General features: G+C 41.5%; 5 protein-coding genes across 10 annotated transcripts; 3 read left to right on the forward strand and 2 right to left on the reverse strand.

Moving 5' to 3' along the window:
* The first annotated feature begins 10841 nt into the window (after positions 1 to 10841).
* On the forward strand, positions 10842 to 21361 carry cpb1 (carboxypeptidase B1 (tissue)). The gene is made up of 11 exons (XM_036125633.1): positions 10842 to 10944; positions 12834 to 12909; positions 13592 to 13716; positions 13802 to 13901; positions 13998 to 14099; positions 14220 to 14324; positions 14415 to 14525; positions 14629 to 14719; positions 17721 to 17923; positions 20347 to 20431; positions 20990 to 21361. The coding sequence occupies exons 1-11, from the start codon at positions 10880 to 10882 to the stop codon at positions 21175 to 21177; spliced, it is 1251 nt and encodes a 416-aa protein (XP_035981526.1). The 5' UTR covers positions 10842 to 10879; the 3' UTR covers positions 21178 to 21361.
* Positions 21362 to 24068: 2707 nt separating this feature from the next.
* gyg1b (glycogenin 1b) lies at positions 24069 to 34578 on the forward strand. 3 transcript variants are annotated; one of them, XM_036125160.1, is made up of 8 exons: positions 24069 to 24212; positions 25655 to 25790; positions 25909 to 26083; positions 26171 to 26333; positions 31732 to 31858; positions 32645 to 32861; positions 33452 to 33487; positions 33826 to 34578. In XM_036125160.1, the coding sequence occupies exons 1-8, from the start codon at positions 24206 to 24208 to the stop codon at positions 33973 to 33975; spliced, it is 1011 nt and encodes a 336-aa protein (XP_035981053.1). In that variant the 5' UTR covers positions 24069 to 24205; the 3' UTR covers positions 33976 to 34578. The 3 variants fall into 3 exon arrangements, with proteins under 3 accessions (XP_035981053.1, XP_012735618.1, XP_012735619.1); XM_012880164.3 differs by lacking the exon at positions 33452 to 33487 and adding an exon at positions 33539 to 33580; XM_012880165.3 differs by lacking the exon at positions 33452 to 33487.
* A 3282-nt stretch (positions 34579 to 37860) lies between these two features.
* On the forward strand, positions 37861 to 42964 carry bdh1 (3-hydroxybutyrate dehydrogenase, type 1). The gene is made up of 5 exons (XM_012880163.3): positions 37861 to 38144; positions 38325 to 38435; positions 39689 to 39830; positions 39918 to 40070; positions 41808 to 42964. Exons 1-5 carry the CDS (start codon positions 37932 to 37934, stop codon positions 42272 to 42274), a joined length of 1086 nt encoding a protein of 361 aa, XP_012735617.2. The 5' UTR covers positions 37861 to 37931; the 3' UTR covers positions 42275 to 42964.
* Positions 42965 to 43699: 735 nt separating this feature from the next.
* Positions 43700 to 93767, reverse strand: nck1b (NCK adaptor protein 1b). Of its 4 annotated transcripts, none has more exons than XM_012880159.3 (5): positions 93515 to 93767; positions 68366 to 68414; positions 65411 to 65651; positions 50188 to 50945; positions 43700 to 48226 (listed from the first exon to the last, which is right to left on the reverse strand). In XM_012880159.3, exons 3-5 carry the CDS (start codon positions 65634 to 65636, stop codon positions 48026 to 48028), a joined length of 1185 nt encoding a protein of 394 aa, XP_012735613.2. In that variant the 5' UTR covers positions 65637 to 65651; positions 68366 to 68414; positions 93515 to 93767; the 3' UTR covers positions 43700 to 48025. The 4 variants fall into 4 exon arrangements, with proteins under 4 accessions (XP_012735613.2, XP_021163037.2, XP_012735615.2 ...); XM_021307362.2 differs by lacking the exon at positions 93515 to 93767 and adding an exon at positions 93436 to 93477; XM_012880161.3 differs by lacking the exon at positions 68366 to 68414.
* Positions 93768 to 98907: 5140 nt separating this feature from the next.
* On the reverse strand, positions 98908 to 103449 carry slc35g2b (solute carrier family 35 member G2b). The gene is made up of 2 exons (XM_012880133.3): positions 103145 to 103449; positions 98908 to 100456 (listed from the first exon to the last, which is right to left on the reverse strand). Exon 2 carries the CDS (start codon positions 100426 to 100428, stop codon positions 99178 to 99180), a length of 1251 nt encoding a protein of 416 aa, XP_012735587.2. The 5' UTR covers positions 100429 to 100456; positions 103145 to 103449; the 3' UTR covers positions 98908 to 99177.
* Between the last annotated feature and the right edge of the window lie 40730 nt (positions 103450 to 144179).

Below are 144179 nucleotides of genomic sequence, written 5' to 3' on the forward strand. Positions count from 1 at the left end.
TTGAACAGGGGGAAAAAAAACACATTTTACAATTAAAATATATTTGTAAGTTTTTGTGTTTTATGATTTTAATTTGACAATGTTGACTCAGAAGACAGTTTATTTAGATTTTTTTTATTATTATTATTTTTTTTTTTTAAGGATTAAGACTTTGAACCGAAGTCAAGGCTGGATGAATTATTATATGACCTTCATGAAGGATCTGGCTAAGAACATTGAGGGGGACTTCTACCGTCTCTCAGATTTAGAAGGATAACTAATAATGGAAAAGGCAATAGTTGGTCCATTTTATTTTAGAATAAATACAGAGGATGTAGAAAATATTCCTACAATTTACATTTTCTTTTTAAATCACAAAAGAAACACTGGTGATATAAGAACATCCTGTAAGATCTCACTGTGTAAAACATCAACGATCTGTTGAATGGGAATAAAATGCTTCAATTATTGAAGTTTGGTGCCATCTGCAGGTCGACTTCTGGATCCAACACTGAGGATTAGACGACCTGCCCTGTACCTCGACATGGTGTTAACCATGGCTGAGCAATGAGGAAAATCAGTGAGTAATCAATAGAAAGTTAAAACAGAAAGCATCAATCTAAGACAAAATACAATCCAGTTTCAGAAAAGTAAAAGCATCGTCGAGCTATAATTAATGTGATTAAAATAACTCACTCCCCACCAGAGCTCACAGCTAAACCAGGCAAAACACCTGGAGCAAAGAGAGAAGAACAACATCAATAAATGGAGTCCATCACCTATATTAAACCGTAATAAAGGGGGCATATCATGCAGAATCTTCTCTTTTAGCCCTTAAATACATTTTGTTGTGTAGCTGGGGTCTCTGGGAGTGCAGAAAATCGAATAATTTCAGTCTCTCCAGGTACTGGCTGGATATCTTTAGTTTCTGTTTGGGTCATACTTTTTATTCATTCCGTTTTCTCTGTTCTCCATTACATTTTTTGAATAATTACGTCACACTATTTGCTGCAGTGCTGGTAGTCCAAGCTCAAGGATGCCGAAGCTACAACTGGATAAGTGAAAATGTTCAGTTGTTGGTGAGTTAACCCACACAATTTGTCACACCGCCCCTTAGCATACTACAAAAAATGGACAAACAGGGGGGAGTGGAACGCTCTGCCACCTGGTGGGGGGCGGGGTGTCATGCCTCGTTGAGATTTAAAGAGACAGCACCAAAACGAGTTGCTTTCAGACGCACCTCAGAACAGAGTTAAAATGAAGGGGCTGTGGGGCAACAATAACAAGAAATTTAGTCCAAAGCATTGCATTTCCACTTTATATAGACCACAACTGAATGATCTTAACATGAAAAAAAAAGTACTTAAGAGCATCAAATGCACCCCGCTTTAAAGCACATAAACAATTTAGTCTCAGCATCTACTAAATCAGTTTTACATGCAGGATGAATTCTTTGTGTTTCACCTGAGTTCATATTTGCTCTTAAAGGAAGAAAAAGATTACGGTATCCTTCCTTGGGTTCTATATTTATTAAAAGGACTAAAACTCAACATGGAAAATTAAACAGTCATAGAAATAAAACCTAAGCTAACATTAATCCATAAATAAAGTATTTTGTTTTATTTATTTTATCAAGAATACTTTTAATCCACTAATGTGTATTCTCTAGTAGTCTAGTAGTTGATTGGACTCATCTTCCAGAAGATGAGTCCAGAAGATGAGGAGAATATTGAGTAATTCCGACAAGATAATGGAAGGAAATTTTACTTGACATGGACTTCCGTTCCGGCATCTGCAAAAGAGCTTATTCATCAGCAGAGCTATCCACATTGAAATTAATCCCAATCATGGTGGTGCTCATAAAAGAAAACCCATACTGTCCGTTTTAGAACAGATTTACGATTCTTATTGTTTGTTTTCAAAGCTCTTGATAAACTGGCACCTCCCTACATTTCTAATTTATTGCGTTTCTGTGTGCGGTAGTTCCCTGGGGAGACGAAGTTCCAGTTCCTCTTGAATGTTCGGAGAACTAAATATAAACATCGGGATGACCGGTGGAGTCTTCTCAGACTCCCTCTGAACCTGTGCTCAATCACTGACCTGGGCCTGTTTAAATCCAAACTTAAGACGGTTTTGTTCAGAAAGGCTTTTAATTATTTAATTCAGTACTGTGCTGTTTCATTCCAGATTTAGAATTTTTTGTTGTTCCTTTATCATCTATTTGTTTTTAATGATTTTTTAAATGATTGTCATGATTGCACTGCAAAGCACTTTTGGCTGTCTGGTCAGCTATTATAAAGCGCTACATTAATGAATAAATTAATGAAATGAAATGAAATAATGCAACAGTTTAGACAGAAAACCATTCATTGCTTTGAAAATCCAGCTTACTCTTTTAAGAGACTTCCTTTCCTCTTAAAAATAAAATCCACCTGGCCAACTGAAGTAGGCAGAAAAGCAGTGTGAAAGATCACGTTAAAAATATGTGTTTCAGTACAAATCCTGTTTTATTTCCAGTCATAGCATCATTTAAGTGTTTATATATTATTTCATTCCCATATTGGTCTTTTTTTTTCAGACAGCAGGAATGGGGTGATAACATTTCCACGTCCAACACCCGACCTCATTAGCAAACAGGTCACTGGAAACACGTTTGACTCCTGCAAAGAATCCTTCTGTGGTGAATGAGCCGAGTCGGTTATAGATGTGAAGAATGTTGTGGCCTTTTTCTACAGGAACAAGTCCGCCACCGAAACCCAAGCACTCCTAAAGTCAGCCGCTGCTCTTCCCTTATTTCTAAACCTACGATCTGGCTCCAGGCCAACAAAACGAACACCAACAAGAAAAAAGAATACAAGTTTAAATCAGAGAATAACTTTATCCACATTTAAAGAAACCAACATAATGCACATTCTTTTAATCAGAACATCCCATCATCTGGGTGTAAGTGGAGCCCCCTAGTGGCCCGCCAAACTTTCACCAGAGTCACTAGTGTGTCTGGAATTTTATCTATCAATATATAATAATAGAGGCCTAGTTTTAAACCATTTCTTTGTCTGCAAAAAGAAACCACATATTCCCCAATGCCAGTATTTATTAATAATGTAATCAAAATCCATGAGCAAAAACTAAATATGTCCTTGATGCTTCCATAAGTTTTAAGTGGAAAATCAATGATCAAATTCAATGAACCGGTTATTAGCGAATGTGACCGCCTCTATAGAAGCAGAGGTAGACAATGACTGTAAAAACCTTTCTCAGTCTTCCCAGTACTGGATATTTCTACAAACTCACCCGAGGATCAGCTCATGCCTTGCTCTGGGAAATTGCTAAATAAACCCCCAGAGCTCCATCTCGGACTCTGTGAGCATCGGTTATCTTTAATGTTGAAGTTCATGGCAGGAAAATTCAAAAAAACAATAAAGCAAGAGGGACCTTTTTGGATGGGGTTCAGAGGAAAAGTCTCATCCCTCTTAAAAGAATGTTAGTTTACAAAGTTGCACCTGAATGAACATCTGAACAAACATGAGAACAATTGTAAAGTACGTTGGTGGAGGGCTGATGATCTGGGCTTGGTTTGCTGCCAGAGGCCCTGGACTCCTGGAGTTCATTCAGCAGCAGCCTAGAGTCAAACAGCTAAAAACAGCTTTTTGTATAAATGGGTCACGCTATTCATAAATTGATGTTCAATAACTTAAAAGTGATCAACTGATAAAGCGGTACAGAAAAAGGCCGCTTCATGACATCTAGTTTAAACCATTCTGCAGCATGGCAACGATCAGATCGCTCAGGTTACGTCCTGACTTGCAATTGAAGTGGCAGATTTTTTTTTTCTATCCCTTTTACTATAACTATATATAACTTGGGGTGTTACAGTCGGCACAAAACTTCACTGCATCCAACGTTCAAGAGAGAGAGCCGGCAGATTAGGAGCGCACAGAAACTTCTTGTTGCGTCTCCTGATGCGTTTCCGAAAGCTTAACCGTGAAGCCGACCCAGCCCCGTCCCTGTGTGACTCTTATCTACAGGCCACATTTAGCTGCAGCAAACCATTTGCTCCCCACTCACATGCCTCATTCTCACGGCTCTTTCACCTCTCACCGGGGCGTCCGGGGGAGCTGCACACTTAGCGCTCACACCCCTGCTCCCCAGCTCTCACGCTGACTCTACCTCATCGCATGGCTCTGCCCCCTCTCTGCTGCTCGCTTGTGATTCAGGCTCTCCGTCGACACTTTGCCAAACAAAAGAGCTCCAGGGATCCGCCATAACTCATGCGTTCCCTTGGAAATATAATTTCCTGCAAATGCCTTTCTCTGGGGGGGTTGGGAGGTTCATTTCCTTCTAGCAACTCGCAGAAGCCTTCAGCGGTTTCCTGTTTTTTTTTTTTTTTGTTTGTTTGTTTTGTTTTTTTTGGTATGGAGGGGGAGTTGCCTTGTTTTTTTTTATTTAGTTGTTTTGGTTTCCAAACTTTGTTAGAAATGTTAACAACGGATGTGTAGATGCCGTAAAGACGGAACATGTGCGTAAAGTTATTTCCAGCAGCAACCATTGTCTGGGTCTCTCCCAGTCAATATAGTCAGATGCATCGTTGCATTATTACTGACATGATTCTGCCCTGCTGTTCCTGTTTTCTCTACATTCTGTTGTTTCTTGGGCCGGCTGACTGTGCGGCGCTCGCTGCCTCTGCTGACTGGCCTGAGCGGCTGCACCTGTGGCAACTCCTTCACCTCATTTCATCCACCTGTTGACCAGCCTTTGGATACCGGGTCCTCGCCGTGGCCTGTTGCCAGATCTGTTGAAAGCCTTTTAAGTGAGAACATGTCCAGCGTTCTTTGCCTGCCTTGCCTTTTTTTTTTTTTTTGACCCAGGGTTTTCCCTGTTTTGCCTCGCTTGGACACCGGTACCAGATCGACTCGGGCTGCCAGATCGACTCGGGTCCTGCGCCTTCTGATGACGTCACTATACATGGTTGGTTTAACGTTTGCTCAATTGCGCAAAATACTGTAATTGGTCTGGACAACTTACTAAAGTAATTATAGCGGGGTGTAGGTTTTATTCGAGAGCGGGATTGCGGTTTGTAAACGGACAATTCTTACGAAGAAATTCGCCATGGTCCCTGCGCCTCCCGATGACGTCACCTTATGGCAACACCACTCAAACAAACTACATTGAGCCCGCGGTCTGCATTTAATCATTCGAATCAATTTTATTAAGTTAATTTAGCAGTTTATTTTTTCTCAAAAGCTTGAACAAATATTCAAGCCATTTTACAAAAAAAAAAAAAAAAAAAAATCAACAAATATTTGACAATTGGCTCAATGTTTGGAAGTATATTGTTAACAAAAATGGAAGGGATAGGCAGACTAATTTATCCAGCATATATCTTAAATGTACCAAATACCACAATAAAAAAATAATCAAATTCATCACAATTTCATCTGCAATAATAAAAAAAAAAACATGTGATCAGAAAGAACAACATCAGAACAAAAAGGACGTTATTGATTTTAAAGTGATGAATGCCGTGATAAAATTAAATTTGGCTGCTGACTTTTATTAAAAATGAAATGAGTTTATGGTTTAGTTTCCCATCACAACTTAAAAAAAAAATTGGAGGAATGAAATTTCTCTAAGGTTGTAACTTTGATCCTGCAAAATTACCGATTAAATTGTCAGATTACCACAAAATGATGTTAAAAGTTTTCATGCCTTGACTAATTTACGGGAAAATAACCGTAAATTAGCAAAACTAAATTGATTTGTAAATGGAGACCGCGGGCATAATGTAGTTTGTTTGAGTTGAGTTGCCATATATTGACGTCATCGAGAAGCGCAGACCCTGCCCCGAGTCGATCTGGTACCTACACAGGCTTCACTGTGAGTGACCCCAGCCTGATTCACTGACCTGTCTCCAGCCGCAGCCTTGCCAAGACTCCAGCGGTCGTTTTTGTCTGCCTGCACCAAGGTTTTGTTTGTTTATTGTGTAAAAGAACATTTTAAAACGCGGCGCCTTGTCCGGCTCGAATATCAGGTTCCCTGATCTTTCTGAAGAATTACAGTTTATTTCTATGGGCTGACTGTTAAATGCATGGGCTGCTGTTAAATGCAGGCTAACTCTGATTGGTTAATGCAAGGCAAGGCTCGTACTGGTGAATGACACTGTTTTTAAAATGGGATTTCTCAAAGTGATTTATTGCTCTACAATAAAGAGTTTATTAATCGTCCAATGAGGCAGTGCATAAGGGGGAAAAAAGTTAAAAGAAAGTGTAACTAGTGGTGTTTAAATGGGTGCAACAGTTTCTGCACATATTGGGTGTATAAGGAGTTTTATACAATGCTGAGGTACATAAAAAAGATAAATGCTGCAGCTAGTTGTTTAGTTCGGGTCTTGGGATCAAAGTAAACGGTTCTCCGATGACCTGAGGAATATACACGGTGAACACCGGGCTGAAAAACATCAAAGCGGTTGGTCATTTAACCGTTGGCACACAGCTTTTTCAATAACTTTACTGATAGATGGCAGGTTGGAGATTGGCCTGTAATTCTGCAGATGAGATTTGTCCAGATTGCTCTTTTTCATCAGTGGTTTAATAACTGCTGTTTTTAAAAGCCCTAATGAGGGGAATGAATTTACTATTTGGATCAGGTCAGATGCAATGGCAGGCCGGACTTTTTTAAGGAAGGTTTTAGGTAGGATATCAAAACAGCAGGAGGAGAAATCAGTCCTAAATGTGACGAGAGCATAACGGCTGTCAAGTACATCACTTTTTAATTCTTGGCTTTCATGAAGCAGACATCTGGTCCTAACCAGGTTCTGCTGAAGCAATCTGGGAGATTTCGTCATATGTCACATAGATTTTTCTTCCTCATGGATTCACTCTTCTTCTTTTTTTCTTGTAGGACTGAACAGTTAAAAACATGTTGTGGTTTTCGTAAATTGCGATTATATCCAAACAGTTTTAGAACCTGGCAAAGACCCGCTCGTTCTTATTAAGTCTTAGAACTGAAAGATGATGTACTTGTTGTTCGTTCTGTGGCAGCTTTGGAGATCAGACATTTCTAGCGACCAAAATGTGTCTTGTTTTCTAATTTTATGCATCGATCCCCCTGTGAACCGTGGCACACACCCACTTGTGCAGATGGCACCATTCCAGGTTTGGTGAGTGGGGGTGTTTTTTTCTGCGAGGGCTTCAGTTCGGCATCACAGTAGGTGACAACCACTGAGCACCATTTTGGCAGCGTCTCAGCTCGGGGAAGCATCTGCCTGAACGCGTCAATGTGCCGATGATCTCTGGGTAGCTTAGATTCACCTCCACAGAGCACCGTGGCGTCACTGTCAGCTGCGTCTGTCTATTTCAGCATCATGCAACATCTCACATTTTAGCTGTCACTTTCTTTGTCGGCTGTGCTGTCAGATCAGCACACCTGCGTACGTTTGTTTCAAAACACCTTCTAGGTATGAGACATTTGCAGTTTTGTCCTGCAGAGAAGACCTGGTTGTCAGGCTTTTCACCAAAATGTGCAATAACCTGCATTCACCTGAACAACCATTACATCTACAAATACTGCTGTGTCTGTGTTTGCCCACAAGATGGCGACAAATTCATTTTAACTGGGCACCTTGTTCTGGCTTCAGAGCATCAAACCAGCACAAATCAACAATATTAGTGAATGTAACGCAGAGTTAGGGGGAATAAATCACAACTGTTTACCTGCGTTGTGTTGATGAATGAAGTCATGGCAGAGAAATTCATCCTTGATTTGATTTTGTGCTTCTTCTTCTGTCATCTACAGCACTGTGCCACAACGATAACATCAGCTTCTCCTCCAGCCATAGTAGATATGTCACGTCATTATTACATTTATTCATTCAGAGATATTTTTCTCCATTAATTTCAATTTTTAATTCACAAAGCCTAAATACAATTATAAGAAGGAGTACGGTATATTTACAACACAAAGGTTTGACATGATGCAGACATTATGAGTGGCTGCGTGGTGAAGCAGCTGTACCTGTTACCTCGCAGTAGGAAGGTCTCAGGTTCAAATCCTGAATTGTTGCCTTTCTCTTTGGAGTTTCTGCGCTCTACCTGTGCTAGCCTAGGTTCTCTCAAGGTACTCTGACTTCCTCCCTCATTTCAAAATTAGACATGTTAGTAATGGAGTGTGGGGACATGTCCAGGGTGCACCCTACCTGTCCAATGAGATCTGAGAGGAACCAGCCCTGTCAGATTCAAGCTGCAATCCTGGCTGGGCCACTCCAAAACATCTAATATTACTTCACGACAGAAGAACCATGTTGGACAAGTTAAAAGATTAAATCAAATCCTACCAAGGGTGTGAATAATTTTGGGCTAAATTGTAAATATTTTCAGGTTTAACAGATAATCTAACTCTCTAACTCATCAGTAGATGTGGAGATCATTGCTTAACAAGGAGAAATATTGTCCAAGATCTGAATATTGACTTCTATGATTTTGTATTGGACAACAGCTAAAGATTTAACCAACTGGTGAAAAACAACAAAGAAAGAGTCTCACAACTCTTAGCTATATATATATAGATATAGATATAGATATAGATATAGATATATATATCTATATATATATATATAGATATATATATATATATATATATATATATATATATATATATATATATAGCTATATATATATATATATATATATATATATAGAGAGAGAGAGAGAGAGAGAGAGATAGAGATAGATAGATAGATAGATAGATAGATAGATAGATAGATAGATAGATAGATAGATAGATAGATAGATAGATAGATAGATAGATAGATAGATAGATAGATAGATAGATAGATAGATAGATAGATAGATAGATAGATAGATCTAGCCTCTCCTATTCTGGAACAGCCTTTGCTGTTTTTTCAGTATTTCTGCAATATGTTAGCAAATGTTTAAATATGTTTTGAATGCAATATTTATTTTCACATGGTTACATTAGGCATTATATTTTTGTTTTTACTCAACAAACATTTAAACTGGGTCTTCTTCAGGATTGATCATAGTTCACAGGAAAAATCTGAGAATATACGCTTTGCTCAAGAACTGAGTAAGAACTGATCATGTGTCGGCTTCTTAAAGAACTGTTCTATTTTGGGTTGGAACATTTTGAACACGAGCTGAACAAAGTGCCAAGGGATGGGGAGAGAAGAGGTGGGAGTATCCCCAAAGAAACATAACTCAGCTTGTTAGATTTAACAAAAAAAAAGAGGCTTGTCAACAAATAACTCTTTTAGGCTGCAAAAAATCCTTCAAATCTTGGGAATTATGGGACTTTAAGAATCTATGCACATATACATGGCTGTGTCGCAGGAATAAGGGGTCCAGAATAAAAAAAAATCTCTACCAAGTTCTGGTTTTGTTCTGTGTGTCGTTTTTGTGTAGCGCTTTTTGACTGTCCAGCACACATTCCCCTGCAAGGGGAGCACTACCAAAGACAACTAGGTTATAAATAATATTAATAACAAGAGGATACAAACCATAAAACCTTCAATAACTCTCACTTTCTCTCATTAGAAGTGTTTAAATGTCACTGTATGCAGAATCTGTAATTCACTCTTTGTACTAATTCAACCACATCTTCATCCTTACAACAAATTTATATTATTATTTACACAAGAAAATCAGCCTTTTGTGTATTTTTTGTTTGTTTGTTTGTTTGGTTGGTTGGTTGGTTGGTTGGTTGGTTGGTTGGTGATGGCAGAATTAACTTTATTGCTTTCAGTTGGGACCTGCTGATAGAAGAAGGATGATAAAGGGGGTCCTTATCGAGAATGGATGCTCCAAAAATAAGAACTGGTCTTGTTATCCAAAGTCTAAATAAGCTGCAAAGTGCAGCAACACACCTGGTATAATGTCTCATATCTAATATATTACATTGTCAGACTTCATCAATATGCCGCCCTTAATGAACTGATGTTCCTTGTTAGACGTATTTATTATTTCTGATTGACAAAATGAAAAACTAATCTTAAATGGAATTTACCATAAAAAAATGTAAAAGAAGAAACTAACATGAAAATACTGAATGGCAAACATTCTGCCTCCAACTTCCTCCAGATCTGTCTTTACTTTTTTTCAAATAAAAGTCAAAGAGAAAACAATGAACTAAAAGACTTCAAGATAGTTAAAGGTCACCTCAAGTGGTCTTTAAAAATGGACATCAGTCCAAACAAACCAAATCTTACCTGTTGTAAAACCTTTTGACTGTGTAGACCTGTTCTGCAGGATTAAGCAGAGCCTCAGCGTGTTGCTTGGTGTGTAACAGGTCACAACAGGAACCGAGTGCCGGGATCCATTCCTTCACGTTCTGTCAGCAGCTGCACATAAATGGAGATCTGCTGCATTTTCTGTGTCATTTCTCTGTGCAATATGTTTGACTAAGATAACGTGTGACTGTGTTATGTGTCATTGACAAGTCATGCTCTTGTTGCTAAAAAGGTGTTTGCTGAAGTTTCTGTCCATAATCTATTTTTAAAATAAAAATGATTCATGTGGGATTTGTGTTATTTAAATATGTTTGCGTTGTTTAACTCCTCAAGGGGTAGGATTTGGTAAGAGGCTGAAATGTTTCCTGGACAGAGGCGTCATCGATTACTCAGGACTTACCACAAACATAGACTGAAGATATTGTTGCTATTTGGAATAATAATCAAGTGACCTTGGTTGAAGTTTCCATAAACATCCATTAATCATTGACTTTGGGAACTGGGTTGAGGAAAAAAAAAAACCAACAGGTGCACACAGTATGGTAACTTTCAGGGAGGATGCGTGATAGGGATTGTTCTCGTGTTAGGATTGGTGGCCGGGCGAAGGGCCGACGAGTATAAGTGCCGTCGGCAGCCAGGGCCGGCTTCACTGCCAACATGAAGCTCCTGTTGCTTTTCGGATTAGTGGCTGTTGCCCTGGCTGATGTCACTCGCTTCGAGGGGTAAAGTTTTCATTTTATTAAGAGAGGACAAAATACTTTGGGATGAGTTTGACTTAAACGTCGGAAGGCGTCGTCCTCATTATGCCTTTGCACTTTCGTGATGACTGTAGAGCTAAATTTGCCCGCCGTTAACGAGGAAACCGTGAGAACCAGGCGTAAGCCCGCAATCTGTTTAGGCTTTGATCAACACCTCTTCCTTTAATACTTCTCTTCCTTATACAGCCAGATGTTCTAGTCATCTTTGGTGTTAAACAACAGCTCTCCACTACTTGGAGTGTTTGTTTTTTTTTAAAGATTTTCAGTCCTTCTACTAAACCGTTTTTACAACAAATGTTTCAGGATTTAGGATTTGTCGGTGGCGTATTTTGATTTGAGAACTATAGCTTACTGTCTAGGGTGGCGAGGCCAGAAGGTTGCCTGAAACGGCTTTTTTTTTTAAAGTAATTGTTCTTTTGAACCCCTGTGGGATTTCTAATAGCTCCTTTTCACATCTGTTCAGTAGAGATGAGGCGTAATCAAGCCAAAAAAATGGTGTTTGACTGCGGGCTTCAGATTCAGTGCCAGATTAAAAGTCTATTTCAATGTTTTTTAAGAAATCTGCTCAATTGTATTTAAGTTTAAACTCTAAAACACGTGGATTGGTCAAACCACAACCGGATTATTCTAAAACAGACTGACGCCATTAACGATACAAGTAGCAAACGTGATCAACTCAATAAGTCCATCCTTTCAGTACCGGTAAGTCAATTTCATCTATACATTTTCAACAAGCTCGATAATACAAATGGAAATGTTTTCACAGAATAGGCTTCGTTAGGGTGGTGAGTGTGAGTTTACTTGTGTGTAAGGGTGGAGGAAAGGAAAGCAAGACGGCGCTCTGGAAAGTGTTTTGCAATTTCATAACGGAGCCATTAATAATTCAAGCGTTAGAAAAAATAATTGCACAGCATCGGCCACTAAACAAAGCTTCTGGTGGTTCTTTGTGCACTTTATTAATAGCAGTCTGCTGCAAACATACAATCTGCTCCCATTATTTTAGTTCAATTATAAAGATTGACCCGCTTTACTTTAGCAACGTACAGAAGGACATAAGAGACATTACAGGACATCTGCCAATGAATCAAACGTAAAAAAAAATAATTATTCTTTATTATTGCACGGTTTGTAGCATTCTACGTTTTATTTGTTGAACTTTTTAAATAGAAAAAAAAATTCAAAAGGAGATCATAGAAGAAAAAAACATCTCCTTACCCTTGGTACAGGAGGCAGAAAATACCATCAGATAAAAGGACAGTATCGTAAAATCTAGATTTACAAAAGGTAAGCAATTATCTTGAAACCCACTATGTACATCAGGAGGTGAGCATTCTGGAAAGACGTAAAATCAATCAGTGAGGTCAGAATCTCAAGAACTGAACAACTATGAGAGGGCAGTTTAATTTTTTTTGTTTTTTTTCACATAACAGTGAGAAATAACAAAGCAAGCCTTAGTAAGAAAAGTGTTAGCTCAATACAATACAGTGGCAGAAATAAAATGTCGAGAATAAATACCAAATACATTAAACATAACTTCTTTTAGGGATAGGATTGACAGAAGAGCCCCAGATGAACTTTTTGCCATGTTGATGTGTTTTGACTGTAAATAATGCAACATAAGAGACTAAACCTTTTTCTGTTACATGCAATAAAGGAGTTTTTGTGGTTGCAACCATTGTTTTAAGAATAGGATTCAAATAAAAGTTCAAGGATGTCGATGAAAGCATAAAGGTTTTGCTCTCCTTTCTCAGTCAAAATGTTACAGAATAAACAAATGAACCGTAAAACTGTATTTATCATGATGTGGAAGATGCTTGTTTTTTTCTTAAATTAAAGCAATTTTTCCTCCACAGAGATAAAGTCTTCCGACTGAAGCCGAGCCTGGATGCACATGTGACCCTCATCAAGGACCTGGCCCAGAACATCGAGGTTCATGTCTGCCTTCACAGACACTCACTATTAACGTCTGTTCCACTGACAGACGTCTGGATTTCACCCGAGTCAGACTCAAATCACAGATCTGATGACTTGAGACTCGTGACTTTTAGTGTCTTGACTTGAATTGACTTGATGTGCTGATAAAAGTCAAAAGCTGGATTAGGGATCTTATCCCAGCTGCCAACAAGCAAAAGACAGTGTACAATTTCAACGAGTTGCTAGTCTATTGCAGGGCCGAAAGCCTTCAAGGAAGAAGTTATACATTTATAGAAAGCAGTTGTTCAGATGTTTTTTGGGGGGTTTGCATTCAAATAAACACTTTTAGTTGTTTTCTGTGGGTGTGGGTAAAATTGGTGTGTCAGGGATACCTCATTATGACTTGGGACCTGTTAGTCTGGACTTGAGGCCGGACTACAAAGACTTGAGGCTTGGTTGTAATTTGGGAAGCAATGACTTGGTTCCACATGTGGGGGTACCTGGTGCCCCCTGGTCCAGATGTATTTCAAAATACTCACAAAGTTTCATTTTTTTAATGCTCTCTTCTTAAATGAAACTCCAGATGTGTGCATGTCGTTTGGCATCATCTTTTTGCCACTTAATATTGAAAGCTTTGTTATTTCAAGCGTTAAAACATTTCAGCTCGCAAACGTTGTGACTTTGCTGCCACTTGCAGCTCGACTTCTGGAGCCCTGACAGCGATGCTCTCGTGACCATCGACATTGATGTTGACATCCATGTGCCTGCCAGGTACCTCGATATGGTCTATACCACATTGGCGCAGAGCGGCATGGAGTATGAGTAAGTCACTGAACCTGCATTTACCCAAGTGTCAATCTCTGAGAATACGGCTTGAAAACTCAATGGTTCTGACCATACCGCTCAGGATTCTCATCCAGGATGTTCAGTCTGCCGTTGATGGCCAGGCTGACGGCGGTCCCTCTCCCAGAGCTCACAGCTACACCAAGTACAACACCTGGAGCGAAGTACGAAGGAAAACAACACTAATCATGACAGCAAAATAAAACATCCTCTGGTGTTCATTTTATGTTTTATTCATGCGTTTGTCTTGTTTGCTTCAGATCGAGGCATGGATCAACTCCATTGCCTCCTCCAACCCCTCCCTGGTCAGCAAACAGGTCATTGGAAACACGTACGAGGGGCGTTCAATGACTCTCCTTAAGGTATGTCAGTCAGAAATTGCAATTTCTGTCACCCAGAAATTGCAAATGAGTCCCACCCATTCATGATTTTATTTTCTTCGCAACAAATCTCAATTTCTTCACCTGATCACACAACCCCAGCTCGGCAAGTCATCCACCTCGACTAAACCCGCTATCTTCATGGACTGTGGTATCCACGCCAGAGAGTGGATCTCTCCTGCTTTCTGCCAGTGGTTTGTCAAGGAGGTAAGTAACAAAGTAACAAACTGACATGTGTGTGTTTTACAACTGTATGTTGTTCAGCAGTTTTTTTTCTGATTACGCTGCTCCCTCCAGGCCCTGGCTACCTACGGCAGTGATTCAGAGATGACCAACCTGCTCAACAACATGGATGTCTATGTCCTGCCCGTCTTCAACGTCGACGGCTACGTGTTCACGCACACCAACGTAGGTTACAGGCTATTCAGAGCCTGGGTTTTAGTCTCACATAAACTAACCCTAATGCTGATGCTGATGCTGGGATGTGCTTTTATCCTCTTGGGAACAACAGAACAGGATGTGGAGAAAGACTCGCTCCAAGAAATCTGGGTCATCTTGCATCGGAGCCGATCCCAACAGGAACTTTGACGCTGGCTGGTGCAGTAAGTGCAAAAACAGTGTTGTATCTTCAATGAAAGATTTAGCCATTATATTTTCAATTAAAATTTTAAAAAAGTTGAAAATGCAAAGAGTCTGCCTCTGGTGCTGAGTTATCCAGAATTTAATTTCAAGTATCTGACAGAAACCAGACTCTTACTGGTTATACTGGTCACACGTCTCTGCTTTTTACATTATTCTGATCCAGCTGTATACACGGAAAATGAGATTATGAAAAGCTTTTAAAGGAAGACAAACCTAAAACCTGTGGAAAAGCGAAATCAGACAAACTATAGGTGGATACCAAAAGAATAAGTAAAAACATCATAGGAAGAATCAGAAATCGGGTGTAACACACATGTATAAAAAAATGTTTTAAAAGTTTTTATCAAATGTAAATCAGACTAAACTTTTCATGTTTAAGTCTGTTAGGATTACCTAAATAATTTCTACTAAATGCCAGATTAATAATATATTTTAATACCTTCTTTCGATTTAAAGGTTTGCATACACGGTGATTGCTTTGCCTTTAAAGAATTGGGGAAAGCCCAGATGTTGATGTCGTGGCTTTGTAAGCGTCTGATTAAATGTTGGTTAATTCCCAACATTATATTTAACTGGAAGCTCCTCCTGTGGACGTATTTTAGGGTATCAACTCAAACACACTGCTTTTTTATGTAACGGCACTGAAAAATTAAAATAAATCTGTGGAAATCCCCTAAGTCTTATTCCTCCTGGGGTACAATTTCCAAATTCCTGAAGGTCCCACGTTCATCTGTTCAAACTATTGTAGGCAAGTATAGGCAAGACGGGAATGAGATGAGTTTTGTGTACCAGAGATGAATGTGTTTTGGTTAGGGCTGGGCAAGTTAACGCGTTAATTTCGCGTTAATTCCTTAGACTATTAACGGCGATATTTATTTTATCGCGCATTAACGCATGTTGCTCACATGCTTTCAGTCAGTGTCAGTCAGCAGGCGCGCTGACTGCAGCGCGCTGTCACCGCAGCACTCTCCCGCTCCCCCTCCCCTCTCGTACATGGCTCAGCGGCGCCAGCCAATCAGCACGCAGGCTCAGCCTGGCCCGCCCACTCAGCTCTCACACAAACTTAATACACAAACAGCTGAGAGAGACCGCAGCAGCGAAAAAACATGAACAGAGGAAGTAGCACCGTTTGGCTTTATTTTAATACCGTAAATGAAATCAAGCTGTATGTTTTGTAAAAAGCCGGTTCATTTCAGTGGAAACACAGCAAATTTATCTAAGCACGTGAAAAAAAAATGAAAACGTCGAGCCCCAGAAACGGAGAGAGGAGACGAAACTTCTCTCATTGCCCCGACAGACCCACTGACGTCTCTGACTGAGGCGTTTCTGTCCTCCAGGGAACATCCAGGTAGATCAGTGGATGGATGGATGGATGGATGAATGGATGGATGGATGGATGTTACTGGAGCCCACACATAACATGTAATTAAGACCTTGAAAGAACCCAGTACATATATTAAAAAGTGTTATTTAAGATAAGATAACATTAGCTAATCCTTTTTTTATCCCACGACGGGGAAATTTATAGGATTAAAGCAACAGGCAGGTGCACACAACACAGACAAAATTACATAAGGATTGAAATATATAAGAGGTGGATTAGCGAAAAAACACTGAACATAACATTATTATTATTATTATTATTATTTAATTGTAATAATAAAATAAAAACCACAAAACCCAAAAGGTCAACAGTTTCATGATACATCAAGCTTAGGGACTGGCTAATATACAGCAGGTCAAAAAAGGCCATATTTTGGCTGCAGTGCTTGCTGTTCTCTTATGAAGAAAAGATCAACTAGTGCACTAAATTCAATAGATGGGTTGAAAATATCCAGTATAAAATAAGTGCTACAAATGTTACAACACTTTTGTTCATATGGCAGCAGAACATTAAAATAAAAGTGCTCTTTACACTACTTTTGAATTCATTCTTGGAGTTTGTAAATACAATGTGATTAATCGCGATTATTAATCAGGGCGATTAATCAGGGCGATTAATCGCCCTGATTAATCGCCCTGATTAATCGCGATTAAATATTTTAATCGTTGCCCAGCCCTAGTTTTGGTACCTAAACTCCGTGTTGACCCAGAAAAAAAAAATAACAGACCTTCCGAAGATGCTGGCTGACACTGAACAGAGTGTGAAACCATTCCTGCGCCAACATGGGCTGAAAGGCTGATCAGAGACAAATAAGCTTTTCCTCCAAAAGAAACATAAAGGGCATAGCTGCAGTTTTTATATATGCTCTCAGGAACAAAAACACTGGACATCTGAAGGTACGTCCTGTACTCTGATGAAACTATAACTATAAGTGCATGGCCATAATGACCAGCGTTACATTTGGAGGAAAAAAAGGCCTGAGAAAGAAATCTCAAACGTGAAGTACGGAGGTGGCAGCATCATGCTGTGTGGGTGATTTGCTGCAAGAGAATGTGGCACAATTCACAAAATAGATGGTATCACATGTAAATAACATCAGAAAGAACCATTACAGCACAATAATAAGAAATCAGCCAGGTGGTTACAGTATGGGCACAAATTGGTCTTACAAAACAATCCTAAACATACAAAATTTGTTAAAAAGGGGTGTAGGAGCAACAAAAGTCAATATGTTCGAGTGAACATCGAAAAGCAGAAAGGCCAGAGCCTGCTGTCAGGAAGAAAGGCCCAAAATTACAGCAAAAATGTGTCAAATATATAGCACATTTGTTCAAAATTGTGCAAAAACAGAGATAAATTTATGGGAAATTCAGAATTTGAGGATGGTTCAAATTCTCCTCTCCCGTTATTGTTATTCTGGCATTAATCACATAGAACTGATTGTGGAAATCCTATCTGACCTGAAACAGGAAGACTTTAGTCTGATTTCAATGTTAGCCAGGCAGAAAGAAAGGGGTTATGTGTCTTTTTCTGGACAGGGTATGGAACAAATTTTGACTTTTGCCCATCTTTCTCAGCCATTGGAGCTTCCAGCAACCCCTGCAGCGACACCTTCTGTGGCCACACTCCCGAGTCGGAGATCGAGGCGAAGAACGTCGCCGACTTCATCCGCAAGAACAAGTCGGCCATCAAGTCCTACATCACCGTGCACTCATACTCCCAGCTGCTGCTCTTCCCCTACTCCTACAGCTACAACCTGGCTGCAGACCACAGTGAGCTGGTGAGTAGGCTACACGCGGACTCGCCGTCTAATGACCAAGGGTGTGCCGTGGCGCGTACCGCATTTATCATCACGAGAATTTTTTTAGAAATAATACGCTCCGTGAAACTAACCTGACAACAGCCAGATGCATGTCTCGCTCCGCCTAGCTCCACTCACATACATCTGGGACATCGCTCATTGAAAGTGATTTCCCCAACCAAATTTATGGTCTGGCCAATCAGGACGCAGGGCGTGTGTTTCCTGGAAGTGACGTAGCGGAGAAGCGACCGTGAGATTCCAACAACAATGGCGGCTCGCATCGAGGAAGCAAGCGTTAGCATTGATGCTGCTATTTCTTCTGTGTTGTCCAATCTACCTGATATTGTTTCATTAAAAGAACATCAGAGAACGGCTCTGAAGGCTTTTGTTGGGGGAAACCATGTTTTCGCCCTTCTCCCGACCGGATTTGGCAAGCGGTTAGCCGCTAACGAGCGGTTAGCCGCTAACCGTTAGCGCAAACCATATTACGAGGCCTCTAGTCCACAAAGCGGTCCGCCCGGCTTTGCCCCCACTTCCTGTCAGCTCACTGTCAATAAAACGCGTGCCACTAGAGCCGCAAACACATTTTCCCTGCGTCGCTCTCATCAGCGTCACTGGTTAGCTTCGGTGTGAGTGGTTGAAATAGCACGTCGATAAAGATGACAGACAAGTGGCTTATCCAATCATATGCAAGAATTTTTAATAAGCCCCAGCCTTCAATAAAGGCAATTCCTATGGCGGTGTCCCAGATGTATGTGAGTGGAGCTAGGCGGAGCGAGACATGCATCTGGCTGTTGTCAGGTTACCGTGAAACATCAACGCATCATAAAAATAGAGCCAGAAGAGCTTGAGTGGATTAATAAACTTCTTGTCGCGTCTCCTGATGTGTTTCCGAAAGCTTAGCCGTGAAGCCGACCCAGCCCCGACCCTGTGTGACTCTTATCTACAGGCCACATTTAGCTGCAGCAAACCATTTGCTCCCCACTCACATGCCTCATTCTCACGGCTCTTTCACCTCTCACCGGGGCGTCCAGGGGAGCTGCACACTTAGCGCTCACACCCCTGCTCCCCAGCTCTCACGCTGACTCTACCTCATCGCATGGCCCTCCGGCCCCTACTGCGGCTCACTTGTGATTCAGGCTCTCCGTCGACACTTTACCAAACAAAAGAGCTCCAGGGATCCGCCATAACTCACGTGTTCCCTTGGAAATATAATTTCCTGCTCATCCATTTCTCTCAGGGGGTTTCATTTCCTTCTTGCAACTCGCAGAAGCTTTCTGCGTTTCACCGTTTTGTCTGAACAAGTGCAAAGGATTGGGGGGGAGGGGCTAAAACTGAACGTTTCATAGGATAATTGTTGTTTGGATCTTGTTCTAGACCAAAATCCCCTCAAATGTCAGAGGTAACTCGTGGAGGCTAGTTTCTACGAAATGTTGCTGACGAATGTCTTCACATGCTGTCAGAAGCTAAGGAGCCATGCCAGCTGATCTATCACACTATAAGCGCGCGCGGGCATGGGAAAATCAAGACACATCCCCACTAAATATTAAGTTATTTTAAAATCAAATGTGCACACATTTATGTCTAATCTTTACGTTGTATCTGTCACTGAATAAAAGTGATGGGATGAGAGAGATATATGAGGGTTTTCTTGTAGGGAGAGACAAGTCAAGTAGTCAAGTAGTCCCACGATCAAGATCAAGATCAAGATCTGGGCTTTGATTGCTCCAAGACATTTTAGTTCTTATTCTCAGCCGGTCTTGTTGGATTCACTGGATTGTTGCTGGGTCCAATTCTGCCTTCAGTTTTATGTTTTTCATCAATAGTGTCTCATTTTGCTCAGCCAATCTCTGATACATGGCAGGAAGCATTGTGGATTATATTCTGGACGGTGGAAGGGCTGATTAGAAATGAGTTGGTGACCTCTTCAAATGCCCTACCCGCACTTATAAGCTGCTGCCATCATCTTTCCCAAGGTCTCAGGCAGGTATTTTGAGATCGCCGCGTTGTTCATTCTCACCTCAGGAGCACACCAGACTACATGGGTTCAAACAGGGAAACCCTTCAGAGTAAGACCGTTCTGATCGTTTCCCTCTGAGAAGACACGCGTGTGTTTGATTTTATCCACGTGGGGGTGTCTTGATCATTCTTGTCCAGCAATTGCATTTTTTTATTATTTTTTTTACATTTTACATACTAAGTTTTGCTACTGTAATATTACTCGAATCTCCAAGCGCTGAGAAAACTCGTGTCCGGTATCCACACGTCCAAATGCTACATTAGAAAACACACAGGTTGTCCTAATTTTTCGCAACTCTACATCTTATTAATTTATTTTTATGACCAGATCTCTTAAAAAAAATCCCTTTAACTTGTATTCTCATTGGCCTTCTGCATTATAGATGAGTGTTGCTCGGGGAGCCGCCGCTGCTCTGACTAGTCTGTACGGCACCCGCTACACCAGTGGACCAGGCGCCACAACTATATGTGAGTATACTGGTGAAGATTCTCAGTCATCCAGGTCATGGTCATTCCAAAAAAAGTAAAAAAAAAACCAAAGCAACTGGACTTCTTTTCCGTAGTTGAAGACGTTTCTGAAACAGGTCCACCCCCTGGACTGCCCATTACTAAGGGGGTGGACCTGTTTCGGTTGACTTTGCATGTTTTCTAAGCCATTACAAGGCCTTTGTTAGGCAGTAGTATAAAGCTTGTTACTCCACATTACTCCAGACTTTTTGAATTGAGAAAGCTTCCTGGAGAGGAAGCGAAATGTCTTCAACTACGTAAAACAAGTCCAGTTGCTTTGTTTTTTTACTTTTTTGGAATATATGTGAGTACACAGCCAACAATACGTCTACTTTGGTCTTTTGAGGAAAATGGCATGTTTTGATGAAGGACAGACAGTTTACACCTGTGACATTCTGCATGATGATGTGCTCATTAAGCATGAACATCTAAGAGGGAGGATCCTCTGGAGACTCTCTCTTTCCACATCCGTACGCGCAGCTCTGTGTAACCCCCCCCTCGCTCTTTATTTGCCCTCAGACCCTGCTGCAGGAGGCTCCGACGACTGGGCTTACGACCTGGGAATCAAATATTCCTACACGTTTGAGCTGCGCGACACTGGTTATTACGGCTTCCTGCTGCCCGAGTCTCAGATCAAGCCCACGTGTGAGGAGACCATGCTGGCCGTCAAGTACATCGCCGCCTATGTGCAGAAGAACCTCTATTAGAAAGTCTGGCAGCCATGGACCCCCGCCGGCAAGGCGCCACTGCAGCAGCCCCCCAGCCCTTACAACCTCTAACCAATCTTCTCCTCCGTTTCCATGGATACGGCCGCCTCCCGCCATGTTTTCTCGCTGCGTTTGACAGATTGTCAAGACGAGTGCAAACAATAAAATCAATGACCCATCCCAACATGCTGAATCAATTTTTGTATGTGTGTCCTGAGCTTATCCAGTTTTTTGGAAGGATGGATGAAAACACAGTAAATTGTAGAGTGTGTGTCATTGGCAGGGCAGAAAAAAACCTGAGATTTTTTTTGGGGGGGGGGGGGGTTGAGACTATCTCGTACAGATGGCCATGCTCCAATGGATGACGTGTGTCTGTTCATGAGTATTTCGGTGCAGCGGCACAGTAGGTGACAAACACAGAGCGCTGCTTAGCAGCATCTCCGCTCTGCCAAGCATCTGCCTGAAGGTGGACAAAGGTAATTTAGTCATCCCTATTGGGAAATAGATTTGGAGCAAACTCATTTATAGGAGGACACAATAAAGACACCAATACATCATGCAATGCATCCACTGTACAAAAAGACAAAAGATATACTAAAAAAAACTGAACATCACGAGTTTGACCAGTCGCCGTAATAGAAAGTGCAGCATAACGTAGAGCCTAAGGTTTTATCATATCAAGTGTAGCAATAGTTGCAGGCATAAGAGAAGCTGTGCTTCAGGCCGATAAGATCCAATCTGTACTAAAAAGATAATAGTTTCATTTGGCTTACTTTGCAACTAAATAAAGATGGTATATAAGGAGTCACTTTATGGAATGCACAGCCTCCTCCGGCTTTAACAAAATCCCGGCATATACGCAGTGTGCAAACTTTGATCAGGGTCTTAGTTTTGCACTGAAGTCGGGATTATTGCAGATCTCCTCAACGCTCAAAACACACTCTTAGCCTTTATTCAGCAATGGCCTGGTAACATCGGTGTGTGCCTCGAGTTAGATTGAGGAACTGATGCGAATGAGTGAAAGCAAAGTGTGATCAAGTGAAGTAAATGCATCCCGAAATCCCTGTTCATCACAAACTGTTTTTTTTTTTTTTTCAAGAAAGGCACTGTGAAATGAAATTTGAAGTGGCTTCTAGACATTTGGCCTGTAATCTAGGAACCTTGCAGTCTTAAGTCTAATAGTACTTTGTTAATCCCAAAAGACCTTGTAGAAGCTCTCACTATCTGAGTTTCTTTACTTGTAGCTCTCAGGAGAAGGGATCTCTCGAGCTGCAGTGGTTCTGAACGATCAGAAGGAGCCCCTAATCAACCATGCAGCTAAGACATAACGTTGTTGAGGTACTGTGCTGTGATCCTCAGAGTTGTCCATAATGTTTTTAACTTTCACAAGCATCTTTCTCTGCACGGTCAGCTCTAAAGGTCCCAGAACCATCCCCGGAACAGAGGCAGGCTTCTTTATCGGCTTGTGCAGCTTTTTTTTTATGACAACTTTATTCGTCATTTTGTATGCACAGAGTTCGTACAGAAGGAAATTTCGTTTGCATACAGCTTGAAAATAATAATAATTTATGTCGCTGCCTCTGATGCTTGGACCCCAACAAATGACTACAGAAGAGATTTGCAGATCTTCAGACTTACTGAAGATCTGCAATGGATTGCTGCAAACACTGAAGGATGGGTAAAAAATTTTTGGTAAAAATTTGTATTTTTATTAATAGTCATTACTATTAACTCTTAAAATTGGAAACCTAACATAGTTTCAAACATAAAGTAATGTACAATTAATGTTACTACAAATTATATGACGAAGTTTAGAGACAACGTTGCTGGGAAAGCACATAGGAAAGCTCAGGTGTAGCAGGAGAGGTGAGTTTACAGGTAGCGGCATAGTTTATCACTCTAGTACATGCACCAACCAAAATAACCACTAGAGGGCGGTAAATACCTTTGTGAAAGGTTTTGCTTACATTTGTATATAGTAGCTCATGTGTAGAATTATTGTAGCCAAACTGTGTGGTTATTTAAAAATGACGCTTGATGTTTGTTGTTGCGTATAAATAATAATTATTATGTGTCAACTTATTTAAATTCAGTTTGAATTCAGTTCAGTTTTATTTATATAGCGCCAATTCACAACACATGATACACAGAGGAACGATATTTATTTTGTGGTAAGAGTATCTATATTGTTACTATATTGTAATTGTATTGCTTAATTAATTTGTCTTTATATATAATTAGATAAGCGGGTAAAGTGGGTGAAATATTATCTTTCAAAAAGCAAATGCAGTGGTGAAAACAATGCTAATCAATTGTGTTTGTGTGTGTAAGTGTCTGTAAATCACCCATGGAGAGGGAAATCATACAAATCATAGAAAATCTCGCCTAAGGCACAGGATTGGGTAGGGCTGCTGACTGCTCACATAATAGACTGTTTTTCAGCTGAAACAAAACTGCAGATGATTCTCTATGACACTCTACATAAGAATAATAATTTGTCCTCACAAAAAAAATGCTTTTCTGCTCTATATTTCATTTTGACCACACTTTTATATAAGTGTTTATATATTTATTTTAATCCCTGTTAAACGACATCAAATCTCTACCAACCAACGTCATTAGTAGAGAGAGCACAGCTGCTTATAGATTGATCAATATGCTTTTATGAATTATGTCACAGGAGAAAACTCCACTCCACTCGTGAAACTTTTAAATGTTTTCCAAACCAAATGGAAACTGAAACCAAATAAAAGCGGAAAGCTTGTGCACAGAGGTTATCGGGGTCACCTGGTGTTCTTGCACATGTGTGGCTCTGGGATCGGCTGGCACCCCTGAGCTGCAGAGGGGTGTGAAGGATCCTGTTGGCAGAAGATGGGTGTGTGGAGACGCCGTCACGTGACCCGCCTGTCTCCCTGGTATAAATTCACCTCTGTCTGTTTAGTCAGCCCTTCTCCCTCCCTCTCTCCGCAGAGCCGTGGTATTACAGTCTGAGCTACCGCCGCAGTAGCTTGGACGTCTCCTCTCAGCCATGGCAGGTATGTAACATTTTAACACATCAGAAACACGGCGTTCACGAGCCAGCCGACGCTTTTGTTGAAGCGACGCTCGCGTCTCGCGCACGCTTGTTTACTGGAAAGTTTTGGGGGGGGGGAGAAGTATCACGAAGTTCTGTTTTTTTTTTATTTATTTATTTCATCTAATGTGTTTAATTCTTGTAACTATCCCCTGACGTCAAAGTATAAAATATCTCGTAGCTGTTTGGTAATGTCGCACCTTCATTTTCTTTTGCATCACAACAAGCATTTTAATTATCATCAGCTGCTCCTAATGAGGGCGTCAATCTATTAGTCGTGGAAGAAGCAAACTAGTCCAGTGACATAAGTGTTTGACCTGGACTCGCATTTGGGGGGGGGGGAGAGACACTCCTCAAAATGGCGTTTTATTTATTTTAACCCTTGAACCTCTTAGTTTTGATGGTTACTGCATTTTTCAATATCCACTTGTGCTGTAGGCGTTCAGGGACCCGTACCTGCCATCAGAGGGGAAGGCTTTTAGGCATGTCCGGCCTGAAGCGACCCAATCAGAACTGCTTAAATGTATTTTTCTAGATGCCCTGACCAGTGGCGTTGTAAAGGGGGAGGGAGTTGAGATAATTCCAAAAAAGAACATTTACATATAAATATGAGCTTTTTGGGTTTACTTTTTTTTTTTTTTTTTTTTTTTTTTTTCTGGCCATGGGGTCCATAATTCTTGGCGGCACCCCTAGCCCTGACACTACAGCACTGCCTCAACCAATTAGAAAAGGGGGGCGTGAGGCGAAAGGTGTGGTGCTGTGCCCAGGCAGAGGGAGAACACATTTTTTCCTGGCATGCGCAGTTAATGGGAACCATTGTTCTCGAAGTGGCCCAGATTTTAAAACACTACATGCCTGTGCTCCACTCTGTTAAACTTCTTTTACAGTGAAGCCTGTTTAGCACCATGGGATTAACATACAGTTCATGTGGGATTCCTGTTGGACACTGTGCTGGACTCAGCAAAACTGTTCCAGTGATGAAATCATGTGTTGGAAGTTTTTTTTTTTTTTTTTTTTTTTTTCCCCCTAACTTGTGATGTGAAGTAGCAAAACAGTTTGTCCCTTGTTTTATAAACTTTTTTTTTTAAATACTCAAGATAAAAATTTGACAAGTCTCTGAAATCCTGGGTCAATAAAAATTATTTTGACTGACTTTACAAGGAAACTAGTTGGATTACAGTTGCGGAGGAGGGTAAATCAAATGTATATAATAACTTTGACAGATTAGATTGGGGAGACAACGTTTTAATCTCAAATGTATTGAAGTAGAAATGCACAATACTTAAAACTTGTATAAAATTGACTATGTACAAACATGTATAACCCATCACTTTAAAAAAAAAAAAAGCAACTTGGGTTTTGAATTGAATAGAATAAATTATCCTTGTTTTGTTTATCCCACAGATCAGGCTTTTGTGACCCTGGCTACCAATGACAACTATGCCCGAGGTGCCATGGTTCTGGGCAAGTCTCTTCGTAACCACAACACCTCCAAGAAATTGGTGGTACTTGTTGGCCCACAGGTGTCTGCGCCTTGCCAGTAAGGATAATTCAGTCTGGTAGCTCTGCTCCCCCACCCACCCGTTCTGTTGGTTCTCCTGTCAGCTCGTGTTTTCCACTTAGGCGGTTGATTTCATTACCCATTTCTGACTCATTAGGTCTGTGCTGAAGAACATCTTTGACGAGGTTAAGGTGGTGGACGTTTTGGACAGCGGTGACACAGCTCACCTGGCAATGATGAAGAGGCCCGATCTGGGTGTCACGTTTACAAAGCTCCACTGCTGGACCCTCACGCATTACTCCAAATGCGTTTTCATGGACGCAGACACTCTGGTGAGCTTAGCATTTGCCTTTTTATCCCCAGAAGTTTTAAAGAAGCTGTGAGGACTTGTGTAAACATGTTTGGGTTATGTGTCCTAGGCACTGTCCAACATAGATGAACTCTTTGAAAGAGAGGAGTTGTCAGCTGCTCCAGATCCCGGCTGGCCTGACTGCTTCAACTCTGGTGTGTTTGTTTTTCGGCCCTCTGTGGAGACTTATGGCAAGCTGCTTCAGTATTGCACAGATCATGGCAGCTTTGATGGTAAGACAAAACTAATCTTTACTGTTGCTCCATCTGCTCTTTAATTATTCAAAGGAAATGCTTTTAAAAAACCTAAACAATCTTCTGCCAATAATCAGTCTCCTCAAGGTAGCGGTTCAGGAGTCGGCAGATGGCAATGTGCTGTTTGGGCAAGGGACTCAACTTTAGCCTAGCTTTGACTCAAATGAACCCAGTTATGTAGTCTTGTAAGCATTTCTAGTGTTCTAACAGTATCTCAAATCACGTTATAGTTGGACAAGTTATGACCTCACTAAGTTAAACCTCCTGAACTGAGGTTTACTGGGAGGAAAAAATGCATTTATCACCTCAGCTTCTATCTAATTTGGGAAGTAAATGCTAAGTTTCATGATGTAAAGCTTGTTTATATTTAGCTCTAAGTAAGGTCTTTATCTTGCCCTGTTGATGAACACAAGGGCCTCCTGTCATACCTTCTAGCGCTGAGCTATTCTCGGGGGCACACTTGAGGTGGAGAGGTTGCGTCTGAGAGGCCCCGTCTTGCACAGAGACTTGGCATTTGGGCCGTTTCATGAAGTGTGGCACAAATAAACTGTAGGTGTTTGACAAACACTGACTTTAGTTTATGGCTACCAGCCTTTGACCACTCTTCAAAATCAGCAGCAAAGTATACAGAAAGCATTGCCTTGTAAGAGTGTATATCGGGTTTTTGAGTTAAATATTGCACAAATTTACACAAATTTGGGGTTGCATGTTGCGTAGGGAACTTAAGTTTACGGCTTAAGACTTTGCTTGGACCCCTGGTGCCTCATCCAGAGGAGTGCTCAGCTTTCATACCAAAAGTCGGCAACATATGAAAAGTCGCATGTATGAAACCATCCTCTCCTACTGCACACCTTTCTGTTGTGCACCTACATTTGTGTGGACTTCATCGCAGCCAGGAGCACCCCGTCCCCACCTACAAATGAATATCCAAAGTACTATAAATACCCAAAAGGCTCCCACAATATGGTCATGTGACCATGCCAATGGCTGCAGTCGGTAAATCATGGAAGTGGCAACTCACTGAATGTAAAATTGAAGTGGAGATAGAACGTATAACCTGATTAGGCATTCATTCCACTGTCATCGGTAATAAAATGAAACTAATGGAGAGGCTGAAGGTGGCAAATTAACAGCAAAAGAAGGCAGTTTCATGGACGACATTAAAAGGAAAAAAGAACTGTGGCCCAACATTGGTGTGGATGCCAAGAGTTGCTGCATATGTGTGAATTGGTTTCCCATATTTCTATTGGGACTTGTCATACAGTATGTGAAGAATAATGAAACCCCTAAACCAATTCAGGACGTCACATAGGACAATTTTCCTCGAAGCCAGCCATCACAACAGCCCCTGTTTGAAGTGTTTCCAACAGTATGCCTACTAATTTGCAGTATAAAAACCTGTGAGCTCAGCGTAGCGACTACTTTGTAGCTCGATTTTTACTTGATGCAGCAACGCACAGCTCCTACTAGAGTCCCTCTGTAATGCAGGTGTCAGTTCTGTGCAGCCATTAGATGCCCGTAGCAATCTGAAGAGGCTAAACCACCCGGTTGGTACGAGCTCTGAATTCGCACTCCCTCCAAGTTCTTCAATTGGTGACGTCTATAGCAGCTGCGTGACGGTGTTAATCCCGTTCTGGGACAACGGCAGGTCTGGCACTGCTGGAGGACATGCGATTGTCTACACCTTACCGATCATCACACCTGACTTTTTGGGTGTAAATGTCCTGATCTGCCTCCTTTTTGGTCCAGAGAGAATGTAGGGCCACTTGGATGACCCACATGGTCCTCAGCACAGAACGATACACATGTACATCTACACAACACATGGAAACAAACTCAATCATTTGTAGACTTTAAATGGTCTTCCATCATTTTTGAGGGTGAAATGTTGTATTGGGCTACATATGATTCACTTTCATCATACAGGTTTGAACCATAAAGACTCTTAACTCATAAAAATAATCCTGTTCAACGCGCCTTTAGTTAGAAACTGGGATCATATTTCAGTGCATTAAGGTGAGTTTTAGTACTTTGTAGTTTATTAGCGACACAAGATTTACGTGGCTGCTGCACATTTTCACGCAGTGTAAAACGTTGTGCCGCAAGGGTTACTAAGATGCAAGACTTGGATCTTGGTATCAGTTTTTCTCATGTAATGAAGAATGAAAGCTGGGCTGTGGGCTATAAACAGCTGCTGTGCATGTTTTACTGTATAAAGATGCACTTGATTGGCCTGATGGTGATGGAGTACAGGCTGTTGGTGACTTGTAACAATCTGACAGCTGTAGCTTCATAAAAAGCAAAGTAATACTGGATTAACTTTTTTTTTTTTCTTCAGAACAAAATACACCTCGTCTTAGTTTAAATGTCTTCTCAATCAGTCTTATTTAAATTGTTCAGAAATTACTGTTGCCGTTTGGTCTAAACTACTATTCAACCTAATTGGCACCTGGGAAAAGTCAATTTTATGTTTAGGACTTGCTTTAAAGTTGCATGAGGCAGGTATTTGTAGCTAAAGGTGAGTTAATGTTTTATAATCAAAATCTTGTTTACTGAGACTCCTTTTCTTAGAACAAAGCTAGACTTGAGTAACTATGCCAGATGGAGGATTGGAATATTCAGTAGTTGCATAATGTTCATACATACATGATCTGATTGTCTAGTTTAAAACTGAACAGTTACAAAAATTTTGTGCCAGACTGGGACAATTGCAGCAACTCGTACCTTTTGCCTATCTGACATTTTTGGCCTGCTAAGAATTAAAGCTTCTAAAATGTGACCTCTAAAACTAATGAATAAACAATTTATAGATGAGTCTGGAAGTGGTGACCCTTGTTAGTGGGTGAAAATGACTGGCTTCATTTCCTTTTGTGATGCCCTGAAAAGTTCCATCAGGGGCTGTTCTTTAGAGAAACCAATTAGTTGGCCTTAAGTAGGCCACTGCTTTCAAGCACCGACTCGTTCCGGCTGCTGAAAGTTTCCTGGCAAGTAGTTCTTCAATTACGACTACATGAAAAGGCCTCCCTATTATTGTTCTACGCTAATCCAATAAAACTAATTTCTCTTGTCACTTCATTAATTGAGTTGATATTCATGTCTTCCATCTGATGCCAGCGTCTGTATCCAGTGGCGCGGTCTTATTTATAGTCATGGAAGTGCCTTTCACGTTCACTGCGGCATGTGGTGAGTTTACTTTGACCTTTAGCGTTGCACCTCTAGTACATTCAATGTATGTGAAGCTTTTCCGAACATGTGGGGAAACTAAGTAAATGAGCAGTTGAACCCGGAGGCTATATCGCTGCATCTGTGGCTTTCGTGCTGGCTGCTGCCAAGACAAACTGGCAGCGTTAGAGGCACATTCTTTCTGAGCTCTGCTCATCCCCTCAAAATGAAGATTCCCTGTTCCATATTGAGTTTTGAAATCCTTTAGACTAGGTTCAGACAGCAATGTGTACCATTTAAACTGCAGCTTGTAGTTTCATAGCTTACAGACCAGGACTCAATGGGTTCTATACACTTTCAGTTAAGGGACTTGCTGCTGGACTTGGAAAAAACGGAACTAAAAATAAGTAACATTTTATTAAAATGAGTGCATCTGTCCTTGATTTGAGCAGGTAGATCAGATCTGCCAATGGAATAAGATTATTGCACTTAAAATGGGAACAATTCATCTCCATCTTATTTCAAGTGCAGGATGTCTAGTTCTTATTTTAGGGGTCAAAATACTCAGATTTGAGCAGGTAAATAAGATTATCTGCCAAAGGAATAAGACAAAACACAAACTTTAAGAACATTTTACCTATTATTTTATTTTATTTTTTTGGTCTGTTTTTGCAGTGGAATGTGAAGTATATAACTCTGCTTCATGGAAAGCTGCAGCCCTTCATCTGAGGATAACATAACCAACCTGTGGTGTGCCATGGTGGGCACTTATGCAAGCTACTACCTTGACAAGAGCCTTGTTGTGTGTTTTTTTTTTTTTTTTTTTTTTTTTTTATATACCCAAACCTTGTGACTCGATTCTACACGTGCAAAACTCCAAAATAAGCATTTAACCAGCGGGCGTTCACCAAGAAAACACGTGTCCAAATATTTGTGTCAATGCAGATTATTTAAAGTTGGCTGGCTTTGAATGGGGCCCGGCATTGTTGGCGAGCTAGACACTGGTGCAACTAATTTTAGTTTAAAGACAAATATGGCCTTTAAACTTTAGATTTGAGTCATTTCATTTTGGTGACTGCATGGTGAGTCTGCCACCTTCTAACCCTAACTGGGACTAGAAAGTCAAAGCACCCGTAGCATGCAGCAAACAGACTGGCTTTGATTCAGCTGTCAGCTGAGTAGACTCTGAACATGTAGCTGCAGAAATGTTCCCACATGTTCAGTAACTATGAATGGAAGTGGAAAGGCAGATTCTCAAAGGAGCTTCACTTCACTGGGGGCCTTCTGTAAGGCATTTTCAAACATCTTTATTTAGTTTAATTTTTTGTGTGTGTGTATTTTGCAAGTTCTCTTGGCTTGACCTATGTAAACAGCTTTTGATTGAAAATCTCTAAATTTCTTGCAATGTTGACCAAAGGTAACACAAACACTGATTGTACGGGAATGTGATCAATGTCAAGATTCAGCATTTAAACCAGTAGTCTCAAACTCCAGTCCTCAAAGGCTGGTGTGCTACAACTTTAGATGAGTCTGTTTCAACACTCCTGACTCGTATCGGTTCTTTTGCAGAGCTTGACCGCCTGCTGGTGAGGCAGTTTAGCCCTTTATTCAGGTGTTGAGGACACCGGCCCTCAAGGATTTGCATTTGAGGCCACTGATTTTAAACTGAAGTGCCTTGCAACAATGTCACTTTAAAATTTCAGTGACAGTCATGTTTATGTGAAAGCCAATAACTTCATACATGATTTAAAAACTTTAACCCAAAAAGTTTTTTGTTTTTTTGTTTTTTTTTTTTATGAACCATCCATGAAGCACAACACTGCAAAGTCCTAAATGTAGCCATATTTGGTGTCTAATCCTTTAGAATAATCAAATTAGGACTAGGGTTTGGGTTTTGCATGTACTAAAGGTTCCCATGAATCAGCTAAGAGGTTTGGTACCCCACCCAGTTCTCAGCTTTACTCTTTGCCCAAACTCTCAGAATAACTGTATAATCAAAACATTTATGGGATCGATCTCTGGAGCTTGGGTTCACTTGATTTGCTGAAATTATGCTTTAGGATTAGTAATCTGTTGGGCAACAACGCTTTTTTAATTTTATCGAGACTGTCATCCTAAACTTTGACTCTGGTTATTGGTCTTAAGGGAATCTCTACAGAATTTAGTATGTTGGGTCCTAAGCAACCCATGAAGTCTCCATTTCATGTCCCTGCAGGAGGAGACCAAGGGATTTTGAACGGCTTCTTCAGCGACTGGGCGACAGCTGACATCTCCAAACATCTCCCTTTCATTTACAACCTCAGCAGCATAGCCATCTACACTTACCTTCCAGCATTTAAGCAGTAAGTGTTGCGCTACAAATCGCATGAGGGGGAAACATTAAAACCATAAGTGTAACTTGAATCAAACTGGAGTGTTTTTTGCATTTGCTGTGTTTACAAGTACAAAAGGATTGTTTCAACACAGCAGCCTGTCAGTGTGGCTTCCAACTTGTGAAGACGAAAGATGTAACTAGAGCCCTGATCACATGAACATGTAGACCTCGGGTTACTGGGAGATGAGCAGTAGCATTCCAGAGTCTGGGCTGCAGCGTCACCCAGCAGGCCTCGGCACTGGGTTGGATATCCGTCCTGAGGTCCCAGCAGCTGACCCTCACTCCTGAAATAGATCAGATTATTTAAAGGCCTTTTTTATGTTTGCCTCCTTGACTCCTCATTGTGCACCAACTTAAGCTCTCGTTCTCATTCGCACTGCATCTGTATGTCAACGCCTCTCTGGATATAGAAGCAAACATCATAACAAGGGCTTCAGTTTGGTATTTTCCTAGTACCTAAATTAGATTGTGGAAGTGAGCATGTCTCTAATTGTTGGTGGTTGTCAACAATAGAGCTTAATGGGTTGGCAAACAGAACAAAACAAACTAGAGCTTTAATTTGCTGATGTGCAGGTTGCCAGCCTCAAACTTAATCTGTGTATTTTGAATCTGCTTTTTCATTTCTAGACCGTCTCACTCATGCTGTGCTTCAGCACTATTGCACTGAGCGTGGATAAAACGACTTTAATGCTAATATAATTCAAACCTAAATGTAATTTTCTTAAATGGTCCCATCCTGCTTTTCCGTCTCCAGGTATGGTGGAAATGCCAAGGTGGTTCACTTTCTGGGGAAGACCAAGCCATGGAGTTATACGTTCGACCGCAAAACCAGGCAGATTTCAGGAGGTGTGCAGGAGCCTGCAACACAGCCCAGCTTCCTCCTGAACTGGTGGACCCTGTTCGCCAGCACTGTCCTGCCAATGCTGCAGGAACAGTATGGAGGCGAGCCGTTTCACTCTGGATGCCTTGAGGTGACTAGAACGTCAAACTTGCCTTTCAGAAATGTCCATTCCTGCACAAACGTATTCATTGTCTGGGGCCAGAGTTCCAGATGGTTAAGTTGACACAATCTTAAGTTCACTTTGCATTGTAGCCTGACAGTGGCTGGTTTTCTTAGTGTCAGTCTTCCTCAGTCTTGTATTACTTTAAGTGATATTTTTAAAGGAATGCCAAAGTGCCAGACTGTGTATAGATGGGAGTTACACAGGCTGCCCCTGCCTCACCTATTTCTGCTCACCTGGCTAAAAGTCATGGGTTTTTTTTTTTTTTTTTTTTTTTTTTTTTTTTTTTTTTTTTTTTTTTTTTTTTTTCCCTTCCCCCATCTGGCTTTGAATTTGGAAATATTTGATAAAAAAAATCTCTTAAACAGTTTTAAAGCTGCAGATGGCAAGCTATGAGCAGAACCTTAGTTTTACAGTGAGTATCTTGGACCAGCTAACGCTTAGTTGTAGTGCTGTCATTCCCCAGTTGGCTTGCAAAAAACTTTCCAACTTTGCTGTCTTTCACTGTTTACTGTGGCTGTGTGTTGGGCTTTAAATGCTTTTGACTCTTGCGTTGTTAGAACTGTCTGGAAATGCAGATTGGCTACCCCTGCACTGTAAGTACATGCTGTAACTGTGCTTTTTTTCTTTTCCCATCCATCTCATAGTCCAAGCACAGTGACTCAACAGTCACTTGTGAGACTGTACAGGTATGGAGATGATTTTGGTTTAACTGTGTTGGCACCTGCCTGCTGTCACCACTACTCTTAATGACTTAATCTAAAATCAAAGTCTTGGTGTGTCTTGTGTCTGCCTGTGATCATTAATGCAGATGGTACACATGGTGTGGTTTATCATCACAGCGGGTGTCTGCTAATCTCTTGTCCTTCCTTGCCAAAGTTGATTTTTCTCTTTAAATTTAGTTGCATTTTTCTTTCCCCTCTAATCTTTTCAGGAGGAAGGTGGCTCCTCGCATGCACAGCCTCTCCAACCCATGCCGAGTTCAGAAGAACGAAAGGAGCAGTGGGAGCAAGGCCAAGCAGACTACATGGGAATGGACTCATTTGATAACATACAGAGAAAGCTCGACACCTTCCTCAAATGAAAAGGGAATTGGCAGAAAATAAAAAGCACTTGCAGTCTAACAATGATCGCTGTGTCTTTTTAAATTCTGGTTATGGGTCACAGTCTTCCCACTTTCTTTCCCTTCACCAGCACTGTCACCATTGTCCAAAGAACATGAAAATCATTGAGGAAAGTGACAAACTGCTTTAAATTTCTCTAAGTCGTCTAGTTTACCCTGTTAAACTGTGAAAGAAAAAAAACAACAAAAAAAACATCAAAAAAAACATAAGGACAAGTTTACAATGGCATGAACTCTTTAAGGTACAGAAACTTTAGAATACTTATCAGTGCTGTCTTTGTAAAGCAAAATGTTAAATTTCACTTTTTTTTACTCTGCCATAAACTGGTTGCTTATGTGATTAAGTTGGCTTGGTGAAAAGGTTTCAGGAATGTTTACACACTTAAAGGCGAATGTGTCAGACATGTACCACCCTCTGTGCCTTCAGACTTGAGCACCTTGCTATGGATTCTTAGCTGCTTTCTTGTAGGTGACTGGGCTGAGCTATAATACGATTTACTAGACCAGCAAATTGGTTGTGCAACTGTATTTCATGTGGAAACATTAAAACTTAAAAAAAATAAAGTTGACTGTTTGTGAGTTTTCTCTTAAACTCTGTACAATGGGTCAATGTTTTTTGGCTAGAGCTGACCAAATGGATGGCTCAGAAATCCATAAAGCTGGTGTCTAATCTTATGCTTCAAAGTCCAGCTTAAACTCTTACCTCGAGGTAAGACACGGAAGATCAATGGTGCACAAAAGCTGGGTGTCCAGAGTGTGGCTTTTACTACTAGTAAAGTGGAAGGGATGGGTCTTGCAAAACTTGTTTGGGGGGTCGACATGTGACTGGCTGGCTGAAGACTGATTAGTCTGCAACACAGACAAGTCCAGGACATGAGCTACACACTCTGAGTCTGCCAAGAAGAATAAATCTTGGTCCAAGGAGAAGGAACTGGACTGTTGCTCCCTTGTCCAGAATTCACTATCCAGCATGTCTGTCTCATCTGGCCACATGTTTACATTGGGATTTATTTTTATTTGGGCATCACAATCTGGACTTAAAATATGGCTTGAGTTTGCGCCATTTTATTTAAAGAACTTTAACTTTTGTTGTTTTTACTGTGAGGAAAAACTTACTTGTAAAAATAAATAAAATTGGGCAATATAAAACCTTTTGCAGAGCCTCAATTTACAGCAATTGCAGTTGTGAGTCACTTTGGATAATACAAGCTTGCCTCTGGGGTTTTTGCCCTTAAGGCAAAACTACTCCAGCTCGTTTTTTTATGTTGGATGGTTTCTGCTTGTGAATAGTGATCAAGACTAGCCACCAATTCTCTGGATTGAAGTCTGGACTTTGACTTAGCTATTCCAATACATGTGTTTTCTTAAACCACCTGTGTTGCTTTAGCAGCGTGTTTCGGGTCATTGGAGGTGACCCTCATCCCAGTCTCAGATCAGAGGCAACCTGACAGGTCTTGCTCCAGAATGTCCTTGTCTTTAGCATTATTGTATGCTCACATGTCAGCATTTTATTGTGATTGCTAGTGTAAAGCAGTTGTAGCCCATTTGGCAAAATGACCAACATAAGATAGAAATGTTTTGGCATCAAAAACACAAAATTCAAAGTTTCACAAACCAGTCACGTCATAATAATCACAAGTCTGTCTGTTTTTAGATTTGTTGTCCACTTGATGGCACAGTAGAGCAAACAATCCGTCACAATGCTTCGACTCTTGAGTCAAGCAGCTTCATCTCAACATCTCTAAAAGTTCCACTTTTGTCTCATCATAGAATAACTTCCCAAGTGACTTGGGGATCGCCAGGATGGTTTTTTTTAGGTTATGATAGATGGGCCCTATTTTATTTATTTATTTTTTTAAAGAGTTCCGGTAAACCAGCTACTCCTGGAAAGATTTCCTGCCTTTGTGCAAACTTGTGTGGTTTGATGGACAGACACATTTCAATCACTTCGTTTCTCATCTGTTCATGAATATATTTAATTGGGGGCTTGATGTGTCGCTTTTTGAGATCTTTTAGTCTACTGCTACATGCTGTCAGAAAGGCTCTGTTTAAGGAATTTCTTATTTCTATAGATCGGGCCTGGGTGTAGAGAAACCAAATCAAGTGGAGTTAATCACACTTTATGATTTGATAGAATGCAGCTGTTTTTCTATGTGGGGCAGATTGGTTTTGATCGTTTCTTTTTTTTATGTATAAAAACAATTTGAGGACTGCATTTTGTATTTACTGATGTCATCTCTTTTTTTATGTGTTTAATGATCTCAAACATTGAAGTCAGACAAAAAAACATAAAAAGAAATCTGTAAGAGAGGAAACTTATTTTTTCCACAGCATTTCAACTCTGAGAGTTTATGCGTGTTGTCCTGCTGAAAAGTGAACATCTGTTCCAGTCTTCTGTCTCTTGCAGCCCGTGGCAGATTTTAATCCAGGGCTGTGCTGCATTTAACTCCATCTGTCTTCCCATCCACTCTGGCCACCAAAGAAAAGGTGGAGGGGCGCGTAGGAAGGCATTGAGTTGCTTCAAACCTAAGGATTTGGCTTAGATGGTGTGAGGGTAGCCTAGTGCTAGCTCTCTATAGTGGTTATATGCACATCTTACATTCATTTAATTGCAGAAAGCAGTTATTGCAATATGTATGCGTGTGTTTCAGATTGCTGTCTAGTTGCAAATTTGGTGCTGCAGACTGTCAGTCTGACTATCAGTCTGAAAGCCTCCCAGTGGCGGGATGTTATTGTTCCCTGGTTTCATGAATGCATGGTGGTTGCAGGACTTCAGGATATCTGGACAAAGGTTTAGCTTCCTGTGCAACAAACTGCATCCAGCTCTGGATCGGACGTCACAACTATGTGCCGTTTCAGACACAAAGATACTCGTCCCAGCCCTAAACCCAAACCCGTATCATTGTATATACATTTTGACCAAATCAAACTTTTTAAAAATGTTTCTACTTCTGTTTTGTACACATTACAGACTTTATGACAAATGGGATGCTGGAAAGAGCAACACAAAAAAGAAAAACCTAAAGAATAATCCAACAGATGGATAAATCCCTTTTGGTTTGATATGATTTTAAGCATAAAGTAGTTGGTTAAAACAAATTAAAGCCTATTTAACAATAGCCCAGTGTCAGGAAATCTCTATAAACTGCTATCATAAAAAACTGCACAAACAGTTTCTTTTTCACTCGCACATCCAAAACATTTTAATTTTGTGTGATGACTTCGAGTATGAAAATAACCTCATTTGGGTTCCCTTTTCTGAACCATCGGTGGACACAAACGACAAAGGTTTGGGTCGTAGCATGAACCTATAACATTGAAAACCCTGACGCCAGCAAAATAAGTCACATTTTTATTACTGACAGCAGAAAAATACAAACTATTACAGCAGAATCGGACAGCTTCTCCTGCCACAGATGCGTGATTTGGACGTCTCAGCAGCTGGGACTGGTCTTTTTCACCGTGATTTTTGAAGCAGGTTCCCTACTTCCGCTTTCACCGTGTTCCGTTAGTCGACGTCACAGTGACGCAAATAAAGTAAAATAAAACTATTTAAATAAAAAAACAACAACAAAGATTCGCATTCTAATACAGTCCAACGTTATAACGTTTTTTTTTTTTTTTTTTTTGCTGTGTTGTTATCTTACAGTCAGCCGCAAGCGAGTGTCGTAAAAGTTCGACTTTACAACAGACGCTAAAAGCACTGAGCTATATTATATAGCTCTGTGGCCTTTTTTTTTTATTTCACTTAAAGTCAATAACAATATATATAAAATATACAAGTAAACACTCAGTGGCTAAAAGGCGCTGCTGTTCCGCGCAAGACGTAAGAAAAGGGGCGTGTCGTCTCGCGCCGTGACCCCACGCTGGCTGGTTGATGTAGAGACTGTTCACTGCAGGAAAGTAAACACTCCAAGATGGCTCCTCAGTCCATGTTCAGGGTGGCGGTGCTGGTGTCCTTCTCGGTCCTCCTCACCGTGGTGCTGGGCCTCGGTCTGCCCGCTCTGCTCAACGCCCTCATGAGGACGCTGGGACTGCCGGAAACCAGCGTCACCGAGTGCATCGTCGTGATCTATGCGGCGTTTGTGCTGTACGTCGCGACGCCTCGAATCCCCAGAGGGTCGGTGGAGGTAATGGAGCAGAGCGTTGGCTGAGAGATGTGTGAATATGCACAGGAAGCTCCGGGACTTTTGAGTAACAGGAGATGTTGCAACTTTCTCCCTGATCGTCCGGAAGGGAATTATGTTTTTTTTTCTTCCCTCTCTCCCTGCATTATGCGTAGTCTTAATGTTTTCTGCCTGTCTGCACAGGTTAAAGGGAAAGCTGTGCTCATCACTGGCTGTGACACCGGGTTCGGTCTCTCCCTCGCGAAACATTTGCACGCGCTTGGTTTCACGGTGTTTGCTGGGTGTCTGCTGAAGGTAAGGCTGCATTTAAAGTCTATTTAAATACAGGGTGATTTGCACCCCTGTGTTGCAGAAACACTTGCAACAATTACAGTGAATCTTTTTTGCGTTTTTAATTTTTTTGTACTGAGTTAAAATCGTACAGAAGTGTGGTTGAACCAGCTTTTGCAGCCATGTCATGGCACGCGTCTCTAGGGTTTTTGCACAAAGCGAAAACCATGCCGTGCGTTCTTTGTCAAGACCCTAAAGCTCAATCAGAGAGAGTGGAGGGGGTCTGTAAACCATTTCACCTTTTTAAATAGCTGGGAAAAGAAACGTTTGGACACGGCCCTCTACAAATGCCAGATCTGCGGAGTGCAAATCTAATATTTTCCTGTTGAGAAAGTCGCCCACCCGAGCTGTGGATCCGTGCTGCTCCTCCAGAGTGACCGTGGCTAACCTTGGCCGCTCCTCCGATGAATTCCCTCCCTGCCCGTCAGGTTAGGTTCACAGCCGTGTCTTGGTAGGTTTCGTCTTACCTGACTCCGCCAGATAGATTTGCTCCGCATATCCATCTGGAAACCTTCCGTTGAAGTAACTTTGGGAAGGGGCGAAAATACTGGTTAGCTGATTGGCCTGTGTTGGTGATAGACGGGCCAAATGAACCAATCAGATTCGTCGTCGCTCGTAACAGAGCGACGACGAAAACACAAGCCAAGCTACTCTTGCTGCTGCAGGTAAAGGCTCGTTAGCTCAGCAAAGAAATACTCTGTAATTCCCATAAAACTTGCTCGATAGCCACGCTAACGCTAGTTTCATCGGCTGAAGCCGCCATGTTCTTTAGACTGAACTGTCGCGCTTCTCGTTGCGTCACACCTCAACCGCCTCAAAGCCAACGCTGATTGGACGTTCGTTTGGTGAACGGCTCCAAATTTTCTTTAACGGAGAGTAGCCAGACTGATCTGCGAGTGAAACCTTGAAACCTCGCAAGATCAGGATGGTCTCACGAGGCTAGGTTTCGTCGTGTAAGGAAGACTTTTAAATGCGACATTGTTTACCTCATGTCACTACCGATGTTTCTCGTAGGGTTTTCTGTCCTTAAGATTTCTCCTGTACTTTCATTGAGCTCAAACATTTTGGCCCGCCAAAAACCGTGTCAGGGTGGGACATCGAAGGCAGTTAGAGGTCGCTCCCAGTTGGGCCCAATATACTAACTGCGTGCAAAGAGTTAATGTTAAACGAGTCAAAAACTGCCTTTTTATAATATATATTTGCTTCGCACCGTGCAGGACAAAGACGGAGAGGGTGCAAAGGAGCTGGAGGAATTCGGTTCCGATCGCATGAAGGTGGTCCAGCTGGACGTCTGCAGCGACGAGCAGGTGAAGGAGGCCGTGGAATACATCAGAGGCAACCTGGCCGACTCGCAGAGAGGTAACGTCGCCCGTTTTCATTGCGCCCGAATCTGCCGACGGGCGAAACGGTCGCGCCGGTTCATTGTGACTCTTGTCGCCGCCGCAGGCCTGTGGGCCGTGGTGAACAACGCCGGCGTGTCGACCTTCGGGGAGGTGGAGTTCACCTCCATGGACACCTACAGGCAGGTGTCTGAGGTCAACCTGTGGGGCACCATCAGGGTCACCAAAGCCGTCCTGCCCTTAATCCGCAGGGCAAAAGGTAAACCCATGGTTTTTTTTTTTTCCTACAGCCCGTTACTTATTAACGCTCACTTCAGTGTAAGCATGACAAATCAAAAAAAGCGATGCGTCCAAAGTGCAAAAATTTGAGTGAGCAGACAGTCTGGGGTCTAGGTATCACCGTTAGGGATTAGAAGCATTTTTGTTGAGCTGAGCGGATCAGTGAGCTTGTTAATTTGGAAATATGTTTACATGTAAACGAAGCTTGATCCTAAAAGACAGTTCTGCAACCTTTCTGTTTAATGTGAAAATATATATTTTTTTCTCCCCTGTAAAGGTTATTTATTTCTGGCTCCTAACTCAAATCTGAAGCGTCCATATAAAGACGCTGACCAGAGCCTGTGTTTGTTTTGGCAACCAGGAGCAAACAGGGGAGACGATCGAATGGATTTAACGCGTTTCCTCACTAACCAGTCTCAGCTGTCTGCAGGCAAATATTTGTTCCCGGTTACACTTGGTGATGTAAGGGGCCAAGAATGGAAAAACAAATACAAAAAACCCCCCAGCTTGGGTCAGCTTTCTCTCACAACAATTAAAAAAATAAATAGTTTGGATTCAGTAATCTTGCAAAAAAAAAACAAAAACGGAACATAATTTATTCCAGGAATAATTTTAGAACCTGTTTTTACTTTGAAGTAACAGTCAAGGCAAGTTTAAAGTTTTTTGAGTGAAGCACATTTTAAATATTTTATGTTTTATTTTTAACCAAAGTCATTTTTTTTTATCTCTTGCCTGTAATTTATATGATGGTCCTCAACACAAGTCACTGCTAAAGTTCAACATATGATTAACCATTAAAAAAGGAAAATAGTTTAATTGAACATAAGAAAACTGTATTACAAAAAATATTCAAAGTATTAAAACATAGGAAAGCACAAAATTACATTAAAATAAACTCTTAAATCATCAGGTTTTTCCATAGATGTTTCTCTGTACAGGTATTGTATGATTTTTTTTGTTTTGTTTTTTTTTTCTTGCTTCGGAGTGAGCTAATGATGACAGGATCAGTTTTTGTATGTGTTAGGCTAATGGAGATTTTGGCACATCTACATGTTTCAGATCATCAAACTGCTTTTAATATCAGAGATAACCTGAAGAAACACAGAAAGCAGCTTTCGAGTCATTTTTTTCTTTCATTAAGGGATAAAAGCTGTCCACACCAACATAGCCATTTGTGGAAAAAAAAAATATTGCATTTTAATCCTTTTTTTTTTTTTTATTTCTGGGGTTTCCAAACAGCTGCCATCTGTTCCTAAAACCTTGGGCAGCGATAAAACGGTGTACTCCATTCAGCCTTCCTGTTTGCTGAAAGTCTTGCTCTCTCTCACTCGGCTACAGCCTCAACAGGACTAGAGATGGAAATTAGCAAAATGACTACAATCTCTCACGCTTACCTGCTAATATGAATGTGCATTGTAATAATACTAAAACTCAGTTAGCCTCTTACATCATTGTGTAAAATCTGAATTGATTCCAAAAATGGCAAATTTTGAATCTTCTTTGCTCAGTAAAAGCAGCCATATCCACAGGTAAGCCTGGTGTCGTATCACAGCCCATCAGCCACCAGTATGGTGCGTTCACTGACTGAAAAAAAGATACGATTTTTGAGTATCCAATGGACCTGTAAATCCTGACCAGAAAAATCAGACCGAATTATCTTAACCACTCAACAATAGCATGATGAATATAAATGTGGTGTCTCTCTCTGTGCCTGCAGGCCGGGTCGTCAACATCGCCAGCATGTACGGCCGGATGGGCAACCGGCTGCGTTCCCCGTACTGCGTGTCCAAATACGGCGTGGAGGCCTTCTCCGACTGCCTGCGCTACGAGATGAAGACCTGGGGAGTGAAGGTGTCCGTGGTCGAGCCGGGGAACTACATCGTGGCCACGGGCATCCTCACCCGAGACACCGTGGCCACCACGGCCAACAAGCTGTGGAACGAGGCCCCCGCCGAGGTCAGGGAGGACTACGGGAAGAGCCACTTCGAGCAGTACATGGCGCTGATGCGCTCGTACTGCGGCAGCGGCGAGAAGGACATGACCCCGGTTCTGGACGACATCACGGACGCCCTGAGGTCGAAGCGGCCGTACACGCGCTACAACCCCATGGAGCCGCACTGGTGGATCAGGATGCAGGTGATGACCCACCTGCCTGGCGCCGTATCCGACCTGCTCTACTTCTAAAAGTCCCGCTTCCTGTCTCCTGTCTCACAGTAGATCCGTCGGCAGCGCGTCCGTTCAGAGTTAACCCAGCGTGGGGTTTCTGATTCCTCGGCAAATTCCTGAAATCGTTCACTGATTAAGCCTTAATACTTTATTATTTAAAACTGTCAGCATAATCGCTGCAGTTTTCAGATTTCTAAGTAGCCATTACTTTCTGTTTGGTGTCAGCAGGGTTGCAGGGCGCTCATAGCTATAAACGCCGCACTTATACCGCTTGCTGTGTTGTTTCTTTATATCTTTTGTTTACCGTCATACTCTAAGAGATGTTTTCCCTCGCGCCAATCATCTCGCGGGCCCCCCCCCCCGATGGCACGGAGACAAAAAAGGGCCTGAAAGGGCTCCTGCTGGTCTGTTGTCGCACACGGCGGAACAGACCGAGGCCCGGGCCTCCGCCAGCCGCTGTGATGTTCGCCCCAGAGTTATGTAACAACCACACAAACCCACTTTGTCCCACACGCTGCATGAAAACCAGCGTACGACTTCAACATGAAGGGATTAATGAGGGTATTTGAGGGTGGGGTCACTATCCGTCTTTGTTGATAAGGTATTATGTAATATATTGAATTATGCAGATGAACAGAGTGATTTATTTTAAAATACTAGTGTCATTTTTCAAACCCGAATCTTTAATAAACCAAAAGTTTTAATCGAGTTGAAATGGTTCTCAATCATTGGTGTGATTTTTAATAATGGCCACCAGGCGGCGCACATGCATCAAAAAACTGTGACTGCAGGACTCACAGGAACGTCTGAACTAGAGAAGGCAATTCAGGTCAAACCTACACAATATAAAGATTTATTACACACTGATACAGGCGGAGGTTTTCTATAAAGTTGGGCGACTATTGCTTGCAGCCAATGAAATGTCAAAATTCAGTTTCCAGAAAGGAAATACTGGGAGTGTACCACGAGTAGTATCAAATATTTGTACCTCAAACGTTAGTTATGGCCTTCAGAATAATGTGGAACACTGACCTGGGAATCCCACTAAAGGTGAAGAAGCTGTGGACTCAGTGTTGTATCCAAGCATATTATTGGAAAGTTGAGTGAAAGGAAAAACTGCTGTAAAAAAAAAAAAAATTAAAAAAGCTGCGTATCTAACAAGGGTAAAGTGCAATCTTGTGGGACTGTGAAGTCTTTTTTCTTCTTCAGTAGGCTGACAGTTTTAAATGTGAAATTTAAACATGGCTTGAAATCAAGCGAGCCAACATTAACAGCTTTATATCAAACGTCCTCGTAGATTTGTGGCAAATCTACGAGCCGCACCGAATAACAGCCCGAGTTAACCTTTTGATATTCTGATTTATTTCAGCTCATCTAATACTCCCTTCTTATATTTACACAAAAAAAGAAAACGTCACGCGTGCATTCAAAGACAAGCAGATATCTTCATATTTTATGCTTTTTTATTACATCTTTAACACGCTAAATCTTCTAAATTATTACACCTGAAGACGATCTCCCCTCCATGAAAACAGTATTAAGAGCATAACATTACATTTTTTTTCACAGCACTGCCTTTTTTCTTTTAAATCATTCCACAGCATGAATCTGCTTCTTCACTCTCACAAGAAGAAAAAAAAAAGGCTTCGTGAGACAAACATCACCACAGAAATGTAAGCAGCACAAAAGCACCAAAATAAAAAAAAAATAAAAAAAAAAATCAAACCTGGGCCACTTGTTTGTAATATTATCAAGACATCTGTGTGAAGGTTTTATTGATTTCTCAGGTTTATTCAGCGGGGGTAGTTTCTTCCCCACCGAGACAAATAGTTTTTTACGAGCGGTCTTGATAATATCCGTCACAACTGACTCTAATGTCTCTTTAAAGCGGGTCCGGGTGCAGCTACGAGGCTCTGCTCATGCAGCCTTTTTGTTGGAATGTGAAAAAGATCCCAGAAACAAAACCTAAGCAGGGGGGAGGATACTGTAGTTCTGTTGTAATATCAGGCTAAATATTTAAATATTGAGCTTTCTTTCATATTTATGTGGCTAGTTTGCAACAACAACAAAAAAGTGAAATCTTACACTAGTCATACATTAAGATGTAAAAATGATATCTTAAACCCTTGACGATCTGTAATAGTTACTTGAGGTGCTCGTACAGGTTCAGGTCATGATTACATCACGCCTGGAGTCATGTTTACCACTCCACCTTGTTTTTTTTATTTAAAGTCTTTTTACATGTAGGCATTCACTGTTCATCTAATACTCGATGAAGTCAGCTATGGTAAGGTCACTTGAAATGAAAGACGTCAAATAAAAAGGGCATTTTATGCATGACCAAAAAAAAAAAAAGGGAGTCACGGTAAGCCCGTGACATTTGGGGAGCGCCAAAAGAAGGAAATACTCTTTCACACGAGGATGTGTTGGACCATCCCGGCACATCTGCTCCTCGCTCCGCTGATGCACATGCAAAGCTGCAAGCAGATAGTGATGAGAGAAGTGGGAAGTACTGGGGTGGGGTGGGGTGGATAAATGGGGCGCTAAAGCTTTGGTTGCCGGAAAGCTGCGAAGGCACGTTAAAATCTCCTAAATCCTTAAAAGTGGGGCAGAATGTGTTGGCGGGTTTCACTTTAATGCTTTGCGACATCACAGACGCTGCAGAAACTGGGAGTCGGGGCGAAAGCATTGCCTTAAAATAAAGTTTTTCTTACGACAGGGGAATCCAGCAAATGGTTGTAGATTTTTGGGCATTTCCAAAAACCCAGGGATCGAGGCGGGTACGTCACAAAGGGGTCTCGATCCTCCACGGATGCTAATTCATTGTGCAGTTTTTATTATGACCGCTAAGAATCTCCATCAGAAGCTCAGTAATCTTTGTTATTCATGATTTATATCAGTTCACCTGTCCAAAAAATTGTGAAATTAGCACTTTAAATTCATCTATTTAAAGATTTAGCCATTTATAAATAAATCAGTCGCAGCTTTAATATCAACTATCTAGAGAGGTACAAAAAAACAAAAACAGGCCGGTAAATTAAATTAGGCTTTTTTTTCCAAGTTGCTTGCATCTGACTAGTGACAGAGACTCAAACAATCCAACTTCTCCCAGCTCTGTGAACGCACCACACCCAAGAACCATCAGTTCTCACCGACAATACGCTCCGGTTTGGAAGTCATTACCGAGAGACGACTCGAGGGAAACCATTTTCAGGATCAGAGATCTAATAAGAAGCCATTTGTTGTCTTTATCCAACATGGCGAGGCCTGTCTGCGGTTCATTCAGGCTGCGAGACATTCGGCAGACAACAGGAAGGCTGGATAGAGCGCAGCAAAGTTTCTGTTGTATTATTCTGAGCAGAATCCGTGTTTTGGAACGTGCTAGATTCTGAAATACTGGCAGCCTTTTAAAAACCTGAGTTAAGGGTCTACTCTCTGCAGAAAATACACACAGAGACAGATTTTATCAGTGCTAGCTGAATGCTGAAGTTTGAAATGTGTACTCTTAAATCGATCGTCTTTGTTTTAGAAACAGCAACAGCTAACTCACACAGTGTGACATCACCTCTATTCATTAAACAATGACTTAAATGCTGCTTAATATGGTTCTTAAAGAAAACTGGGGGGAAAATCGATGCTGGCTGATCATAACCTTCCAAAAACAAGAGATTGGTGATTCCGACCGGTGCATCTCTACTCCTGTCAGTCGCCTCAGATGCTCTCATCAGAGACCTTATACACGATACCGCGTTAGCTGGTTTGTAAATGACTGAGCGCGACGTCGCAGTGGAACATGCTCTCCAATCCTTTAGTCTGTTTTTCCTTCCCTCGTCTCTCAGACCCCTCATCCCCTTCTCTTTTTTTGTGCCCGGGTCCAACCAGCTGCAGCTGGAGAACTCATCACCGCAGGCTTTGTGATGGCCATCATCATCATCATCAACATCCCCCTGCTGGAGTGGATCCCTGCCAGCACTCCTCCTGCTGCAGCTTTGATTGCTGCCCTTCAACATTCAAACTCCACCTAATCCCCTTCCAGCGAAAAACCCCGCTCGCTCCATACCGTCGCTGTAGCAAATATAAACTTGGATCATTTCTGCCTCCTCAAGGAACGGGGTCGCTTTCTCGTAACGATGGCTGTAATTTGGAAGTGCTCATACTTGACCCCCCCGGTGACCCTCTACTCCTTCAAGTAATCACTTATTCAGGAGCAGTGACATCATCCTCTCGGCTGCCTGGGCTGGTCCCACACTCCCCCCCCCCCTCTGTGCTCCAGAGAACTGGGTTTATATGTTTTGAATTACGCCACGACTCCAAAGGTGATCTTCAGACGCACGGCTACGACCCCGACATTCATCAAAAGTACGAAATTTCACCCTCTTTGCTTTATAAACCCACTAACCAGCAGCATGTGCTTCAACGCACTTTTTTTGAATAAGTCATAAAAATAAAAAATAAAGCAGATAACGGCCACTGAAATTTGTGGTTGTAATTAGAGCTGCAGCAATCCACCAGCCGGACGTTGAAATCAGCCATTTTCTGCTTGATCATCAGATCAAATACTAAAAAAAAAAAAAAAAAAAAAATCCTACCGATTTGTTAAAGCCATATAACTTAAGAGCTCCCACCATTTTCATTATATGCACTGTGATGAACGTTTTTAGTTTCCAAAAAAGAAAAATCAGAGCAGATTAGCTGGGGAAGTGGACTTTGGTCCATAATGTGGATAATCTTGTAATTCCTTCATCGGCTGTTGGTTTCAAAACCTGCAACACATTTTCTTCTCGTGTTTTATAGTCCTTTTGGGGGGGGGGTAAAAAAAATAAATGATTCTAAAATCTGAATTGACAGATCAGGCCTCAGAACATGGGTTAGAAAACGGCGATCTCTTCCAGCCGCGAACAGATTCCTAATGGGAAATAGAAGGAAGTTGAGTTTGACACGGTTCCTCTTGTCTGCGTCATGAGGTTGGCTGTGTAATTTGCCCCCTCTTTGTAACATTCACATGATGTGGATACAGCAAAATGTGGCACAAGCAGTTCTATTGTACAGGGGAGGGGGGGGGGGGCTACTTTGCACAAGAAATGGAGGAAATAACAAAACATAAACAGATGCATTGTAATACATCAACCTCAACATGGATCCTAACAAATCTAAATAAATATAGTTTGGTCACTTGACTTTTTAATCAATGATTAGCTGAAGTTGTGGATTAGTGGGTCCACAACCACGAAAAAAAAAAAAAAAACAGAAACAAAAAAGCTTTAAGACAAACAAAGTGAGTCGACGTGTAAGACCTTTAGGCATGGCTCTGAGTAAGTTGTCATCTAAAAATATCTCAATATGTCGTGTGTGTAGTTTAAAAAATAATAATAAAAATCACATCTTTAAAGAAAATTGTTAAAAAAAAGATTATACATTATCAACATAAAGAAACCTAAATGACACCCTAATAGATACCAAGGGTGAAATACATGCCGTTGCCTATGACCTAACATGTGGATAATTTAAAATGCGACCAAGAGGTCTGTAGTCAACTCTTGGGGTGCGTGAGTCTTTTCTCCAGCCCTCCCTCTCTTTCTCTCTCTCTCTCCCATGCTTTTTCCATATCTCCTCTTGGAATGCTCACAAAGTGGCCATTTAAGTCCTGATGATGTGTTACGTCTTCAGGCTCGGAGCAGAAATGTTAGTGTGTGTTCTGGATCTGTTTTATGTATGGAAGCCATTCGTCTGTGTGTGTGTGTGTGTGTGTGTGTGTGTGTGAGGACTGGATCAGGAGGCAGCCAGGGCTTTGATCAGGTACAGTTTGTCTCCCTGCTCACTGGTAAAGATGGGAGCCTTTTTGTAGTGTTCGACAAGCTCTTCCATAGAGTTGAATTTGCGCTGTCCGATGCAGTAAAGGTTCTCCTTCAGCTGCACTTTGAAGTGCTTGTTCTTGCTCTGCGCCTTCAGGGAGATGGAGAAGTCGTTCGGCTGAGAAGGTAAAAGAGAAACAAAAGGTTAGTGAGCATAAACGACAGGGAGGATTGGAATTTAAACGGATAGTCCAGAATTTTTAGTTAGCTGTTCCTCTGAAGTAGCATTATTCTCCTAGACTCTAGAGGGCAGTGTTGCGCTCCCACGCCAAACGTACTACACCCCACTACACATAAAAGTAGACAAAAACAGTTTTCAACAAAGCCTCATCCTTTCGTCCAAGAGTGATATTGATTTCTCTCCGGGAATTGTACTATTCCTAACTACTGTCTGCATAGTTAGGAATTTTCCTAGGTGCGCGGAGCGGAAACATATGGCCGCGCAGAGGGGCGTGGTAGCCAAAATTATGTAATACGGCCACATGGATCTCGCGGATGCATTAAGCATAAACCAGGCTTGAAGCAGACTTACACCTTAAAGTAACTAATCTTGAATTGCATGCTATCAGGGTTTTTATGTGAATGCTGTTTTATAAACCTTTAAACCATGGCCACGCATGCATCGAACAGTTACCCAAGCGTAGCTGGGTAAAAAGTAAATAATAATATAAGTAATGTACTGTTTACTTGAACTTCTGTAATACTTTTGCTTTCACAGCCTTTTTTTTTTTCTTTTTTTACTGGTTAATACCTTCTCAGCTTCTGTGTAAACAAAAAACGCAAAGTGCTACGTGATCGGAGTCTCTTACGAAGCTAAAAGTCTGCTCTGGCCTTGGTCTACAGTTAGCTGTAGCCTTCTTTGCATTTATGCTAAACGAACATGACAACAAAGTTAAGGCAGAGGAAATGATTGTTAAACATCTCAACTCTTGCCTTAAAGGCTATTAACGGGTACTTCACAACAAACGTCAATAAAAAAGTAACCCAAACAGGTGTAAAAAAGTTAATGAAATTTATGAAATGTGTGTCACAAAAGGGCTTTTGGGTACGGACCCCTTTAAGACATTTAAGGTTTTACACGCAGTGTTTCACGTGTCTTCAAACGATTCTGGCGCCTCTTTGTTCTCTAGTCTTCAGTTGTCTCCAAAGATCAAATAGGATTTAAATCAAGTAAATGATTGGGCCGTTATAGCAGCTCTATTTTCTTTCTACATTATCTTGCTGGAAAAAAAAAAACTTTCTTCAGAGTTCAAGAATTCCCCTGGTACAGTTCTCCTTTCATCCTTCCTTCATGGACAGTATCACATTATAAACTACAGCCCCACACCATATGATGTTTTAGGGGGTGAAATCCTAAGAGACACATTTTGCTGTCATCAGACTACACAACACACTCCAAGTATTTAATATATTTGTCAGAATATTGTTAAGCCAATTTAAGACGTTAATCTTGCTTTTACTTCGGCAGTGGAGTCTTACGCAGTAGGCGTGCCCAAAGGGAGTTGTGTTTTTTTGTTGTTTTTAAATGGAAATTTAGGGCTTTCTGTGGTTCTTGGCTCCTGAAAATCCGATTATTCTTTTGACTCCTCGGTCAAAAATTTCACAAGAAGCTGATTTACAGTGAAACTCATTTCTTTCCCATCATGGCTCCAACGGTGACCACGGAAACGCTCAAAGTTTTTTTTTACCATGTCTGTAACCAGTACCATCAGTATGCTTTAGGAAAATAAGTTTGCACAAGTCTTGAGAGAGCTCTGTGCGTTTATCAACCATATTTTTTGTGCAAATCCTGGGTAATGACAAATCTTGTGTCACTCCCTTTTACATATGTGAATTTATGGACTTATTGGATTTGAGGTTTGCGTATCTGTGGATTACTAGGATTGGTACTGACAGGAAATTCTGACCAGTTTACTCAAATGGAGATGTACGTACGGAGGGAAATGTTGGTGTGCTCCATATTTATTTTTCCCCGTTTAATTACTACATGCGAGGTAGCAGCTTCTTGTAACCTTTTACCAGAACGTCATTTTATAAATTCTGGACTACCCCTTTAAGAAGCAGGTCTGAATGACTGACCGACGACTCGCTGTCTCGGATCAGGAAGTCTCCCTCCGTGCCTCTCTGGTTTAGCGCCACCTCAGCCTGGTGGCGCGTCACCTTCCCGTAGTACCACTCCTTCCCTGCAAAGCGGCCGCTGCCTGAGGGCGAGATGTAGTCACAGTCAGGCGTCGGAGGCCCCGCCAGCCCCGCCGTGGATTTATGGGAGCTGGAGTCGAGCACAGTGACGTAGTTCTTAGGCACCAGGCCTAGCTGTCCGTCCGCTTTGCGGCACTTCCACCACTCCGGGTCGTTCTCGGGCTTCTCTATGACGTCCATCACCTCGCCCCGCTCAAAGTTCAGCTCCTCGTCGTTGCCGGAGCTGAACGGGTAGAGCGCCTGGACCGTGTGCAGCACCCTGTTCCCGTTCGTGCTGGTGCTGACCACAGCCGCCAGCTTCTCCGTCAGCGAGCCGGCCGCCGGGTCTCCGAGCCCGCCCATGCCCCCTCCCCCCGCCGTCCCGTCCACGTCTTCCGTCACGTAGTTCGACGGGAACCAGCCGGAGCGTCCGTTGTAGCTGCCGCGCCACCAGCCGTCGCTGCACTTCTCCATCACCACCACCCGCGTGCCCTTCACCAGAGAGAGCTCGTCCTCGCGCTCCGCCGCGTAGCTGAACTTGACCAGGGCCGGCACGTTGAGGTCGTACAGCCGCTCGCCGTTGTCTGTGCTCAGATCTGTGTCGGCGTTGGACGCCGTGTCTCTCATCCCCCCCTTCCTGCTCTTCACCTTCCCAATTCCTAGGAGCGGAAAAAGCAAAACAAAAATAAAAACAGAGATCAGCGGTGATGTGCAGATGCAGACAAATGTGTTTAGTCAGCTTTAGTGTTACCGGAATTTAGAAAAATTCAACCATTGAGCCATTTTAGACTATTGTTACGTAACTGTCGATACGGTTCGGCCTTTAATGCACCCGTACACTTTCTACAGATGCCAAGAATCGTATCGCACTAACAGTGTGAACAAACGCTGCGTTAAACTATTTTTTAAATATTGTTGGATGATGGGCAAATAATGGACAGAATCGTGCACAATAAATTTAAAATGTCTCAATTGCAACACACCTGAATTCACAAATATGATGGTTGCTATATTCAAATTACTAATCTCTACTTGACATCAAAACACAATAAATATATTCTTTATACAAGTCAATTATGGAGTAAAAGTACAATTTAGGCACAGTTATTTATCGAGTTAAAAGAGTTAGGCAATTGTTTTTAACAAAAATAAAGAAAAATAAAAACAGAACTATAGAACAATTTAGAGTGGCAGTGCTGAACTTGGAGGTCTGGACCTTGACGCTACAGCGCATTAAAGCTTTAAATGTTAGAACAAATAAAACAGACCTTATAAGTAGAGAACAGTCATATTGGCTGACACCACAGGTCTGTATACTAACGCATTGTGAAACGTTATAGGGAAAGGCTAAAGTGTGGTCCCACTGAAGGCACATATTACCAGCAGGGGTACTACTGGTAATACCTTTTTTTCAAAAAGGTATTATCCCCTCCTAGCAGACAAACTAATCAATATAATATTTAAACAGATTGAGATTATTCTGCTGTAAGTAAACAAAATATATATTCTAAGGCTTTTTACACATCTTGACGAGGAGTGGCAACAAATCTGTCCATATTAGAGTGCCAAGGTAAAGTCAAGTGAAATAAATCAGAAGCTAAATAAGTTCCTGCAAATATCCTCTTGCGTCAATGACAAATCTGGTAGTTTTTTTTTTTTTTTTTTTTTTGCTACAACAGCATCTATTACGAAGTAATAGTATTACGAAACTCGGTTTTCCCCCTTAACTTCCTAATGGTTTGGGACAAGTTTCAACAGAAACAGGAAAACAAAAAAAACAAAACAAAACAAAAAAAAACACACTAAGAAAATAAAGCAATAATTAGCATTACGGGCTTTCTGAATATCCGTCCCTTTTCCACATCAGAGCCCAAACCCCCCACGCTCCAAATCCACATACATTCTTGAGGATTAGGCCTAGGTGCTGAAGAAACAAAAAAAAAAAACAGCTATGCTGGCATGGCGGGATAAAATAACTGAGTGGGATGAAAACTTGTTTTGACATGGGCCTACAAATCCTGTAGAAACGTTTCTGTCTTTGCATACAGACCCCCCTCCCCGCCAGCTACAGCTTCTTTGCTGCTTATCCCGTTGCACCGACCACCTCGGCCCGCACTGCGTCCTGATTTCAAAGTCCGCTCCTTGTCTCCAGCCGTGCGGCCTCGCTGCGGTCTTATTGTTGCGGGGCTGCGGCCATCTTATTACGCTGAAACGACTCGGGCTGGGCCCAACCAGACGCTGATATCACAGACGGTGACAGATTTAGGCCCATTTCTGATTACGTTCGCAGGGCTGCTGCTTGCATAATCAAAAGACAGCTGGGTGAAATTATACAGCGAGGCAGGGTGGAGTCTCCGGGACCGCGCTGGGAGGACAGCGCGCGGCGCGGAGGAACACGGGCAACCTTTACCGCGGCCAGATTGTTGCTGAAAGGTGCCTCTGACTCAAAGGGGGGGGGGGAGCAGACAAATTTCACGGTAGGGCTGAGAGTCCGACGTCAAATTGCTTCCAGGTAGAGCCTGTTATTAGTCCCGCCACTGTGCGTAAGTACAGGGTGCAGACGGGGTGTTAAGAGCTGATGTCTGAAGGCGGAGGTTACGCGCCGCACACACGCCAGTGAGGCATCTCTGCACCGACTCGACGGAGACAAAACGATATCAGAGGATGGATACGGAGCTGCAGGCCGACGAACACGGATTACTTTGTGACCGGCACCATTTAAAAACAGTGATAACAGAGCTGGAACCTCATGATCCAGTTTAGCCCAAATAAAGTTTGGAGGCCTTCTTCTACCGATAGAGACATCTTTCAGCTCCAAACGGGAGCAGATTGGCAGGGTTTATATTTTATCTACCAAAAGCCTTATCAGTGTCCTTGTCGTTGGTGTCCATTTACTGCCTTTGTCTGCCTTTGTCACCGAACGCTTTGCATTAGAAAAAGCACAGCCGCCGCATTTGCCTAGATGCTCAATCTGCGCTGAGGTCAGCACTGGGAAGTTTGGATTTGCCTGCATGGCTTAGCGACACCAACAGCTTCTCCTAAAGCCCGTCTGTCAGGCGGTTCTGGAGCTCTTCATGAGGATTCACTTGTTGGCTGGGTGGGTGGGAGAGCTTCCTCGTGCAGTTTGGCGGAGATGGTATCTTTTCGCATCAAACGCACGGAATGGAAACCCATTTTCCACATAAGGGGCACAGCTGCACTGAGCTCAGGTGGCGCCAACACATCCTGGCAAGAGGCTGGTTGATATTCAGCCAGGTGGCGGTGTTCAGCCGACTCCTGGACATTTGGGTACCATCGCTGGGAAGCACTCCATCCTCACTGCACACTGGAGGCAACCCTGCTGCGCTGGATTTTATTTAGTGGTACCGGAAGAAAAGGAGGGCTAAAAAAAACTAATCCATAAACACAATTTTCTGATGTGTTCTGGAAAACAGAAAACCCCCCACATCACTTTTCTGGTACTTCACGATTATCCGTACTCCCCAGACACATCCACGGTTTCTCATGATCTACAGCAGTAACCTGGCAGGGCAGTGGTACATAGAATTTATTTCTATATGTTGATTTTCACCGTTTTAAAATGACCTTTTGGTTGAGCTGAGATTTATGACCTCATGTTGCTATGGGATATTTATTATTTTACGACGCAGCTGATTCATAAGTCCAAGGTAAACTTCTCCCAAAGGAGGCTAATAAAAGATACTTTGCCTTTGACACAGTTGGTCCATCAGATAAAATACCAATAAAAACACAATGGCACGGTAATGTTCAGGCTTTTTGGTACCAGCCCATAATAATCTGTCTTTCTCCAAGTCCTGACCTGCCAATTCTAAGAAACAGGAACTTTTACTTTTCACCAAGACGAACATATTAAGTAATTTCTGGTGAAACTGAAAATTAGTGAAATGCTGGATTTTTACATGTCCGTAACCATTATATGATTTTCAGTAAGCAGAAGTGCTTCATACTACATGCTGTTGGTGAATAAGGGCCACTGACAAACTCCAGTTACAGTGATTACATTAAATCACACCTATGGCAGCAACTCCCGGCACCGAGGTATGCCAAGGATTGAAAACGTTACATGTTCCTGGTAAACCGTTGCTACAAAATAAAGTTAATTTAATCAAAGTGTAGGGGCGCCTGGAGTTTTCACCTGCAAAAATGAAGGCGCTGCCTGAAAGTAGGTGATCACATTTTCTCTGTGCTTACAAAAAAAAAAAAAAAAGTGAGCTTATTTGTTAAACTGTCAGGTCCATCGCTCCTATTATGTCAAGCTCTGACATTTAGTTTAAACGCCCACCTGTAAGTGTCTAACTCCAGCAGAAAGTATAAAATTCAGGCGGTCATTGTCCATTTCTTTTCTTAAACCAAAATAACTGATTAAATAACTAACATTATTAGACGTGTAATACTAAATTGGCGAATTAGATTCCCTAATTTGTAGTTCAATGGAAAATTTGACTACATAAAATGTTATCAAAATATATTTTGCTTTGCTACATAGCATCGTGTTAGAAGAACGTGTCTTTATGTCGCACGAAATACCCACAAATATCGTTTGGGTTATTAGAAAAATGTGTCTGTAAGTAAATGGCTGGGAAGTGCACGTTTTAAAAGAATTGGCAGACACGGCTCAGATCTAAAAATACACCCCTCTCCCCATTTCGCCTCACTTTCTGCACCTGACAGTAATCCTAAACACGGCCCGCCGCTTGAACTTTGTCAGCACGTACGGTGTGGGAGTTTCAGCTTCCCCTGAAAGCCACAGGCCTCGTTGCGGCTCTGCTGCAAGCTGGGAAAACCTTACGAAAGAAATTAGCAAACGCCGGTGCGCTGGAAACTTCTTCTCTCGTACCGCGTCACGGGCTTTTTTTTTTTTTTTTTTTTTTTTTTTTTTTTTTAACTCTGCGTATTTCCTGAGAGAGGGATGCGGAGGGAGGAAATTACACAGAATCAGATGGATGTAAATCAGTGTAAAACAATGACGAGGAGCACAACACGCACGGGTCGGGGTCGTCTGAGAAGGAAAGAAAGGAGAAAAAAAAACAATTGTTTACAGATGAAGTGCAGCGACACGAAGGGAAGAAAGTGCCGGGAAGTTTGTCCAGTTACCAGAGACATACAGGAATGAGTTTTTTTTTTTTTTGCTCTTTCCCCTGACTCTGGCCTGCCTACGCTAGCTGGCTGTCCATTGTCTGCCAGGGCCCTTTCGACCTCCCGGCTTCCCTCCATTCCAGGGCTCTTCCTCTGTGGACGACAACACCCCGCGTCAGGCTGTCTGACAGGCCTTTAACATCCCTTTGCGTTGACACGGACACTTTTTCCCCCCCCCCCTTCCAACCTGTCAGTTCAGCACGAACCCGCCCTCCGCCTCCTCTTGCGGCGAGCTGCCGTCCCGTCCTGCGTCGCAATTCTAGTCAGGTTGCTTAAATTGCTGTGTGGCAACGTCCGTCGCCTGATTGCAGACGCTCGCGAGGAGCTGTTCATGACAACAACGGGTCGTCAGACAGGTAGTGGGAAAACAGCCGTCCTCAGCCGTATGCTTTGCTCTGAGACGTACGCATTAAATGTAATGACAGCGTGTTGAGCCAGGAGCAGCGTGAGTCAATCAAAGAGGAAAAGCAGACACACACACACATACGCGAGTGAGTCGGCGTGCTCGCGGTCGGGGCTGCCTTCTAGACTCCGCGGCTTCAATCGGGTCTGCCAACATGGCTGACGGATACGCAGGAAACGTGCGGGGTTCTTTCAAACTTCAAAAGCAGGCGGCCATCGATCTCTGCGACGGAGTTCAGCGAGAGGTGCTGCGTTCAGGAGCCACAGAGTCTTCCAGGGTATAATCTGTCAGGTTTTATCTAATCAACCAGAGAAAATTCAGCTTCCGGAGCCACACTGATAGTAAACCTAAACTCATCTTCATCTTTACAACAGCTCTGGAATGAGAAAGACTTTTAAAAATGACCCAGACTGTGTTTTTATTCCTTTTTTTAGGTTTGGTTGGAATGACTCGAACATAAAGGGCTGCACAAGTTCAGGGAAAACATGCTTTTTGCAGCATCAGTAAATATTGTGACAATAACTAACCGATGTTTCCTCCTTCTTTTCCATTATCAGGATGTCTTCACTACTCACATTGAGCTTCAGCATCTCCATCACTCAGATCTCTATTCGGTTTGTCGGGGCGGTGGAAGTCCCTCTAACTTGCCAAATGAATTTATTGGCATTCAGAGTGGGCGTGAAAATCGCTAAAACATACCAGCCTTCCAAATATTTCCTCCAAGGAGTCCCTTGTCGTTGACGCAATGATATCTCGATTCAATATATAAGCATACATCCAATAAAAAGCCCCTAGGGTTCGGTATATTTTAAAATAAATATAACATTTTGAAAGGACGAATACTTCTTTCAGCTTTTCCCTTTCTGCACCTTGTCTTCTCACTCCAACCATCTTCATCTCCTCTTTCACTCCATCCATAAATCTCCTCTCTGGTCGTCCTCCAGGCCTCCTGCCCGGCAGTTCCAGCCTCCTTTTACCGATGTACTTACAATCCCTCCTCTGTCCGTGTCCAAACCATCTCAGTCTGACCTCTCTGGCTTTATCTCCAACACATCTAACATGAGCCGTCCCTCTGATGTGCTCATTCCTGGTCCTATACAACCTCGTCTCTCCCACAGAGAACCTGAACATCCTCTCTGCTACCTCCAGTTCTGCCACCCGTCTCTTCCTCGGTGCTGCTGTGAAAGGCTAATACTTGGTGAAATAAATTACAATTGTGTAAATGAAACATAGTTTTACACTACAAGCCGATCGTTGAACAAACCTGCTGGCAACTCATTTCATACACAGGTTTAATCTTGGAATTGCATGTAAAGTTACCGTTTCGAAACCCTTCAAAAACTGGGTTAAATTGGGTTTATTTTACACCGCTAAGTCTTTCTGTTTTGATCTTTCAAGCTTTTTACCTCCGTTATGGAACCAGCTGGATTTAAAAAAAAAAAAAAAAATGACATTTTAAAACCTCAGAAGGATCCCAATCTCTCTACACACACAGACTGCTGTTTTGGTTATGCTAGCAGCGCTACACAAACAGACCGCTAACGGTAGCTGCTAAGACCGTTATTATGCTTAATAGTTAAGATTTTATTTTGCCCCAAGCCTTTTTGTAAATTAAATAAACCCGCAGAAGTAGTCAGATCTGCACCTCCTGGTTTAGCTGCCTGTAGCCATTTTAAAACCATTCAAAATAAAAGTGGTCACAACGTCAGCAGGTATTAACAGCCTGGTGCCGTTTGGTTCAGGTTTGGTTCTGAAGGTTAAGGGACCATTGCCGATAACGAGTGTCCAAAATTAACTTCCCAAATCAGATGAACTTCCCAGTAGATGTAAAAATCAACCGAAAAAGCATATTTTTACCGGCCAAAATATTAAGTCCGACTGACTCCTGTTAAATATCTCCACATAATCCCGCTACGTAATTAGCCTGAGCTAAACGCTAGTTGTTAGCGAACAGACATGACACGGTTGCTTTAGTTCTCGCGTCACATGTGCAGGTGTTTGTGAGTTTGTTGTCATATGGGCAGACAGCAAAGGAACATAAAGAAGCATCCACCCAAATGATGACTGAAAAACACGACTTATCTGGTACAACCATGTGGCAGCTAGCCCTCTGAAATTTACTCGCCTAACGGAAAATTTACTCACATTGGGCATCAGGCGAGTGTTAATTATGGACCCTTCTTATAACTTCATAGAGCTAAAAAAAAAAACAACAACTATCCTTTACTTTTTATCCCCATTACCATTTAGTCTTAGCTTACAGAAATAAAACCCTGTTTTAGGGTGACTACCCTCACACAGTGCGACGTCTGAGCCCAATGTAAATAATTCCTCAGCCTTTACAGCTGGAAAACCAAATAATATTCACTTTTCGGTCAAATCCAAGCAACAACAACAACAACAACAAAAAGGTATTGGGATCTAAATGTAGTAAAGTTGGCTCAGGATATTGCTTTCTGGAAATTCCTGCAATCGTTCAAACTTATTTCATAATCCAGTGAACACATGGCAGACAACTTCAAGCTTCAATAGTGGCAAACAAACACATTTTAAACCGTTGCTCTAATGCAAACATATTTTCCGATAGATACTATAGATGATAATCGGTGTCCTGTTAAGCAGCCCGTGCTCTCTAACGTGTCTGCCCTTCTGGCAGCTGTTCAGCAAGCGCAGACCACTGCTCTCTTCCTCTGATGGAGGAGAAGACAGGAAAGCAACACGAGGCGACACGGCTTTACAGCACAAATACATTTCAGGCACGGCTGACTTTGATTACTCTCCCTCTCTCACTGATCTTAGTCTAAGCTATGATTAGGAGTCCTCTTTTGTTATTCAGTCAGGAAACAGGACTGAGCAGTTTGGAGGGATGAAGCGGGAACTCGAGAGCGACGCATCCAGCAGACAATCCCAAACGGCATGATTCAACTTCCCTCTGACTTCTCACTTCCTCTTTGGCTCGCACAGAGCTCGCAGAGAAATGTGGCTCAAATTAGAGTTTCCGCTCGCTGGGGAGGCTGAGAAACAGGAAAAAGGAGGGAGGGGAGGCCAAAAGAAACAGAGAAGGAGGGACAGAGAGAAAACGCAGCAGCTTACACGCAAAATGTCTGTTGGCTCGTCTCTAGCGTCTTCACCTCCGCTTTAGAGACCAAGCAAAGCAGTCAGTGACATCCCTGCACATAGATCCAGTATATAGAGTTCAGATTACGGCAACAGTTGGCCTTGTTAAAGGAAAGTGTGTCAGTGTGGCTGGAAAGCAATGACAGTCTGATCGCCATGAGGGGTGCATAAGATGGGAACCCGAGCCCCGTCAATCATCCAGGACCCCCTTCCTCCTGGTTACACAATGACTACAGTGTTCTACGCGAGGACCCTTCCACTGTAGCCCACGGCCGGCAGCAGGGGGACCCTCCCAGAATCAGGGCGCTCGCCCTAAAAGAAAACAGGCATCTGGTATTCCTAATACGTCCGGTAAAAGAAGAGAGGGGGGGGGGGGTCTTACTGAATGATACTGTATGTAGCCCACCCTCAAAACGAGGCTAACGGCAGAAGAAAAACAATGAGGCGAGATTCCTGCCCGCGTGTGTGTTTGCGTTTCTAAGAAAGAAGGCTTTTAGGGGCCAATTACAGGCTTCGGCTCGGCAGGCTTTTCAGAAAGCATATCCACCCAGTCCCTGCAGCCGCTCGCACACTCACACAGACACCCGGCCTCTCTTTGTCAGGCCCAAACGGCTTCACGCTCAAATCTGTCGCTGCCCGCTCTCTCATTCTGACACTTTCACTCGGTTACCTCAAAACACACAATCAGCCAAAGCTAAAAAAAAAAAAATCTGCACTTGTAAGTTGGGAGGGGGGGGGGGGGATCTTGACAGCTTTTCCTGAAAACAAAACTACTCCCAAATTCAGAGGAAAAGAGTTTCAGATAACTGGAAACCAAACAAAACAAGTCAGAGCAACTTTATGGAGCACATAAAAAGGCGAGAAAAGGTTCAAACTCACGAAAGAAATGTTTGAATAGGTTAGCCATGTCCATTTTGGGCTCGGCGGCTCTCCCCCCTTCTCTCTCCGTCTCTTTCCCAGCCCCTGATCTCTTCCCACTGCAGCTGTGGAGTTATTCCATGTGAACACCCTGAGAGCTGGGCGGACTGCGCACAAGAGTCGGCCCACTCGTCCACCATGTGACCAGGGGGTTAGCCAATCGGGGCGCGGGTTAGAGAGGCCTCCAGTTCAGCTCTGGAAGGCAGACTGCAAGAAGCCTCATGGAGTGGAGAAGTGGGAGAGAATGGGAAACTAGAGGGGGTGGGGATGACGCCTGGACTCAGAGTGGAGGTGCTACATGCTACATGACGAGTAAAAGAGCCGTTTACTCAACGTATGCCAGCACAAGTACATCAAAATCACTGCTTTAGATTATTTCTAAAGAAAAAGTGAGGGAAAAAAAACTAAACACAAATCTCTGGGAGCACAGGAGAGTCTAAGTGACTCAGTGAACGCTAAGTGTCACGTGACGACAACTGTTTGAGACACACTCATAACCCGGGGGACAGGAGCCTTTAAACACAGAAACACTCCCAAACAGTGAGGCAGTCGTCTGCCGACACATCAAACTCCCTTAAAACGATGTCGCAACGTGACGCCCAGTAACAAAAAGAGAAACTTTCCCCACACGACATATCTGAGTGTGAGCCCACATGTTCAGATTAAGAAACGCAGCACACTCCGATTAAACAATGCCTGATCAAAGCGCGCGTAACCCGCCGACACGGCCGTATTTTTTTTTAGGTTACACCTACAAGCTGCCACATGACCATTTAGATTTAGCCTTGGAAAGGAAAATAAAAACCTGAAATCTGAAAAAACGCGACACGCATTTGTATCCGGTCACCTTTTTTAAACTATGATACCCCTAAATATAACCCAGATAATCAGTTGCCTTCGCTATCCCCTACTGTGCAAACATAACAAGAAAACTCTGGCTGCCTAAACTAACCGTGTCAGAAGGGAGAGCATTAAAAAAATGAATTAAAACTTATTTTAAAACAGAATCAGTGCCAGATTATTTGACCCTAAATGAACCGATTTAAAATTGGACTTTTGTATGATGCGAATTTGAGAACTCTTGTAAAGTTGTGTTTTTTTTTCTCTTATGTTGTTTTTAAAGGCCTTTCTACGGACGGACATTGCAAATTAGCCGTAGTGTTTACATGTTTAATGTACACACTTGTCCCTATCAAATAAATTAACTAAACTAAATTAAATCAGAGAAGCAGCCATAGGGTGCATGTTAACTCTGGAGGGGCTGCAGAGATCCAGCGCTCGGGTTGGAGAATGCACTCCACAAATTTGGACTTCTAGGAAGAGCAGCAGGAAGAAATTGGCAAACATGAGGTACACATCACCCAACATGAAAGGGTGGTGGCAGCATCATGCAGTGGGGAGGTACGTCTTCAGTAGAGACAGAAAACCTGTTGGAGGAACCAAAACCTTGCATCAAAGGTTGTCGGAGCTCAAACGGGATGGCTTAGATCAAAGTATTCTCATATATTAGAACCCCCCAGACAAACTGCAGACCTATATTCAAATTGAGAATGGGTGGCCTGACCTAAAAATTGCTGTTGAGAGATGCCCTCTCAGTCAGCTTACCTGGGTTTGAGCTGTTTTGCAAAGCGCCGGCAAAACTTTCAGTTTCTACACGTGCACAGCAGGTAGGAAAAAGAATAACACCACAATAGACGTGCAGCTGTAATCGCAGCGAAAGATGGTTCAACAAAGCAATGGCTCAAAAGAGCTGAACATAAACGCGTGTCAAATTTTCAGACTTGTATTAATTAAAAAAAAAAAAAAAGTCTGAAAATCCACTTGCTGCTCTACTAAATAAAATTTACGGTTGTAATTGGTGTGAATACCTTTATACGTTGATTTGTACTGTTTTGATATGACCTTTTGTCGAACTGCTGTTAATGAACTGATGTCGCCGTTGAATATCTATTATTGTTTTACTGGGACTTTTTATTGGTGATTGAGATGTGGGGGTATGGTGCAGCTGATCCTTGCATCCAAGGAAAAATGTCTCCCAAGGGAGACGGATGAAGATACTTTGGCTTTGCGCGGACCGCTGCACCTCGAGGTCATGTTTCACATTTAGGGCGCGCGGCAATTTAGACGTGACTTGTGTTTGTGCCAGTCAGACAGCTGTTCTTAAACAGTTTGATGAGCGGACGCAGTGACAGCTGGGATGTTGTTAAGAGAACATTAGCTTTTGTTTACAGCAACACAACCCCCCTCCATACACACGCACCTAAAAACCCTCGACAGAGAGAAAAAACTCATGTCATAGGAGTCCAATTTTCTCCTTCACCCAAACTTTTTCAAAATACTATCACACTCACCACAACTGCTGTGCACGCTCTCGGACACAAGCAAGAGCAGAACGGGAAGTTGCAGCTCACATGCCCAACAGATAAGCGTTTTGCAGACACTGGCGAGTGTGCGATACTTGTGAAACGATGACACGTGATGAGGAGCACCCGAAACCGCGGCTGCTGCCGCTTTTCTGCTCTCGTTTAATCTCTTGTGGAAAAACTACTTTGGAGATAGGACTTCCTCTGAGCGACACGCTTCTCAGTAGCACAACATCTTCCCCACATCAACAGGAACGAAGGGCCTGAAGCCGACCTACGCTGTCAGTTTACAAGTTAAATATGATGTTTAGTCTTATTTCTAATGGTCAAGTCAACGGCTGTTTGTGAAGGTCTACAAAACATAGAAAAGTTCAGGATAACGGCGCCAAACTCCCCTTTCTCGGGCCGTCGTAGCTGTTCACGTCACGCGAGTCCATCCGAGGATATCACGAGGCTGTGTGCGTGCTGGCAGGGCATGCATCTGGGACCGGGGTGTAAACACATCTGGCTGAAGTCTGTCCCTATCCTCATGCTAGCTGCTCAAATGCGTTCAGTGGTTCAGATCGAAGAAAAAGATGCTGTGAGCCTGAGACATCCTCAGCATATCGTCTTCGTTCGACACCGGAGGGTGATAAGGCGGCTCTGCTTCGCAGCACCGCTCTCATGTTTGGTTTCTAGTTTGTCTCTAAGCTTCACAGTCCTGGCGTAGCCTTCTGTCTCTTTGGCGTGACACCTCTGATGATGGGTCAGAGGATGGGTCAACTTCCACCTCCCAGTTCAAGTTTACGCCTTTCAGCTGATTGTGGGGGCAAAGCAGAACGTATTTCAGATCATAGACCGAAAGAGTGATCTGAAAACGGCTGATTATCGTCCTAGACGCCTTTACAGTACAGCAGTTTGCTTTTAACGCTGGACTTATTGGGGTGTAAATCACCAGCTTTATCACAATACCATGTTATAGCGATTTGTCTGGATGACGATACGATGTTTGTCGATATCAGTCCGTTACGATACGATTTCCATTAAATTCAATTCAAAGGTCTGCGATCGATATGATGCGATATCATCTGCCCATCTAACATGATTATTTACATTGATGATTTTACCATTTTATTTGTAAGCTCTTACAGGTATCAGCCATTAAAATCAAAAAACGACATTTTGCCAATTCTGAAAAAATAATATTTTCATTTTGCATCGTTGTAGCTGGATCATTAATTATTTATTCGATATAGCAATGTTGATTGACTTATTGGTATACTTCTACTGGTTTATGCTTTCCCTTCTTCTTCCAGGACCCATCATGTTGATCTAATGAAGCCCAGGATCTATATTCCTCAAGAGGTGAAAATTGCCTTTAGCAGCTTATATTAGCAATGAGCTCCAGCGGCACCGTTAGCTTTACTGACAGCAAACAGCTGTCTTTGTGTATATTCCCTTTAAAACACAGACCCTTACCTTAAGTCTGAGATTTCCAGAAGGTTGCCAACATTTCTACATCCTGCATGATCCATGATGGAAAAGGGAGGAAAGCTCAAAAAGAATAAAGCAGAAGAACTGTGTAGCAACATGTTTGGCTTCCTGTTCACTGCTGCGGCCAGCCCCAGGTCAAGTCATCCCTTCGTCAATTAGACAAAACCTCCCCAAGGGCAGTAAAGATTTATCCAACTGGCCGGACAGATTACGGTCATGCAGAATTCGTATGTATGGAGCCTAAAATATAATAGCCTACCTAATATTGCATTAGAAGAGTAATTTGTGAAATCAATATTGAAAACACTATATCAAAACTTTATTTTGAATGCATTAATATGGCGAAGAAAAACGCGATACGCTGAGGGGCTCTAACTCCCAACCTCTCAGGGACGTTTTTTTTGGGGATGGATTTGTACCCTGCTAATCTGATGTGGCCCTGGCTCCTGCAGTGGAGATGTCGAAAATATAGAAACAGACCCAGAAAACCACTTTAGTTACTGGAAAAGCTCCACTGCAGAGTAGGCGGTGAGTTAAGCATCACAAACTAAATGGCATTTTACAAAAATACCTGTGAGAAATAGTGACACAGGTCTAATACCCGACTATTGGATGGCAGTGGCTTCTCTATGTAGCTCATATTTACTTCATGAAGAAGAATTAAACTCAGACAAACTATGACCTTGACATTAATGCACAGGTTCGGCTTGTAGCCAATCACACACGGTCGCTGGCGGAGGGCAGTAGCTGTAGATTTTACCCTCAGTCTGGAGGAAACGAAGCAGATGGGATAGAAAGGCTGGGAACACCTTATTCTGAAAACAGACCTGTGCAATAAAACCAAAACTAATTCTTACATGTTGCAAAACCTAAAACTTAAAAAAAAAAAATCTATTACTTGAGTAAATGCCTCCAAGTCACACTTAAAACCTTTAGTTTCAGACAAGACAATCAAATGGGCAAAAGGTTCTGGAGTGTTTATGGGAATTTTTGACCAGAAGCCATTAATGAGGTCAGACACTGATGTTGGACGAGAAGGTCTGCCTTTCAGTCTCTGCTCTAATTCATCCCAAAGTTGTTCTATGCGGTTGAGGGCAGAACAATGTGGAAGCCAGATAAGGTCATCCACACTAAACTTTCCCATCTATGTCTTTATGGACCTTTCTTTGCGCTCTAGTGGACAGTCACGACAGCAGAGGAAGGAGCCGTCTCAAGGCTGTTTCCTCAAAGTATTGCCCAGAATCTCTTGGTATGCAGACACATTCAGCGCTCCTGTCTCTACCTCTAAGAGGCCAAGTCCAACTCCAGAAAAACATCCCCACACCAGAATCCCCCCTTCATCAAACTTTACACTGATTTTGATCATTTGGATGAGTAATTGAATACTTTTAGTAACTTTAAGCGAATCAAAGTTGTAGTCGAAAACAGTGTTAAAGTTGGCCTAGGTAATGCTTTTCAATAAACGTTGTTTGGGTTAATAATTTAAAAAACAAAATTTACATGGAGGGAGATGAGCCCCCATCAAGATCCTGAAAGAGGCTGAAGATATGTAAATATTTAGAAACGTTTTATCTATGCAGCTTAACTGGAATATTAGGAGTTTGCCATAAAAACAAATAAGCTTGCAGGGAAACTCAACCAGTATGTTTTCTCAGGGTTTACTCATAGCCAACTAAGATTAAATTTCTTTTACCGAGTGTGTCTTTGAGATTCTTGACAATAGAGGCTTTCCTAGCGCTGTTTTTCCTCTCCACGTAGTTGGACGGGACGAAGCCGGTTTTGTTGGTGGCGTTCCGGACCCTCCACCACGACTTGGAGTCGTCGAGCAGCCAGAGGCGCTCGTTCTTCTTGATGTCCAGCTCCTGGTCCTGCTGGGCCATGTAGTCGAACTTGGCGATGACAATCACCTCTTCAGTCATCTTGACCTAAGGAGACTGACGCAGAGAGACGGGAGGCAGTTAGCACAATTACATTTTTCACTCCACTTCCTTCAGTTTTTGGTCTGGATCAGACAAGGGGTGCTGTCAATCACTCTTTACTTAGACAAACAGTGTTTAGATTCAAAGCAAACAGGGACCAGACGGTAATAGTCCACCCAGGAAAACTGGAAGTTATACATTATTTCTGCTCCATCAACACTTTTATTGGAGAATATGCAACTGGCTACAGAGGCTCTATTAGCAACAGCAAAACTCAACTGGATAACAATACAGTTTCTGCTGTTCTTAACTATTGTATCCCCAAACATTTGGGGCGTACAGAGCGGGAATACATAACCTTCATTCAACTGCAAAAACGGAACTAAAAAAAAAGTAAAATGTTCTTAAAATGAGTGCATTTGTCCTTGATTTGAGCATGTAAATAAGATGGTTTGCCAATGGAATAAGATTTTTGCACTTTAAATAGGAACAACTCATCTCCATCATCTTATTTCAAGTGCAGGATGTCAAATTATCTTATTTTAGGGGTCAAAATACTCATTCCTTCGGCAGATCATCTTATTTACCTGCTCAAATCAAGGACAAAACCACTAACTTTAAGAACATTTTACTTATTTTTAGATCCGTTTTTGCAGTGATACTATGCATTTCTCTCCAAAAAAGTTGTAGGCAATACATATATTGCATACACTGATGTCGTAATAAAAGAATACCGTACACGTTTTGAAGTCTTGAACTTTGAAGTCTCCATTTCAAAGTGAAAACAGGAAATGCTTTGCTGCGGAGGTAACATCAGCGGGAAATAAACTACCAGAGATGCTGAAGATTACTGAATTTGTCCAGTTTAAATACAGATTAGACGCATTAACATTTAATCACAACACCGACGTAGAAATCAGCACCTCTTTGACAGTATTCATTTTTTACTCCACTATGGCCAAGTCTATAACAACAACCACGCGTGTGACGTCAGCGGCGGACCTTAATCTCAGTCTTTTCGTGTACACCGCAGGCTCACAACCGCAGTGTTTATAAACCTCCACTTTGACCGGAGTTTTTAGGATCATTCTTTTTAAGGGATGTATAACTGTTTATGTGTGGATGAAAGGCATAACTGCATAAATTTCAGTTTTCCAGATGGATTAGGCCTAAATCTTCGATGCGTTATGCAGCCTTATTGCTGTCCTAGCAATCAATATTAGCTACTTTGCATTTAGGCTCTTGATGCAAATAATTTGTGTCATGAATGTTGTTTAGTGTAGCATTAAAACGTTTTAGAAAGTAAAGTGGTGGTACGGTTTCATTAAAATAATTAAGAAACATGATGTACGTTTCCAGTGAACCAATAAAAAGACATTTACACTGTTAAGTATTTGCTTATTTATAGCAAGGCATGTCGTTATTGAGACATTCATCTGGGTTATTACTCGTTTTCCTAATATCCCGCAGCCTTACCGCGGAGCTGCATTTTGCTTGGCTTGCAAAACTGTTAGACAAATGTGGACGTTCCCCAACAATTCGATTTTTCATCCTCAACAATGATGTGGATGCTGTAATCCTGGCTGCTGCAGCCTCCAGTCTGTGTGTCATGTGATCTGTTCTGCTGTGTTCAGATTTCCTCAGCTGTCTCAGGAGAGGTGCACAGAGAGCAGCTGAAACACCAGTCGTTAAAAATGACAAAGTGCTAAGTTTCTAAAGCGGGAGAACAGCCTTTTCTTTATGTTTTGTCTGCAAATGAGTAACGGAAACTGCACTCTGGTATATAAGGGGCCAAATTATCAACGCATTGCAGGAAAATACAGAGTAAATATGCTAACAGTAGCCTTTAACTTTAATCATAAATCATTTGCAGCAGATACATCTTTGGAAACGAAAGATGAAGCAATGCACCTTACAAACGACACATTCTCACAACATTATAGACGGCTTTATTTGCCAAGTTTGTAGGTACAAACAAGAAATTTCACTTTATGAGTCCAAAGTTGGCATTGTGTAAGAAAGGGCTATGACAACAACTTTAATTTTTTCTGAGGTTTTGGGGGTAAAATATGGTCGTGTGTGCACTAATGAGGCCATGTTACTGTATTTTGATGCTTTTTATTTAAACAAATAGGTTTGCAGTCTTGTTTTTCCAGAGTTCTCCTTCCTTTGCATTCCTTTAGAACACAAAAGTTCACTATAAATTGAGACTTTTTGGAAAGAAAATGGAGGTAGGAAGAACACAAGGAAGCAAAGGAGGGAAGGAAAGGGGATAAGGAAATGAGCAACGACAGGACACAAAGAAGGAAACTAGGAAAGACATGGAATCGAAGAAAAAAAAGAAAAGGAGCCAAAGAAGGAAGGGTAGAGGAAAGGCTATGAGTAGAAGGAAAGTAAGATGAGAACTAAGGAGAAGGACATGAAGGAGGAAGACAGTAAGGAAGGTAGGACACGGGAAAGGAAGAAAAATAGGACTCAATGAAGTAATGAAAGGTAAAAGGACTACAAGGAACTAAAGAGGTAGGAAATCAGGAAGCAACTAAGGCTAGGAGGGAAGAAGAAGGACAAGGAAGAAAGGAGGGACACAAAGAAGTTTTAGATGTTTCTAGACTGTTTAGGACACCCCTTCAAATTACTCTGATCTGCATCACAGATAAAATAAAACTCCCGATCAGGACATCGCTAGCCCATAAGAATTAAGACAAACTAAAAGGAGTGGATAGTCGTACCAGTTCTGCATCCAAGCGGAGAACTAGCTGGGCTGATGCTGATGTTGACCTAGAACAAGAACAGATACAGGAGAGTTACAAACGGACTCCTCTGTTTTGCTTGTAACACGTTATGATTCACTGCCACAGTTACAAACAGGCTTCAGACAATATAACAGCAGCCCTCAAAGTACACCTATGCCAAAAAAAGGGTGGGGTCCAGAATTATCCAAATATACCAAGTGGGCAAAACCTCTGGCAACCATTTCCACAGTTTACTCTTTGCAAGCAGAATTTCCCTCCACCAATTGTATTACCGAAATAACAAAAAACTGCGTTTTTATTCAGCCTTTAAAAGTCAAGAGCTGTCAGAGTGACAAAATATTTCAGGAAATTTACACAAGGGATGGTTTCCTTTGACGAGCAGACAAACGCGTCTTTCTCTGCCTCCTGTCAACATTGGCCAAGGGGACGGTGAAGATTGTTGCAACGCCGAGGCCGACAACGCATGAAGAAACTCTCCGAACCCTGATTATGTGTGTGGGGGGGGATTGTTTTAAATTTAGATCTGGCCTAGATAGGCTCGCGCACGCAAATCACTGTCAGTACGCGCTAAATTATATAACACACGGGGCTGTATTATCAGCAGGGCTGCAGAGCCTCTCTCAACACATCGAATATTGTGATTTTTTTTGGAGGACTGTGAACCACTGTGAAAAGTTTGGTTACGCCGAACAATGCGCGCATTCACAACAGGCTCGTCTTATGACCTGCGCGGCCACTCGCCGAGTTAAGCTACGCTCAGCTTAGCCTGGCGGATGACTCGGGTCGGCCGTGGCGGTGAGCGGCGCTCCACTGAAGCGGCTGCTCTGATGTCACGGGAGTGGATGAGGTTTCGCCTCCACGCCCCGCCCCCGGCGGACTTCAGGGACCAGACACTGACTCCGTTGAAGGCGAGAGGCTCCTGAATGCACCTGAAGCAGCGGTGCCGTCTCGGTTTCGGCCACAGCTGGCCCTCAGATGGGGGCGCGACCTGATCCCCGGGCAAAACGACGGGCGGAGGGAGCCGAGTGGACTTTCCAAGAGAGGAAGATGATCAGATTTAAATCTCATTTTACAGTCTCTCTGCCAGAAAGCCCAAAAAAAAAAAAAAAAAAAAAAAAAAAAAAAAAAAAAAAAAAAAAAAAAAAAAGGAAGTTTAGCCAAGATGACAAATATCCCTGATAGTCAGCGCACATGAAGATAAATATAAAGAAAGAAACAATTAAACAAACTGAATTTGGGAGGGGGGGGGCTTAATGAAGCAAATGACATTTGGGTGTACACTGTGGTTAAATCTTCAGGCATGTTATTGCCCGCTTCTTTTCCATTAATTACATTAGTGAACACTGGGAGAAATGCGAGGGAGCGGCACGCAGAAACAAAGAGCTGATTTACTCTCCTCCAGAGCCTCATTCACTCAGACAAAAAGGCAACCATCTCTCCACTCCCTGGGCTGGACTAAGTAGCTGGATGTGCGCTCCAATCTGCCCGTACAATAACCCTTCCCTACTTTTCCTTTTTTTCCCCCACCACCTCCTGCTCCTTAACCGTTTCATGCTAAAACCATCAGTGTTTCTCTCTCTCTCTTTGCATCTTGCTGCCATTCTTCTTCCCTGCCAATCTTTACAACAGTGCCGGTACGACGGGAGGATCAAAAACGGTGGCTGACAGACGCTCTGAGATGATGGCGCAGCTGCAGGCTGAGCTGAAGCCGGTCGCCACGCCGAGGCGGTAGACGGCGGGTCAGACGGGTCAAGCTGCTCATGTGCCGGCACTATGGATATTCATTTACACCGATCCCAGCCAGCTGCATAACCATTAACTCCTTCAGTGCGGTGACTCGGCGCGGCATTCGGCTTTTAGATTAACCTTATTAAAGATGTTCTCCGAGAGACGACTCATGACGGTTTGTGACGGGCTGTGATTGACTGATCAGAAAATTTTTTTATCGTCTTCTGATCACTTAACGCACCAAACTAAAGCCCTACCGGGTCACGCTAACCAGCTACGCTCACCGGTGGGCTATTTTTTACCATCAGTGAGGTGTTTTAGCAAAGTCAGAGGAAGCACAGAGGGTTGAAAGAATCCATTTTCTCCGACATGTCACGATGTGTCGAGGCATGTCTGCGGCCCGTTCAGGCCGCTGCTTAAAGAGACAGCGAGGCGTTTGAAGATGGCAGGAAGACCGAATGTGTTGCACCACGCTTGATCCGTTTTAACCTTTGAGGTTTTTTTTTTTTAACTGCGCTCCGTTCCAGCTGGGCCAGCTGGTGATGTCAGGACATACTGGGTCATTATTCCAAAAAACGGCAAACTGTCCCACCTCCCCCCCCTTCTCGTCTGATTCCTACGGTCCCAACGGGATGTCAAAGAAAGTGTGGGAAGAACCTGAGCTTCCTCCATTGGTGCAGGGTTTAAAGAAAGCACCGCTGCTATTTCCCCATCAACTGCTGCTGCGCACTGCTGGTCGACTGGCTGAAAGAAGGGTCCAACACTTTTATTTTAATCCCACTTACAAGAGAGACAAATCTGTCTTCAGAAACACAATCAGTCATGGTGAGGAAACTAAATGAACTCCACCCACAGCCCAAATGATTTTAACACCGTTTTAAACGACAGTTTGCAAGCATTAAAGGGCTGACTGGATATTGGCTACCGAAGCAGATACAGACCGACTGAGCAGCTAGAAATCAGCCTATTTTTCTCCCAAAGTTACTTTTTAAAGAGCCCATACCAAAGAATGAATTGAAAATAGGTTTTAATTAGAGAAAATGTTCATTATCAAATCAAAGTGTTACCCTGTACACTGACATTCTTACATTGCTGTCCATATGAGATGAAAGAAAACATGAAATTTAGGTATAAATCGGAAATAAAGTTAACATAATGCATTACATAAGTATACATTTTGTCAACTGGATGCACAGTTATTAGCATTAGAGCTGTCTGACCTTTTAATCTGTGACACAAAAAACTGTGGGATCCATTTTGCTGCAGAAGGATGTGCCGATCTGATGAAGCAGGGAGGAAGACTACAGAACAAAAACTGAGACAGAACATAAAATAACTGGTGTTTTTTTTTTTTTTTTTTTTTTTTATCTAAGGCTAAGTGCACCAATGTTAGCAACAGCTTAGATGCCTTCCTGGTGGAAACCACTGAAAGTGAAAAACAGCGCTCTGAGGGAAACCCTAACCAAAGGTAATTTCAGGTAAACTGATGAGAGAAAATGAGTTCGGAGCAGAACCGTCCTAACTTCAGTCGTTACATTGGGCCATTGAATTAGGCATAGGATTAGCTCTCAAGATGTAGTGGATAGCATACATTATAAAACTATTTTTATTTATGAGCAGTATCACTGGAGTGTGTGTGTGTGTGTGTGTGTGTGTGTGTGTGTGTGTGTGTGTGTGTGTGTATATATATATATATATATATATATATATATATATATATATATATATATATATATATATATATATATATATATATATATATATATATATATATATATATATATATATAAATAAAATATATAATATACACACACCCCATACATAAAACTGGGCTGATGTTAACAGATTCTCATTTCCGTCTTGCTGCTGTTTGTGTTTTGAGAGGGGGAAGCGGGTTGGCCATGCGGTGTAATATCAGTAAATATTGGTTGTCGGACATAACAGCCAGATCAGCTAACGGTATTGGTCCAAATTTCCATATTGCAGCATCTTTTATTTTCTTACCACTAGAAAACGTGCCTCAAGTTCCCCTTTTTTCCTGTTCACATATAGACCAGTTTAATAAAATGTATGGGCGGCTACTATCCTACTATTTAGACTATTAATGGCTAAAATGTCCATGTTTAGTGCATGACAGACAAAAAAAAAATAATTACAGAACAATAAAGGCCATCTCTATAAACCAAATATATACTGTCTTGTAAACTTTGAGGTACCAAACGATGTCTTCTCTGAAGAATAAGCAGCACCAGGAAGTAATAATTCAACAAGTGATCCTCATGTTCTGAATGCTCCAAGCACCTTTGTCAATAACCTCCGTCTCACATTCACATTTTTAAAATACTATTAGGTACAAACAGAAAATATTTTTGTGAAGATGTAATCTTCAATGAAATCTAAGCGGCTTTATTTGAGAGTAAAAAAACCCACAATAACAGCTCGTCAGCTGCATGAAGGGCAAATGCAAGGTGCAACTTTGCGAGTTCTTTTGTTACGGTGAAATGGCAGTGACACAAGTTCACCACATCCTGCCCTCTACAGCTGTTGCCATAACCTCTGGTGTGCGACTCGGCAGACGGAGGAGAAAGAAACCCTGAGAACAGAGCAAGTCAAAGAGCACACCCAGCGGTCAGTGTGGCAGTCGGGTTTAAGCCAAAACCCCCGCTGGGGGTGCGTGGAAGACACCTTAGACCGTCTGGAGACGGGTGGGCAAGAAAACAGAAATCACATTAGACGGATAAAGTCAACACTGCAAAAAGAGAACTAAAAATAAGTAACATTTTCTTGAAATTTATGTATTTTCCCTTGATTTGAGCGAGTAAATAAGATTATTTGCCAATGGAATGAGTATTTTTACCCCTAAAATAAGAGGATTAGATATCCTGCACTTGAAATAAGATGATGGAAATGATTGGCTCCTATTTTAAGTGCAAAAATCTTATTCCATTGGCAAATAGTCTTATTTACCTGCTCAAATCAAGGGCAAATACATTAATTTCAAGAAAGATTTTCTTAGGAGAACAAATATGCATCCTGGTTTCCCCCAGCGGCGGGGACAAATCGTGCGCCGCTTCTCAGCAGGACCGCTGAGGCAATGAGACAGCGACGGCATGGGCTTACAGAGGCAGACCGGGTAACCTAATCCCTGTGACAGCCCGCTAAAATCACAGAGCTCTGCTGCCTTCAGGAATGCGCTCGATGTGTTCACTGCTCGCTCTGCCCCCCCTCTGGCACTGCAGCTCTCCCTCCATCTTGCTCCAAGAGTTGCCTTTTAGCCACAGGGGCCAGCCTGTTTCACTAAGCCACAGGCAGAGGACGGCAACGGACCGATAAACGCAACCCAGCCCCCCCCCCCACCCCACCCCACCCCAACCAACCATGAGTCACATCAGCTAAATCTCCTGGGACTGGAGCTCATCCCGCCTGTCCTGGATTCTCTAAAAACAAAACAAGCGGCACCACAGCAAAGGGTCATGGGAGACTTGGCAGGCCAGCTGTGAGACAGGAAGTGCGGACACAAGAGTGACCGGACGATGGGAAAGTGATGCTATCTGACAGGACCCCCGAGCTGAGAGGAGCAAAGATAGCTTATCTTTGAATCGACGCGCGTAATGTACCTTGTTAAAGAGGAGGAGGGTGTCAACTTTAGCACCAGTGCTGCTGAGAGAAGGGATTCCCCAATGGGAACGCTGTCCTGATGGGGGGGGGGGGGCATGTTGAAATCTAATAAGGGGGAACGGATGGCCCTACAGCCGTGATTGTGTGAAAGCAGTTGGTTATCCACCCCGCGGGATCCCCCCCGTAGCAGTTGGGAATATCCTAAAATAGATTGTGGTTCACGTCCTTTGAGAAAAAGACAGATTTGCTCTCACAGCAACAACTAAACAGCAAAAAAAAAAAAAAAAGTTTGGAGCTTTTCTTTCGGAGCCACTTCACATCAAAGGGCTCATTCTTTTCTCCAAACAAAACTGTGTGAATGTCATAGATAAGCCACTGTTTGGAGTCTGTTGCCTGGCAATTCACCCAAAAAAAAAAAAAAATGCTCAGGCTGAATCCTCAGAGGCAATAGAGCTCTAACACAATAATTTACCAGAGATAGAAACGGGGTCTGTTGGAGTCAAGAGAACCACATTTTACTAACTACTGCCTGCAGAGCAACGTCTAATTAAAAATAAACCTACTGGTTGCAACTAAAATATCTGTTAAAAGTCTTTACATTTTAGCAGCATCGATACCAATGCTGGCTGTAGCAAGAATGCACAGAATATTCTCGCTGGACACCCAGTAGCATCAAATGTTGACAAAGGGGCTGACTAAAAAAAGCTTGGCTGGCTGATGTCTGGCAAGCTAATTCTGACAATTTTTGACCAGATTTTCCCTTTCGGACAATCTTAAAGACGGCCGGATTATCAAGAGGGCTCTAAAGATAATCTTATGTGATATTCCTGCTGTGTGTGGCGTATTAAGAGTGATCTGGTCTGCTCGGACGGACACTGGGACCGCTCCAACCTCAAATCGAGGATATTCAACATGATTGATTGTCTTGACCAGGTATCCCAGCATGTGGGGTGTTCCCCGAGGACAAATGACCACCCAGCCTGTGACTGCGACTGGTAGCCAATCAGAAAGCAAGGTTTACCAGAAATTGACTTACTTCAACTTTTTACCATCATGTGTGAGGTTTGTCAGGTTCTGAAAAATCAACCAACAATTTTAAAATCTTGCTGTGTGATCCAGGCATGAGCACCCATTCGGGGGCTAATGAGCACCCATTCGGGGGCTAACGCCGAGAGCGATTTCACTGTTTTTTTCTTGTTATTGAACTGAATTAGATAATCTCTGGCTCAAAATCTAAAATACTTGACTTGAACCCATTTCAACACTGAATTTTGTGTTTGTTTTTTTAATTTGGATTTTTATGACACCTTTATTCTATTTCTGGACACACAAAAAAAAGAATAATTCAAATTTGACAGATTTGCTTGTTGTATTTTCGGTCAGTGAGGAATACATGGTATGCAGCTAATTTAATGCCAATAGCCTATCCTTGCATTTGCATAAACTGCAAAACTGTTTTATAGAAAGATCACATCATTTACTTGGTCCAACATACCTGGATTTGATCAACCCTACCAGATGTTATTACAGCATTCACATTGAAGGAGTAAAAAGAGCGTTAATTGGCTGGTTCCCTGTGAGTCTGGGTCAAGTGACAGACTGCTTGCTGTGCGCAGCTCAAACACTACTTATTAAAATAAATGTGTGTGTCAAAGCAAATGACTAATCTTAAAAAGTTGGAGAACAACCCCTCTTGTAGGTTTTGTCCCCACATTATTAACTGGAACAGCATTGAAATATGTGACAAATTATCGACGAGGTAACACTGTATTGGCATTAACATCAGTATTGGACGATATTAGTCATATATTTATGACATATTCTAATTCTAGCAAGTCAGCAAATTACCAGCAGGGGAAAAACATGAATTTGTCAAGTCAGAATTTTCTTTACAAAACAGATAAAATTTTGTGGTCTTCATACCTTGTCATCAAGATCCACTGTCCTGTGTGCTCTTGGCAGGGTCTTCCCCAGTGCATTTCAGCGTAACGGGACATTGGGCTATACGTTCTCAAAATGACGCTAAAATTACACAGTTACGCTCATTATGTGCATAACGGTCTTAATGAGCTGCGCTACGCAACGCTCTGGCCGAAGGAACGCATTCATAGAAGCAGCTAAAAACCACACACCAGCAGCTCCCCGCCTCACCTGCTTTGACCTAAATAAATGAGTGGTTAACAGGCCTTTGCAGCCCTCGGTGGCTGCTGAGGAGGTCGTGCAGTCGTATGTTTCAGGTGGTGGAGCAGAGGCAACTAAAAGCATGCAGGACAGTGGATCCTGAGGACCATGGTAGAAGATCCCGGCTTTAAAGGACTTTCGGGAAGCACACAAGATTGGCAGAAGATTATGGTGAGTTCCTAAACCTACCCAACCCTGCGTTGAAGCAACATAACGGGCTTGTCCTGCAAACACTACACTTAGGACAAAATTCAAGCACATACATGCATTGACGGGAATTGATTGAATTATGTAGTTCTGAAAACCAGGGCAAAATAAATCTTGATCAGGACATCCCTGATAATTACATTCTCAAACGGCTTTTAAAAATACTAAAAACATTTGAACATGCAGTGTAGTTCCAAGTCAAGTCAGTGGATGTAAATGATAACTAACCGCAATATATTAAGTCTAAAAGCTCTAGATGGTAGGAACGCAAAAGACCTGTTGGAGCTGATGCCAAGTCAGTTTAATGTAATAATTTGTCTTCTTATTTCGAAAGGAATGGATCTATCAAAAATATTTTGACGGTGAGCCATCTGGATTTACTTCATGGCAGGAATAAGTGACCGTGAGACGCAGCAGGAAGGTGAAAAGACAGAACACCATCATAGTGCTTTCGGTTCCCCGTTTCACTTTATGCTTCATTAAAGCTTCAAGTTCCCCAGTCTGGCTGTTGCAGTCTGGCAAGCAAAGACACCGTCACAGGTGAAGTGACTAACCCGTCTCCAACTGGAAAAAAAAAAAGAGAGACAGCAGCCGCGGTCAAGTGATAAGAGCATGGTTTTATCCAATGGGACAACTTTAACTGGTTGACCTCAATCGGACTGCAAAAGAAACTGCAGGTCCATCAAAGAGACTAATAATTAAAAAAACATTTCTACAACATAGGATTTGATTGTTTTACTTCTAATGTAGAAGGATTCAATAAATCTTGCTCTTCATTCATAAACTAAGAACTGAAAAACATGTTGAATCTGCCATACTCCAGCTGTTACTCTGCTTTATTCTATTTAAGATGGTTTTACATGTAGACGAGTTGATGCTGTCATCGCTGGTTAGGCTATTACTGCATTGTATGAGAGCGTGATTACTCAACATTTTAGTATTAGAAATGGATGCAGAAACGACAACAACCCGGAATCGTATCCGTCCTGTTTTCTTGAGAAAACAAATGATCCATTTCCTTTTTGACTCTACGACTCATAAACCAACTTCCTAACTTGTCCGCTGGCAGCTAAAACCTGATCAAAGTGCCCAACGTACAAATATCCACTTCTGATCACAGCTAACAGATAAACTATGAGCAAAAACAAGATAAGCTGATGAGACAGCCAAAGCACAAGAGCAAAGCTAAAAATAAAAGCTTTCATTTATTATTATTTTTAAATGATGCACTCTAAATGACCTCAGAAGAACATATTCCCTATTTTAAAAGTAGAAATGGGCTAAGCAGGGTAGGAAGAAAAGTGATGACGTTATTCAAAGTGTCTGTTCTTGCGGGCGCGGAGTAAAAAAAGAATCCTCAGATGAACTAAACCAGTGATGTGCATCAGCACAACACCGCCTGATCAAAGCCTCCTTATCATTTACTCACACTGCTTCTTAGAAGTCTTTCACTTTTCATCAGAAACTATAGGAATAGTACCACAGCGGAACCATTTCCAGGAACGCCGTAAATACGAGCCAGACTTTCACGTAGTTTAATAACTCGGCCTGTTGTGCGTTAGAAAACACGCATGAAACAGGACCGTTCAGATGGCTCAGAGTACTCTGCTGCCAAAAAAGCAATCATTAAGCACAGCAAGAGATCATCTGCACGTTAAATGGATGCAATCTAAAAAACGGATTTTCCCCAAAGACTCGCTCTAAAGTCACAACAATTAATACTTTTTTCTATTAAACTGGCTTCAATGCAAGGTAGGCTGGGGGACAAATCAGGAAACAGAAGATTGATGAAGAGAAACAGCTGAAGGAAGAAGTTTCATATGCAGTCCTTTTAAGGTTTATTTAATTTTTTTTTTTTGATGGGACGGGGGTTCGTTTCTTCTGTAGAACGCTACAGAGGTGCATCCGCTGTGAGAAGGGATTGGTTAGGAGAGGGAAGAGGCATTGGCAGATGAAAATAAAATTGTTCCACATCCCTCTAACCATACTGTGGGCAAAGCAGAAGTGCCAGGCCTGGACTCAAGCAAACAAAATAAAACACTTTAATCTTGACTTTAGCTGTAAAGACTTGAGAATCGACTCAGACCCTCGGTCTGGGACTCGAGTTACATGAGCAATCTGTAGACAGGTAAGTAAGCCACAGACTGCGGCCCTGGCATTGATGAGCATATTCTCCTGAGAAGGAGCGCATATGGTGTATTAGCCAGGGATGTTCACAAAGGGGGGCTATTCACAGCTCATTATCGTTTCACATTTAATGTACTAGCTACGTAGGGGTGGACAGTAAGTCAATAGCAATATATATCGCAATATAACTACTCAATAACATTAATATATTTCTAATATTTCAATATACATAAAGTGTATTAATACAGCATTTCTCACTAGTTTTATGTCGTTTCATGTGTTTTATTCTTTTAAAGCAAAAATTTCGAAAATGTTATATTGGAGGAGTTTTATAATAGTCTTCGTCATCATTGATGAATTAGTGAAAGAACATGGGCAACCTTTGATATTTTTTTTGTTTTCTTACCTCAGAAGACATGACGCCTCAAAACTAAAGAGCTGTGCGGTCCCAGCAGCAGATGCTTTTCCTGCTCCATTACTACAACACTGGTGTCATTTCAACTTGTCACCAGAGAGGGGACACTAATGCAAAAACTCTGGAACTTGTGTTTCTTTTTTGTTTAAATTGATACTTGTGTAACATTTGTTATTTATGTTATTTATATTATGTGTCATTTTTAACATGTAAATGGGGGAAGAAAACGCAATATCGGCTTCAAGAATCGGTCCAAAAAAAACCAAACCAAATAAAAAAAAATAAAAATAAAAAAAATAAAAATAACAAAATTGGCCCCACGTATCGGATGTCAGTTTGCCTGATATCAAAATAATCGGTATTGGTATCGGCCTTAAAAAACCTGTATCGTCAATCTCAACTTTAGAAGACAATGATGTCCAGATTTTGGACAGAGAGGGCAGATGTTTTAAAAGAGGAGTGAAAGAAGCCATCTTGGTAAAAAGAGAAAAAGCCAGCATTGACAGAGGGGGAGGTCTGTTCTTCCAACTCATCAGTGCGTACGCCTCAGTCCTAAAACTCGTTCCAAAGAGATTATAGACATAAAGCGGGCTCATCGTGATTCAGGTGACCAAGTACTAAACTTACACCAAGCGGTAGCCTCTAAGGACCCGGGAGAGTGACGTGGTCGCTGATTTGCATCCGGCTTGGATAGGTGTCGAAACGTTTTCAGAAAATCTGAGCCAAAGTCCGGCTGCCTCCGATTTAAGCCTGTTTGCAATGTACCAAGACTTGCTGCCGACGTCTTATCGTCTTGCTGTTAAGCTAGTTTCGCTTCAAACGAAGACATCTGGGTATCAAAAATAAAAGTGTTCTCTGTCCTAGTCTTTCAGAAATGTAAAATTTTTTCTCGTTAAGTTATGACTAATAACATATAGATTTAAAGGTTTTAATTCCAATGTCAAGATGTTTCCAAACAATCATGAAAACCCTCTTACTAAGTTAAGTGAACACCTCCTAACTCTGCCCTGTTCTCTGTGGCAAGGCAGGCAAAAACATGATCACATTTCTACCATTTTTCTTGTAAGTTTTTCTTTCTAATGGGGAAAACATTTATATTAATTAAAAAAAAAGAATAACTTGCACCATTCTTAAATGCTCCTGTGCTAAAATGGGCCTAAAGATAAAACAGTACATACTTTGAAATCTTACCCCACAATTAATGCAGTGTTATAGGCCAACTGGTCAGCTTCCACCTGATGACAGAACGTCACTAATGAACACCACTGGTACCAGTCACCTGCCAAGCGAGTTCACAATATCTTGTTTTTGAGACCAAGAAACGAACTTTGTGCTTTTCATGCCAGTCTTGGCCTCCATATTGATATGCCAGTAAATCCTGCAATACACATTTGAAACAAGGAGTTTATGGTGTAATATTTTCCTCGTCTCTTCTTGTATTAGAAATAACAAAGCCGAAAGGGCAAACAAACGCGAGAGTTATTCCAATAAAACAGGATGATGTTTCAGGGTTGGCTGCACACTGGCGCAGTTGGAACGTCAATCCCATCCTGGGGTCTTTCTGCGTAGACTTTGCATGTTCCCCCTGTGCATTTGTGGGTTCTCTACGGGTACTCCGGCATCCTCCCACAGTCCAAAAACAATGACTGATGAGTCAATAAGTCTCTCATACTTTTTTACAGCTGTTACTCTGATGGACAGGCCGACTTGTCCAGGGTGCATCCTGCCTCTCTCCCAACGACCACAGAAAATCGTCGATGGATGGATGTTTCAGGATCTCGTTGAAGCAACCTATTTCCTGAGGCCAGCCCTACAGAAATATTTCTCATCTGTTTAAAAGCACATACCCAGAACATAATCCTTCTATGAAAGAATCTGTTTTATAAAATTTCCCCATAACCACCTGTCTACACATCTTTGTCCAGACCTTCAGGCTGCCAGTTCTTGCCTAAGTTGGCCGTGTAACCGGGCTCAGAGTCAGCCCCGTTCCAAGATATTCTGCACTGAGACCCAAGAAAAACGAAACCTTCAGGGTTAACTCTCGAGGCACGAAGGCATGAGCAGATTTCTAAATCACACATCCGAGTTTACATAGTGCAGCATGAGTCCTAATGTACAGCTTCAGCCTAAAATAACCCATACTTGCCAGATTAGCTGTTGTGTCCTCTCACAATAACACCAAACTAGCGACTCGTGAGGAAAACACTGAAGTATAACGTGGTGGGATTGTGAATAAGAAATTTAAGACTGACAAAGCACGCTCTCGTTTGCGTGCCTCCGACAAAGAAATCTCAGCTCTGCACAAGATCAGCATCTAGCAGATCTTTGATAGGAGACGGGGAAGAAAGAAAACGTTTTCCCTCAGAGAGACTTTGATGTTGGGTGCACGACTCGTACGGCCTACGCACATTTCAAACAGCAGCGAATATTGTTCTTTAAAATGAGCTCCTTTCCAGTGTTCAAAATAACCTAAGTCACGTTCTCGAACCAGTTTGATCACAGAAGACATCTTGGATGTTATATGTTAGAGATTTTTTTTTTAGATGTTTCAACCACCACTCAACAGTCGTCAAGGATGAGAGGCTAGAGGAGATACGGTGACTGTTTTAACAAAAATGGTCAAGATAAAAACAAAGAAAGAGATGTTAGAAGTTGCTTTATAAAGCTTTTTTCTTAACAGCCATATAAAAGCTGACAAAAACCCTTCCTCACGCAACCTTAGCCCGCTGCACCACAGAGGGACTACGATTATTTATTATGTGAGAGACAATTTGACCAATTTATAAATGTCAGCAGTTTTGTCTTGCAGTACTGCATTTTCACTTCCCACAGAGAAACAAATTAAACATCAGAAACCAGAACCAGGCACTTTCTTTGATTCCATTTCTTCCCAATCTCCAACCTTTCTCCTTAAACATTTAGCAGCGTCCCAAGGTCCTGGTGTTGCTTGAGCCAATACAGACACACCTCCGCCACGACCACATTAACATGGATAAAACAGACATTTAGCCACATTTAAAGTTGTTTTTATATTAAAGCTAGCAACATGCACCTAGAATATTACAGTAGATGACTTTATATCTTATATTTGTATATCTTATCTTATCTGTATAGCTGCTGCAGTTGGTGCCTGCATTTCTGGACGATAACTTTTCCACACCTTGGGTCTGAATTTGCCGTCGGTTCCCCCGATACCTCACAGGTAGAGGCTAAAGGTTTAGATGACAAAAGTCTCTGCAATCCAGCTAGCCTTCCTGTTGCTGCTTAGGATCTTTGTCACTATTCTCCAATTGTTTCATTTAATCTTTGAAACTTTAAATTTTAAATGCAATTCCTTGTATAAATCTTAAAAAGTATATATATATATATATATATATATATATATATATATATATATATATATATATATATATATATATATATATATATATATATATATATATATATATATATACATACACACACTCACAAGGCTCATGTATAGAAGAAAGTCAAAAATCCAACGGACAAAAACAAACCAAATGTGTGGGAATTAATTTCAATACATTAAGCAAAAAAAAGAAAAATGAAAAATTTGAATACACATTAAACAATCAGTGCCTTTTATCCAACTGAAAACTCTTCAGATGTTAACTACTGATTTCCTCAAGGTTTACGGTAGTTTTGTTGTCTTCTAAGTCAGTGATGATGTGCAGGATGCTGCTCCTGGTTTTTCTTCTTCTTTTCTTATATTTGTTTTCACAGCGTCAGATATTTTGTCTCCACACGCGTCTGCTGTAACTGGGTTTTTGCAGAACTGCCGTAATGTACAATATTTCTCCTAAACTCACGTGTTCACATCAAACGCACAGCGAGCAAGCGGCCTAAAGGAGGTCCCGACTTTTACTTTAATGATGGACACAGACTCATTGTAAGATCAAATAGACAAAGTCCATCATACGTTGCGCTAGAAAGCGGATTCCATTGGAGTTGTTGACTTCTGCCATTACATTCATGTCCTCCGCGTCACAGAAACCATAGAGCCTATTAAAAAAAATAAATGGCACGCCGTCAACTGCTCTGCGTTTTCTCCCCAGTTATTTTTACCATGCGGACCAAACAACTTTTCTCTCTCCAAATGTTTGCAGGAAACACATAACTTGTGTTTTCTCCCTCTCAACACTGAAATATCTCCGTAGATGGCCACGCTGAGTAAGCAGACGGTCCGCTGGCAGAGCGACAATCTCCTCCTCTATGTGGAAGCTGGAAGCCATCTGAGCAACCTCGATGGATATACACACGCTTATGTGGTCCGGTCATTAGTTCCTACACATTATTTTGGGTAGTGTAATTGTGAAATGTGCAACAACAACAACATGCTCAAGAGCTTAAACTTCCAGAGTAAAAGCAGCATAAACACAAAGATCAACAACTCTGCTAAACGGAGTCTGGATCGTTGGCCTCGGCCCAATGTCAGACCCAAGAAAACCGATATTGGAACAACGTGGTCCCGAAAATAAACTACATTTACATTGGGCGATCATCAATCACAGTAGCATATGCTGGTCTCATTAGGATCACTCACGTATACAACTCAATTTTGCACAAGAACGAGGTAGATTTAGTTTTTTGTAGCAAAGGACTTATGGAGAAAACGCAAGCGATAACGAAAATAACGACTCCAAGGTCTGAACGGTCCGTCCCACGAGACGGCGCTTGTATATAACTTCACACAGCGCCACTTTTGTCGGTGACGCCACCGGAAAAAGTCCTTTCATCTGTAAAGAAACACAAATATCACGACAGAAATGCCTTCTTGTTTTTCTCGTGGATACGAAACTAGATGTTAATACAACTCTGACAGCTGTGGTTACACGAGTGCACACATCCTCCTTTTTCATTCTGCCAAACCCACCGAGAGAAAACCCCTGACCCTAATGAACTAAGAGAGAAGCAGATAGCTGAAGCTGCCATGCTTCTGTTGCCCTACGAGAGGAAGTCCCGTCGCCGACTTCATGTGTAAAGAGATAGAAAATCTGACCGCGCACGGCTTACAAGATGAGGTTTATGCAGAAGTGGGGAGAAGAAGCGTCAACATGGCTTTATCGCTTTGCCTCAGTATGCTTTTTAAAAAACGAGCACAAAACATCAATCTCTCGCCTCATATTCTAGATTTTAGACCGCATTTGGCGTTTCTGAACCAATCAACCAGCAGTCACTGATTTGATAAAAGGACCGGCACACATAATACACACTTTAACAACCTGTTAACTACTGATTTCTACTGTAGGCAGAACGTGTCTGTGCAGCCGACAGCAGAGCCTTCCCAAATCAAGGAGGAAAAGCCAGCGATTGTACTCACTGAGGCTGTTCTGGCGAGTCCTTTCAACATGATGTTATGTTTCATACTAATAGGGAGGAAAAATAGCTACGCTCGCAACCACCAGGACATTTCTAAGGGAGTGTGCAACTCAAAAACACCGGGGGGAGGAGGCGGAGCTTTGTCACAAGTAGAGAAATCTCACTTATTTTCCCTTTACAGAAGGATCCGACAGAAGTGCGACCTTACCCACATCTGCAGCAATGCTGGGTTAAAAGAAACGCTGCTGGAGAAAAGGCACGGCGAAGCCTCGGTTTTTGTTTGACACCATCAGCTTGGTTGGATAACCAGCCACCTGGTTCCGACCAAGTCCAGGTTTTGTCCAAAGCAGACAGTAATGAATTTCACTATTTCTTTGTTGAGTAAATCAGAAGTCAGAGTGGACATCTGACCACCAGCTTATCATGTTCCCCCTTATGACGCGTCTCCCTCTCATATTTGGTCCTTTCAGTCTCGTGACCTTACATGATGTCTCTGCTTTGCTCGACAGAGACCCTCCTCCAGCTCTTCTGACGTTTGTACAAGCTGTGTACAAAAAAAAAGAAGTCTGTCATCGTCTCTTTGATCTGGTGAGTGTCTCAGTTTTTCAGCACGCTGCGGTTGGACTACTACTTTAAAAGTCTAGTTTACATCCAACTTTGCCTTATATTTACAGACCAGTTTCTTCACTCCCATTCAAGTCAAAATGTTAAAAAAGAAGTCGCAGATTTTAGAAAAAGTGGAAGGAGATCAAGTCGTTTCTGTTCTGGAAGATCACGAAGTTGTTGGACGAATTTCAATTAGGTTTTCTTTAAAACCTGCTTTCCAGTAAGCCTATATTTCTATACCAAAAATGTGTCTGATGTAATATGATATACAGAAAAATCATCCTAGCTGACAGAAATAAAGACTTGAAAACATCAGTCTGCTTGTTTTTTAATCTATATAATGTTTTACTCAGTAAATTGGGTCACCGGGAAAAGGAACTTTTCAATAAAAGCATAATTTATTGAACATTGCTGCATATTAAACAGCATATTGGAGCATTAGGTTCGTTTGTCCAGCAGAACCTCAGGGACCTAAGGTTAGCTTTGAAGGAGCGATAGCTTTTGAAAATCCCACCAAGTACTAATGGAAAACGGGCTTCTTTCCCCTGAGGAACGTTGCCAACTTAAGGTGACTTATGGCAAAAGCCAAACTTGAAATGATTCTTCGTGCTTTGATTGTTTCCCACCTTAGACAATCACAAAGACTGCCAGCAATTCAGATCGCCGCTGCTCGCTCGGATTCTAACCGACACCCATGAGAGATCACATTGCTCCTGTGTCAGACTCACTCCACTGGTTACCTTTTCATTTTAGGGTTCATTTTAATTTACCTTTAATGCGTTTTTAAATATTCTGTTGAAATTTGTTTGTTTTGTTTTCATCTCTATGAAAAAAAAAAAAAAAAGACATGATGGACAGTAGTTGGGGGAGGAGGGGAAAGAAAAAAAAATATTACCAAAGAAAAAGGGGAAATGAAAAGGAAACTTGTGCAACAATAGACTGCAGAGATAACAAATTAATAAAATCCCCACTTGGCCACGTGTAATCGAATCCTCTGCTAGGGAAATTTCTGAGCCACGACACTTTTCTGGCATTTATTGAAACGCAAAGTTAGCACTTTTCCCTCAACGTTCAAGACAGCGTTGGCAGCTACCGAGCTCATCATCATCGTCTATATTTGTACGCCCCCCCCCCCCCCCCGTCATAAAAAGGTAAGAATTACAAAGAGTAAAAGGTGTGGTAGAGGACATATTGTTACACAAATGAACTCAACATGCCACCATTAGTGCCAGAACTAATTAGTGCCAAAACAGCTAAGCCTGTAGGTGCTTAACAGTGAAACCTCAATTGTGCACAAACACTGACAGCTAACAGGTGCAGATTTTCCAGACAAGTTGCTTTGGGGCTATTTTTGGATTTGAAATATGAAAATGCAAGAGCCTTCAAGCATAAAAGCTAAAAAGAAAAAAAAAAAAAGCTAGGAGGGAGGCTTGTTTGAATTTAGCACAAGACAGTTTTCCCCAGTGTTGTATAAAGTACTGAAATCTCGGAGTCAAGTAAAAGTATAAGTACCTCTCCAAAATATGACTTTGGTAAAAGTCCAAGTCGCTGACTGAAATGTTACTTGAGTAAAAGTCTTAAAGTATCTGAAATGTCTTGTACTTAAGTATGAAAATTACTGTAAAAATAGATGTACTCAAGTAATGTAATGAAAAGTATAAGTAAAAAGTAAAACAAAGCAAATGCAGTTTGAATGACATTTTTTAGATTTTGGTAAACTTTGAAAGTCAAATTCACTTAAAATAATATAAACAACCAAGTGCAGGAGAAATTTAGACCAAGTTTAGACAGAAAATACAACTTTTTTTTGTAAGCTTTCAGTTTTCCTTCTTCAAGCAAAACCAACACACAACCAAGTGCAGGTAAAATTTTAGACCAGGGGGTGTATACTAAGAACATGGTGAAGTGATAAACCAGGCTTAGTTAACCTACAGGAAGTGGTAACCCTGCTAATAGATACACCGGCAGGCAGGCCAGCTGACAGCTTTGCTAGGGCCCGGGACAACACAGTCTTTTTGGGCCCCCACCCTCTACACCTGCCGCCAACACACCACACACACAAAGCTCTGTATTTTACACTGGATATTTTCAACCCAGCTATTGAATTTAGTGCACTAGAAGATCTTTTCTTCATAAGAGAACAGCAAGCACTGCAGCCAAACTATGGCCTTTTTTGACCTGCTGTATATCAGCCAGCCCATAACAATTTTTCCCTTCCATTGCAGGAGGTAGAATATGTTAGATACTTTGGGAATTCTCGGCCCTCTGAATCTGCTAGCTCCGGCTCTGGTTTATACTAATTTATTAATGGACAGTGTGGAAATCTATGAACAATAAAACCAATGTAAATTGTGTTCCTTTGTTTTATTTATCTTTATCCTAATTCTAGAAGTAGAAATAGTCAAATGAATAACACTATTATTTTGTGGAACCCTAATCATACTATTATAACTACGCAAAGGTCTAAACAAGAGTAGCAAATGGTCAAAAATAAATGAAAGCAACAATAACAATGAAATAATGGCCACGGCTGTGGCTAAGAATCTGAATTTTTATGACCTACAGTCTTTGCTTTTCCATCTTTCCAGCAGTCTTCAGAACTCCTGCCTGGCACAGAATATTTAGTTTTATAGAGGAGATTAGGTTTTTGTTAATAAAAATGTGTTATACTTCAGAATTAAATGCTATTTTGAGATATTAACGTTGGTTACTTACATTTCTCAAGTTCAACAATTCAAACCTCTCTCTGCTGCTTCTGTTCAGAACTGCACTGAGCAGCTTTCACCTATTTTAGTGCAGATAATATTTAGTTTCTTACTGGGACTAGTTTCGTAGTCTAGTATCCCAGTTAAAATCAAAACTGAAATCTCGTGCTCCAAGCACGTACGCACATGCACGCACACACACGTAATAGAAAACAGCCAATCAGGAAGAGGGAAGGCTGGATTTAAGACAGCACAACCAATGAGAGCGGCGTTAAAGGGGGGTCTCTACCATGTCAATCAAAGGCCAGGCGCGTTAGTGATTGGCTGCGTGGAGCGCCAGGCCCCACCTTCAAACGGAGGCGCTCCGGGCGAACCTGTGCATGTACGCACGTCTGGCAGAGCCAAACCGACACTTTTTTTTGTAACTAGTAACTAAACCAAACATTGAAAATGTATCGGAGTAAAAGTATGCAATTAAGTACGGAAATATAGTGAAGTAAAAGTAATCAAAAAAATGTATGCTTGAGAAAAGTATAAAGTACTCCAAAATATACTTAAGTACAGTAGTGAAGTATTTTTACTTCATTACTATACAACACTGGTTTTCCCCCTAGATATTTTATGTAGGGGGTGTGGGTGGGGAATGCAGCAATGCCACCTGATCGAGCCATCCACTAAAAAAAGGTTTCAGCTGGAAATTAAGTCTGTCCAACAGCTGGTTAGCCACAACAGTCAGTGGCTTAGGACCGGTGCTTCTTTCAGTGGTTGGTAGCTTTACACTGCAAAGATGGAACTAGAAATAAGTAAAATGTTCTTAAAATAAGTGTATTTGTCGTTGATTTAAGCAGGTAAATAAGATGATTTGCCAATGGAATACGATTTTTGCACTTAAAATGGGAACAATTCATCTCCATCATCTTATTTTAAGTGCAGGATGTCTAATTATCTTATTTTAGGGGTCAAAAAAAATCATTCCATTGGCAGATAATCTTATTTACCTGCCCAAATCAAGGATAAATACACTAACTTTAAGAACATTTTACTTATTTTAAGTTCCGTTTTTGCAGTGTATAAGGACTACAGAAGACATACAACTTCAGTACATTTCTCAGTCCCAGAGGCTTGGAGACATCAGGGGGAGAGCTAAACGAAGACTATGCAGTTAGACAGCAAAATTATTGTCAGCGTGAGAGGGGCTTTACATTATTATTTAGGTTATTTATTTAGATTATTATTATTGTAGTATTATGTGCATTTGTCTCTGCGTGTGAACTTCCAACTCACTGGTAAGAGGACGCAAACCCTCTCCTACTGATTGAACAGCAGTTGATGTAAAATGCCATATTAGGCGTAAACTGTGGCACTGACGAGTATTACCTTACACTATAGCCTTTTAAAATCATTTCACTTAACACACTTTAGTTTTTGTTAGTTTATGTAAAGTAAAACTATTTAGTCTACTGTAAAAATCTTCATCTAGTTTCAGAACTTACTGGCTTCCCTGCAACGATCTGTTAAAAAGAGCCTTCTAAACTAATTTTTTATTGCAGTAAAACATGGTCCAAAATGTAAAAAGGTCACGCTTGCTAAATCCTTGACTAAATCTGTGTACTTTGGACGTAAAGATTAAGACTGAGCAATAAACTTTATAGGTTGGTCTGGCAAGAAAGAATGGATTATTAGGCTTACTGTTAAATATTTAACAATCTGTTGAACTCTACCAGATAGTTAAACATGGATTGCCTTTACATTTTCAATGGGATAGTGATCCATATGACCTAATTAACATAGAAACAGCTCAAAGACAAATATGAATCTTCTTCCATGACCGTCACAGACCCCAGACCTAAAATATGGAGAACCTCTGGAGTCAGCTGAAGAGACGACCCAGGAACCAGGGTATGATTTGGGGAAATTATTCAAGGACTTTCCAACAGGCAGCCCTGCCAAAAATGATCTCCACTATTTGTACTCTGAGATCTAATTTTCCCGAGTTCCAAAGTCAAAAATATAACTATGACGCTCTCTTGAAGTTGCAACTCGGAGTTTAGTATCCAGTATGGCTGATGCACATTTAGAAGATAGTTTTCCAGTAGTTTGACATCCAAATTGTTGCGAACAAGTAATTTAAACGTTCAGCTGTGTTCTTTACAAACATGTCCTTTTTTTGTATTTAAATTGAAAATAAAAAAAAATACATCATTATCTTGTAATACAAACTCTCAGAATGTGCTCCACTCGGACGGGACTTCTGATAAAAAGTAAAAGGTAGCGGTAGCAAAAAGGGGTGCGGATATGTCCATTTGTTAAAATGTGGCATATTTTCTATGGTGAACACTTTTATTCATTTTTCAATGTGAGATTTTGCTACTACGACAAAATGTGAATTTGTTTTAAGTTTTTTGCACATCTTATTATCGGGGGTCCCACTAAACGTCGGGGCGCTGTTTGTACCTACTAGCCTTAAATGCAGTCCAAAGATGGCTGAGTCATGATCGCATGCTACGGGCAGGGAAACATTTTTTTACAATTCACAGCATACCACCTGAGAGAAGGGGCCCGCTGTCCAATAACAACAGCCTCTGGCAAAATGCCACTAGCTGTGCCAAGAGTGGCACGGCCGCTAGCTCCTTGGTGCCTTTTGATGCCAGCGGCTGGCCAGAAATGGCCGACTGTAGCGCGCCGTTGCAATTTTTGTAAAAGGTTGTAAAAGCACAGGGGATAATATCTTGCCAAAAAACTATCCCCCATTGTGTGCAGCTGAAGCGTGACATTTATCCCGCCGGAGATTAGGAAAGCCAGAAACAATGTTGGATGACAGACTAAAGGAGGACGTCTAAAACCACAAAGTAGGCATATTAGGGCTTCCAGTTATTGGTTTCACATGGCAGATGAGGCAGCGCATTGACCCGTTTTCGATTTTAGCCATGTTTAAAGTGAAAACATGACGTGACGACGCCTGCATTCTGCATCGGTTCATTTCATGTTAATGACTTGCAAGAAAAAAAAAGAAAAAAGAAAAAAAAACAGGCCGGTTTTGTTGGGGCGACGCTTCAGATCGACCCAAACATGAGATTTGGGGAAATCACCCCGTCTTCTAGGAAAAAAACTTTGATACACCCCGTTTACTGGCATCGTTTGGTCTTGAGGATTATTGAATTGACTCAATTTATGACAAAAACATGAGGAGGGGGAGAAAAAGGGTGTTTCCTAAATAAGAAACAAAGTATTTTAACTGAGCATTGGTAGGTACGTATTAAATATGATAATACCATAGTATATTTTCTTGAGTAGAAATATGATCATTTCACAGTATGTTAGTCACATAAAAGTGTAAAAAAAAAAGGAAAAGGTAGTAAGAGCTATTTTATTTCAGCAGAAAAGGAACTTTTTTTATATTACTGCTTAAATAATATCCCATCTTATTAATTAGTTATTGTGAACTGTTTTTTTAACTCGTACAGCTATGCCATTTGCTTTTGATACATAGACTAAAGCCAAAAACCAGAATAAGCACCCTTTGAGTTTAGTATTAGTTTATTAATAATGCTTATTGTGCAGAATTTTAGGCCTTTTTGCTATTCTGCTCTTTAACGAGCAAGGCCACACACGATATATTGCAAATATAGTCACTGCTTTATCAGGGTGTGACATCTTCAAAATCTCAAAGGCCGTTTGGACCACCGTTGTCGGTTAGTATATTCCAAGTATTGTCCGTGCTAATGTAGTATTTACAGGAGTTTCAGGGCAGCAGATGTTCACCCTGAACACAAATGACACGCTAAAGGCCACTGAGTGTAGGAAGCACAGACGACAAAAAGAGAGAAAAAAAAGAAAACGGGCATTTATTGCAACTGATCTTGTCACTGCAAGATTTTCTATCCTACCGCCCTAATCGGTCGTCTAACAGGCTGATATTAGCTGTTTGTTTAGTCAGCGTTTAGTCAGGCTTTCTGCTCAGGTAGCCAGCCTTCCATCAGCTACATTACAGACAGGCTGCTCATCCTCATGGCTGGGGAACTGGACTTTTAAACACAGTTACCTTAAAGATGCCTCGTCATGACTTATGAATTTCTACAGCAGCAGCTCACCATGGTTGCGTACAAAGGTTTCACGATTAAATTGTCGCACTCTGTTGGCTTAATAATTGTGTGAATAAAGTATTCATTTTTCAACGTGAGAGGTAATATTTTGTGTTAAATCAATTAGAATTTAAGTTCTGTAGCCTTTTTTTAACATACAAAACTATTTTTACACTACACCATATTTTATTGATAACCTTTTTAAAACAATATTTTTAATATCTAAAAAAAAAGCCTAAAAAAATATATAAAAAAAAAAAAAAAAAGACAGAATTTTGCTGCGGCAGCGGTGCATTCTGGGAAAGCGGTCAGTCTGAAGATAGTCTGCTCTGAAGCATGCTCGACGCCCGGGGATTTGGTGCGTTCTCTGTCTGGTGTTCTTGACAATTGGAACAGTGCTGGGGCTGATGATGTGTCAGGAGCACACGAGAACGCTCAAGTACGCATACTGAGAAACGGCCCATGACTGTCCACTTGTTTTTGTTGCCAAATTCAAAATGCTTGGATGAAGAAGGCAGTCTTACCAGAAGAGATTAACCAATCAGGATGTCCAGACCAACACCAGTTGCTTTTCTCTTAATCACCATTTGGACAAATTGCACTTTTTTTATATATTATTATTATTATTAATTATTATTATTCTAACAACTAAATAAAATGTTCTGCAGGTTATTTAATGAAGAGAGAAGTTTTGAAGCTAAAACAAAATAAAAGAGCTGTCCCTATTTATTCCCCCTACCTTGTAAATCTCATTTTAATTCACGTAAAAAAACTGCATTAAGGCCCATACCGATGATTACTCTGAGTGTAGACTGAAATGGTGGGAATTCTTAGCTTTGATGCCTTTAATAGAAAAACCCCCCTGATTTTATTTAGTATTTGACCTGCTAAACCCCGATCATGGGAAAATCTGCCTATTCCTATATCTGCCAGACGGATTTTTGTATCTCTAGGTACAAGCAATGGCATTTATCCTAACCCCTGATGATGGTAGAACATTGATGTATTGTTAATTCAAGGTTTTATGGTAATTACATAACATTTTGTAGGTTTCAATGTAAACTAAGGGATAACATCCCCCATAATTTTAAAACAGTACTTACTTCAATCTGCATTGTTCACTTTTCCATCCAAAAGGTACCTTTTTCTAACCTTCATCACTTAAAGAGAAATAAAAAAAGCAATTGCCACCTCCTCAAAGAGAGGTTTTCTATTGCTTTGAAGGTGATTGCAGCTCGAGAAAGCATCAAATCTCACTGTTCTTGAATTTATGGAGGATTATTTAAGGAGGATTTAAATCCTCCTTAGAGTATATAACGCTTATGGTTATTTGTTTGTCCAATGCTGGGGCATACTTTCTAAGTATTCCCCCATGCTTACACACAAAAGTTTAAAGATGGTTAAAAAAAAGAAAAAAGAAAAGAAAATCAAAAGTAGAGAATGCAGTGATTCGTATTTTCTAATATATTTAGCCCTTGCACGTGTCATCTGTAATCAGTATAAGGAACTTGCTTACACGCATTTCTGTCTCGCCACCATCCATCGGATCTTTTTTTTATTTTTTTTTAAACCACAGACGTTTTATGGAAATGTTTCAAACGTGCTTTACTTTACAGTAAAAGCTCCAGCAGAAAGCGCTCAACATCCACCGTGTTTCCAATCAGAGCATCGTCTTCATTTTCAGCCTCAGTCATGAACGTGAACTAAAATAAAAAAAAAACTAAAAATAAAAAACACGGTTTAACGTACAAGCAGCATTTGTTGCGCTTGGATGTTTGCCCCTTTTTATCCCACGGGTGATGCTTTTCGGCGTGTCACGCCGCCCAACTTGGTTTTTATAACCTGTCTGTGGAAAACACACAGAAAACACCAACATCTCGTTTTAGAGCCGAGCTGAACATTTAACCCCCCCCCCCCCCCCATATCTTTGGGACCCGGCGTGTCGGACCAAGCTGGCAATGCGACAAAGCAGAAAGGCTGGCTTTTCTCTGTTGGTCTCGGCTGCCTCGTAGCCGTTAGCCCGTGTGGGTTTTTTACCGTTAAGCGGAGGGGGAGCAGCGGGAGAGGAGAGTGCGGCAGCCTGGCTCAATCCCTCTTCAGTCATGCCACGTCTTACCTGACTGCTGATGGCCACCTCTTCTTATCCCCCTTTTGGATATAATGTATGGATGGAGGCGTCTCGACAAAAGATGCTTGCAACGGATATCCACAGTCCTCGCTAGCCAGCGGCCAAATATATTTATTTTTTCCTCCCCAATCTGAGAAGCTAGCCTCGCTGACTAGACGCAGCGCCCCGTTGGAAAAGCATTTCTGCATCAGACCGTGTCAGAGCTCAGCAGCGCGGCTAGGCTAACTGGCTAGCTGCAACAGCTACACGGCAGGCCCCTCCCAACTGCTCCTCTGTGATTGGCCGCGCGAAGACAAGGCTGCGTTTTGATTGGCCGACACCGCTGTTAGTCAATCGTGCTGCAGCTGTTGATGTTCTGCATTCCCATAGAACGTCGTCCTGATTTTTTTTATTTTGCCTTTTTACGGTAAAGAATAATACATTGTAAATGTATTAAATACTAATATAACCCTTTGTTAATTTTAATATGTAAAAAGGGCTCTGATTATGATGTGCTTTATTTGACCTCATTCCTTTTTAAACAGTTGTTCAAATCAAAGCCTAGGATGATGAGCATGTTAAGTTGCATACAAACGTGAACAGATTTGTTGACACGCCTGGTAAAGATGTGTAAAAAAAAAACAACAACTGTGAAATAAATATAGCAGAATAATTTCAGGCTGAAAAATATAAAAAAAAAATCCAAAACTTGGCCAAAAAATGGCACAAAAAACTGTTACCCCTAATTTCTGTTGTAAAGTAATGTCTATAAAACGTTTCTTTAACGATGCTTTGCTTGATCGCAGTGTCAAAATGGCACAAAAGTAAGACTTTATCAAAAACACACTGTTACCCCTAAACAAAATTTGTAATGTCTATAAAACGTTTCTTTAAAGATACTATGCTTGATCACAGTGTCTAAGAACTTATACTTTCTGTTTCTCTGGGGGTATAAATATGACATTTAGAGATGGGTCACATGACAAGGACCCATATGTAACTTGCAACCACACACAATGGACAGGTTGGTAAGGGAGACGTGATGCTGTGGACCTGTTTCCTTTCTAGAGACACTGGAATCCTTCTTAGAGTGCGTGAAATTTGAGTAACGAAAATTATTTTATTTTATTTTTTGATTAATCTAGTGCATCGCCCTAGTTAATAAACTGATTCAGTAGGATATTTACCCAAACTTTACTTCACTAGTACCAAATCAACCTTCTTCCATATAGCAATTTTAGTCCTCAGAGCTAAATCCTTAAGAAAACCTGCAGAGTGAGCTAAGGAGGAGATGACATAAGGCAAGATCTAGAATCCAGTGAAACTGGGAGAACTGTCAGAAAGTCTTCTCTATATATATGCTCCAACCTTGTGAAATGTTATAGCAAACGGCTAAATACTGTCGCTCTAACTAAAGGGTGATTTACAAGGAATTAGCAACAAAGCTAATGACAAAAGGGATTTTGCAAAGAACATTCATTTCTTAACAGAAGGTGTTCTTTTTTTTGTTTTTGTTTTTTTTACAGCTCTTCAGGAACCAATGAGTGTGCGGGGTGCTGTTTGTCGAGGTAGCCCAGTCATTTTGTACCATTCAGGACAAACTCTCCCACTCGTACGATCATGCAAGGCAGAAACAACATCATCAAATTCCGTTCCGCCGCCTCCTGGTGCATCTAATAAACGCGTCTGTGGTTAAGAGAGTTGCAGAGTAATTTGGAAGGTTGTGCAGCTCGTTGCAGGATGCAATCTGTTTCCTGCTCTAACAGATGGGCCTCCTCTACATGTCTTCTCCGCTCTGCACCCAAACGCCCTAGCTTTGCAAAGTGAAACGTGAAGCAGGTTTCTTCTCAGTTTTGTTGCACTTAAGCAATGTTTCTTCACAGAATAGGAATCTATGCATTATAATAATAATAACAATAATAATAATAATAAAACAGTTATTACCATCCTTAATATTGGATATTATTATAATTAAAAAGCAAGTAAGAGACAGCTGGTTGTTCCCATTTTGATTCTGTTTTCTTTTAGATTTCTTTGGATCACTAGTGATAGTAGATCCATTGAGTGTCATTTCACACAACCATTTGATTTCAGCTTGGTTTAACTTAAACTGAGCTTCTTTGCAGATATGTCCAACGTTAAACAGTCTCCATTATAACAGTCACCCTGGTAATAGAGTGCATACACCACATAGCAGAAGCACATGTATTCTATAATGACACCGCTTCTGCTGGATGAATAAAAAGAGGAAGTGTAATGTGGGATTTTTTTTTTTGTTAGAAATATTGTGATGACTTAAAAGTATTGGGAAAAGCACTAATTGGCGTCATACTTCGGTATGAGAAGATTCTAGTTGGGGGTCACTCACAGAAATCTGGCCAGATTGCGGCCATCAGGGTGCCACACAAAAACCCAAGCCACTGAAGAGAAGTTCGGTGGTTTTATTTCAGAGTCGTGTAGGACTGGATGTTCAAAAGGGAATAAGAGATAGACACAAAGAAATAAAAATATTATTTTGGATCGTAAGACGTAGTATGCATGTAAGACTGCGTGAGCAAGTAGTGCCTCTAGATGCACATGGGTAGTGACTGACTGCAGGCATGGTGGCGCCACAGAGCTCAGCTGTCTTCTTCCACTCCTGGCTGTCCCGGGCAATGAAGTGAGTCATGAACGCCCCCTGCTGGGCTGTTGGTGCAACACGTCAGTTCTGAATCAGCAAAGTGTCCTCTTTCATGCACTACATTGTGTCTCTATTTCATTCCTCGGCAGTTCCTTTTTGGCCTTCAGGCAGCGTTTCAGAGACTGGTTTCCTGAAAGGACCAAAAAAAAAAAAAAAAAAAAACGAAAGAGGGAGACGTCTCCGGTCCAGCTGCTGGGTCCACCGATACAGAAAAGGAAAGAGTAGATGGACCCGGCGTTGTCAAAGGGGGACTTGAATTCAGTTCAGTGCTCTTGCCTCTGGGTATTAGTTTGACATACATCTGAGAGTAAACAGAAGCCACGCTCAGTGAGGAAATCACCTTTGTTAAATATAAACCAGCTGATGGGGTCAGAGATGTAGTTTGAACAGGGAAAAAAAAAAAATCCTGCTCCACCTACGGTTTTGTATTTGGAGCAGTTGAAATGTAGTTTAAGTGCTAATCAGTCTTATTTTTTGGATTTTCTTTATTTGCTTTGATGTAATTCAGAAAAACAACAAATTTTTACAGTTTCTGCGCTGTTTCGAAGTACTGAATTTTGTTTGTATGCAAAAAATGTGTATAGTATTAGTTTAGGAATAAAACAAACTAATTTTGCTGCATTTTTGGCTTCTGCACCCTCTTAGATTACAGATTTAAACTAAACCTGTGGTCCAAAGCCTGTTTAAAAAAACAACAACTGTTGTTTCATTTTCAGAAAAAGGATTATGTCACCACAGATCAGTGTCCGTATTTGATGTGTGTTAGAGTTTAAATAGAGCTGATTTAAGTCAGTCCAGATGCCAAAAATAAAACACTGATGAATTGTAAGCCAATCTCAGGACTGTGTCGTTTCAAGATTTGTAGAATATGAGGTAAATGTTCTGCACTCAAATGTTCTGAATTTTGTGTAAATTGGCTGAAAAATTTGTGTGAAAAGTACAGAATTGTTGAAGGGGAAATTTTGTAGGAACCCTCAATCTAATTCCTTTGTTAGTCCAGCATTTAGATGAGATTCTTACAATATTGATAAGCTAAAATACCACGGTTTTAGGTCATCAACAAAAATGTGCAACACGATCTGGTACGGTTTGATTAAGAAACAATCATACCTACTGAAGTGAGGAAAAAAAGTGATTTATAGTATTTATTTTTGGCCATTTTCTGTTGAAAGACAAAGACTTAACATAAAATGTTAAATAAATACCCCCTTAAATGTACTTTATCTATTATCCCTTTTACCCACGTAGCCTGCTTGGCAGATGTGTTCCTCTTTCATTGCTAACTTTACTTTTAACACAAAGTTACCTTAAAAGGAGTGATGGTCTTGACTGAATTTTTTTCTTACACAACTATGTTTGTGGTGAGCAAGGGATAAGCCCTGGCCCTGTGTCAGCCAGCTGACTGGCAGTGCACAGCATTAGGTGGGGAAATGGGCAGTAATGCCTCGTTCTATGCTCTGTACAGCTTGAGAAACGGAAAAGTCTGCTCACTCTGACACCTTCTTTGGCACCTCAAGAACTTAAAATCATAGAAAGGCTGTGATCAACACTTGTAGTGTTTTTAAAGCAATTGCCATTTAAAATCATGGTACACCTTGACACCAGTAAGCAGCCCATACACAAATGACTGTGTTTTTAACACTAACAGAAAAAAATCAGGTCTTTCAGTACTGTTTTTTTGTTGTTGTTCCTTTTTTAATTTTTTTTATTATTATTTGTTACAGCATGAATGGTTTCTGGGCTGACGTTTACACAGTTTTGGCAGTGTGACAACAGAAGATTATATCAACACCTTGGTGATGTCCTGATTATTTTTTTTTTTGTTTGTTTGTTTGTTTGTTTTTTTTTGGCTGACATTTCAACCCGTGACACAACTTCGAACATCAAAGCATCAATATACAGGACTGTCTCAGAAAACTAGAATATTGTGATAAAGTTCTTTATTTTCTGTAATGCAATTAAAAAACATGAAATGTCATACATTCTGGATTCATTACAAATTAACTGAAATATCGCAAGCCTTTTATTGTTTTAATATCGCTGATTATGGCGTAGAGCTGAAGAAAACTCAAAAATCCTATCTCAAAATATTAGAATATTTCCTCAGACCAAGTAAAAAAAAAAAATTATAACAGCAAAACAAAATCAAACATTTGAAAATGTCCATTAATGCACTCAGTACTTGGTTGGGAATCCTTTTGCACAGATTACTGCATCAATGCGGCGTGGCATGGAGGCAATCAGCCTGTGGCATTGCTGAGGTGTTATGGATGCCCAGGATGCTTCAATAGCGGCCTTTAGCTCATTTGCATTGTTGGCTCTGGTGTCTTTCAGCTTCTTCTTCACAATACCCCACAAATTCTCTATGGGGTTCAGGTCAGGGCAATTGGCAGGCCAATCAAGGACAGTAATGCCATGGTCAGTACACCAGTTACTGTGAGAATATTATGTCGTCTCTTAACCACTACCATACTTGTGATTTAGTTTACTGAACCAAGCTGAGTGTTTTTCAAGGCTCAGGAAACCCTGCAGTGTTTCCAGTTAATTAGACGATTCAAGTGATTAGTTGAATAGCCTACTAGTATACTTCTTCACGATATTCTAATATTTTGAGATAGGATTTATGAGTTTTCTTCAGCTGTAAGCCATAATCAGCGATATTAAAACAATAAAAGGCTTGCGATATTTCAGTTGATTTGTAATCAATCCAGAATGTATGACATTTCATGTTTTTTAATCGCATTACAGGAAATAAAGAACTTTATCACAATATTCTAATTTTCTGAGACAGTCCTGTAGGGGGAATGGTCACAATATTACAATTGTCTTTTATTTCACGCGTAAATATTAAGACCTTAGTTACACAAACTGGCACTCTGTTCACAGCACAACAATACAAAAAAAAAAAAAAAATCATCAGATGAAGATCCAGACATTCTTTTGATTGCACGACCAAGCAACACTGTAAACGGGTAGACTGATAGACGTGGATTCACTTGATCGGCGAGTCCAGGATCTCTTGGTAATCCTGCCGGATGGCCCTGCTCACCCTGTACAGCTTGACGCCGGTCAAAGTGAACACGCTGACCATGATGACGAGGCCTCCGATCACGTCGTACACAGAGGGGATCATCCTCAGCACGATCAGCTGCAGGAACATGGAGACCACGATCTCTAGGTGCTGCACAGTGCTAACTAAGGCCGGATGGAACTTGTTAAGAGCATAGTAGACTCCGAGGAACGCCACCGTGGAGCAGATGCAGATCCCGATTAAGTAGCCCCAGGTCTCCCCGTCCAGGGGAATGATAGGCTCCTGCATGACGAACATGGTGGACGCTCCCCAGACAGTGCCCGTCCAGCCGAAGGTGAAAAGCGCCGTCCACATGCTGACGCGCTCCTTGATGGCTCGGTAGACGATCATCGAGAGGGCGGCGGTCAAGCCCGCCATCACTGTCATTGTGTAGCCGAAGGCCTCCTTCCAGAAGCCCAGCCTGGACTTCTCCTCGTCCGCCACGTTCGGCACCATGACGAGGCACAGGCCGAACACGCTCCCCACCACGGTGACCACGTCCGTGTAGCTCAGCCTCTCGTCCAGCAGCAGGAAGGCCAGTATGGCGCTGAAGGCCGTGGTGGAGGCCCGCCACATGATGGTGCCGTTGCTGGGGGGTACTATGGCGAAGGAGGTGTAGGCGCAGGTGATGGAGATGACGTTGCAGACGCCGTAGAAGAAGAGCCGGAGCCGGTAGCCCTTGGGGCCGAAGGGCGCCTCGCGGTAGTAGAGGACCACCAGGATCGACAGCACCTGGATCACAGAGCGGATGAAGAGCAGCTCGAGGGAGGGAACCTTGGAGCGATCCGCCGCCAGACGGGTGATTAGAGCCACACAGCCGTGAGCTGCTGCTGCCCCAAACAAGGCCATCCAGGTCACCCTGGAGGCCAACACATTAGCCTCACCAAAGCTGGCCAGCTGACCCTCGACCCCCTTTTCTCTTTGCACGGCCGGCTGCTTAGGCTGAGTCTCCATGGTTCCGAAGAAAGTCCTGCTTCCTTTGGCGTCTGACACCAGCCTCTTTCCGACGTTTGCCTCGGCAAAGGTGCCGAAATCCTCGAAAGAGGGTGCGTCGTCGTACCCTTCGTCGCCAGGCTGGGGGAAGTGGGTGGCATATTTTACTGTGACTGTGTTCGGGTGAATTTTGACCCGCTTCTTTGATCCGTACTGAAGGGAGGCTGAAGCTGCATCCATGATGCGTGAGGCGTTGAACGGGGGTTGCCTGGAAAATACCAAAGTAAAAAAAAAAGATTTAAATGACAACATACACATTTAAAAGTATTCATACCTCTGGAACCTTTTCACATTTGTTTTGTATTACAGCCATGAACTTCAATATATTTTATTTATGTTTTATACTTACTAGACCAACACGAAGTACTGTGCAAAGAGGGAGTGCGAGGGAGCTGATACGCTGTTTTGATTTTACCATTGAAAATCTGAAAAGTGTGTCACATGCTTGTGTTTAGTCACTCAGAGTCAATACTTTGTAGAAACACCTCTCACTTGGATCACAGCTGAAGCTCTTTTGGGATACAAATAACAAAGGACTCTTGATTCTTGATATGTCTCCACCAGATTTGCACTTCTAGACACCTAAAGTGGCGACCATTCTTCTTGACTAAAGTCATTGTTGAGCAAATCTATACGTTCTGATTCTCAGTCATCGGAGACATGGCACCCTGGACATTTGCTCAGTTTTTTGACTAAGTTTGGATATCTATCCAGGAGTCTTTACGTGAGTAAACATCAACACTCAATTCTTACCACAGACTTTGAGCTGAGGTAAGGTCTGAATGTTTACCGGACTGTTTTAAAGTACGAACATGCTTTGATCTAGAACCCTGCCATCATGGCTCTGGCTTTATGTTTAGGGTTGCTGTCCTCGTGGAAGGTGAGGCATCGTCCCTGCCTCCAGTGTTTTACAGCCTATAACAAGGTTGTCCTGCATTTAAGCTCCATTCGTCTACATTCTTAAAGCATAATGCTGCCATCACCATGTTTTACTGTAGGAACGGTGAGCTCAGAGGGATCTGCGATGTTAATTTTCTGCCATACATAGCATTTTGCATGTCATTTTTGTCTGTCTGACCTGGCTTGTTTCCCCTACATAGCATGTGGCAAACTACACGCTGGACCCGCTTATGGCTCTCTTTTTGCCACCGCTCCATTGATTAAATTTCATTATGGTAACACATAATGACAATAAAGCTTCTTGATTCTTAAGGACATATTGGTGGAGTGCACAGCAAATAGTTATGTTGTCGACGGATCTCTGCAGCTCCTCCAGAGTGACTGAAGGCCTTTTGAGTAATGGCCGTAACTTTGCAGGTTTGAAGCTGTGCTGTATACAATTTCCATTTGATGGACCACCCGCGCAAACATATGTTCCAAGCTTTTGTAGTTGTTTTACTATATAAATATGCTTTGATCTTCTCTACTGTATATCCCTGACCTGTCTTGTTCCTTCGCTATAAATAGGGAACTAAAAAATACGTAATATTTTCATGAAATGAGTGTGTTTGTCCTTGATTTGACCAGGCAAATAATATTATTTATCTGCCATTGGAATGAATATTCTGACCCCTAAAATAAGATAACTAGATAGACTGCACTCGAAATAAGATGATGGAAATGAGTTGCTCCTATTTTAAGTGCAAAAATCTTATTCCATTGGCGGATCATTTAAACGTGCCTGCTCAAATCAAGGTCAAATACACTAATTTTAAGGAAATTTTACTCACTTTTAGCTTCCTTTTTGCACTGTTGGTCTTTATGAGGCTGTTTTCTATAATTCTATAATTTATACTGAAAATACACGATGCACACACAAGCTCTGCTTACTAACCTGGTGAGTTCTGATGGAAAACGGTTCGACTGAATTGCATTCGGAGGTAGCAGAGTAAAGAGGGATAAACTCACAATGTGCCCCACACTTTTAAGATTTTTTTTTTTATTTTGTTTTAATTGAGAACCATACATCCTTTTCTTTGCACTTCTTGTTTATGAAGTACTTTGTGTTGGTCTATCACATAAAAAAAAAATCAATTAGATAGACATTTGCGCTCCCAGGAACCAAACAGCAAACACTCTGAGGCTGATGCAGTCTGATGGGAATGAGATTACATAACAAGGAATCCACAGAAGGGGCTGATGGCTGAATGTGGGCCATGTATGAGAAGAATGCAGCGACACACCAGCATTAAGCCATCCCTGAATACATTGTTGCGTACAATGGAGAGAAGAGCGTCAGAAGTCGTATGGGAAATTTTGTTTGATTCTTTCCTCCACATTCATTTTGCATCACACAGTCAGACGAGTCAATGATTTACATTTCAAACGGTATCTATTTTTTTTTTTGCATATATTCATATATCTTATGGTTTCCATTTCCCCTTCATGTTTTGCAGTCGCCAAAAGCGCTAATTTTAGAATCACGTTGAAGTTCAGTAGGAGTCCACAAGGGGGCAGAAAGGCACTCCTTCTATCCGCTTTCTCGCTCTTATATCGCTCCTCCTTTATTAAGATTTAAATTAAAATACGCCCTTAATGAGAAACGGAAGTAATCTTCGAAGGAGAAACGAAGAAAATAAAAACAAAAGGGCGAGTTTTCCATTTAAAGCGCAGCAAATGCACGGACGTTTCGTTAATTTCCCGTGAATTCAAAACAGCCAACATAATTTTTTCATCACAAACTGCAGGAGAAAGAATAGCGGCAATAGTTATTTCCCCCAATATTATTTTAATTATCAAGCTTCTTACATTTATAATGATATGATGTTAAACGCAGCATCTCCTTAATTGGGCGTATTTTTTTCAGACGGTCTTTAGCAAAGATTCTTTTTTTCCAGCGTTATATTTTTAGGCAGCAAGAAAAGGACATTTAAAAAAAAAAAGAAAAGCATCTTACCTTGTGTTTTTAAATTAATTCCTAATGGTGCACGGGGCAGGGGTCCGTGTCATAAAAGTAGATTTGGTCGGAATTCCTCATCCTTGCATTTGCTCATCTGCAGCACCCATTTCCCCATGTTCCCTCCCCCCCTGAAGCCGAGCGTCTCTTGAAGACGTCTGAAAGCCTCTCTGGGTGTTTTTCCCTCTCTCTCCAAGCTGTTTCAACAACTCTGCCTCTGTTTCTGCAGCCGATGAATCTGAAGCTGATGTTGCTGCTGAGGCGTTTGAGGATGATGATGATGATGATGATGATGATGATGATGATGATGATGATGATGATGAAGGGGGGAGGAAGGAGCTGTCGCTGTCACAGCCAGCGTTTTTTTTTTTTTCCAAATCCTCCCTCCCCACTCCCAGATTTGTTGTCATTCGTCATTCCCCACTATGGGAACATAAGCAGAGGGTGTGAGTCGGTCAGTCAACATCATCGTTATAATAACAAGATTATGGCCCACCACTGGAAAAACAGGCACATGCATCATGCTTCCTTCTTTATTTCACCACGGAAGCGATGTAACTATGGTTCTGATTTCAAAGCAGAATTGCTTACTTTACAAAAGGAAATAAACATAAACATGCATTGACTTTGATAGTCTATTCTAATTAAATTCTAATCAGATTGTTTTGTAGTTCTGTTGTAAATCCTATCGTTTTTTTGGGGGGTGGGGGGGTTGTTCCTTTTATTTATTTACTTGCTACTAGATGTCAGCTGTTCTGTTTTTGTGTGTAACACTTGTTTTTTTCTTGGGCCAAGCACCTAACACTGTATATATCTATACCTCTCTCTCTCTCTCTCTCTCTCTCTCTCTCTCTCTCTATATATATATATATATATATATATATATATATATATATATATATATATATAAGAATACTCAATGTTTATACCTCTTGAACTTTCTCCCATTTTGTCAAGTTGCATCCACAAACTTTAATATATCTTCTCTGGAACCATCTAAAGTCCATACTTGGCTGTTTCAACATGTCATTTTATTTATTTTTTAACAAATAAAGCTATAAAAGGTGCAGTGTGGGTTTTTCTGCCATGTTTAATATGATACTCAAATGTTCTGTGAACACCTCAAAGGTTTGTTAGAGAACAAAGGTGTATTTCCATCCATCCATTTTCTGACCTGCTTAATCCCTCATGGGGTTGCTGGTGCCTATCTCCAGCAACCACTGGGCGAGAGACGGGGTTCACCCTGGACAGGTCACCCGTCTGTCGCAGAAAGGTGTATTTTGTTTTCTTTAATTCATTAATTAATGTATTTAATTAATGAATTAAATATGTGTCTCCCCCCCCCCCCCGTCTCTCTGTCCATTTGAATGTGCATCCGTCTAACAAGCAGCATCATGATGTCAGAGGAATACATCAGGCATCGCCTAAGAATGTAGGAAATATGGGACAATTGCAAACCTACCAAGACAGGGCTGGTCAGACAGAGAAGAGGTAAACTGGGCCGTGGTAAATTTGGAGGAGATGCACAGCTCAGGTGGGACACTATCGACCAGACTTACTTATGGCCTGACAACAGTGGCAAGCAGGAAACTATTGCTGGAAGTAAGTTACAATAAGACACAAACCATGTTGACATGGTTTGTGTCTTATTGTGTCAAACCTTTGAAAAGCTCACCTTTGTGTCTATCATCAGGTTTCCATTTCCACTTTGCTGCTGCTACACCTGAATTTCCTCACCGAGGCACAAGACAGGTTATTTCTGCTTCTCTTTCTAAAAGAAAAGGTGCTCTGATCAGAAGTGCTTTAATGGAAAACCCCATTTGTGGAGGAAAACTAAAACCGCACACCACCCTGAACTACGGCTGGACGATATAGAAAAAAAGCATATCAATCAAATAGAAAACATGTTGATCGATATCGATAATTATATATAAAAAAAACATATAATAGGTGCAGCTCTGGCTATTTCATGTGGTTGCTTAATGACCTATGTTTAGATAAAGAACACACAAACACTGAATTCAAACTCAACCCTTTATTCAGCCAACTTTTTACCAAAACAGCAAGTTTTTAAAAAGGAAAAAGAGAACACGCGCTCTCTGAACTCTTTAAAGGGCGCAAAGCATTCCTGATATGCTAGAACGCAAAAGGAAGGAACATTGTTCTTCTATTGAACTTTTTATTAGATCAAGCTAGATACAAGGCAGTCCTGAAAAGAAAACCTTAAACCAATAAAGAATCTGTTGGAAGACTTGAAAAATTGAAGCTCACAGAAGGTCTTCATTCGATCTGACATAGACTTAGACTTAGACAACTTTATTTGTCATTTTGCATGAACAGAGTGTGCAAAGAATGAAATTTCGTTTTGCATACAGCTTTAAAATTTCAGTGAATTGCAGTAAATTTCAGAATAAAGTAAATTACAGGATAAAATTACAGGATATAGTGCAACAGTGATGACTGAGGTTGAGCTGCATTTTGTAAAGAAGAATGGCTTACACTGTCTCTAGAAATGCAGAAAAAAGACACATCTGTACGCGCAGTGAAAGGCGGTTCAACAATGCATTGATTTAAATGGGCTGATTATGAATAAACAACATTTTTATTCCAATGCAGAACTGTGTTCTTCTCTCTTCACCCGGCCTTCAATAATTATAGATGAATAACACAGACATTCGTTTGAATGTCTCAAATTTCCAAAGGAGTCCCGAGTTCTGCTTTGGGATGGCTCTCATGAGACGTTCAGCTTGTTTTGACATGCTCATTCATTTAACTTAATAAGCCCCCCGACATATCCACTGGGCCTCGCACTAAACAGATATTTAGAAAAAAGAAAAAAAAAAGTCAAACAGTGGCAGCGATGAAAACAGCAGGACAACAACGAGATAATGTGATATGGTAATATAAAAGTCAGGAAAGAACTAGTCATCTCTTCTTGCCGCGGGTTTATTGAACTGAAATGAGGTGGTGAAGTGCACCCCCCTGGGCAACGCATCAAGAAACCCAGCTGGTAGTAGAAGACCGTAACCCCGCCGTCTCTGCAACATGACAGCGATTTTAATTATCACAAAGGACCACGGAAGGTGAAATTGCAACGCTGCGGCAATTAACTCTGTGTCAACATCTGCATAAAGCTCCTTGCCGTCACAATAAATCTGCCGGTGGGGAACGAGCGTTTTAATGTAATTGCTCATTAATGAAGGAAACCGTGGTCGAAAAAAAACGCGTGTAATTATCTCCTGCGCACGAAAGGTAGCACAATTACAAATTGCAAGACAGAGCAGTCGAGAGAGAGAGAACAATCGGACTGACGTTTTAAGGCAACATCATTCATTTCACAGCTTTTTGCTTAGTGCAAAACTAATGGCACACACACACACACTGCCGGGATGTGAGGTTAATAATCCATGTATTATGGTTTTGGGATGAAGATATCCTCATTCACAGTATTATATGCTCATGAATATATTATTACAGGCACGCCTTTCTGAGGCTAAACAGGAGACTGATACAACCCCCTGCATTTTTACCTGCCAAAAATGGGCAAAAAAATATATACAACTGCTGACAAACTGAAAGAGAAAAATAAAATGCTTGAAGCTGAAGCCTCTGTGAAACCAGACCATCCATTCAGAGCACCCTGACCTTTTGTTGCAGCAACACCTTTCTTTCAAAACCGTTTATGTTTGGATCACAGTGACAGAGAGTGCTGCTGGTGTTGAGTCCTCAGTTTAGCTTCAGTTAGTTATTAGGCTTGTGGATGTGAAGGCCACTGCATTGATTTCTATGCACTGACCCCTAGTGCCCCTTACCAATGATATTTCTAAAAATGCATGCAAGTCATGGCCCAGGGCTAAAAGCACAGGAGTCTAATCCATTAAATTGGGAGAAAAGATGCTCGTTGTGTGACTGTTTGAGACATTCACAGGATTTTCTACCTATTGTCGTAGAAAAAATAAAGCATGCTACGTTTAAGTAATAGGGATTCGTGTATTAGATTTAAATAAAAGCGATCCTGTCTTAAACAGCTTCTAAAAATTTTTCAATCTACGTGCAAGTGTAGGACAACATGAAACAGATTCCACACCAGTATTATTAATTCAGCAAAGATTTAGCTAGAATACGATAAGCTGCTCATGAAGAACTACTGTTGCTTTCCATTTACCTGCGAACTCAAAAACGGCCAGGTCGTCATCTCCGCCTGTTTGCATTTCAGTTTCCCTCTTGTTGGATAGTTTGAAAAGAACAATGATGCTTGCACAAAATTTCAATCAGTTTAATTCTATTAAACTTTGTTTATACAGCGCCAGTTCATGACACATCATCTAAAGGCACTTTACAAAGTTAGATTCAATCAGATTAAACAGACAGATTGGTCAAAAAAGTTTCCTACCTAAGGAAACCCAGCAGATTGCATGGAGTCTTGACAAGCAGCATTCACTCCTCATGAAAGAGCGTAGAGCCACAGGGACAGTCGTCTGCATTGTCCATGGCTTTGCAGCAATACCTCATACTGAGCAAGCATTAAGCGACAGTGGAGAGGAAAACTCCCCTTTAACAGGGAGGAAAACCTCTAGCAGAACCAGAACCAGGCTCAGTGTGAACGCTCATCTGCCTCGACCCACTGGGAGTTAGAGAAGACAGAGCAGAGACACAAAAATCACAGAAGCACACATTGATCCAGGAATCCTTTCTATGTTATACGGTAATAGAGGATGATCTGTTTGCCTTGGATGGTGTCACAGCTAACAGAACGCGACACAGAATCTCTGTCTGGGGGTTGGTTTGTTTTGCCTAATTCCTGCTCTGCATGTCTGCGTGTTCTGCTCAGCTCTTCTACTACATCACGACATCGGGAGGACCTGGTAAATACTTCTTGTTCTACTTCATCATGTTACACTGAAATCGGGGTCAGCTTTTGCTGGGGACAGGTCATCCAAAACGGGGGTTTTCCCCAGAACTCGGGGACGTTTGGTCACCCAAGTATAAGCCGGTATCCTCGACCTGTTTTTACCAATCCAACTACGGTGTCTTAGGAACGAAACGTCTTCATTCTAATATCGGCCAAAGAACATCATTCATCCAGACAGAACTTTAAAAAAAAACAAGTTTCCCCGTCATTTTATACCGTCCCTCTGAAAGTTGGTGTACGATATTTTTAACATCACCTTAAATCCTGCTGATCACATGTTTTCATTCCCAACAAAGATTGTTATTTTTTTCCATCCTGGGAACCAAGTTGGTGGCTCCTCATCCCAATGAGGGGAACACAGATCTAGATATTTCTAAGCAGTTGTCATCCACCTGGGCATTAATATCTATAACTCTGTAACTGCACGAGCAATTACCTTTTCTTGGGCTGTTTGAACACATAGTGAAATAAACCAGGGCATGAAAGGTCCACAGGAAACTCTGCATGGCCTCTCAGCTCATTGAACTACGATGAGAACTGGGAGGCAATCACGCCCTGTCTTCTTGTTTTATCCTCCTGGGCGTGTGATGGGTTCAGATGATCCAGACTATTGAGGAGGTGCTCCGGGGTGTAAATGGCTGAAGCTGCTTTAAAATCCCATGAAGCAGTGAAATAATTCTGTTGTCTCTAAAAATCCCTTTTTCTTAAAGCAACATGTTTGGATTTATGCTTTTTGTCTTTGATGGTTCAACCAGATGTTAAAGGAGAGATGAGGCACATCAGTTTGGTTGTACACTGGATCTTGAAAGCATGATTTTTTTATTTTATTTTTTTTGCAATGTTTTAATTAGAAAACTTCTCTTTTTTATATATCGTGTGAACTACAATACTTTTAATGAAAAAAAAAAACAATTTTTAGTAAGAAAAACCTGAATTTAGATGCTACATGAGCTGTTTAGTAGGACATGTACTGACAGCTTTTGAAGAGACACTTTTCATTTGAGAATCAAACCTGTGGGAAAAACCCTGTTGATTTGCACCAGATTTACAAAAAAACAAAACAAAAGTCAAATCGAATCATATATACAAATTCTAAGTCCAGTACATAGTTATGAAACAATATGGTCAGGTTCAGTTTATTATTTAAATTGGTTAAAAAGTTTTCTGTCTGAGGAAACCCATCAGATTGCATTGAGTTATTGACTTGCAGCATTCACTCCTCCTAGATGAGCGTGTTGCATCAGTGGATAGTTGCTTGCATGGTGTTGTCGGCTTTGCAGCAATCCTTCATTTCGAGCATGGAGTTTTGCAACAGCTGAAAGGAGAACTTCCCTTAAACAGGACTAAACATCCGACAGAACCAGACTCAGTGTGCCACAGCCGACTGGGGGTTTGAGAAAAAAGGAAGACACAGAAGCACTGACCAAGGAGTACTTTCTATGTCAAAAATCAAAATCGTAATGCCAGTTCTAACTCCTTTAGTGACCTTATCTAGGAGAAAAACACAACTAAGCAGATACGCTCTGAGACAGTTTTCAAGTCATTGGGATAAAGGAGTGTACATACAGTTAGTCGCAGTAAAAGCTAAGCCCATAGCTATGTCTAGGAGAGAAACAGGATTAAGCACTGATAGAGAGGGCCAAGTGTATTGTCTATGGGAGAACAGGAAGTTCAGATGCAGTTTCGATTGAAAGAAAAAGCTGAGTGAGAATATAAAGTTAAAACCTGAAATAACAGCAAATAATGCAAAATTGGAGAGTAGTAGGAGAATATAGCAGAGTGACATTCAGTGCACCAATGGCGTCCGATGGGCCGGTAAGAGAACACCTTGGGATGCTCCATAAGAACCTGGTGTGTCACTAGGGGGAAGGGTGTCTGTGTGCCCCTCTGCCCCTCCTGAACTTGTCCCCTTCGCTACCCAAAGTCTAAAACGTAGATTGCTGGATGGACGGACAGACGGATGGATGGATGTTTATTTTCCTCTCTGTGTTGTATAAATATTACTCTGTCTATATCAGCTGAGACCTTTTGCTGTCACTTTGTGGAGCAGCCATGATGAATGATAAATAAATATGCAAATGCAACATTGGCATTTCCAGTCCCACAAAGCATCCTTCTATTTCTGCCTTGGCTATGAGCTTGTGCAACAATTAGCACAAGCAACACTTCTTAGAGTGATGGAGACAAATATAACGGTGTGACTGTTTTTATGATCCCAGGGAGTCAACATGGAAAATTACAGTAAGACTTTGTCCCAGGCTGACATTCACGCCCTGAAGCGTGTTCCTTGTTTTTTTACAATACTTCAGCAGCTGCTAAAATTAACAGGTGTAGTCACAGTAATCTCAGACAGCAGCAGTCGCAGCCATCTCACTCATTATATTCGAATGAGATGCTCTCAGCTACAGAGGGATTTGTAGATTACGCCCGTAGGCTATTTGGGCAAATGCGAGAGCCCCTGAGCGTATTTTGAATTGATTACATGTGGGCTTTTATTTCCCCTTCAGCATGCTCCCTCTTAAACATTGCATGTGTGGCGCTTATTTATTACTCACCGTAAGCCTCAGCCAGCTGTCATCGATTAGGTAGTTGTACAGTATTTCTGTTGTAATTGCACAGGATGAGAAACTGTAATCCCTTCAGCTGGTACTCTGACAAGCTGAGTTCAAATGTGAAAGGTCAAAGGAGACATGTTACCGACATGGAGTCAAGAAAATCGGATTTTTAAGCTTTTCAGCACCAGTGGAAGCGATTGACGTGTTGGTGTTAACTGAATGCGATTCCTGTTTTGTCAAAGCACGTGGGCGACGGCCGGGAAACTGCATACCACGTGAATTATTTTAACAAGATAACGATCAACGTCCATCATCTGAGACAAAAGACTTTCCAAATTGCACGAGCTCAGGTTAAAATATCATAGCTTTATTTGCTTTCCTGTGAAACGGGTCACTGTTTGCCCTGTCCTAACGTACACACGGTTATCAGTCGACCATCTTTCTAAGTCAAAGACTCAACTTTTTTCTGCATGAAGGTACAGACAGGTATCGCTCGGAGGACAACTCGCCCCCGCCAGCGAACCTTTACGTCTGCTCTCTGTGTATTTACCAAGTCCCGAAAATCAAACACTGTGTTGTACTTCTATGAATAACAAATAGGGCAGTGCAGAGATGTGCTCTAAATGGAGCATTTTAAATTATGAATGAGCAGACGAGGTTTAAGGCTCTCTAGGTTTGACGCTCTCTTTCACCCTGGCTACGAATGAGAAAAAGGAAAAGAGGTTCTGTTCTCCTGCTATGAAATGAAAGAGTGAATAATGCCCATGCTTTGGGATTTCGACGCATTTTAGCATTGATAGTGGTGTCAAAATTATTACAAGGCAGTAGTGGCTTGTCATATAGGGGGCGGCGCCCGAGCAAGACAGTGTACAAAGTACGATAATAATAATAATCACATTTGGTCTCTAATAACAAGATTTTTTGGCATCCCTGTTCCATTTTGGGTTCGTCTGAAGTTTTTGCCTAAGACACATTTTTGAAGACATGGGACACCAGACAGGTGAGTGTGTATGTATGCGTTGCAACTTTTGGCTTCCATTTGACTTGACGCTGCTTTCTAATTGATTACAGATTCTCCTGTAACCAATCAGCGTGTTGCCAGTCAGCGCTTTCTGTGTCCTTCTTCATCAACCAGATGAATTCATGACACCTGACACAGTGAAAGAACAGTTGGTCATTTATTTACAAGATAATCATTTTTATGAGATCTTAGGTGGAGGAAAAAAAAGTAAGAGAAAAAAGTGTGTACCGGACAAACCAGGCTTAAAAATCCTGCAGCAAGCAAGTGACTGTGGATGGATTTATTTAATCTTTAAGAAAAGTTTTTTTTAAATTTGCCAGAACATCGGCAAGAAAAGATGAACTTCAAAAGTGTTTGAAAATCCTTGCTTATGGTGCTTTTTTTTTTTTTCTGGAAACATTAACCGAAATGAACAAAACATCCATCAGATTATGGATTATAGAGCAAATATAATAAAAAATTATAAGATTTGTTTACACATGACGTATGATCACAGAGCAGGTTCCTCGTTGGGGTGGCTGAGAACTTTGCTTTCATATTGATGACAACAGGCACCAAAAGTTGCTCAAACAATGACCCACAAGCTGTAAGTCTTTATGAGATTGAGTTCTGGGGGAAAATGTGTTTCTTTTGGAGAAAGGGCGACCAATATCCTGACTTTATTGACTCCGCTTTCCTCCCATAATTCAAAACTGAGCATGTTAATGTAATTGTTGCCTCTAAACTGCCTTTAGGGTACGACTGTGTGCGTCATTTGTTCTTTGTGTCTCTGCGTTGCCCTGTGATGGACTGGCCATCTGTCCGTGGCGTGCCCCGTCTCTCAACCAGTGACGCCGGTTCTCCGGTCGTCATTCTGTGCTCACTGTCCTTCTTCCTACAGCTATGGGGAATTTCTTCAAGATAAACATGAATGGTGGACTATCAGCTTCTGTTTCGCTTTGGACAAAGGTGAACTACATCTAATTTAAATTTTGACAATGAGATACAGATGAAATGTGGTCTGTGGGGGGTGAAAATTTGATTTTACTGGTATCATTTAAATATCATTTAAACTGTTGAATAATTCCTACTGACATTTGTGGTTATTAAAACATGAGAAGGAATATAAGAATGCCCAATTTTGCCACACATCCCCTCTACACTTAAATTAAATAATTTAGCCACAGTGATGTTATCAGCTAATCACAACAGACTCAGATCCTGAAGCTTAAGCAGCTGTTTTCCTCTTTCTTTCTGACTCTTCATAATGCAGTTTGAGTAGTCCATAATCTGATTGTCAGCACAGAAAAAGGACGTCTTTGAGGCAAATTCTGAATCAAATCGCATTGTATTACAAAACCAAATTTATAATTAAGTTGTTTTACAGGTGATGGTTAAAAGAAATCTGCTAAAGGATGCAAAATGAAGTATCAAAAGAGCTTACTATGCCTTGGAGCTCATGGCTACAAGCCATGTGGTAAACATCAAACATGCAAAAAAAAAAGAAAAAAAAAAAGAAAAAAGAAACCAAAAACTAAACCTTTCATCCAACGTTTAAAAATCTATTGGTAGAGGAAGATAAACACTTTCACATCATTATGAACACATCGTCTTCATTGTGACATAGCAGCATCACGCTGTGGGGAAGCTTTCCGTGGGCAGGGAGGCTGGTTGGAGTTGATGGGAAGATGGATGATGCTAATTAAAGGGCAACAGTAAAACCTGTTAAGTTAAAAATCTGTAGAAGGCCAGCAGCAGGGGCAGAGGTTGACCTTTCAGCAACATATCAACCACAAAGATCCAGGCAGGTTGATGGAATGCGTCAGATTGACGCATAATCACGAGTGAGAAGGGTCCACTCAAAGCCCAGATCAGACTCAAACTCAGAATCTGTGGCAAGTCTTGAAAACGCATCTTCACAGATCCTCTTAATCCAATATAAGTCAGCCTGATAAGCAAAATTGGCAAAGGATTTAGTCTTTAGATGTGCAAAGCTGGTAGAAACGTACCCTGAAAATCCTGCATCTGTGATAGCAATCCAAGGTGGTTCTACAAAGTTTTGGGGAATGAATCCAGATGCACACCGCACATTACAGATTAGCATTTATTTACAGAAGCATTTTTCGTTTTCCTTCCACTTCTCTTCATTGTTTTTTTTTTTTTACTACCCTGTGTTGGTCTGTCATATAAACACTCAATAAAACTCTTTAGAAGGTGAAAGAGTTGAAGGGGCATGGACACTCATAATACGTATAATTTGCCCATCAACTGCGTATCTCTTGCCTTTTGACATCTTACCTCTCAGAAATACCTTGAGAGACAAGAGCTGAGATGTCGGGGCAATTCTCTGAGGACTAAAATGACAGCTGCGCCATGAGCTGCTGCGCGTGGGCTCGACAAAGCGGACGCTTTAAAAAGATATCATACAAGAGCGTTTAAGTGGATGAGACGTTTTTGGTTTTCACCCCGGATGGCCGTTGCTTTGTCCAGTTGAGCATATGAGTGACTAACCTTCGGCTTGCAGCATTTGAGCACAAAAGAGATGTTATTTGTGCTTTGCTGGACTGGGAGCCAACAGACACAGCAATGATGCTGCAGCGCAGTCCACCCGATAATCAGCTTGTGTAGGACGAAAGATAATAATGAGACACCTTTAAATCTGTTTACAGCTTAATAGTAATATAAACTGTAAAGAAGTTTTGGTAGTCTTTTAATCCAAAGTCCTGAATAGATCAAAAATAGACGAGGAAGGTCTGTGTGGAGGCACTTGGTGTAGTTAACTCTGTCAGAGCATGACTGAGGGCATAATAAAAAAACAGGGAGTAGTGGTCAATTTAGGAATTGAGTCTATAATAGATCTAAAGGCATTTTTTCTGGAACATGAATGTCAAAGACCCCCATTAGTGGGACTTTATGTACTCGGCACTAATCTCCTCCTCACCTTAACCTTAAATTAGCAGAGAGGAGACATTTTGGGAGAGGGAGACAGCCATTTGTTCTACAGCAGGTTAACATAACATTAGGGAGTGATGGAGGCATGCCCAGTTCTGGTCCTGATGAACTCATCCCTGAGTGGGTTGATGTATTAGCAGCAGGTACAGTATGTGGCGGCGTCTTCTTGTCCTACAAATCTACTAATTTCTACGATAGAGAGCATCTTTAGGTACGGCATTTCTGCCTGGTTTGGTAACCTGTCTGTCCAAATGAAGGCCGAACTTACTTGTCTCACTCAAAGAGCTATAAAGTCGATGAGAGTCAAGCAGCACCCCTCACTTCAGACCATCTTCAGTGAAACTAAAACCAGACAGGTCCAGAAAATCATCTCAGACCCCGCTCATGTTCTTTATTCAGAGTAACAGCTTCTTCTTTCAGGTTGACGTCTTAGAGTACCTGCTTGTAAACTGGGCCGCTATAAGAACTCATTTGTTCGGCTTCTTATTAAAGCAATAATAGTACATAGTGGAATTAGGCGATGGTATCCAAAATTGTAAACTAAACTGAGACGCTTCTTTTATATTTTCATTTTTCTTAATTGTGGATTCTTTATAGAAGGGTCTTTATAATTTGTTTTATTGTAAATGTAAGGTGACATGCTTTTTTTATGTATCTATTTTTATTTATAATGGAATTTTTATAGTAGTGTTTTTATGTGTGAATGTACTGTGACAGACATGGTTTGGACTATGCAGCAGCCAGAGTCTGTACCCAAGACAAATCTCCTTTGGGACACAAAAGTTCATTATCATCATCATCATCGTCATCATCATCATCATCATCATCATCATCATCATCATCGTCGTCGTCGTCGTCGTATGAAGGTAGTTTTGTTTCTTTATTATTCAATCAAAAAAGGTTGCTTCAATCAAAAAAATATTTTCAATTAAAAAAACCTTCACTTCCATGAAAAAAAAAATTTATTTCAAAGAAAGAAAGTGTTTGAATCCAAAAACATAGTTGAGACTCAAAAAACCACATTTGAACCCTGCTTTTCGTTGATTGAAAATGTTTTTTTTTGATAGAAGTCCGTTTTTTTTTGTTTGAAGCAACCTTTTCGTCGTCGTCGTCGTCGTTGTCGTTGTCATCATCATCATCATCACAGAGCATACAGCTGATTAATTGTAGGATGGTGTCTCTCATCGCTTTGCTTTTTTCTTAAACATGATTTTCGGATACTTTTTATTCTGCTGGAGATCGTCTCTGGGCCTGCCGCTTCTATTTTCAGCATTAGCGATGCTAATGGCTGAACAAACAATAGTTTCACATGAAAATTGACCCTGAATCAATGGTACCAGCTATGAGATGAAAATTATTTGGAGATTAAAACAATCACAATTCGACGCTGACCGGCGTGGTACAACAATCATCCGGCTCTTTCCTGCTGGCTTTCATCTCGTTGACGGGATAATAGATGATTTGCAGCTGCTCAGTTGTTGTTGTTTTTGACTGACTTCCTACAGCAACCCTTTTTGAATCCAGCTGGATAATGTCAGCAGTGCTGGCAGCTGACATCCTTCCCCCATCCAATAAAGTGGTGGATCTGCTGCGACGCCTGTATGATGATGCGGTGGTGCACATAGAGAAATTGATGCGATTTGGAAAAACTCATGTTGCAAAACACAGCATTCCGGATATTATCATTTGAACTTAACAGTGTTAGCTTTCAATTTTTAGATATCTGTTGCAAAAGAGAGTTTCAGGGAGAATGACGACAAACGATGACCAAACAGGCGTATTTACTTTTACTGCCGCGGTTGCTTTGTGTCTCGTCATGCCCCATTTAAAGGCATATTTAGTTGCAGAATGCTTGCAGAAGCGTTCTTCATGCATCCATAGCTTGAAAAGACACTTAAGTTAGATTATGGGACGCAAAATAAGACAAACTGTGAGAGAATAAAACAACACTGACTGGTGAGAGGAGCGCCACACGCTGTCCCTGCTGGAGAGACTCAGAACGACAACACTGATCACGCCGTTTTATCAGGACACTGTTGAGGTGTGATGGTGCAAATTAGAAAGGCAGATTAAACTAGACGTACTGCTTCACTTATGAGAGCCGTAACGAAGAAGCTAGAAACATGAAGCTGACGTCAAAATGTCTAAACTGAGATTTTAAACAACAGATGATGGATCTTTGAGCCTAAAAACAGAAAAGCAATTTTTCTTTTCCAGAGCACGGTTAAATCTTGGTCAGTTTTGCTGCTTCTCTCTGTGTTAATTTTGACTAACTTTGGTTTGGCTTCCGTGAATGATATGCAAGCACATTTGACAGGAACACTTCACACTGCATGCTGCAGCCCGTCATTAGGAACAGATTTAAAATCTAGTTTCTGGATACTTTATTAAAAGGGGAAACATAATGAAACAAAACTTTTAGTACGGCCACGGCATTGAGGACTTTGGGGCGATTTGCCTTTTTTGTCAATTTCTTTTGCCCTAATTTGGTTGCTGTTTTTTCTAGTCTGACTTTTATTCTGCACTCGTGAGGAAACCATTTTGTACTCTTGTATTTAAATCATTGTGTATCAGTTTTATATTTATTTGTGATTCAGCTAAACCTAAAAATATTCATACTCAAATTCAAAATATTTTAATTTACAGATTCTTCCTGATAGGAAATTAGACAACAACAAGTACATTTTTTATACCATTATAAATAATCAATGGAAATTTCTACATATCACACCGAACAAACACCATTTTAATTACTTAGCAGGTTTTTTAATGTTTCTACTTTTTGGCACAGCGCTCCAAGTCTTTGAGTTTGGAACGCCTCTTTGCCATTACCCTAATCTATAGCTCCTTCCACAGATTCTCTATCAGATTAAACTCTGGTCTCTGACTGGGAAACAGTCAGAAGAAAAGTTTTGGTTGAAATTGCAAATCTACTTTAAACCTAGAGCTGCTGGGAGGTTATGATCAGCGGCTATATAGAATTAATTATCACATCTGTTCGTTCACATAATGTGTCTGACTTTTAATATTTGAGCATTCCCGTTCTGGGTGAATTTGATTTTTTTGTGTAAGTATTATTGTAACTCAACATGCCTGTGAAAATTCTCAGTTATCCGGGTCACTGCAACACCAAACAGGTTTAAATCGCAGGCAACCGGACCTGCCCTCAGTTCTGAAAACGTTTCGACCCTATCCAGGAGTTTTTATCAATTCTGGTGGCTCCTGCTTGAGTGAATAAAGTGTAATGAGAGCTGAGCCTTCACCGTGAAACGAATTCCCTCCTCCAAAAACGGCTCTGGTAGACTCTCTGATAATTGTTGAGTTCTTTTCTCTCCTTTGTGAGAGTGCATCAGTGACGTTAATCTGTCCTATTCTTTTGCTCAGAAGCTGGTTTTGCGCCCTCAGAATGATCTCTGTCCTTTGATAGAGGACTGGAGGCATGTGCTGTTCTGCACCAGTTTTTACTGTCAGCATCTCAGACTGAACCGAAGGTGGTTTCTGAAATTGGTAAGCTTTCTGGAAATACGCTTATACTCTCGCACCAACATGAGGGTGTCTTTCCCAGATTGTAACACAGCATGCCTGTGCAAATGCTCAATTATCTGCAGTCACTGCAACAGCAAACAGGCTTAAATCGGAAAGGCAACCGGGCTCGCTTGAGTGCAAGGCACCACGACTGACAAAGGTTTCATCTGAATACCCTTAATGATAGCTTATTAATAGGTCCCATTCTTTGAGCTTTCATGGGGTCAACAGTAAGAACAGAGAAGTTTCAGTCAGGCTTCAGAGCTCATCATAGCACTGAAACAGCTCTGGTGAAGGTCACTAATGATATTCTCATGGCCTCAGATAATGGACTTGTGTTTATACTTGTCCTGTTAGATCTCAGTGCTGCATTTGATACAGTTGATCACAATATTCTCCTACATAGACTTGAACATACTGTAGGGATTAAGGGAAAAGCATTAGGCTGGTTTAAATCTTATCTGTCAGACAGATTCCAATTTGTTCATGTTAATAATAAATCTTCCTCAAACTCTAGGGTCACCTGTGGAGTACCACAGGGTTCAGTCCTTGGACCAATTCTATTTACTATATATATGCTTCCGATAGGCAAAATTATCAGACAGCATGAGATTAATTTCCACTGTTATGCTGATGATACTCAGCTATATTTATCCATAAATCCTGATGAATCCAATCAGTTACTTCGACTGCAGTCATGTCTTGATGACATCAAAAGCTGGATGACTTTAAATTTCCTGCATCTAAATTCTGACAAGACCGAAGTTGTAATCTTTGGGCCAGAGTCCTCAAAAAATAAACTTCTTAACCAATCACTTAATCTGGGTGGCATTAACCTGGCCTCTGGTAATAAAGTAAAAAATCTTGGTGTTATTTTTGACCAAGACATGTCATTTAAATCCCATATTAAACAGGTTTCCAGGGTTTCCTTTTTTCACCTCCGGAATATCGCCAAAATTAGAAACATTCTGTCCAGGAGTGATGCTGAAAAACTGGTCCATGCATTTGTTACTTCAAGGCTGGACTATTGTAATTCTTTACTATCAGGAAGTCCACAAAATGCAGTTCGAAGTCTTCAGCTGATTCAAAATGCTGCGGCAAGAGTTCTGATGAAAATCAACAGGAGGGATCATATTTCTCCAATTTTAGCTTCCCTTCATTGGCTTCCTGTTAAATCAAGAATAGAATTTAAAATTCTTCTTCTAACGTATAAAGCCCTTAATAATCAAGCTCCATCATATATCAGAGCTCTGATTACCCCGTATGTTCCTAACAGAGCACTTCGCTCTCAGACTGCAGGTCTGCTGGTGGTTCCTAGAGTCTCTAAAAGTAGAATGGGAGGCAGATCCTTTAGCTATCAGGCTCCTCTCCTGTGGAACCAACTCCCAGTTTTGGTCCGTGAGGCAGACACCCTGTCTACTTTTAAGACTAGGCTTAAAACTTTTCTTTTTGACAAAAATTATAACTAGTGGCTCATGTTACTCTCAGCTACCTTTATAGTTTTACTGCTATAGGCTTAGGCTACTGGAGTATATCAGGATCTAATTTTCTCACTCTATTGAGTTCTACTGTTCTTCAATTATGCATTATGTGTTGTCATTTCTGCTTTAACTTTCTGTTCTCTCTCTTTTCTCTTCATAGTAGGTACACCTGGTCTGGCGTTCTGTTAACTGTGACATCATCCAGAGAAGACGGCTCACCCGCTACTACCATCTAATGTAGAACAGATTACTAGATCAGTGTGTGCTTCTGTGCTTTTTTGTCTCTCTTGTTGTGTCTCTGTTCTGTCTTCTGTAACCCCAGTCGGTCGAGGCAGATGACCGTTCATACTGAGCGCGGTTCTGCCGGAGGTTTTTCCTTCCCGTTAATGGGTGGTTTTTCTTCCCACTGTCGCTTCATGCTTGCTCAGTATGAGGGATTGCAGCAAAGCCATGTACAATGCAGATGACTCTCCCTGGGGCTCTATGCTTCTCCAGGAGTGAATGCTGCTTGTCGGGACTTTGATGCAATCAACTGGTTTCCTTATATAGGACATTTTTGACCAATCTGTATAATCTGACCCAATCTGTATAATATGATTGAACTTGACTTTGTAAAGTGCCTTGAGATGACATGTTTCATGATTTGGCGCTATATAAATAAAATTGAATTGAATTGAAATTGAACTCTATCGCGGGTAGGAAACAAGCTTCGGACCGCTGTGCCGAATTCGTACAGCTTTTAAATCCGACGTCATGGATGATGCGAGTCAAATCGAGGTCGACAGGCATCCGAAAGTGAACCACAAAGTGTGCGCTCTCTTCTCTCTACGGAGATTTTTGTTGATTTCCGTGAGGGGGCTTTGCTGATACATCATATAACACAAAGGATTGTGGGATACCTTAAGGCTTCTTAATGCCGATAAGGGACGTCGCAGGGTTCCTAGGCAAAACAAGCCACAGGAGGAAGCATACAGGCTTCTTTTCCTACCTCCTTCCTTACTGACTGCACTATTTGGACAGCACCTATCATGATGACCGCTGACACACTTCCGCTTTGGCTAAAGAGTCCTTACTCAACAAAGGTATTCGGATTGAGCCATAAAGACTCCTGGATAGGTGTTTTTACGAAAGAACTGAGCAAAAGTCTGGTTGCCTCCGATTTAAGCCTGTTTGCTGTTGTAAGTATTATTTTTGTTATGTGTAACCTTTTTGACTTCCAGGTGACCTCTTGCTGGTCTCCTGGAAGTTACTTTAACTTTGGTTACTTAAAGGTTCTCCCTAGGATATCGGTCAAAGTCACACCCCCAGAAGCTTAGATGTGCAGGTGCTCAAAGATATGGATGCAAACGGAAGAGTCAGACAATAACAACAAGACGTGAAAGAATGGCAAAGCATAAGAACATTCAGCCATTTGTTTAAAAATAGTAATTTCACGAGGCTTTTGCTGGTGTTAAAAAAGCAGATAAAGGAATTTATTAGTGATGGTGAGGGGAAGCCTCATGAAGCATCGACCCACTTGAGCCAATTGCGTCAGCAAAGGGTTCTGGAAGCTTCATTTGCAAATAAAACACAGCACATAATCACAGTCAGCAATATAATCTGTGATGCTAGCCTGTATTTAGTGCCCTCAGAAATGATCATTAATAAATATCTATTAATTCCTCTCATGATTATCACATGATTTAAATATTTTTGAACATGTTTTGTGTACATTTTCTAAGAAAAGTCCTATCTTATATGGCAGGTGTGTATGTTTTTCTGTCACTTTAATAAAATGACACAGGCTTAAGCAGACAGACAGCAAAACTGCTTGTGCAACTAGGAAGAGAGCACTGAACATGTTATTTGATTCTGCACTCCAGCCTTTGAAAGCACCAGTTTAGGGAGAACTTTATTAAGATCCAATTTGGACACGAATGCCCTGAATCCAACACCATCCACAGTAATGAAGGGTTGTGTATCCTTCACTATAATGTGGATGAGGACTTCATCCAGCTCTTGTTTTCTGGTGGCTGGTTAAAAGGGAATAAATACAGCGTTTGTTACCTGTTTGTTTGTTATTGCTTTGCGCAATAAACAAAAGTCAGTTTAGAAAAATGTTGGTTGTGTGTCTATAATGTCGTAATAACTTACAATGGCTTAGTGTTGCTCCAGTTGTCTCTGTATTCTCATGCAAGGCACAGAAATAAAATAAATATTCTATTCCATTCTATTCTATTCTATAATGCCTCAGCATGGATGAGCTGTTCTTATTTTAGACCAACTCCTTGGAACACAATAAACACTTCCAACCTTGCCTACAAGATGAGTTCTGTCTGTATTTGTGCGTTCACAAACACACCAGAATCCATCTTTTATGGCTCCGGCTTCATCCGTTTGTGTCTGAACCAAAAACGGTTCGGGCCAATCACATTGCGGTAGTGTGGTTGAAGGCGGGACATACCGATGCCACGAAAGCAGGGGCTGCAGAGCCCACAGCTGAACCAAAATAAACATGGCAGCGCAGAAGGATGCGCACGTAGCTGCTGCTATTACATCTATTACGTTTCGTCAGAATCCACCATTTCTTCTTTGATAGTAGAGCAGTAAAAAGTGCCTTGACTAGCTCAGCTTCTTGTGGTTTCTCATGATGCCTGCTGCTCATGTTTTGATCTGAGACCGTAAATGGCTAAAACCAACCTTTGGTAGGCGGGCACTAGGTGTCGCTTCGCCCAATCAGCTTGAAGAGTTCTGCTGCATGTCCTGCCTCTCCATAAAGGGATTTAATCTTAAATAAGTTAGATTTACTTAACCTCATTGGGAGGAATCAACTCAAAATGTTCCCACATCCTCCTCTTCCTAGCTGGCTCCATCCTCTATCCTCCGCTCACTCTCCTCAATCTCCAAACTATCTATGCTTCTCTCACCCAAACTATCCCTGAGCTATCAGAACGATCCAAAACCTGAACTTATGACAACCCTCCAACAACAAACACCCACATTTTGACTAAATACCGAGGCGTTTAAATGCCTGTCAAAACTCGTGGGAAATCTGAACCACTTTGCGAAACAGTCAGTTTAGTCTGGACCGATCAGAGCAGCAGGCAAGTGGCTATTGACACCTGTTTTATACTCCACGTATTGGCTTTACATCCTTTTCAGGATACATTTTAAACTTTTATTTGTTTTCAAAGCTCTTATTGACCTTGCCTACCTTTTTTTTTTTTTTCATCCAGGTTATTGATATTTTCTATTCGCACCAGGTCACACAGTCAACACGGTTCCACAGACAGAAAAGAAATGTTGAGCTGTCTGAGCTTTTTCTGCGGCTGCACATCGACTCCGTAATGTTTCCACTTGATCTTCGATCTGTAACTGAACTCTGCTTTTTTAAATCAAAGCTCAAAGACTTTTGTATCCAGGCACCTACGTAAATAAAACAATTGTCCCTACAGTTTCATACGGTACATGGTTGCAAAACATCGTATGGCTGATGGATCCGCTTCATGCCCAAAAGGTCACTCATAATTATGATTATTAGAACCCATTAGATTGAAATAAGTTAGAAAATGCAAAATGGTCATACCGAATACTCAAGGCCCTTTAAAAGAGAGCCTCGTTTACCTTTTAGAATGAGAAACTGTCACGATGAGATAAACACTTTTAAAAGAACGTATCAGAAAACAACATTAATTAAAATCTTAATCTTCTCTGGAGATTGAAACAGGAGGAACTGTGATTGTGCAAATTATGCATCCCAGCCTTACGGGTGTTTAATTCAAATCTTGGGGATTACGTTCTGTCTGTAGTCATTTCCCTGTGATATTTGCATGAAGAAAAGGCAGTTGGGCTTACAGGGTATCCCAAATGAAAAAGCAAATATAATTATGCTACAGTACTTGTTCGTGGGATCAATAGGATGTTTTGTTTTACACATCGTCCGTCTAACTAAAAGTCCACTGAGGCATGGGGCGCCACGCTTGAGGCCTCGGATGCAATCAGCATCAAACAAAAGCAAATGTAAATCAAATCGGCTCCCGCCTCTGAGAAATAAACGTGTCCTTCAGAGTCAGTTGTGCTCAAAAATAGAAGCTGTTCAGAATTTAGTTATTGATCATCTTCCTCTCTAACGCTACATTCATCTCTACCTGACAGCAGCATGGGGGCGAAAGAGGTGGCTCGTTTCATACCATATGATGACTTTGTTACCAAATTGTTGCATCGGTGCTGGGACATGAGACAGTAATTACAGCGTAAACCGGAGTCGGACTGTAGAAGCAGCATGATGCACCCTTTGATAGGGAATTAATCACCGTCTGCAGCAGAGTGGTGCTGTCTGGAGCGGGGGGGGGGGGGAGCGAAGAAGGTCAGACACCAAGGTGATTTATTATGCCGACTAACCGTTTGACTTGAAGCTCCGTGTTAAACATATTTTAGTAAAACGTTATCCTATATTTCATTTTATGCACTCCTGCTGCTGTTACCTCTTAGTTTTATGAAAAGACGTAAAGAATAAACATTGTTGAACTGGAAGTAGGTGTTGGGAATATTTTATATTTATTTTATTGTGTTAATGATTTATTGGGTTTGTCATCAAATATTTACTGGAATATATATGTGAGGTGGTTAGTGTTGTAGCTTTATCGTTTGTTTGTGTCCTTCACTATATTCTAGGAGACCTGCAGAAGACAGGAAACATGTTGAGTTGATAATGATACAAGGAATTTGTGTAACTGTGATGCACCCAGTTATCTGTGATACTTGTGACCCATTCTCTGAGTAGTGAATGGTCTGCATTAGGTGCCTGAAAGAGATGTGATTAAATCATGCTGTCTTATCTTGGATGTCATTGTTCCCCTACTTCCTTAGTGCTGCAACTGTGTTTTTTTAATTAGGGACCTCCCCTATTTGAAATAAAAAGAGAGGTGATGACGGGGTTTGCTTCAGAGCGATGGAAGATTTGTAAAGGAGCAGATCTCTGTCGTTTCTCCTCTCGAGGGTAAAATTAACGTCTGTTGTCTTTCTTCCCTGATGTGTTGTTTAATGAATGTTTTAGGTGCTTTAAACATGACAGTAGGGCTTCTGGTGAGCAAAAAGATTAACTGCAACACATCAAAAGTACATGACCAAGCAAAGCTATTCATACTCCCCCACAACGTTTTCACACATTTCTTCAACAATAAAGCCAAATACTTGGAATTCATTTTATTGTGCTTTTATGTAACAGACCTATAGGAAGTAGTGTGATAAAGTTGCTAGTGTTTAAGGAGGGTTATTATTTTAAAAAATGCATATCCAACACTTTGAACATCTCACAGAGCTCTGTTCAATTCATCGTCTCAAAACGGAAGGAGAACGCTTCGGCTGCAAATGTACCAAGACACGTTGTCCAGCTTAACCTACAGGCCTGGCAAGGAGAGCAATAATCAGAGAAGCTGCCAAGAGGCCAACTCTGGAGGAGCTGCTGAGCTCCACAGCTCAGGTTTGACAATCTGCTACAAGTTGTGCACCCGACAAAAGTCTGCCATTCATGGATACGTGGCAAAAAAGAGCCACTGATGATTGACAGATACAAGAATCAGCAAACATGCGGAAAAAAGTGTTCTTACATTAATATTGCAAAATGTTATGTGTGACAGGAACTGGCACTGTACATCTTTAGCATGGGGGACAAGGAAGCTGGTGAGAGTGCATGGGACGATGGATGGAGCTAAACACAGGACAATCCTGGGATGAAACCAGATGAAGGGCAGAAAAAAGCCAGTTGAAAGTGGGCGGAGGTTCTCCAAACCTAAAACATACTAGACTGGCCAGCCAGAGTGACTTACGCCTTAAACACGGCCTATCAATCTGGAAAGTGGTGGGTAGAGTCAGGTTTCAAAGGCAGGACTAACAGCGTCAGTGGAAAAAGGTTAGAACTAATAACATAACTTAAAAAAAAATTAAAACCAAGTTTCCTCCACTTCACAATTACAGCATGCACTACTTTGTGTTGGCTTACGACATTAAGTCCCAAACAATAAACAGAAGTTTTCAGTTTTAACAGTAGAAAATGCTAAAGGTTCAAGGGGTGTGAATACTTTTGCAAGGTAGATCAGGTGTTTTTCAACCACTGTACCGTGAATGATTGTCAGGTGTGCCGCGGAAATTTATCTAATGGGTCTAAAAAGATTTTTTAAAAAGATTTGAAAGAAGAAATATAAAAGATGATTAAAATATAATTTTTTGTGTTTATTTGATTCCTATTCAAGAAACTTCCATAAGAATGACTATATTGTTAATATAGGCGGCTACAGAGTATCATTTGTTTAACATTTTTGGTTGGTGGTGTGCCGCGTGATTTTTTTCAATGAAAGAAACGTACCTTGGCTCTAAAAAGGTTGAAAAACACTGCTGTAGATCGTGAATCTTTTATGCTTCTTTTTCCTCTTGCGGCAATTCAGGCATACCATACAGAGAAGCTCGTTACCTTCACGTCTCAAGATGATGTCCTAATGGCGGGATGGACTTAATTAAATGATTAATTATTAAATCCATACTTGATCCTTCATCAAAGTAGGTAGGCCACATTGATGTATTAATAAGCTGCGTGTGAATGACCTTTAACCAGCAAATTGTAAATATTACACAGTGCAAATGACATGCTGATGGTGGGAACTGACCAATGATAACTTATCATTAATCTGTTTCAGGTTATAATCATAACCTGAAACTTTAGGATGAAAAACAGCTGAAAGGTATATTTCAGGTTTAAAGAAAACTGTTATATTTCTGAAAAATCCACCTTAAACCACCCTCAGATGTCTTTAAACGTCAGTCCAGTGAGTGCTGAGGTTTTTCAAAAGGATAAAGCAGGTGGCCTGACCATCTGACAGGCTTATATTACCATCAGCAGAACTAGACGACATCCTTCATAACCATAAGCTATCACTCATCTGTCTGCTCCCCGCCCCGCAATTCACCTCTCACTAATAATAATACGGTCTAATGCATAACAGGCATGAGTGTGTGTGGTGTCGCATTAAAATATCCATTTTAAGCAGCGGGTCAGAGCTTTCTGTTCCTTTTTAGAGGCTGGCATGATTGCGTCATAATTAACACTGTTGGTCAAAAAGGTCCTCTTCACCAAAGGGAAATTCTCTGTTGACACATTAATTACACTGTCTGGGAACTTATGTTTGAGCCTAAATTAATTAGATGTCCTCATGTAGTAAAACGAAGCAGTGTTGGGGAAACAATTGTTCCTGTTTAAAAAAAAAAAAAGTCGCCTTTTTGCCAAATTTTAGTCTAAGCTCAATTGTCTGTAGAAGAATCAAGGTTCGCTTTTAAAAAATTGCAAAGATGCCAAATCTTGAAGAGCAACACGTGAGAAGTATTTTTGGCGCCTCAGACAGCTTCATGACCAGGGATGTTTTAAGCGTAACAAGTTTATGTTAATGGTGCGCTGCGTATTATAACATAGAAGTATCCTGATTTCTGTCTGCTGTTGATTTTCTCCTGTAGTGCTGATTCTTACCGGGGGGGCCATGCTTCTCCTTCTGTGCTCCACCCAAGCTGGCTTCTAATCGCCTGATCAAACCACACCCGAAAAGGACCAGCAGGTTTATCTGATTGTCCGATGGGTGCTGTCTGAATCAGGGCTTTGAACCGATTTTTTTTCCCAATCGGTTCGTTCCGAACAGAAATGGAATTATAATGTTTCCGGTTTGAGTTCCACCAATAAATTGACGTTCCCGAACCGGTTAGAACAAAAAAAATACTGTTCCCGGAACGATTAATTTCGTTCCTGTCAGCTGTTTAATGCTATAGACTTATAGTCACATCTTTCTCATCCAGCTTGATATTGTGTTTGGAATGAGCTTTTTACTTAACGATGGATCGTAATTTACCTCTTATTTAAGATGTGTAGCTCTAGTGGAGACACCGCTCTCTCTCTCAATTCAGTCGGCGAATGTGTGATGTGATGTCACACAGGAAGTGAACCTCAGCCGTCATGGTAACGTGCGCAGGAAAATAATTACTTTTTTTTTTTTTAGTTAATTAGGCAACGAAAACTTTGAGGAACGAAATAAAACCGGTATTAACCGGTTACCATTATTTTTAAATAAGTGTTCCAGTTCCAGAACATAAAAAATAATAACGTTTCCGGTTTTGTTTCTGTTCCCTGTAAAATACAAAAAGTTCCCGGTTTTCGTTTTCGTTCCTTGAACCGGTTCAAAGCCCTGGTCTGAATAGTGCAGTCAACAAGGAAGGAGGTAGGAAAAGGAGCCTTTATGCTTCCTATCATAGTTCCTTTAGCATAGGGAGCTTGTGATGTCTCGTTCCACCGCTAAGGAACCATAAGGAATCCCGCAATCCATTGGCTCAATCACAATACCCTTAATAATAGCTTCTGGCTTCTGCTCCTTGACCTTTCATTGGGTCAACAGTCAGAACTCGATCGTGGCCTTCGGACCACTCTGCCGAATTCAGACAGCCTTTAACTCAGATGGCATTACGTGACGGAAACGCACATGGATGACGGGAGTCAAATCTGTGGCAGCTGCTCTCCGTAAAAATGAACTACAAAGTGTGCGCTCTCTTCTCTCCGGACATCTTTGTTGATTTCCGTGAGGTGGCTGTGCTGATATGTCAAGTCATGCAAAGGATTGTGGGATGCCTTAAGGGTTCTTAGCGCCAATAAGGGACGTCGTGGGGTTCCTAGGCAAAATTAGCCGCGGAAGGGAGCACACAGGCTACTTACTGACTGCACTATTCGGACAGCACTTATCATGGGAACCAGTGACGCACTTCCACTTTGAGTAAAGAATCCATAAACTTTAAGGGTATTCAGACTAAGCCTCTGTGTGACATGACATATAAGCACAGCCCATCTCATGGAAATAAATGAAAATGTGAGGAGAGAAGAGAGCGCGCACTTTGTTGTTCTTTTTCAGGCTCTAGGCCTGGATTTGACTAGAATCATCCATTTATGTCACGTAATGACATAAATGGGCTGTCTGAAATCGGCACAGAAGTCCAAAACTGCATTTCTACCCACAATAGATTTCTTACTGTTGACCCCATCAAAGTCAAGTAATAGGAGCAATAATTAGACCATTTTAGATGGAGCCAGTAACTGACCTCTCCCACATGTACTCAAACATCTTGAACTTCTCAACGTTTTTTTCATGTTGCAGCTACAGACCTCAATGTCTTCCTTTAAGATTTGATACACAGTAGCACATAACTCAATCTGTAATTCAGAAATGGCTCAAATCTATGAGTTTTTTTTTAAACATAAGAAGGCTTTTTATTCATTTTTCTCAAGGTATTACCATCATTTGAGAATCAGACCCAGAGTAGCCTTCTAGGGACAATAAATCAGTTTGGTTTCAGGGAGGTAACGAAGTAAAGACAGCAAGATTGGGCCATTGTTGAATTAAACATTCGAAACTTTGCAAAAAAAGATTTCTTATTCATTCAGATTTATTTTGGTAAAAAATATATATAAAGCACACTACAGATGACCACTCTGGGCCTTATTTAGACCTGAATACTTGCTCAGATTTCACATCTCATTTCTATTTTATGAAAAACAAACTTCATCTTCTGCTTTTTTTTTCTTTAGGTCCCCATTTCATTCTGACTAATAGCAGTCTTCGTTGGCAATGCCACCTTAAATCACTACTACCGCCATCTGCTGTATAGGTCAGGGCAATTAGGCCCGTTTCTGCATAAAATACACAAAGAATAAATATATGTGTGCTTGAGAGGTGGGACTTTGTCGCACAAAGTGGAATGGACTTTCACGTGTGGATCACAAAACCAGACAAATCTAAAAAAAAAATTAGTTGGTCCCTTATTTAATTCACTGGTTTAATAACTGATCCAAGTGGACGGGCAAGAGTACCTGAATTTTCAACTTTCTCATATACAGAGAAATTTTACCTCTCAAGATCCGGTGCAACCAATTACCCATAGAAGTCACATAATTATGTAGTAAATAAACTGCATCTATGTTTAATTAAGTCTCTGTTTAAATCCTGCAGCTCTGCAAAAGCCTCAGAGGTTTATTAGAGAACATTAGTAAAGATTGAGGAAGACAACAGACAAGCCGGGGATAAAGCTTCTTGCAGCTGTGGCTCTCCACATAAAACCAACAGGTCAAGCTAGGAGAGCATCATTCCAAGAAGCAGCCGAGAGGTCCACGGTAACTCTGGAGGAGCTGCAGGGACCCACGACTCCATTTTACTTCTGCACTTCGCAAATCTGGCTTACATGGGAGAGTGAAAAGAATAACACCCGTGAAATAAAGCTTATAATAAAATCTTGTTTAAAGTGCATTACATGTCCTGTAGAGGACACGTGATTGTGTCAAAATGTGTTCACATGTCTGGGTCGTAGAACAAACCTTCCACGGCGACATGAGGTCAAACCAGACGAATTAATATCAGGAGCCACAGGGAGAAATGTTTCTTCTGTCTTCTGTCTGTGAGGTGTGGCTTCTTCCAACAGCTTTTTATTCACAGCTTTGCAATTAGGCTGGGAAGTAAATCCTAAAAATGGAAGCCACTCAACTTGGAAAAAAAAAAAAAAAAAGACACAGCTGTAATGTGCAGCTTCTTCCTCGCCACTCAACCATCCAGCTGCCCCAATTATATCATCACCAGATGATGCTTCTGTGTTTTAGTGCAAGGCTGTTTGGGTTTGACTTTAGTTGAAAGGAGCGTTTACTTCAAACAGCGCTTGTTACCCGGTGCCACGGAGCGTTGATTTAAGCCCTCCGCTCGGCCCTGTATGCGTTTACCTCCGCAAACACAGTTGCCATGACATAAAAGCCACCGCTGGACAGGTAATGTGTGTATGTGTGTGTGTGTGTGTGTGTGTGTGTGTGCTGAGGAGGGAAAGGACGCAGACAATGTGAGCTAAAGCAGTCGCTTTAGAGAGCAAATGCCACTGCGGCAGGGGAGGAACTCGTAATATCTGCTCCACGAAGCTGTGGTTAATTGAATATGGGAGGCTAACGCACGACTTCTGCAGATGTTCCTACTGAGTCAGATCTCAGTGGCCCCCGAGCATTGATGCATTTTAAATTAGCAGGTTTAGTCATGCAGGCGGCGACGTAAATCCAAGTGAGTATATCTTTCTTTATTTAAAAGAAAATGACTTTTTAAAATCTCCGGCATGAAATATTTCTTTGTTTTCTATTCCCAGACACATCTACCAGCATATTTTAATGAGACTAAAAATATAGGTGTCTCAACACCATCTTCTCCGCGTGTTTACATTTCTTCTTGGCTGGAAATCTTTCGAATAGTTTTTGTTTCAAAATAAAGGGCTTGTTCATCTCAGGAGGCCTTTCTCCTGCTGTCTGAGCACCCATCACCAACGCTGGCTGTAGTTTGTCATCATCCCAACGCCTCTGCATCGGGGTCCAGACGAGATTCCTCATCGACCGTGTCAAATAACCCGACGGCTTCTCTTATTGACCGCATTAGCTCTCCCTGTGGCCATCAGGCCCCTTTTGCGGGCTCGTCCCCAGATGGAGCGCGAGTCAGGAGCGGTGCAACAAAACAACCCCGTGCTCTGCCCGTCTTTGTGTGAACAGATGGAGCAGGAGGAGAGGGGCCGATCTCACATGGAGCAAGGATGCAGAAATCACTGAGGGAGGCTTGCTGACTCTGCGTAGCTAAGAAACTCAACAAATAAAAGAGAGAAGCCAGGCTGGTTGTCCAGGAGCAGACAGACTGGCTTACTGCGCTTCCTAAAAGTCCTCAAACCTCCTGAACCTTTATCTTACCAGGTTGCATCCACTAACTTTCATGTATTTTATTGTGATTTTGTGTAATAGATTGACACAGAGATCTGCGTCGCTTTGAACTGGAAGCGCAATACGTGTTATTAAACATTTACAACAACAAAAAAATCAGAAAAGTGTAGAAGGCATTTTTTTTATGCATGCACTCTGGTACCCGGTTAAAAATGCAGGGCTCACACTTCCCTTCGGAAGTCCGCAAATTAATAGACAGAGAGAAAAATAGCACAGCGCATGACCCTGAACACATCGTCCCAGTGGTGACGCATGGTGGTGGCAGCATCATCCTGTGGGGATACTTTTCTTCAGCCGTGATAGGACAGCTGGTGAGAGTAGGAAGAAGGATGGGATTAAAGCTGCATTAGGGAGTTTTGAGAAAACGGTGGGCAGCCCTCCCTCCAGAACTCCCCCCTGGTCTAAGTCTTTTTTTTAGCTTACTTTTCATTTGCCGAGCAGGTGCCACTCGAGAAATTGGCAGTTTCCCTGTATCGTTGGGTGGTTTCTCTCCACAGCTGCACCCCAGTGGAAGTCTTGAGTTTGAACGCCGGTACGCACTGTGAGGGAGAGGGGTGTGGTCAGAGGTACGCCAGCGTGACTGACACTGCTAAGACACTCCCCCTGGCTCTGATTGGTTGTTTCTGTCAGGGAGCGGTGTATTTCTGCAAATAGCAGTAAGATCCAGAGGAGCTTCATTTTTTTTATTTTTTCACAATTACCTGTTTCATATTTTACTGTTCAGACATAGTGACAGTTTTAACAAATATGTTAAATATGTCAAAAAGTTACCATCCTGGAAAAGAAAATGCTATTTAAACCTGGAAAAGACTCGACCGGGTGAAAGTTCACCTTTTAGCAGGACAACAACCATAAACACACAGCCAAAGCAGCAACTGACTGATTCAGGTCTGCAACTTTTAAAATCCAATATTCACCCTCAGTCCAGCTAAATAAAACGCATTTAGAGCTTCTGATGTTAGATAATGTTTCGAAAAAGGACAATTTATAACTTTTGACAAATATCTGCAATAAGAAAATTGTTGACATTTTTAAAGAGCCACCATTTTTATTTCAGATTTTAGAAATGATGAAATACATCAAACGTTTACCAATAGAAGATGGATACATCTTCTTCTATGAGATGATCGTTTGTGCATAATGATGTAAAAAACACATAGTTCCCAACCTAATGACAAGAAAAATAGATTTAGCAATTCAATGAAAGTAACAGATAATTATATCATAGCTGTCAGGGTTCAGTTTTTGGCCTGCCCTGAAAAGTTCTAGACTTTTTCCATCTCTCACCCAGCCCAGTTGTCTCCAGTCTCCACTCTGCCCTTTATCACTGCCACCTGCCACCTCCACTCCGGTCCGACTCGCTCCACCTGCCATCCTCCCTACATAAACCCTCCTGGGACTGCTCATCCCCGCCGGAACGTCTTCGTCTTCAGTCTACCTTCGTCCTCCTGCCTACCTTCGACCCTCATCGTTGCCCAGGGGCGGATTTAGGAAATTTGGGGCCCTGGGCAAAGAAAGGCATGGGGCCCTCTGAATTGTGAAAAAAAACACATAAAACAGACCCATTATACAGATACAAAAATTTTAATAGAATAGACATACATTATTTGTTCTACCTTTTTTTCCCCTCTTATCCCTTTTCTTGTTGTTTTCCTCAGTTTTTTTTTTGTCCCTTTTTCTAGTAGACAAGCCATGATCTGCGTATCTGTTCTCCATTTTTTATTTGAATGAAATAATAGCTGGAAGTAAATCTGCGCCCGTCTCCATTTCTTGGCAAGATCCTGTTCTTCACCTGGAGCGGTCCTCTTAGTACTATTGAGCAGCGTGGATGATCAGACAGCTGATTGGTCAGAGCTGGGTCATCTTCAGGAAGTACACTGTGCTGACTGCTTACCAGCAGAGTGGAGGATGCTGGACTCTCTCAGTCTGGTGGAACAACATCATTATCAAAGCCTGGCTGGATAATCAGGGCCCCCAGGAACTTGGGGGCCCTAGGCAACTGCCTAGTTTTGCCTAATGGTAAATCCGCCCCTGTCGTTGCCTCGCCATCCTTTGCTCCTTCACGTCTGCCGGCTCCTGTCGTCACAGTCCACCAGCTCCAGTCCGGTACAGTCTCCGGTTCCTCCTTTCACATCTCATCTTTACTCAATAAAACTCTTAAACGTGGCCCCGTGTGTGGCTGAATTCGGGTTCACCAGATCAGACCTTGACAATAGCTTTATTTAACATATTTAGGTAAAGTTATTAAGAGCCATTGTGAAGCCACTTGCGGTTTAGGATCCCGAGGTTGTAGAACCCTTCATCTGGGTCAAAGCGTCCTTTTTGAGTTGTGAAAGACCCCTCCAAGTCATGACCTAAATACAGCTAAGAATCTGTGGCAAAACTCATGTGCAGAAATGGTCTACCTTCAACCTGACAGAGGCTGAGCTATTTTAAAGAGAAGAAGGGAAACATATCAGTCTCCAGGTAAGCAAGCAGAAAGAGACGTAGACGTGTGGCTTTACTTACAGTAAATGCAGCAAATGCACTAAATGCGGCATTTGGAAACGGTAGGGCTCTGCACAGCATCTGGAGGTACTTCCTGTTGCATCTTTCAAGAACTATTTACCACTGGGATGGCACTGATATTGTGATTAGATATTCTTAACTAATGAAAACATCTGAGACTGGCATGAAATGTCGGGTAAACACAATTTTATTGACACAATGTGCTGGATTTTGTTTTAAACCAGTGTATGTCCTAATTGGTCAACAAATCACAAGGACGTTGAGACAAAACCAGGACTTTTTTTCTCCTTAAAGTTTCTGGCTGCAACATGAAAGCGTGCGATAGCTCGGTAAAGCAGGAACACTTTTGCATAACATCGCAGATCTTTACATCCACCAATACACGTGTTCCTATCCGCTTCGCTTACATCGCTGGAAAACGGTTTTCAAAGACTGCGCGAAGTCAGAGAATCAAGACATCTAAAGAGAATCCTGCAGAAGAGATACTGTTCAGACGAACGCAGCGTAGCAGTTCCAGCCATCTGTGAGGAGATTAGCTGATTTATTTTACCACTTCCCTCCAAAAATCATTACGGAGGACTCTTGCCAAGCGGTAGACATTTAATCTTTCTCCTCCACAAACACATTTTCAGGAACTTCTTGGAGAACTCCCTGGCCTAATTTCCACAGCTCCTCCTCTTGGTATCGCACCGCGACCCGAGCACATGTCGAAGCGAGACAGATCCGCACCCCGCCAACTGTTCTGCTCTGCAGCTTCTCTTCCTCTTATTCGCACATTCGCTCTTCTCCGCGTGTGGGCCTGGCCCGCAGGACGCTGTATTTGTGCGAGCGAGGCAGCTGTCAGCAGAAAGGCAGAGAGAGCAGAGCAGAGCACCCTCAAATGTGGAATATGCTATTTCTGGGACTTTTTGCAGAATACCAAATTAAAGCCCAGGAGAGAATGAGCCCTGCCACGAGAAATCGGGTCAGGATTGCGCTTTCACTCAGATCCCAAAGGCAACACTCGGAATATGCCAGCTTTCTTATTATGATACCAACATTTTCAAAAAAAGATTTCGAGCTCAAATGCCAACTGTGACTTAAAGCTGGAAGAGATAAAGTGCATATTTGTGCCAGAGTGAACTGGAGTGTTCAAGTGAGCATTTGGGACAAAGACTGGATGTGGGAGAGAGTGAGAGAGGAGGGGCTTAAGGGGGTGACAGTCATGACAAAATAAGCTCTGAGTCATGTGGTGACGTGGATGGATCGGTCAGGTAGCGCCCGTGCGTTGTTATCTCTGACCCCAGAGGCTGCAGGCAAGCGGTGGATGTGTCACACTAATTCAGCAGTAAACCTCCTGCCCCGATTTAAATACATTACATTTCTTCATCTGTTTAATGTGAGATTAAATTGCTGAAGCTGCTGCAAATCCAGATGTGGGCGCCCGGTATTTTAAAGCCCGCAGGGCGTCGGTGCCGGCTTTACCAAACTGCCGCCCTCGGCTTTTTACGGTCCAGTTTTTTCCATCTCAAATGTCATTGATTTAGCTTTACAGCCCGAAGCTTTGCCCGTTTCTCTCTAGTCTCTCCGCTCTCATCAACCATCGCTGCAGGTTTATGACGCGCTTTCTGCAAGACGCCCCCATAAACGGCATAAAACCAGATGTCAGAAGCACAGGTTTAACAGCCATAGGGGCTAATAAAGATAACATTTACACTGCAAAAAGGGTCAAGTTTTCTTGAAATGACTGCATTTGTCCCTGATTTGAGCAGCCAAGTTTAAATGATCTGCCAATAGAATAAGATCTTTGCCCTTAAAATGGGAACAACTCATCTTCATCATCTTATTTCAAGTACAGTATATCTAATTATCTTCTTTTAAGGGTCAAAGTACTCATTCCATTAGCAGATAATCTTATTTACCTGCTTCAGTTAAGGGTGAATACACTAAGTTCAACACAAATTTACTTATTTTTTGTTCCCTTTTTGCAATGTAGCTATTTTTCAGGGGCTGGTGAAGGGTCAGGGTTGTCGGATTTAAAGTGTCACATTTATGGTTGTTTATGTAAAATACAGCAGTGAGGCTTTACATTGCAACACTTAATAAAAAAAATGCTCTTCAGGTGTTAAATTAGATATGAATGCACCAGTCAATCTTCTTATAATGATTTAAGGTACGTGACCCCTTTAACTAGCTGCCACATTACAGCTTCAAACTTCAATGTACCTTATTGAGTTTTTGGTGCACTGCAGTGCAATTGTACGGAGGAAGAAAAGGGATATGGCTGAAGCAAAGAGCTGAACATTGCTACAAACTAAAAAAAAACATCCTTCACAAAACAAGACTAAAAAGATAACGCACCAAAACAATTAAAAAGAAACAAAAACAATTTAAAACAAAAACCAAGTCTCGCTAGTGGCAAAAGCCAATGAATAATAGGAACTTATAAGCCGAGTTGTAAAGTTAGGCAGTGAAGGAGCCTCTCTTATGTGCAGGGGCAGGTTCCTCCATAACGGAGGAGCAACAATAGAGATGGCCCCGCCCCCTCTGAGCTTCCTCTTTGACCTCGGTACATCCAGGAGATGCAGTCCAGCTGACCTGAGGGGCCGGGAGGACGAGTAGGGATGAAGACGCTCAGACAGGTATGGCGGGGCAAGGCCATTCAAACACTTAAAAACAGAAATAAGAATTTTAAAATGAACTCTAAAACGCACCTGGAGCCAATGGAGTGATGTTCAGCCCCCCGTCTGATACACTTTCTGGAAGGCAAGGCAAGGCAAGGCAAGGCAAGGCAAATTTATTTATATAGCACAATTCAGTACAGAGACAATGCAAAGTGCTTTACATGATTAAAATATAGGAATAAAAGCAAGTAGGGATAGAATGTAGAAACAAAAAAAGAACATTTAAAAACAGTAAAACAGTTTAACTTGAACATTCAAAGGCAATCTTAAATAAATGTGTTTTTAATCTCGATTTAAAGGAACTCAGGCTTTCAGCACTTTTACAGTTTTCTGGAAGTTTGTTCCAGATAAGTGGAGCATAGGAACTAAATGCTGCTTCTCCGTGTTTGGTTCTGGTTCTAGGTATGCAGAGCAGGCTGGAGCCAGAACACCTTAGTGGTCTGGATGGTTGATACACTGATAACAAGTCTGTGATGTATTTAGGTGCTAAGCCATTCAGGGATTTATAGACTAACAGAAGTATTTTAAAGTCTATTCTCTAAGATACAGGGAGCCAGTGTAAGGACTTTAAAACTGGGGTTATGTGCTCTACTTTCTTAGAACCACCTTCTGCTGCAATCACAACTCCAGATGGAGTTTAACTTTGTGCCATTCTAACACATCAACATGCCTCCATCTTAATCACTCAACTGGATGCTTGGCAGTGTGTTCAGCGTTCTTCTGCTGCTGGAAACTAAACTTCTTACCCAGCCTCACATCTTTTACAGCCTCTAAGAATTTTTTGTTTGTTTGTTTTGCTCCATCCATTTTCGCATCAGGTCTTACTGGGTTCCCTGTCTCCAAAGAAGAAAAGTGTCCCCGCAGCATGATGCTGCCACCGCCGTGTTTCACAAAAGGGATGGACCGTTCCAGGTGTCTGCTTTGTTAGAGTCGGCTTTTTCAGTATCGGCAGACCACGGGTAGATCTAGGTGATGTTTTAAGGTAATCAGCTGTACTGCATGTTGATTAAAGGTATCAGAGTAAAGGGGGCTGAACATGAGCGTGCGCAACAATCTTTACGGTTTCGCTCAAACACCATGTATCATATTCTTGGCATTTTGGAAGTATATGTCACTGTGGGTTAGTCTATCACACAAAATCCTAACAAAACAAATAAAACAGTTCAAGAGGTACATTTGCAAGTATTTGCTGTATGTATGTTTAAGCGTACACTAGCTTGGGCTCAGATCCAGTAAATCCCATTTTTAATCCCCGACTCAGATCTTTGTGGGGTTTTGGCACAGAACGATAAATGCGTAGAAAGGGGGAGAAATAAAGCTGTTGACTCGCGCGGTTTCCTACAGAGGATCGAAGCTTAATGCTTAAGCGGCTTATCTACAGGTTCCTCAGGTTGCGTTCTGGATGCTCCTTTCAAAACCAATCTATTTAAAAACAAATCTAACTCCATTTCTGCAAGCAGGCTTTCGTGGAGCTTTTATGAATGCAAAGTGTCCCAAGATTTAATATTTCGGCGTGTTTACACAGTCCAGCAAAACGTCGGCTGTTTTATGTTCAATTTTGCCTCCGATGCATCGTACAGGAAAGGTTAAACAGAAAGAGAGAGAGAAAGAGAGAGAGAGGGGGGTCAGTGTAGCTTTTAATAAAGGTAAATAAATCTTAGTCTCCTGTGCGTCCATGTAGCCTTTCATTAGTTGCTCATTGTTCCTGCGTCTTTCATGTTCTCCCCGCAGCTACGGATTCCCTCTCACCGACGTTCGGGTTTGCATACGTGGTCTCTGTCGACATCACAGCCGTCCTGTTATTAAATCAACAGGCAAGATAAAAGCCTCCTCCGCTCGCACTGAGGAGCAGATGACGGTAACAGCTCCTGGCAGCAGCCTGAGAGCAACATTATCACAGAAGACAAATCCGTTGGGGAGCAATTAAGAAGAGGTGGCTCTTTTTTTTTTTTTTTTTTTAATATAGACCTCAAGACAATAGGATGTAGCATCTCTATTTAAGTTTAATGAGGAAGCATGAAAACATCCAAATCTTATATTTCCTTCTTTTGCAAAGTAGATAGCTTGAAATTATTGTATGCGTCTATAAATTTCAGCTGCAAGAAAGTAGCTGTTTGAGGCCCTTCTAGCCTTAAAAAGAGGAAGGAGAAACAGAAAAAGAAGCTCGGTTAGGTCAGAGTAAAATGTCTAATGGCTTCTGTGAAAACAAAATTTCAATCGTTTGACATTGGACGCTCAACGTACAGGCATCAGTGACGCCGCGCTGTTTGTTTTTGGTGAACGCATCGCATCCTTGTGCTCACACACGGCTTCAGGGGCTCAGAAAAGCCTGCGAGCCTCCAGCTGCTCCTCCTCCTCCATCTTTAACCGCACGTTTGCTCATTTGTCTCAGTGGCGTCTCACCCTGGAGGGACAGGCAGGCACAAAGGCCGCTTTATTGAAAGCAGACGGACACGACTGGCTGTTTCGGGTCAGCTGAGTTTTGAAGGTCATCAGCCGGTCAAGGGGAAGGTGACTGCAAACGTGCTAAAGAGCAGGACGAAAGACTTAAGTTCAAGCGGCCCCACAGCGTCACAGATCCTCCACCTTAATTAACAGCTGGCCTTGCTGTTCCATATATTCATCCTTTTTGTTATTTCAACACTTGTTCTGCCTTTTTACAAAGGAATGTCAATATATTTGGAGGATGTTGCAGGTAGACTAGGAATATCGATCTGAAACTGAAAGGCAAGGCTCTAATCACTCCAGCGTTGGGAACTTTATGACTGAATTAAAGTCCTACTTTAGAATATTATTAACCGAAAATGAAAGGGTTACTATTATTATTGTTGGTGCATGGTGCATGGAGAAGGACGCAGTACCTGCAAAAGGGAATTGTTTGCGGATTTCAAAGTAAAGTTGAAACATAATCGTTAAAATATTACAGTATATGACGTTGGAATTAAAAAAAAAAAACAATTCAAACCCTCTTCAAAATAAAAGTCTTTCTTGAATAGGTTTCAAAAATTGCAACACTAGGCTCCAAATTTGTGACAGATTTTAAACACTAATGGAAAAGAGATTCTTTTGAGTTTCTGCAACAAAAAAAAAAAGAAATTAATAACCAGTCTTCAAAATAAGAGTTAAATTTTAATATAGGTTTATATATGACTAGGCTGAGTTTCAAATTCCTATTGGGCCAGAACTACCAATGCCAACTGGATTGTGTTGAAGATTCACAATAAGACTTTAAAATACTCTTTTTATTTTCTCAGTGATTACAATACCAGGTAAGCTACTATATTACATTTAAATGTAACTGTTAACTGTGACATCATCCAGAGAAGACGGCTCACCCGCTACTTCCATCTAATGTAGAACAGATTACTAGATCAATGTGTGCTTCTGTGCTTTTTTGTTTCTCTTGTTGTGTCTCTGTTCTGTCTTCTGTAACCCCAGTCGGTCGAGGCAGATGACCGTTCATACTGAGCCCGGTTCTGCCGGAGGTTTTTTTTCCCGTTAATGGGTGGTTTTTCTTCCCACTGTCGCTTCATGCTTGCTCAGTATGAGGGATTGCAGCAAAGCCATGTACAATGCAGATGACTCTTCCTGTGGCTCTACGGTTCCCCAGGAGTGAGTGCTGCTTGTCGGGACTTTGATGCAATCAACTGGTTTCCTTATATAGGAAATTTTTGACCAATCTGTATAATCTGACCCAATCTGTATAATATGATTGAACTTGACTTTGTAAAGTGCCTTGAGATGACATGTTTCATGATTTGGCGCTATATAAATAAAATTGAATTGAATTGAATTGAATGTTTAAGCTTATGATGGGCCAGAAGCAGCAACACAAAGCCAATAATGCTGGACTTCCCAAACAAAGCTCACGAATATTGGACAGGGTTTCGGTCTTTCACTGTGCAGATTATTGTGCTTCCAAATAATAGTCTTTCTCGTTCATCCAGTTCAGTTTACAAATGTAGGCTCTAGATTCCTGAAAGGCATTAACGACTAAAACCGATGCATGTTTGGACCCAAACCGGACATTAAAAATGCATGATGTGTTGAAACAGCGCCGTGCAGCACGGGCCGTGCTCTATCAAAATTATTATCGCTTTTACTATTTCAAACAACAATAATCATTATTATTATTACACTTTGTGAAATAGGTAGCAGCTTTATAGACACATGAATGCTACCAAGCTGAACATGTTACAGGGCTATAATTTCTTAGCCGGAAACATGATATTTGGTCTCACGTCATTAGCTGTAATTGTACACTGCTTTAAATGCCACGATGGGATTCAAGGCAACAATCAGCAGCTGGCAGCTGGATGACTCCTTAAATTCCCGCCCACCCTAAATTACACAGCAACGACGGCAAAACATCAAATAAAATCTCAGACAAATGAACACCTCAGAGGTGCTGCTCTGCTACTCTGACAATGTTGGGACATTTTCCCGGTCCTTAAAGCTGTAGCTGTAGCTCATTAAAGGAAAGTAAGGGGGGAAGGGAAGGGAGGGATGTGTATAAAAACGTTTAGTTAATGTTTCATGAATTTCCACACACTTCTCCGAACCCTGTATTTCTGTCCTACGTGGCAGTTTTCAGTTGTCATGGGGACACTGACAATGAAATTAATTATGGCATAGTGTTTAACCATTCTTTTAAACAAGGTAAAGGTGGAACTTTAAAAAAAAACAAAAAAAAACAAAGGGGCAAAGCTGATTTACCAACATTTCAACCCATGTCCTCGTCTCCCGGCTGAAAACGTAAAGACTAATTTAGATGACAGGGAAAGATTAACATAATGCGGCGGAATCAGTTAACCTCTTTAGAGCTGCTGCAGAACATCCACGTGGAACATGAAGGGAACATAATGTCTCCAGGAGGGATGGAGCTTAAATCAGGGGGTGCACGCGCTCCCTTTCAGTGTCTGCACCGTGTCTGTGTGGAAGGTGCGTCTGCAGGCGGACGACACTGGAGGACCACAGTGGAAACTTGCCATCTGCGCCTTAAAACATGCTGCCCGCCCACACACACACACACACACACACGCACACACACACACCAATCCAAACAAACACATGGAGATGCAGGCGAATACCCAATGTTCCTCTTCAAATTATGGTTTGTCGTTGACAGTGGGGGATCCGCTCATGACTCAGTACCAGACAGTGTGAGTGAAGTGATGGTCCGGCTCTCTCTGAGTCAACCGAGCCCCCCCGATCCCCGTCTGTCAATGCAAGTGTTGGCACAGGGGGGGGTGGAGGCAGGAGGACAAAGCCACCTGTCAGACTGTGTTTGCATGTCGCTAGGTAAATACAGTTGTCCCTTAGTTTGTTTGTTCTGCCCTGACACCAATATGAGCTTGTTTGACTGCGTTAAAGGCTCACAGAGGAAAGATTAAAAAAAAGTCCCAAGGATTCAAACCACTCCTAAAATAACAAAGCAATAGTATTAGCTCTTCAGAGCCAGGATTTAATGGAAAACATCTGTAAACTCATGGGAACTTTCATTAATCAAATACACTTTTTTTCATTTCAATTTCTAGGAAAAGTAACAGTTCAATGGTCTTAACGTCTTAGCACTAAAAATAGTTAATTTGTTGGACTATTATGCTTTTATTGTACTTAAAATGTACTTAACCAGTATAAAATGCTTTTTTTTATTCTAAGGGGTGGGGTGGGAGGCAAAAAAAAAAAAGAGAAAAGCAGAGAGAAGCAGAGCAGGGACGCAGCAGACACAGGGAACAAGGAGATCTGGTCAGATTACACCTTATTGATCTTTTAGCCTACATGCAAACCCCTAAATGGGTGGGAAAGCAAACTCTGCACATGACCCTGAACGCACCATCCGAACAGCGGCAGCATCATGAAGCAGAGATGCGACTTGCGACTGTGGGATGGATGGAGCCAAAGAAGTGTGCTGTCACAGGAGCAGATGATTATTTATAAGTATCGAGTTGCTTTTATGAATTGCATTTGAATTCCTTCATAAATGACTGGTGTGAAAAATTCTCTGACGTTGTTCTTTAAATATAGGAGGAAAAACGAATGAACAGACAGATGATAAAATAACAACACAAGTCCCTCTCCAAAACAACCTGATAAATGATCACAGGTAAAGTTGGATGCTAAATGTTGTTTGGTCCAACCTGATGAGCTCATTTCCCGTCAGCCATAAGGAGCATATTCCACTTACAGGCACACACATTTTCCAAACGCGTTGCACTTACTTCGGTCATCATTTTCAGGGTCTCTTTAATGTGCAATCTGGTGTTTTTACTTAAACTCCCACCCTGCATGAACCAGATTACACGCCCCAGTGTTAGATGGGCTGGGCTTTTTATAAGCTGTGTGCACACTCAGCCACATCAGCACCTCTGTAAATGTATTCTTTAAATCTGAACAATTCACACCAGAGGAGACTGATAGCTGTTTTTATTCCCCCACACATCTGCTGTCCTCTGACAGCGCCACAGCATAATTCTGTATTTTATTTATCTGAACGCACCAGCTCTTCCCCTTAATAGCCAACCTCAACCTGGCATTAAAAAAAGCTGATATTCTTTACCCCCCCACCACTACTGCTATAACCTGCAGGGACACCACACGCTTACACACTCGCCCACTTTAGTCCATCAAGTTGATCAGTGATTTACTGACACAGAAGGAAGCTGTGTGGCGCCCACGTTGTCAGAATCAAGCTGTCATCTGTTCTCGAAGGCACTCGAAAGGGCGTTGCAGGACCAGAGCTGCAACTGGAAGGAAAACGCTGGAGCTGTTTCTGTAAGCAGGCGACACACCGCACAGATGCTGCGGGGGGGGGGTTTTATGTCAGCACAAAATACGTGGCAGGTTGGTTCCAGAGCAAAGGCTGTGGTGAGAGTAAAGATTAAAAATATCTGGCTCTGCAACAGTGCAACAATATAATATCCAGGATTTCACGCAAGTGCATTTTGGGAGAATTGAAGACCACTTATTTGATTTTGATGCAAGAATTGCTGAAATTATCAAAGCATTTCCTGAAAAATTTTAGTCTTTAAAACAAGACTTTTTTTTTTTTTTACCTTTAGTTTCAATCAGCTCACAAACATTTTTAACCTTCCTTAAAGGGGACATAATATATTTTTAATGCTTTCCTTTTAACGTTTAAATCATTTAGTTGCAGTCTATATAAAGTGGAACTGCAATATTTAGGTCTGAATTCCTCCTTAATTGTTACCCCACAGCTCCTTCTTTTCCCCTGTTCTGATCTGCGTCTGAAAGCATCTATTTGGTGCTGTCTCTTTAAAGGCAAAGGAGGCACTTCACACCTCGCCCACCTACAGGTCACAGTGTGTTCCACTCCACCCCGATTGACCCTTTTTGTAGTATACTTGGGGACGGTGTACTGAATTTTGTTGGTTTGATACACCCAACAACCAAACATGTTGACTTATCCACTTAAAGCCTTGTTTTCCCCCAGCTTGGAAGCACAAAATCCAAAACGTTAGGTTTGTGAAATTGGTTAGCTGGAAGTCCGTGCCCTTTTTTTTAGCAGCACGGCTGCAAATACTGTGGCGTAACTGTTCAAACAACGTAATAGAGAACAGAGAAAACTGAACGGCTTGAAAAATACGACTCAAACAGAGTATAAGGGTATCCACGCAGCACCTGGTGA

The sequence above is a fragment of the Fundulus heteroclitus genome, chromosome 21 (assembly GCF_011125445.2).
Source record: "Fundulus heteroclitus isolate FHET01 chromosome 21, MU-UCD_Fhet_4.1, whole genome shotgun sequence".
In the NCBI taxonomy this organism is placed as follows: Eukaryota; Metazoa; Chordata; class Actinopteri; order Cyprinodontiformes; family Fundulidae; genus Fundulus; species Fundulus heteroclitus.

What these genes read in the sequence shown, in the direction of transcription:
- nck1b (XM_012880161.3), bottom strand. Translation starts at nt 65,636, where the DNA reads ATGACTGAAGAGGTGATTGTCATCGCCAAGTTCGACTACATGGCCCAG. An exon ending in GAATCTCAAAGACACACTCG is followed by an intron (nt 50,946 to 65,410) that starts GTAAAAGAAATT and finishes TTCCGCTCCTAG; the next exon opens with GAATTGGGAAGGTGAAGAGC. An exon ending in TCCGAGACAGCGAGTCGTCG is followed by an intron (nt 48,227 to 50,187) that starts GTCAGTCATTCA and finishes TTACCTTCTCAG; the next exon opens with CCGAACGACTTCTCCATCTC.
- gyg1b (XM_012880164.3), top strand. An exon ending in TCATGGACGCAGACACTCTG is followed by an intron (nt 26,084 to 26,170) that starts GTGAGCTTAGCA and finishes TATGTGTCCTAG; the next exon opens with GCACTGTCCAACATAGATGA. An exon ending in TACCTTCCAGCATTTAAGCA is followed by an intron (nt 31,859 to 32,644) that starts GTAAGTGTTGCG and finishes TTCCGTCTCCAG; the next exon opens with GTATGGTGGAAATGCCAAGG.
- slc35g2b (XM_012880133.3), bottom strand. Translation starts at nt 100,428, where the DNA reads ATGGATGCAGCTTCAGCCTCCCTTCAGTACGGATCAAAGAAGCGGGTC.
- bdh1 (XM_012880163.3), top strand. Translation starts at nt 37,932, where the DNA reads ATGGCTCCTCAGTCCATGTTCAGGGTGGCGGTGCTGGTGTCCTTCTCG. An exon ending in CCTGGCCGACTCGCAGAGAG is followed by an intron (nt 39,831 to 39,917) that starts GTAACGTCGCCC and finishes TCGCCGCCGCAG; the next exon opens with GCCTGTGGGCCGTGGTGAAC. An exon ending in CTTAATCCGCAGGGCAAAAG is followed by an intron (nt 40,071 to 41,807) that starts GTAAACCCATGG and finishes CTGTGCCTGCAG; the next exon opens with GCCGGGTCGTCAACATCGCC.
- cpb1 (XM_036125633.1), top strand. Translation starts at nt 10,880, where the DNA reads ATGAAGCTCCTGTTGCTTTTCGGATTAGTGGCTGTTGCCCTGGCTGAT. An exon ending in GCCAGTGGTTTGTCAAGGAG is followed by an intron (nt 14,325 to 14,414) that starts GTAAGTAACAAA and finishes TGCTCCCTCCAG; the next exon opens with GCCCTGGCTACCTACGGCAG. An exon ending in CTTTGACGCTGGCTGGTGCA is followed by an intron (nt 14,720 to 17,720) that starts GTAAGTGCAAAA and finishes CATCTTTCTCAG; the next exon opens with CCATTGGAGCTTCCAGCAAC.